We start from the raw sequence: 101186 nt of genomic DNA on the forward strand, positions 1-101186 counted from the left end.
AAGCTTGACAATTGGTTGCGCTTGGAATTATAATGCGAAGACAGGGCAAAGACAAGGTCTATGCAAGTGATAGATATAATGCTTTTTCCCTGTAATGGAAAAAGCGAAAAGAAAACTCATCATCAACTTGGGAGGTAATCTTCAAAATCAGTAAATTCAACTAATATTCAAAAAAGCAAAAAGTTCCCGACATCAGCATTGGGCAAAAACCAACTACTACTACTCAGCCTTCTCAGCTTCACTAGCTTTCGTCAAATCGCAGTTAATAGTTACAATAACTCAACCAAATCGCAGGACTAAAAGAATAGGTCAGCATTTCTGCATCCTTTCTTGTCCTCTGGTTTTCATCTTATAATGTTCCCTAAAGATGGGGGATCTATTTACCGATACTTCTTCTTGCTCTGCGGGCTGTCTGGTTAAAACAGGTCTTCACATGGCTCTGCCGGTCCTTCTTGAAGTGCCCACTGGGCACAACATTGTTATGCTTAACCATAATGTACCTGTGAAGGTACAGAATAAGTGAGAAACATACCCCAACGAGAAAAAAGCCAATTTCAGTCGAAGTGACAAAGTAAATACAATCAAAGGGAATAAGATAACTGCTTATACAGTAACAACTGGAATGTGTTCCATAATCACAGGTACTTCAAAATATTTTGTGACTTCCAACTAAAAACGAAGGTGCATCCAACAAAACCTACACTTAGCACCCAAAAATATCAAAACCACTAACGAGTGGAAAAATTCAAAACCATCTTAGCCAAAACGGAAGTTGAGGCGCTCAATATTATAGTATTCAATTCATAAAAGGGTGTGTGTCATGTTGATGCCGAATTTGTTGGATAAAAGGATTAGAATCATAACCATGTCTCAAAATATAGGAGCATTTCATTGGTCGTGGCAGAATATATACACTACAAAAAGCAGCAAAGCTCTGTACTGCCATACAGTGTTGTGTCAAGAAAACTAACATACATGCTTTCATGGAAATCACAGTAGATAATAAAACCTAGATTCAACACATTCAGGCAGTGAACACTGTGCATGGCTGCATGCAGATACAAGTAATTCAATTTGCTCCATAAAATCTTACTAAACACACAATAACACTTACAACATCTCAATACAACAGACACACCTTTTTCATGAAATAAAATAGACAATTCTCTATAAACTCATCTCATCTCATCACTAAATAAAGAAACCCATATTGTAAAGCTTATATACCAACAGGAAAATGGCAACACAAACTATAAACTACTTCTTAACTTACAAGCAGAAGGACCCTTATGGCCAAAACATTTTCTTTTGTAGTTGAGCATATTGTACCAATCTAATCTAATGGTAACAAGTTACATCACATGGTCAGCATAGCATTGATGTAGATAAGTACCTTATTCAGTAACACATTAAAACTAAAGAAAAAAGGCTATTTTTCTTAAAACTAAAGAAAAAAAATGCTAGAGAGAGGAGATAATGTTAAGTGATGTAAAGCCAAAATCAATAACACCTGTAACCAGATAGAGGGCTATACTATACATATGTATATAAGTTAAAAATATTAAAGTGACTGGAAACATACAATACAGATCTCAGCGACAACCTAGTAAAAACGCCACCGATGCTACTTTAGGGCCGGTTTATGGTGCTTCTGACCTAGCCCAAGATAGGCCTCTAACTGTTGAAGCCCATGCCTTTCGTTTTGTTCTGTTCTATGGCCATATCTTAGAGCCTAGAGGGACCCATATGCCATAACATAACATCGGTCTTGTTAAAATTACGTTGAATTATAGTACTATTAGCCAGTCAGCGTGTAGTTCAGATCATGAATTTCGTTGATATTTTTCTGTTGAGTATTCTATTAAAAAGAAAAGCGACAAGACAATGAAAAATTCTTAAATAATTTATTTTATTCAAGAAATACCCATCCATAAATTGATGATTTAAACGTAATCACACAAGTTTTGGAGAAGTGAGACTGAAGATAAATTTAGTTGTTTCTATAGGCACAAATCTCTTATTTCCACACTATTGTCTATCGGGGTTGTAACCTTCAATGAGGTCTTTGTAGTTTCACGCTATGGCATCTTCTTTTGAGTTTACAACAATTATTTTCTAGTAAAAAAACAGGTGGTGAAAAAGATTAAAGGCACACCAATTAAGGTATAGCTGCAGATAACATTATTCCTAAAGGAAAGTTGATCGAATAATTGGAATGCAAGCTAAATTCTCCCCACTCCCTGAGGGCTGAATTTCTATCCCTGTCGTCATCCGGCACGTGGCCACGCTTGTTTAGGTGCGTGGGGAGTATCAGATACATATGCTCCATTCATTTATTTACAGCATTTTTTACTTCTGAATAAAAGAAAGCAAGACAGAAAATGGGATGCCCTGCATTCTTGTGAGTATCTTGTAAAAGACCTTTTACGAGAGAAGGGTGGGCAGGTTTTCTTCCCATAGTCCATCCAATTAATCCACTAGTTGATCTATCACTACCACCCAAAAGGCAAAAGCTAATTGTGGAGAAGATTGATCGTGAGGCCTCTGCATGCATGTGTAATTTGCTTTCATCAGTTTCCAACCATTCTTTTCTATTGTACTAATGAGATCCAAAAAGCTGTCCAAATCTTTGTAACAGATTAAACTTAGTCTACTCTTTAGCTTTCGGCAGCATTTTAAAAAATAATAATAATGAGCCCATGATGTGAATCAACACAAAAAGAGGTGAAGACAGTCAGAGAGATGCTCCTGCCATATCTAGCAACCCTTGTCAATCTATGCCGATGAACAGTGGCTGGGAAAAAGTAACAAGTAGTTAGCCATATACATGAATGGCAATGATCATTTTACAAGATTTGTTGGTGAGAGCAATGATCTGTTTTAATTTGTTTTAGGAAAAATCTCTCTCCATTACGTAATTTATTTATGAGGCTTATTGAAGACCCATATGTGAGCAGAGGAAGGCCCCAAACGTCCCAGACTAATTCAATAGAAATACAACCATAGAGGACAACACCCCAACATATATGTATTTAACCAAGTGTTTTTGTAGCAAACCAAAGTTCGGAGTGCATACCATAACATGTCTCCTCTCTCAAACTTACAACACAATACTTCCACAATACTACACCTTTACTCAACTCCCCCAGCTATATGGTCTCCATGAACATAAAACAGAAAACCAGTTTTATTTATATCGCCATAGGTAGATACTTTGATATCTTAGGGGACACCTAAAGCTCCCTGGTTGCTTTACCGTCCTCTGTTCTTGAATATTTCCAATCCAGAGGACGGTCTATTCCTTTTGCTGTGTGTCAAGGTTGTTGGGACTCGTCCAAGTCTTCCATTGGCTTCTCCAAATCTTCAAGGGGGCGGAAGAAGGCCTTCTGCTCCAGCACTGAGTCCTCCCCACCATTCACTGCCGACGATTCTCCTCCTGGAACCGGGTCATTCCCGGTGTCAGGGCCGAATACACCAGTTTGAGGGTGTGGAGCCCAGTATTTGTCGGACTGAGGCTCTATTACCTCATCTGGGACCACCGTTGGACGGACTTGATCATCCACGTTCTTGTCGTACACTGAAACGTGCACAGCCCTCCTGCACATTACCACATCATCATAATACTTAATGCAGTAGAGCTTTAAACGAATTTGCGTAGAGATGGCAATCAAAAAGGCATAAACTACATCTGGGGAAATTGCCATATATTGCATTCCCAGTAGAACAGAGAGTACCAATGAAATATCTATTGTTCTTTTTAAAAGGAAAACTATGCCCCACGAATAAACAATCTTATTCCCGGACAACCCGTTTCTTTTTAAAAGATAAACTGTTCCCCACCATGTTCTTGTCCCCTTCAGTAAGGAAGCCAGAGAAACTGTTTGGGGCTATTGCCTCTACATATATAATCATGAATGTTTATGGGGAACCCTCAACGAGGCCAAAGAGAATGATCTTTACAAGACAAGACGGAAAGAAGAAAGAAAGGATTGGCCTTCTCAAACATTGAGGCTTTGCTGATGCTCCTAAAGTACTTAATCTCTTGACAAATGACAAAAGTAGGGGTAATAGAGAGGCCAGGTTAATTGCAACACTTCAATATCCAATGTGACCATCGTGTGGGATGACCTCACGTGATCATCAACCATTCTATCAGATAATTACTCTACTCTACACAAGCAATTCCTATTCTTGGTTCACCCATTGCTTTTGGAAACAAACAGCGAAAGCAGCCTGAAATAAGTTTCGGAAGAAACAATACAAATTGATATTTGAAAGTGGCAGTCATAGCTCCATTCTCCATTACCTTTTGGTTTAAACAAAGTGATTGATTGGTTTATAACATAACTAAAGTAATCTTATCTGCCTTGACCTCTAGATCATGATCTAAGTTGGGGACAATCATGTTAGTTGTGAGTCGTGACCCTGATAGTCATACTCGACAATGGAGAACCTAAGAGAGATCCTGTAAGGCTGTAAAGAAATTATGCAACAAGTCTACGACAAAAAGAAACATAAAACTTAAGCCCCAACTGGCCAGCTCTGTACCTATTGTGTTTATATGCATACAGAATGCTAAATAGAAAAGACGACAAGAAATTATTCACAAAGCATCTCAAGTGAGGGAGCAGGAGGCAAAATATTTCAAGAGCCGATGTCAGAAAGTCCATTAACAACACGTGATGATCGTTCACTAGTTACAGGAAGTGGTTTTAGCAAAGCAGTCTCAAAGCCAATTGGCAATGAATGGAGAGGTCCCAGATGTTATTAAGTGATCACCCATTCCACTCCCAAGCAATGTGGGATTCTATTTCCTTAACATCCCCCCTCACATGCAGCCGCATTTGAGGTCTGTCACTTGTGGCCACTTTTGAGTCCTATCATCGTGCAGCCTTTTTGTTGGTCTGTCATCGTGGGATGTGGATTGTTAATTTTTAAAATGTGGGGTGGAACGGGCCCCGCTCTGATACCATGTGGAAACTTTATATCCATCTCAAAGCCAATTGGCAATGAATGGAGAGGTCCCAGATGTTATTAAGTGATCATCCATTCCACTCCCAAGCAATGTGGGATTCTATTTCCTTAACAGTACCTAGTCAGTTCTTGAACAATCACCAAAGAAAACTACATTAATTAAATTACTTTGAGCAGCCTAAAATGCCCTTGAACGTGGGTTTCTTTGAATAAACTGCACACAATTCCTTTCAAATCACACTAAAAATCTGATGTAGGACAAAAACGGAGAGTTTTTATATTTTATTTTTATTGTTTTAGAATAAGATTTTGACTACAAGAATTTTTCGTTTCGGTTAGAATTATTAACTTTCCGTATTTTTTTTTATTTTGATTTTCAACTTTATTAGGACTCTTGGTCTACAAAAATTAGAATTTTATTTTAATTAATTAGGAAATATCTTTTCTTTAATGCCACTTGTTTTGGCATGATTTAAGATTTCTTTTCCAGTAAGATTTCTATAATTAGGATCTTATAAAAAGGGTCGTAACCTATTCAATTAGAAAAAGTTTATCATCAATAATATTGCAGAGTTTCTCTCTTTTTTCCTTGTGCATAAGGTTTGCTTGTGGCTACAAGTTGTTTATCTCGTTTGGACTAATACACTAACTAGTCTCTTGTGAATTTCGTTGCGTCAAAATCTCATTCCATTGATTGGAAAAAGAAATCCACATATTCAATGGCCATTTTCGTTGCTTCAAAAAGTCAAAATAACTACCACCACAATTTGTTTCTCAATAGTATGAGGTGGGCCAAGAACACCACCGAAACTATGGTAGAACTTATCCGAGAATTGACACCTTTAACTTCCTCCCTTGTTAGTGTCATGCCCAAGGATCAAACCCAAAGACACAATCACACAAAGAATTTATGTGGTCCCCGACCGAGTACATCAACGGCAGCAGGAATTTCACTACTAGGAAAAATTACAAGTACTCATAGAAGTTAATCTCACCCTCAACTCTCGCAATTGAGTTCTCTCTTGCCTCTCTGATACCCAATCAGCCATAGGATTACATATTTATAGGGCCCAAGAATGGACCTATTCAACCAACATATCTTCTGTCCCGACTTATGTTACACACGTTACACGGACACTACTACGTCCCCATACCTATACCGAGCTTTTGGATAAGTGGTGGATCATACTCGCACCCAATGCTCGTACATGACATAGATAAAATATAACCAGCACATAAGATTAAGATGGATGCTTACCTAATATCCAAACAGGATATCTGGTCCATACCAAATTGTTTGATTAGGATGTTAATCGAAAACTTAGAGCTCGCCTAATATCCAGACAGGATATCTGGTCCATACCAAATTGTTTGATTAGGATGTTAATCGAAAACTTAGAGCTCACCATCAAGAGTGGCAATTCCCGACTCCCAAGCCCCCTATTAAGTCTACATTAAGGCCCTGTTCAGTTGGTCGTCAAGAAAAATATCCAAGTTTTCTGCATTTTCCCTCAAAAATATTTCCCAAGTAGAACAAAGTTTGCCGAAATCTTATTTTTCAACTAGTATTAGTTTTCTACATGTTTCGTAATTACATGCTTTTATATAGGCTGCAAGACTTGTAAATAAATAAAGCAAAATAGGCATAACAAGAAAACGTAGAATAAATAGAAAACATAAATAATATCCTAAACTGAAACACAATAATAAAACCTAGAAAACTTGGTAACATAATATTCCTAACATTATTATAACATAAACAATTGCCAGAAGATGTAACTTACCCAAAAAAAAAAAAAAAAAAATTTGTTCTTTTACCTTTAATTTTACTCTTTTTTTCGAGAATAATTTTTACCCAAATTCTTAACAAGTGAACATAGTCCGAGCCGCCAAGTGGTCTATGCTCCTTGGCCCAGGCGAGAGTTCAAACCCACCAGTCTCATCCCCTTTCTCCTAGATTAGCACTAGCAGTTGATTAGGATTTACCTTGTACACGACCAAAAAGAAAAGAAAACAGTCCGCCGAACTTTTGGGTTTGGAGAGCAGTTAATTGACAAGTTAGTTGAATTTCTTAGATACCCCTCCACAGGGACAAAGATATCCTCCAAGGCGGTTAATTTATCCTTATCCTTATCCATATTCACACTCCCACTACCGACTCCAGCAAGAAATAGGAGAAATTAGTACGGATTAAACAGAAGCAAAAAATGAATTGGAATAAATTGAAAGATGTCATTATGAATATTGCTTCTTCATCACCGTTAAAAAATAACGGCAGCTGGAATAGGAGTATTTTGTTATCGTTTGTTGGCAATTTTTTTGTTGGGGAAAACAATTCCATGGGTTCTACCCGCACAATAGTACTCCTAAAAAGCACAAGACTCGTACGATGATGATCATTTTCTAAAAAAGAGCTTTAATATATTAAGTACCTGATGAGAGGAAGTGAAGGAGAGAGAGATGGAGGGGGAGAGGTTCCGAGTGGAATGATCTGGTTAAGGAAACGCTTGGCGAAGCCCACGACTCCCCGAGTAGTCCTCGAATTGGCGGCCATACAAAATACAATATCACAGTTGGCTTCTATGTAGAGAGAGAGAGAGAGAGGGAGAGAGAGGAGCACACAGCCAGAAAGAAACACAAGTGAAAGAGTAGTAGGCTAGGAAGTGGCAATTGGCAAAGAGTGAGTGGGGCTAGAAAGAAAGTTGGGAGTTGATTCGGTTCCTCAATCTAAATCGATCATCCAATTTTCCCCATACAACTCCCTCCTTCTTATATAGGAGTACAGTATACATACAGTAGTGGAATAGGAGAATGAATTTGTTTGTTTGTCAACAGCAACAGCTGATGGGCTAGTACTCCTATCCTATCCAATCCTATATGATATGCTAATTGCTAGCTATGCGTCCTCCTGTATACTGGAGTATATCTCTTTCCCTGGTTTCCACCCACCCCCGTACGGTTGCCTTTAACAAACAAACAAACAAACGAAATTACCACCCCCTCCCCTCCCAAAACAAACAAAAAGGTATTCCGTTTGGTTTAACAATTTGAGAGTTATTTTTAACTTTTGGTATAATTTTCAATAAATTTTTCTTTCTATCTCTCTCTACTCATTACCATTCCAACTCTCAAAAATGACTTTCTAAAATGTAAACCAAACAAAGCCAGCTCCGTCTTATAATATTTGTCTGATCTGTAAAATAATAAATCAAAAATAATGCATTTTTTTAAAAAAAATTAATTAAAAGAATTTATTGATATCTAGTAAATTGTAGATTTTTTTTTGAATTTTTCTTACAAAAATTATAATATTATTTTTACGTTCTCATTTTATAAACCCAATAAATATTATGAGACGGAGGAAGTACTTAAATTAAGAAACGGAAACAACTTCCCCTCCCCACAGGAAATTACTAGTTTACCATTTGGATTGGGGTCGCTGTCGGTATGTTTACTTTAGTCGGTTCGGTGCCGGCCGGGAATGTCCACATGGAAACTTATCCCAAAGGCCTAAACTAAACTAAAGTTGCGTGTTTTAACGCCGTTAAACTAAAGTTGCGTGTCTTGACTTCACGGGAATAATGTTAAAAGAATGAACGGACTAATTTTCTATTATAAGGATATTTGTTTTTTTTTATCTATTTCCTTAAGTGTTGGGTCTCATCCATACTTCAGCTCTTCAATTTTTCTATGAGTTCTATCTTTTGCTACAGTTTTCTTATACAACAACATAGACTTCTCAAACTGAGTATGTGTATCATTAATGGTTTCATTTTTTGAATTTAACATTTTTAAATAAGTTTACACGTACACACGTTGATTATAATTTATTTGGGATCTATCCCACCGTCAAGCTCATCTAAAACTCAGATGTATTTTTATGCATTTTTGTATGAATTTAGTAATTTCTTAAGATGAAAAAGTCAAAAATCAATCAGAAGGAGTAATTAAGAGAAAAAAAGAAAGATGGATCACCTCTATTCTATCTCTCTCCTAAAAAATGAGCAGTTAATCTTCCAAGCAAAGGTGTTAGATTACCACATGATCTCCACTAGATCCACCATTGATGGCCGCGTTTTATATATCCGCATCTCTTGGTTTGCATGCACAACTACTAGTAATATTTTTATTTTTTACTACTAGTAGCCATTGAAATAAATAAATATAATCTAGGTAGATCCACCCTTAATTAAATGACACTGATGCATGCAGGAGTTACAAGTTTACAGCCCACTTGGCTCATTTCTGGGATACTTATTACTTCAATTCGTCTAACACAATCATCCAAACCCACAAGTAACATGTCATTTTTAATTAATTCCAAAAATGACGTGACATCAAAATTAATTATTCTTTAGAAAAAACAATGAGACTGCATGAATATGGATACGAGTACGAATAAGATCGCAGCACCTGTTTTTAATTTTGAATCTTGGCATGTTTATGTCTACTAACTATTTCGACTTAGGATCGGAGTATGATCAAACGCAGTGACAAAGCGAATTTTGACTTGTGACTTTGGAATTTGGAATTTGTTTCTTCCTAAAATTTTAAGTTCAATTCTATTTCCCAGCAACTCTTGGAGCCACCTCATCTTTATGCACAAGCGCGTGAAAAGATTATGAGAGAAGCTGCAAGGATTAGTCCAAAATGCCCGTGAGCTAGCTTAAAATAATAATAAAAAATACGGTGTTTCTAATGCCAAAATTATTTTTGTTTGTGCCAAAACTGTAGTGCATAAAAATCTCGTACGTTGCACAAGGTACAAGACTTTTATGTACTCCAGCTTTGACATTATCATTTTTTTCTAAAAGATTAGGAGAATAAAAATGGGTTAATGGGCCCTTAAGAGGAAAGCTTTCTCTGACAAACTTGTTGGGCTTATAAAGCAAAAAAGTCCAAGTTCATAAGCCCAAACAGGGTGACCGTTTAACTTGGAGGGACACTGACTTACATCAGTACATGAATGAATAGGAGTAGAGTATAAGTTTAAAGTTTAAACGCAGGCGCGTGACAACCGCAAGCACTCCATTCTCCCCGCCACTAGAAGGTTATCTGCTGCTGCTCTCCCATCCACAAAAACACGTCTAACCTCCCTCCACTGTGAGTGACTGTGCTCTCAAACACACACAAACCCCCCCGCCCCCCTCTCTCCGATTTTTTATCAAACATGTCATCTGCGGTGGTTGCAGGTGCTTCATCCTCTTGCTCCGCTGCTATTACAAAGAGTTATTCCATCAAATCTAGTTCAACCTCATCCCCCAAGCCACTTGTTCCGCACTGTCTGCAGGTATGCACTCTGTACCGAACCCACACTTGGTTTATACATACTCCATTGTTTCGTAGTTGCGTGATATGGAATTTTTTTGTTGAAGGTTGAACTAGTAGTATCCTAGAGCCTCATCTTTTGATTTTTCTTGTAAATTTTGCAGAATTGCATTCCTTTCATCTACACTTTATGGGGAAAAAAAACACTGACTACCCAAAAAGTCAGGAATAAAAAGAACTGAGAGAATTTGTTGAAGAATAGAAAATTCGATCATATGATATATTTCTTTAAGAACATACCGCAATAAGAGTGGTAATGTCTTGTTTAGTGACGCAATTAAGTTCCATGCTAGTTGCTAACCGACTTTATTATGATTGGATACAAGTAGAGAACCCATTTTTACGCTATTATTATTATTGCTCTCATTCTATTCCTCTGTGGACAGAAAACTCCCTTTCAAAGGCTCTCTCTTCTAGATGCCAAAAGGGGCTTTTCAAGTTCTTTCACAGCTGACAAAAGAAGTAGGTTTAGAATTCCGAGAAGACGTCTTGAAATCACAGCAAGAACTGCTTCAAAGAATATTGAGGTTGAAGTTGACAAGCCACTGGGCCTAACTTTGGGTCAAAAGTCAGGAGGTGGAGTGGTCATTACTGTGAGTGTTAACCTTATAATAGTATATCACTGAATACGCAGGCATTTCATCCATTGGAAGAACAAATAAAATCTGTGTTTTTCTGTTTGGTAACTTGTCCTTATTTGAGGGTATTTGTGCACCGTGATGTTAGGCTGTAGAAGGAGGTGGGAATGCTGCAAAAGCAGGGCTCAAGGTCGGGGATCAGGTACTCTACACCAGCAGTTTCTTTGGAGATGAACTTTGGCCTGCTGATAAGCTGGGATTTACGAAAACTGCCATCCAAGCAAAACCAGATTCTGTCTACTTTGTTGTTAGCAGGTTCTCTTCCCATCTTCTGTTTCTCCTCTTTCATATGGAGTGAATATTGTCTGTTGTACATTCCGGAGACTGCGAAAATTCTGAGAGTATACTTTTGTAGTTTGGTATTGAACTAAGCCCTGTCCATGGTATTGAACTGCCTTTTCTTCTGGATAACTGGTTTAAGTTCCTTAATCATGAACCAACTTACTCATACTTGCGTCTTGGATAAAATGTGTGGGCACTTCGAAGAAGAACTAGATGGTTTATGGTGATTGCTAGAAAACATCCATCTAGAAAGATCCGTTGATGCATAACTTATATCTCGTGTGCATATCAGACCAATAAACAAAGCGATGAAAAAAATCTTGGTACTAGGATTGTGTTGGGTTGGGTTGGTATGTGATGTGATGTGATGGGTTCATTCCATGATATGTAGGCATTAGTATTCATTTGGAAAATTTCTCTGAATTATCATATCCATATCATATTACTAGTCTTCCACAGCCCTCATCATGCTTGCACCTCCATGGAGCTTAAGTTGAACTTTGACGATGATTTTCACGGTAGAAGTTGCTCCAGATGCCAACCAGCCACACTTGAAATATGGTTAAGAGCTACTAAGTTACCGTTAAAGGCCGGAGCAGCACGGTAAGTATAGAGGAACTGAGTTACCGCTAATTAATGGTGGTTTACCCAGACATGCAACAAGGCAACTTATTGTCTTGCAAAATTCGCACCTCAATCCTGTGGGCTAGCATTACCAGCTCATATTTCACTGAATTGTCGATTTGACCACACTCCATACCTCGACTTAGCAATGTGCATATAAGACCAACATACCGTAAAGGCTAATGGCACAATGTTGACAGTGTTCTCTCTTTAGGTTATTTTTCCATGGCACTCTTCTGATCATTGATGACGTTGCCAATCTATATGAACACTGTTTGAGTTCATGTAGTAAACATCAATACGTTTCATGATTTTCATTCTAGTACGCGACGAAGATGAATTTCATGATTGACAGATTTTCTACTTATGTGGCTTGAAGTAGCGTTATATAAGCGATAAGGTAACATGGTAGTCATTTCCGGTACCAAGCATGTCTTCAATTGCTTGAGAAAAAAAAAATACAAATGCACTTCTATTTTAGCAAGCTCGTATAGATTACCAAAACTGACAATTAAATGGCATATTTACTTGAGAAGGAAAGCCCCCTTCTAATGATTGATAGAAATTTCATGTGATGCAGAGGGGTCGAGGTAGATGTTAAAAGACTACCAAAGCGTCCAGCACCTCCTCGCTTTGGCAGGAAGTTAACCGAAGCTCAGAAGGCAAGGCTTACTGTGCAATGATGCAACTTTCGCCTTGCTTTATTTCTTTGTATCATTTGTTTGAAATGAGATCAGTGTAATGTCCATGCAAATATGAATGAGGTTGACCAATTTTTCAGGCCAAAGCAACGCACATATGCCTTGATTGTGGTTACGTATACACCATGTCGAAACCTTTCGAGGAGCAGGCAAGTTTACTTATGAAATTTGGTTAAACCATTTGATTGGTATCAGGGTCTAGGGATTACCCTGGTTCTGTATTCCTCCGTTGTGTTTGAACCCGATTCTCCTTTCCTTGAGTTCAAATCAGTATTAGCCCTGTGAACCATTTTGCTGATCAGTGAAGAAACAAAACATCTTTTGTTTCCTCGGAAGTACTTATTCTGATGTTTAATGTTTGTGTGTTTTGGGGATGTCTCGTTGCAGCCGGATGAATATGCATGTCCACAATGCAGAGCACCGAAGAAGAGATTTGCTCGGTATGATGTTAGCACCGGGAAGGCAATAGGTGGGGGTCTACCTCCAATTGGGGTCATTATTGGGCTTGTGGCAGGTCTTGGCGGAGTTGCAGCATTACTCGTTTACGGTCTTCAATGAGAAACTCTTCAACTCTGGATTCAATATTCTGTTCCATTCGTAGTATCATTTTACCCCGAAATTCATTTTTTTTTTTTTTTTTTTCTGTTTCACTGCCGTGAAATGAAGCGTGAAAATATGGACTTGAGAAATGTGCATTGGAATTTGGAAGTCCCTTTCGGAAACATATGTAACAAACTAGTGGAGGGTATGTGTGTATGAAATGGTCATTTTGAGGGGATTATTTCATAACTGGAGAATTTTGAGGTTGCACAGTTATCTTTAAGTTAAACAAAAAGAAACAGTGCTTCTTACCTACCTACTTAAGTGGGAGGGAAACGGGGATAACAGCTAAATACATAGAAATTTATCAATTATTGGGAAGGCTTGGTTTGGTGAAGTCAGAAGTGTATCCAATTTTAATACAGTAATAACAACTTGGTGACCTAGCGCCCTATCCTAATTTCCATATGCACAAGTTGGCTACAATGTGGAGTATAAAACTTCACTTGATTAGTACATTGGCGTAAAGTCTTTGAAGCATATGTGGGGGATTATGTTCAATCTGGAATCTCCTGGATTGAGACTCCTCTCAAATCGGATCTTATTCAAGCTAGCCCTCTCTCACCTAACTTAGCAAAAGAAGGGAACCACATTAGTGCTAAGTCGATTCTTGAATGAGAAGGGAAGAGCAGAGCTTAAGGAGGGAGAAAAGACCCTACATCTGTAGGGTATGTCACTGTATTTATTTATAGGAGTGTCCTGCCTTGGAGGCCAGGGTATAGGGTATTACGTGTCAACATTGTGCCAAGGTGACGTCGCGGAAATCCATCGCTCGACAGTTAGCTGTTAACAACCACCTTCTAGTCGAAAGCCGCACATGATGATCCACAGGTGCTATGCTGGGGTCATGCAGACGACTGGGCCATGTGGATAGACCATATAGATGCCACAGGGTTGGGTTGTATGGTTAACGATCACTATGCCTGATTTAAATTGCACGACCGTGCCACATGGCAAGACCAAGATAATGCCATGTGGCCCAAGCCAAATAATTCCGTACACTGCCTAGTTGAGTATAGCAAGCAACAGTGTTCAAAATAAATGTCGATGGTGAATAACTAAACCTACCTTTGTTGAATTCTAACATGAAAGCATGGAATATCGCAAATTTATGTGAAAAAAAACGGAGTATGAATGACTAAAAAAGAAGTGGGGAAATCATTTTTCAAGTAGTTCCAAATTTTCCCACTAAGAATTCACCAATCACATTCCTGCAGTAGAGAGAGAGAGAGAGAGAGAGAGAGAGAGTGTGTGTGGTGTGGTGTGGGGTGGTGTTACTAAGGGGCTAACCGAGGGGCACGTGGGCTTACGTGCCCCCACTCCATCCCTTTTTCTTTTTTTAAAAAAAATTATAGTTTATCTTTTATGTAAAAATGACTGTTTTGTTTGGCAAGAATGAGTGGAAAAATGAAAAATTCACACAGAAAATTTGACGGGGAGAACTCACTCGATTCTTGATTTACTTTGTCGTTGTCGGTCGCTCGTCTCTGTGGTCGTCGCGCGTCACCTCACCGTTTTCCTCTCCAATCATCAATTAAATTTGGGGCTACACGGCAAAAGTAACATTTTATTGAAAGGATTTTTAATTTGGGGCTACATAATTTAGGACTTTTTATTCTTTTCTTTTAAAGTTCGTAATATATATCTTGATTGTTTGGGAAAATTAGGCCGTCATTTCGTTACTTGATTTTACCCAATGAATGAAATTTACAATTCAATTTTTCATAATTTGTGCACTTAATTCCAATTTTTGCTTAATGTTATTAGTATAATGTGCTCCCATGTGAGGCAAATTCTGGGTCCGCCATTGCTGTTACTGGTGTAGTTCAGTTCTAGCAATGACGTGAGGCTCTTTTTGCACCTCGACAACCCCCAACCCCTCCCCCCCCCCCCCCCCCCCCCCGTTTTATTTATTTATTTATTTATTTATTACTTTTACTTTTACTAGTTTTTTTTTTGTTTTACTTTTAAAAGACTTTAACTACTGTTTTATTTTTTTTACTTTTAGTAGTTTTTTTTGGCTTTTAAAAGACTTTAATTACTATTTTAGTTTTTTTTTAACTTTTACTAGTTTTTTTTTGTTTTTCTTTTACTAGTTTTTTTATTTTACTTTTAAAAGACTTCTTACTATAATTTTAATTAATAAATGAATAATTAAAATATAATTTGTACTAATTTCGTCGAAGAGTGAAAATTCATGAAAATTCAATTTCTAATCAATGTTTTCACCAAATTCTGCTTCTATCCCTCTTGGTCTTGTATCCATTATTTCTTCCCACAAACTGCATAACGAGTAGCCCATCTTTTAACTTGGTTTGATGCATTGTTCCACCACCATGTTGGGAAGAGTGGTACAGAGTAATGAGGCTGCAAGAAAAGTTACACAAAGTGATTGCTCCCAATATGGGTAATAGCTATTTCAATGCGCTCTTGGACTGAAACTGGAGGGGATCTCATTGTGAAGTGAGTAAAACAACCTGAAGGATGCCCATCAAATGTATGCAGAACAAGAAGATAACAAATAATAGTTGTAATTGAAGATAAAAAGGAAATCTAAATGAGTGGTTAGTTGTAATTGAAGATAAAAAGAAAATCTAAATGAATGGTTATAACAAATAATAGTTGTAATTGAAGATAAAAAATAAATCTAAATGAATGGTTATAGTTGAAGATAAGAAGAAAGCTGAATAAGTGGTTAGAAATAAAATAAATAAAAGATATAAATACATATAAAATTAATAAATTCAACAACATAAAAGAATTATAAATTTTTTTAAAAAAAGAAATATACTCACGTATATAATATTAAATAATTTAAAAATACATATAAAGAGTAAAAAAATAAGTATTCCAATTTTCAATTCGTTTGAACCGGTGCCAAAATCTTATTTTTCTTATCATTTCATCAAAATGGTTGTAATAAATTTTTAACTCTAAGTCCTTTCAATGAACATCTTAAGAGAGACCTGAAACTAAATAAAGAGCCTTATGGTACTCGTTGAAAGGACCGAAAGCCAAAAAATTCATTATAACCATTGAAGATAAAATGATAAAAAAATAAAATTTTTTGCACTGATTCAACCGAATTGATAATCAAACACTTAAATAATACTATTAAATAAATAAAAGTGAAAAAAAGAGTATAAAGATTATTAAAATAACAGAGAAATAAGAGAAAATGGGTTGGGGTATTTTCGGAAAGGGGGGGTGGGGTCGGGGGTGTGTGTGTCAGGAGGCGCGAGAAGAGATTTACAGTGACCAATGTGGCCATTAATGGACTCAGGGACAGTTCCCGTGAAAAGGCTGTACGTGTTTTTTTCACCCATACTCTTCTGCAAAGCGCTAATTCCTCAAGGAGTGAATATCGTCTCTCTTCTTCTTCTTCTTCAAGGAGTAAATAAAAGTATGAACTCTCCACTTCTCATCTCTCAACAACGAAGTGGCGCTTTTTTGTGAGTGAGAGATATAGAGGGACGAGAGAGAGAAAAGGGAGAACTGAGAGAGAGAGAGAGAGAGAGAGAGACGAGGAGGAGGAATGGAGAGGAAGGTAATAGTGATTTGCTCTATTTTGGGATTACTAGGGCTTTTATCTGCTGCTACGGATTTTGCTGCGGAAGCCATGAGGACAAAGGTAAATCACCCATCTCTGTTCATGTGTATAAATGTAACGCAGAATGTTGATAAACAGAAAACAAAAAATAAAAAATAATAATAACGAGATTAAGTGAGAGTTGATCTTGTACGAACTGATGTATGCTGATTGGTTGGTTGGTTATTTACCTTCGAGTTGTTCTCCTTCACTCTCTTTTGTAACACTGTGTGTGTGTGTGTGTAAATTTGATTACTATACGGAATAGTCATAGATGCTATTTGCTTTGAGGAGAAATTTATTAGGTTGTTTTCAACTGGAGGAATTGTTGTATATGAATGGTTTAGTGAACAATGTCCTTAGTCTAAGAAGAAATTTTGGGTGCCAAGGACATATTTTCCTAGTCGAACAAACAAGATTAATTTCCTCTGGGGACCTGTTTGATTGACCGCATTTCCAACAATTTAGTGCCAACACTTCTTTTTTTATTATTAATCAGCACATGAGACATGCAATAATTGTGGTATTAGTAATTCCTCTCTCTCTCTGAGTCCTGTGAGATTACTAATCCCAGGATTTCATAGCCCCTCGTTGAAAATCCGACCAATAAAACACGGAAAAAAGTGATGGAGTATTATGTTATGTCCATCGATATGAAAGGGCCACTTTTTTAGTGAAAATTTTGTCTTGCCAATTTACAGCTGAAACAATGGACGACATAGATTCTGGCTTGGTTTTTTTTTGGAACATTTGATATAACCAAAATGAAAAATGGAAAGGCTCAGCTTCCCTGCCTCTTCATGCTATGAGGATTCTTGAATTTGTGTGGCACTTAAATTTAGGATGTGGCTTGCAAGTCTTCTCTAGTATCAAAATGGTTCCCAGAAGCCAACAAGTGTTTCTGGAGCTTCTGGCATATGTTCCACAACCTGCAATACAAGACGAGGATTTTTTTATTTTTTATTTTATCTTTTTTGTGAATGGCAACAAGACAAGGATCTTGCCATCAGTAATGTGACCACTTAATATTTTCTTAGTAGTAGTAGTTAAGCAGATTTGAAGAATGTCTTCTACTGTTTATGCATGTAGGCAGCTCACTAGATTTCGGAATCGGGATAAATTGCCTATCCGAAATTTGTACAAATCACTAAATCAGTGAGCGACTTAGAGTTTACAGTTCATACATGAAATATGGAGAAATTCCAAAACTTATATAAACAGTTTAGATATCTTATTCTATTTTTGAATCCTTCGGGTTATTTTCTCATTACGTTTGAAAGGTGGAAGTGTGCTATAAGTCAGGTGGTCAGGGAAAATAAGATAGGATTCAAGGTCTATAACTGGTCTACACTCGTTTGAAAGGTGGAAGTGTGCTATAAGTCAGGTGGTCAGGGAAAATAAGATAGGATTCAAGGTCTATAACTGGTCTACACTCTCGGAACCTTGGATAATCTTGTTTGATTATGGACTTAGGCCCCGTTCCGCTAAGGTTTTTATTTTGTAAGTACTGTCATTGTCTCACAACACATCACCTTTAATTCAAAAAATAAGTACTCATTTTAGTTAGTGGAACACACCCTAAGTGTTGTACTCATGTGTCGTTTCTGGGCTGGTTTGTAATCCATGTTTATTTCCCTGACTTCAACAGTTATTAAGATGGTCATGGGTCTGATCAGTTAATCTATCGTATAGTATCTGGTTAGTGGTCTCTCAAAAGTCAAAGCAATGTTGAGTGGTTCAGTTTTTATTCATCCTGCTGTTGTTTTGTTGACAGGGTTCTCAAATTCAGCCAACCTCTCCTACATGTACATACTCCAGCAGTACAGCTCTGGTTCTTGGATTTATTTCCAACATGGCTCTTTCGGTTGCTCAAATTATCATCAATGTCACAACTGGGTGTTTTTGTTGCAAAAGAGATCCTCATCTATCAGACTCTGATCCGACGTTAGCGCACATCTGCTGTGTTGTCTCCGGGTAATTCCACACTTTGATTTGGTGGTGATTTAGATATTCCCCTTTTACTCTGCTTTCTATGTGATTCCTCGAATTATCTAGCGTTTACGGCCAACTGCACAGATCTGTCTGAATTTGTTAAGCATGCCTCTGATTGTGGTATCATCAGGCCTAGTGGTTGGATACTTGGATCTAGTCAGATACTGACTTGAATCGTATCAAAACGAAATTTCCTTACTTATATAAATGCTAGTTCCATAGATCTGCGTTTGTGGAATATAATCACTTCGCTGTGTTTGGTATGTGGATGGGAAGTAGCAGGCAAGGGAGGGAGGGAGGGGAAGGGGTTGGGAGATCTGTCGGAGTTGCTTGTAGGGTGGAAAGTGAGGTGAAAGAGAAGGGGTGGGAATTTACTTGTACCCTAATGAAGATAAGGGTTTCAACTTGCAAACAAACTTAATGGCAATTTCTTACGTTGGTGTCTTGAAATGGGACTGTCTTTCTCTTTTCCTCATCCGCCCCTTTTCTTGGGCAGACATGCTAACGTGCATTGTGAGACCCCACCTTTCTTCCCCATTGACCCCATCATATCTCCTCTCCGTCTGCTCAATAAAACAGAGCACTGAGATGTCCATATTACTATTATTTACAACTATGTTTTCACATGCAATATGCATATGAAGTTCTTTGTATCAGCCCAAAACTTTTCAAACTTTGATGGGAAATCTTCATGTCTTTATGTAACTTCGCTTCCCAGTTCATGTGATCTCATGTTATCATTGTAGTTTGCTTGGTTAACCAATGTCTCATCAAGTATATTCGGTTAGTGCATGTAAGTGGGTGCGTGACTCTAGGATTTCCTGTTCGAGGCAAACACTTCAAGTTGTTTGTCTTGGTATACTGTTGATTCTTCCATTGCTATTCCATCTTTAGGATTCCTGTCTCTTCTATCTAATAACCATTTTGTTTGGATTTTTGTGTTCTCAATTTTGTTTTTGTCTCCTTCAAAAGGTGAGCGATCACCCAGTGCAGAATCCACGTTTTGCAACTAGTACGTTCTAGCTAATTCAGTGTGCATGATAACCTCATAATGCAGGTTCACATTTGTCATAGCACTCCTTCTGTACTATGGCAGCTACTACTGCTATCTCGTGTGGCCCGGAGTCTTTGCTGGTGCTGCTATGTTGTCCCTTGCCACTGTGATGCTCAATATTGTGTATTATCTTGTCTTGTATTTGGCAAAGAACAAAACTGATGCTTCACGGGTTGGGCCTGCTGCTGCTGCTCCTAATCATGCCGGCATTGCATTGGGGCAAGCACAATTTCCTCCACCAAACACCCAAGCTCCAGTTTTTGTCCATGAAGATACTTATATAAGGCGTCAGTTTCCTTAGATTTGTTTAGGTTAGGTTAGGGGTGTTTTAGAATGATGCAAAGAAGATACCTTGATAGGTTTGGAAGATAGAACATGAAGAGCCGTGGAGTAAATATATCATATGTTCATTGATCAAGTCATTTCAATGAAATAGGTTTGAGAAATTCTAAGTGCAAAGAAAGCATACCCGGAAATTACTCCGAAAGGCTAACCCAAAAAAAAAAAATTATCCCAAAATGGCAAATCAATGTACCGTTGATTTGCCATTTCAGGGTAATTTTCGGGTACATTTTTTTTGTACTTAGCACTTCTCAATAGTTTTATTGCTGTCATGATGTATAATATAATATCACATATGTGATGGTGTTATGTGAAATAATCGAAAGCTAAAGAGCCATTAAATATTTTTTGTTGGCACTCTAAAATGAAAATCATTAAACAAACAAATGTGTAACTAAATGGGGGTTCAATTGAATAAATAACCCTGTGATAGTTTAAGGAATCTATATTATACTACCCCCTCCGTCCCTAAATAAGTGTCTAACGCGCAAATCTAAGCCTTTAAAAAGATGCATTTGTTTCTTTAAAAAAATCAAATTTTTTTCTCAAATCAATAGATAGCAATGAGTTCTATATTAGACTGTGAAAAAAAATTAAATTTTTTAATGAAAAACATTCATATTTTGTAAGGTCTAGTTTTGCGCGCCGGACACTTAGGCTCCGTTCCAGAACGCGAAATAAGTACTTATTTTTTAAGAAGGCAATTTCAAGCTCAAAAATGATGGGCTTATTGAAATCTAAAAATATGCATTATGGATCTTGTTTGAAAGATCTCATTGAAATCTTTAATACGGTGCAAAAAAAAATTAAAAAATTATTTTTTATTTACATTATTTTTGAGTTTGAAAATGTGAAATACGTACTTATTTTTTAAGAAGGTATTCTGGAATGGGCTCTGATTTAGGGATGGAGGGAGTATCATACTCTTAAAAATGTCAAGGCATATAAATACTCACAACTATGAAACCCGTCCAATTATCTTTTTATGTTACTGTCATAGTCGTCGATCACCTTTTAATGTTACGGTCGTAGCCGTTGATCATTTTAGAGGTACAAAGCATATTTCCTAATAAATATATTATCTCTCTCCTTACTTCATAGGTTGGGCAATGTTGCCTTTTCTCACAATCGATGGTATATATTAAAATTGGAAACATATTGCACGTGCGAAATTAATGCATTGGGTATCATCAATTAGACGGATAAAAAAAAAAAAGATTAGCACCAAATTAGATACAGTCTAGTGGGTCTTTTGTCGCGATTAAAAAAAAATTAGCACCAAATTAGATAAAGTGTATCTGTACCATTGATACAGTCTAGTGGGTCTCTTGGGAGTTTATTGGTGCGTTCATACTTAGTTGGAGTATATCTGATCGTTTGGAAATTTGGTGTCTTTTGTCATTAACTTTGCACATTTTCTCGTTTGAGACTCCTAGTAGATGTTAGGCAGTAGTGTTGTTATTGTGTTAGGTTATGTCTGTGTTAAGATGAAAGACATCGATTGCCTTGTGATTCACTAGTCTTGTATTTGTTAGACGATTGGTTTGGCTTTTGTCCAAGTTCTTTATAATGATTTCCGTTTTGTAAGTGTCGTTGAGCATTTATCAACACAATCTTCTAACTTTTGAGAAACAAAAAAAAGAATTGTCTTATTAGCTAGGCATGTTTCTGTGTTTTGTACTCCTTCCGTCCGCATTTGTTGGTCCCTTTTTGAAATCTGTCATTTTTTATTGCTTATATTTTTTAGTATAAATCTCAAAAAATATGCAATATGGATTTTGTTTGATAGATCTCAATTAGTTCTATTATACAAAGTTGGCAAAATCATGAAAATTATTATAGATCGAGAGATATAAGCAATAAAAAATGGAACAAATTTCAAAAAGGGACCAACAAATGCGGATGGAGGGAGTAGTGTTTTTGGATAAAAATCTTAACAAACTTTTTAGTACTTTTTTTTAATTTTTTATACATCTTTAGAAAAGCAACAAAAAAAGTTATCAAAAAAAGTGTACTAAAAGCGGAAAATTAACTAGGTTTGACTTCTCTTTGTGACCATTTGACTTATTAGAAAATAACTTGTTTATTTTTATCGAACATATGTGAGAGGATATATGCTATATACCCCAAAAGTTAAAAACAAGTTACTGTATTAATTTCAAACAAAAAAAGAATGCGGAAAAACATGTGCGACGAAACAATCAAAGGTGTAAGAATCGAATTTTCAAGCATTATTATTGCTCATTCATTTTCCATAATTTAATTCAATTAAATTCACAATTATTCTTAGCGTTTTCAACAGACTAGATTACAAATGAACCATACAAATTTGTAATTCACACTTACAAATTTTACTTCAATAATTATTTTTTAAAACGTACGATCTAGCATATAGTAACGGGCCTTGGCCACGACCCTCTCAGTAGGGTATACTGAAGTCAAAAAGTTACTTGACATGCATGATTTAAAACTATAAACACTGCCTAGTTGTTGAGGATAGCAAGCTTAAAATAAGTTTCAATAGTGAATATCGAGAAACCTACCTTGTGCGGATAAAAAAAAAAGAAACCTACCTTGTTAAATTTTCTACTAATACGTAAAATGAAAATGTTAAGCTACATGAAACCAATTCATGAAAAGATTCTGGTTTCGTGAAAAGATTCATGGGTTTCACGTACCTAACAAATCTCTACGGTAAACCAATTTTTTCCTAATGAAAATTCACAAATCACATTCCCACAGTAGAGAGAGAGAGAGAGAGAGAGAGAGAGAGAGAGAGAGAGAGAGAGAGAGTAGAAGTGTAGTAGTAGTAAAATACCCATTACACACCACCCAACACTTCTGGCCTTCTGGGCTATGGAGTGGGACAGTTCACCTTAAAAAGGCTTTACGTCATCTTTACACTTCTGCAAAAAATTGATAGGAGTATTCAAAATTGCCTTTCCACATCTACCTCCTCTTTTTTATCTATTCCTCCCAAGGAGTAGTGCTCTCCACTTCCCATTTCTCAACAAGAGACGCTTTTTGGAGAGAGAGAGACAGAGAGAGAGAGAGAGAGAGAGAGAGAGAGAAGAAAAGAGTGACACAAGAAGGAATGGAGAGGAAGGTAATAGTGGTTTGCTCTATTGTGGGGTTTCTAGGGCTTTTATCTGCTGCTACGGGTTTCGCTGCGGAAGCCAAGAGGATAAAGGTAAATCACCCATCTCTGTGCCCATATGGAGTATATACTGTAACGCAGAATGTTTGTCGATGCACACCAAAAAAAACGTCGAGATTTAAGTGAGAGTTGATCTTGTACTGAGCTGATTTTTGCGGACTGGTTTGTTTGTATCTGCATTTCAGCTGTTCTCCTTCGCTCTTTTTTCTTTTAACATTGTTTATGTGTGTGTGTATGTGTTTTTTTTAATTTGACTAGTAGTACATGGTTGCTAGGTTCTTTGAGGAGAAATCTTCATGCTTTAAGGATTCCTGAATTTGCGTGGCACTTGAATTTAGGATGTGGCTTACTAGTATCTCTAGTCTAGTTTCAAAAGAGCTTCCGAGAAGCCAACAAGTGTTTTTGGTGACTCCTCTGGCATATTTTTTGCAGCCTACAGTACAATAAAAGGATCCGGTCATCAGTAATGTGCTCACTTATATTTTCTTACTAGTTAAGCAAGCAGATTTGAACATTGTCTTCGACTAGTTATCCATATAGGAGGTTTCACTGGATTTCGGGATCAGGGACGGAGTTTGGTATGGGGGGGGGGGGGGTGCGATTTGAGAAAAAAAAATTATATAGTGATACAATATGATATTTTTAAAGTTTCCATGCTCATTTTCTAAAATTTAATCCTGCCACAAATATATTAGAATGCAATGCAAAAACTTAAATTTGCATATGAAAAATATAAATAATTTCATCGTGTTTCAGTATATAATTAAAAAAGAAGATGAATTGTGAAAATTTTATGATTTTTCTGTGCAAAATTAAATATTTATAAGAGGACTCTAGTGTAATTACTCAAAACTTGGGGGGTCCAGGGCCACCCCAACCCTTGGCTCTGTCCCTGTTCGGGATAAATTGCCTATCCAATATGTCTACAGATCAGTGAGCAACTTAGAGTCTACAGTTCACCAACGAAATGGGGAGAAATTCCTCAACTTTTGTAAAAAGTTTAAACTCCTTTGGTGTATTTTTGTATCCTTCAGGTTATTGTCCAACAACCACCTTTGGAAAATAAGCCAGGGTTCACAATCTATAACCGGTCTACACTCTCAGCACCTAGGATAATATTGTTTGATTCTGGACTTGTGTGTGTGCTCGCGTGTCATTTCCTGGCGTGGTTTGTAATCCATGTTTATTTCCCTGTCTTCAACAGTCAGCAGTCATTAAGATGCTTATGGTTCTAATCAGTTAATCTTTTGTATAGTCTCTGGACAGCGAAGTGATTCTGTTTGTACTTGTATGATTTGTGTACAGAGATACTTGGTCAGTCATAAGTCAAAACAATGTTGAGTGGTTTCAGTTTCATTCATCCTGTTATTGTTTTGGTGACAGGGTTCTCAAGTTCAGCTAATCTCTCCTTCTACATGTACATACCCCAGCAGTCCAGCTATGGGTCTTGGATTAACTGCCGCCGTGGCTCTTATGGTTGCTCAAATTATCATCACTGCCACAACTGGGTGTATTTGTTGCAAAAGAGGTCCTCATCAATCGAACTCTAATTGGACATTAGCACTGATCTGCTTTGTTGTCTCCTGGTAATTCCACACTTTGACAGTTGACATGGTGGTGACTTATATATTCCCCTTTTCTCTGCGTTGAGCTTTTATGGGCCAACTGCACTGATCTGTCTAAATTTTTTTAAGCATGCTTATAATTGTGGTATCACCAGGCCTAGTGGTTGGATCTCGTCAGATACTCACTTGACTCATGTCAAAACCAAATTTCTTTACTGAAATAAACGCTAGTTCCACAGTTCTGTTTTTGTGGAATATAATCACTTTGCACTCTGTTGGTTATGTGGATGGAAAGTGGCAGCCGTGGGAAGGAGGGAAGGAAGGGCTTAGGAGATCTATTTGAGTCGTGAATGCTAGTTTGACAGTTCAGTTTTTGTTTTTGTGTAATGTAATCATTTTATGTTGTGTTTGGTATGTGGATGGAAAGTAGCAGGCAAGTGAGGGAGGGAGGGAAGGGTTGGGAGATCTGTCCAAGTTGCTTGTAGGGTGGAAATTGAGGTGAAAGAGAAGGGATGGAAATGACTTGAAGTTGATTAGGTTAGGGTTGCAACTGGCAAACAAACTTAAGGGCAATTTGTTAACTTTGGTGCCTTAAAATTGGACTGTTTCTCCTCATCCGCCCCTTTTTCTGGCAGATATGCTAACATGCATTGTGGTACTCCCCCTTTCTTCACCATCACACTGCTGATTCAGCCTCCCCTCTTCCCTCTCTCCTCTCTCCTCTCTGTCTGCTCAATGAAACCGAGCACTTGAGCTGTTCAACGGAACTATGGAAATCACAAGTCTTTTTGCAACTTTGCTTCACAGTTCGTGTGATCTCATGTTATCATGTAGTTTGCTTGGTTGAACAAAGTTTCATAAAGTATATTCATTTGGTGCTTTTGGGTGGGTGCAGGATTCTAGGAATCCCTGTTCAAAGCAAACACTTCAAATTGTTTGTCTTTGTATGCTAGTGATTCTTCCATAAGACTCATCTTAAACCTCATATAAGGCCTCTGGTCAATTTTAGGATTCCAGTCTCTTCTATCTAATAACCATTTTAATTTGGAATTTTTTGTTCTCCATTTTGTTTGTCTCCTTAATTACTTTATTTAAGAAGGTGAGCAATCACCCTGTGCAGAATCCACGTTTTGCAACTAGTTCTAGCTAATGCAGTGTGCATGATAACCTCATAATGCAGGTTCACATTTGTCATAGCATTCCTTCTGCTACTGACAGGTGCAGCACTCAATGATCAACACGGTGAAGAGACTATGTACTTCGGCTACTACTATTGCTATGTCGTGAAGCCCGGAGTCTTTGCTGGTGCTGCTCTCTTGTCCCTTGCAAGTGTGATTCTTGGCATTGTCTATTATCTTGTCTTGAATTTGGCGAAGAACAGCACCAATGCTTCATGGGTTGGGCCTACTGCTGCTCCTAATCAAGGCGGCATTGCGATGGGACAGCCACAATTTCCTCCACCAAACACCCAAGCTCCAGTTTTTGTGCATGAAGATACTTATATGAGGCGTCAATTTGCTTAGTTACTCACTTACTCTCTAGTGAATGGTGTTTGGATTCTGGAGTTATCATCCCAAGATACCTTGTTGATGCAAAGAAGATTGGTTTAGGGTCTTGGGGTAGGGGTGTTTAGAATGGTGCTTTTTTTTACCCCCCTTTGTTGAAAGGCTTCTGGTGTTTAGAATGCAGCTCATTTGTTGGCACGACTAAGATCTCCTTTTTCCCTTATTAGGCTTCGAAGACAGAAACATGAAGAGCCATGTAGTAAATATATGTGTAATGTTACTATCAAACTCATTTGAATGAAAATGGTAATGCTATCATGACGTATAAGATCGCACATGTGATGGTGTTATGTGAATGTGAAACTACCGAATGATCTTTTCTCTGAAATGAAATTGTGCAACACACAAATGCATAACTGAAACGGGCTTCAATTGATAAATAATCAGTGTAATAGTAGTGCAAGGAATCTATCATGAAATGTAGTAGACAATTGTAAAAGTAACGATGCAGATCAATTTTTATTTTATTTTTTGTAAAAGTAATGATTTGTTTGACTTTCACTTCAGTAATAGTAGCGCATGAAACAATCATTCTATAACCACATTCACATACACACTCATTTATGTATCCATACTCACAAGGGTGTGGTGTGGATTCTATATCCAGTATGTGTAGGGTTTACACACTTGTGAATATGAGTGTGTATAATAAGAGTAGTTTTAGCATTTTTTTAATCAAGAAATGTAGTGGACAAAATTGTAAAAGTAACGATTTCTTTGACTTTTGTTGAAACAAGTCCCTAGTTTTGTTGTTATTAATTTTGGGCCACCAGTTGTATTAGTATTAGTTATTACTACGTTATTAGTAGTAGTATTTAATTTTGTGTATAATAATAGTAGAGACATATCATGGAATAGGACGATTCTTAACACAGAAATGTAAACAAAAGAGAGATTTTATTTTATGTGGTTCGTCACAATAAGTGACTACATATAACAGAGATCCAATACACCCTTTCATGTCCCCAGTACACCCTTCTCATGTCCATGCCTTCTTTCCAGCAGCAATTTCCCAATCTCAGTACTGAGAGCAATACCCCAAAACCATAGCCCATTAAATCTAGTCATTTGACCGAAGAATAGGAATTTCAAAATACAACATATAACAACATCCAATTACGTCCCAAGTATGACAAACCCAAATGTGATTGGGATAAAATTGAAAGTGACATCCAAAGTACGACCAATCCAAATGTAGGCAGTTGGGGTTTGCCACCAACCTGTAAGTAAATGAAGATCAATCCACTGTGAGTCGATAGTTGATTCTCTCTTCTATGCACGAAAAAAAGCCGAAGAATGGAGTAAAGCTTAGAAAATAGCAACAAAGAATTTAATTTTCATACCCTAAAACTGGTTCAGTTTGATGATTGGCACGGCGATTCTCTTTTACCTAAAGAGTGCAATCAGATTGCCATGACTTGAGGAGAGTATGTCCATACGATTGCGCATATATAGTCGTCCACCATCCTTGACTGTTCCACTTAACGAATGCGGTTCAAATGAGCAAACGGCTCTGGGTTAGCCTTTGGTGCAGGTTTGGCCACTTCAGGAGTCCCAAAAGCATTCCAAAATCTCAGAGTTTCATCCCCTGCAGCAGATGCTACTGTACATCCATCTGGGCTCTGAATCAAAGAACCAGAAGGATAAAAATGCAAAATCAGGAAAACAATTCACAAATAGGCGATAACTCGTTTCAAGAAACCTAAAATCTTTCAAATTACATTGAATTGTACCTGAGCCATGAAAAGAACTCTGGATGTATGGCCAGTGAGCTCAGCTACTTTCACCATTGAGGGGTACTTCCAAAGTGTAAGCTGATTCTGTGTAAAACCATGAGAGCTAAGAAGCTCTCTCTCATTCTTGTTCCACAGCAAAGCACAGACCTGTGAGCCGGTGTCAATTGAGTTCAAGCAAGCCCCCGTGTGGGTGTTCCAAAACTTGATGCACCTGTCACTGCCGCCTCCACCGGAGGCCAGTAAGTTTCCCTGGAATGGACACCAAGCAAGGGCTTTAACAGCCGCGGTGTGGTCGTCAAGCCTGTGAAGCCAATGTGTTGGGGAATTAGAAGAAGCCGTGGATCTGTCCCATATGTGGAGGAGGTTATCGTTTCCCCCACTTGCTAACTGTTGCCCTGAAGCCGACCATTTTAACCCACAGACTTCTTGATGGTGCCCTCTGTAGGTTTCGACGATATGTGATCTTACTCTTACATCGTTGTTGATGATCTGACCATCCATTCCTCCAGTTGTCAAAATATGATTGTTCCAGTCAAGAGATCCAACCCGTGATTGGTGGCCACCTCTCAAGCTTCTTAGCTGCAAGAAAGTTACTATTAAGCCACTAATAATTCTCCACAAATTGAAAAGCCAAATGACGAGAGAACTTGAGAGACATAAGTAACAAACCTGTCGATTAGCTGTAGAATCCCAAAGCTGGACATCAGAATTGTTCAAGCCGATGGCAATATGCCGTCCATCTGGAGCCCACTTGACACTGGTCACAGGGCCATTTTCGTCATCAACAGTGACGAGTTCAGATGTGGCTCCATCAGTAGCATCCCACAGATACACAGTGTTTCCAAGAGCAATAGCAAGAACATTGCTGCTACCCCAATCTAGTAAGTTCAAGTAGTAATCATCTACCAAGTCAGGAGCATCCAACGTTCTCTCAGAAGTCTGAAAGTATGATCACACTGAAATACTTGAGGATTCACAGATAAAAATGAGAAAGAAAAACGGCATATAATTGTCTTTGATTCTATAAGTCAAGAGGGTCTAAATCTGATCACTTATTTTACGTCTAAATTTGATACAAATCATCATCATCTTCATACCACTCTCCTTCCGTACCTCTCTCTATCTTAATGGTGAACACCAACCATAAAAACAATCAAAACCCTAAAATAGAATATCCATGCACCTGTGGAATGTTTCGACGGGGTTTTGTAGGTTTGGACTGCTGAATTCCTGAGTAGTCGTTTAGTATGGCCTCAACTGGGGTGGGAGGTTTGTTCTTGAAAGCCAGTATTCGAGTTCGATTCATGTTGAAGGTTTCTGCCAGTTGCTTCTGGTATGCATCCCTGGATGGAGAGCTCACGGCTGGATTCTCTTTGTCTTTCCACCCTTCAGTCAGCATGTAATGCGCATAATCAAAGTCCATTGCTGATCGGTTTGGAACAAATCTATCCAACTGCGGGCAACAATACAGCAAGCAACTCAGAAAATGACAATAAGAATCGCTGAGGGATTTGAATTTTTCAAGAATTGAACTAAACACTACCTGCCAATACCCAAATTCAAAAAACTAATCAATCACTAACCCTAGTGCCAAATCAAACTAATAGAAGGGTCCTAGCCATAGAACTGAATCGCTCCATTACTCTCGAATTGATGAAGCTAGTCAAGCAGAAACCGCAGCATCTAATCAAATAAATGGCGAACCCTAACCCTAGAACCGAGTCGAAGAGAACAAAACCCTTGTTTCCCAAACTAATCAGCAAGCCCCAATTGGGGAGCAATCTAATCAAGACCAAACCCTAACTTGGTAATCAAATTGAGGAAACAAAACAAGCCAAAATTGTGGGGGGAAAACATGAGATTTACAAAGTTCTCCCATAAGAGAACAGTCGGTGAACTATGATAGATTTCATACATTTTCTCTGGAGCTTCTTCTTTGAAGAAGCTGTTCTTGAAGGGGGCATCGAGTTTTTGTCTTCCCAGTTGAAGAGTTGCTTACTGATCCTGCGTCCATAATCTCAGCAACAATAGATATATGTGTGTGTGTGTGTGTGTTTATGTGTGTGTGTGTGTGTGTTTGTGTGTGTATATATAAAGACAGAACAGAAGATCTGCAAAGAAAACCCGAAAACAGCCTGCAAAAATCACACAGGAAAACAAGTCTGGAAGATTAAAGAAAGCAAACAAGAGCAAAACAGAAGTATTAGGGAGAGAAGACGATCTCAATCGCCGGCTGCTTCCTTAATTAGGAGTGTAGGACCGAGCTACGTCCCCAGAGAGAGAGAGAGAGTTGATTGAGAATCAATAAGCAGCTGGGACATGGTTTTTAAACTGATAGAACTAGTTTTTTTTTTTTTTTTTTTTTGTGGTTTCGAGATTGCAAGTTTAGGGTCTTCGGTCCTTCCAGACTTTGGAAGGCGGCAACGGCTCTATCGTTGGAGTAATAGCCGTTGTAATTCTGTGTGACGAGTACACCCTTTGTGGATTGCTCTAATTGTTGATCTTTGGTTCTCCTTGAATGGGTTTTTTGATAAATCAGCCAATACATGGAGGTGTGTTTGGTTGGCCCAAATAAAATCTATGGGAGACTTTAGAATTGGGAAAAATTATATGCATCACAAGTTGGATCCTCAATTCATATCTAGTATATCTGGATTTGCGTATAGTATTTTTGTGCACATAAAAGTACCAGTTAGAATTATCCCATTCACAAATTAGATAACTATTTTATCCAAAAGTATGCAACTAATCCGGGAAAGCTTGAGCCTTGAGGCATGGTAAGCATACTCTTTAGCGCTCCTAGCACGAAGTAGCTACGACCCATCATTACCTCAATGAGATTTCATAAAGATGATTATGCAGTGCTTAGAGCAATACTTGAGATGCAGCATATCAACAAATCCAACTGTTGTATGAAAAGAAACAAAGAGCCCTCGAGGAAAAATATCTACTGATTGATCAAACAACTTTTAACAGAAATATTACATACAAAGCGAATCTATATAAGACCTCTACTGCCGAGGTTCCTCTGTATTTAAATAAGAAGGCTTACAAAATACAATGTACATTCACCTACTAAAGTCTTGTACAATTAACTTCTCGCGCTATTGAGAACTAAACCAACCCTCCTTTCTGGCCTGTTATGGAAAAGTCTACATTCTTCCTCCTAATTACTACTTACGTTGGACAAAAAAGTAACAAATACATGCTGCAGTATAGGATTATTGTTCTCACACAAAATATACATGAAGCAATGGTGGAAATGTTTCTGTATCACAAAATCACACCCCATGACTAGCTTTATTGATGTCGGCCAACCAGCTCCTCGTATAACCTACTGAATACTAGTTTAACAGGGATACAAGCTACAGCAGTGGGGCCAGACCCCCTTTTGATTAACCCACCCACATTATGATTGTTGTTACCATGTTGCCAATCACTACCAAGTTTTTGTTCCGCCCCAATTGAAGACAGGGTTTTGATCTTTTGTCCAGAAGACAAGCTTACCTTCTTTGGTGGCCGCCTTGAATACTTCCGGTCCATTTTCGGTCGGGACCGAGAACTCCCTAAGCTTGATTTCTCTACTAGCATGTTTTTGTCTTGATCCAGAAATTGAAAATGCTCTGCAGTTTCTTCACCATCCAATGTTGCAGCTAATGGATGTGACCGAGGGACCCGAAATTTGGCTGTCCTGCGGGCAGTTCTCCACATAGAAGGAAGTGCTGTATCATTATCCAGAGACTCTGGGCAAATGCCATTGGCCAATGAAAGAAGAATTTCAGAGGAACCATTTTCCAGTGCTTCAATTTGGATTGGGTGCCCTACTATTGCCTTACCATTTAACTTACTCATCAAAGAAATCATAGGGACATGTTCTCTTTGATAGCTTGATTGGACCTTTAGATCCACATCAACCAGAATTGGCTTCCTTCTGCCACCAAAACTATGACGGCCTTCAAAAACAGGATCTAAGTAATTGCTTGAATCGTTCAAGTTTCCTTTCAGAACAGGCTGATCATTCCAAGCCAAGTCCTCCCAATCGATTATTTTGTGTGTAGCATCACCTAAACCTCTGGATGTAGATTTTGAGGTTAACAAGACCCCACGGTTGTCAAATGAGCGCATTCGGGTCATGAATTTCTTTTCGATTAAATCAGGCTCATCACAACCATTGATTTCCCTCTCCTCAAGATTTGTTCCTCCTGTCAACCCTCTCAAAACCCTTCTATCAGTTAAGTCACTGGACCTTTTGGCAAGACCGCGATTATTCCTTTTCCCTTTCAGTTGCCATTTGGACACTCCCATACTAGCTGAAATAGTATCACCAGGGCAACGGCTAGTCATGACACTGGCAAGTGCCAAGTCGTTGGGATCGTCACTGATCATGGTTCCATGTTGAACTCGCATTCCAGATCTTCCTGGCAATTTTGGCTCTAATTCTGTGACTATAGCAGCATCTGGACAACCAAGCAGAAAGAGTTAGGTTTTCCAGGAAATGGGGTGATAAAAAACCAAAGCTATCAATGCCACAGGAGACAAAACTCAAGTAAAATGGAAAAGCCGGTATAATCTATTAGTTGAGAAAATGGAAGGAATACTTGTCAAACGGTCAAACCAGTATCATACAGAGAGCATGTCGACTCATGAGGACTTGAAGGTACGAGATAAGTAAAAGAAAACAGATTGTCAACCATATTCCAAATGCCACATAAGGTAATGCCACCAAAACAGTACGAGTACTAACCAGGGGGGAAAAAGAAAGTTTGACAAAAGAACCTCTCAGAAATGAGAAACTTCCAGCCAAAAGATGGGATCATTTCATAGGAAGTTCAGCATAAAAATTCCTCACAATGGAAAAACGAACAAATAGTATAAGAGTAACAAAGTGAATAAAGTTGAATTTAGAAACAGAGTCACAAATGGAAAAAGAAACCGCAGAAAAGGAGAGATTAAACCATAAAAGATGTTTTGTACTAGTTGCATTGTGAATAGCAATAGAAACTAAAAGCATTTTGGAACACTTCCAAAGAAAGGGAAGATGATACACATTGAAAAGAACAAATAAATGAAAGAACTGCAAGCCAGTTAAAAATTGATCAATATGACCAGTTATTCAGCTAGTAGGAACACCACTAATATTCAGACATTACAACACAATATAACTGTAGATGCCAACGTAAATGAAGAGAGAGAGAGAGAGAGAGAGAGAGAGATTGAAACAAGAACTAGAGTAGTAGCAATTCAGACCTGAAAGTTCCACCATCTTCTCATCGGCATCTGAATGCAGGGAATCGGTCTCAGAAGAATCAGTTTCAGTATTCTCCGTTGATTCAGAATTGTTCTCTTCATTGAAACCAGCAGGTTGAGGACAACAACTCACTCCAAATTTGGTAGGCAACATTTCCATCTCACTGGGAAAACTTAGTTTATCATCTAAACAATCACTAGACTCACCTGGCAAGTATCTGCTCCTTTTTGCGCGGGGTGTAGATCCTGTCTGGTCCTCTACTGACATAGGAATAGAAACAGTATCATTGTCATGCTGCAAGGAGTGATGAACTGGTGAATCTGCACTACTCTGCAATACTTGGACAAGAGGACGGCGTCTATCACGTCTCCTTAAAGGGGATTCATTAATCATCAATTCATGTGAAGTTCTCCTTTTGCCTAAAGAACTTTTGCTGTCGGCATGAACTGTGTTTTCAGTGCTAAAATCACCGGTAGGAAGAGCATGAGCCATATTTTCATTTTCAGGTTTATGAGAGCCATTCAAAGCAACAGAAGATGAAAGCCTCCGTTTTGAAGGCGCAATCCTGAGGCCCAAGTCTTGCAAACCTCTCATCCGGGGTATTACAGAATTCCCTTCATTCCCAGCCGGTCGATTACCTTCTTTGGCCTTTCTCTCATACAGAGGGCTATCAACACTTTTATCCTCAAGGGATGAATCTTCTTTCTTAGACTGTGACTTGGGGCGTGTGTCTTTGCCATTACCATACCGCGAGCCTTTGAACGGTGTTATTAACACATTTTCCAGTGTGTCAGAAGATTTAGTGCTCCTACCAGCAGAAGAACAACCTAATTCACCATTTTTGTTCTCCGAGGTTTGCTTCTCTAGTTCAAGAGCATGAAGAATAGCATCTTCCCGACGTGCATATTTCTCTCTTTTCTTGGGAGCCATCCCTAGGGAAGACTCAGCCCTTTCTATACAGTCATCAAATTCACCACACCGGAATGCCTTCACACGCTTGGACTTCTCCAAATTGTACCAATCACTATAAAACAATACATTAAAAAGGAAGAAGAAAAATACTTACAAAATAAAACAAAGAGAACAAGGACCACTATCCGTCGACACTTCAGCAAATGCGTCTAGTTAAAGGAACTAACTGAAAACACAGAAGTTAAATCAGCAACTGATATTATCCTTTTTCCCTGGTGATATTCACAATCAAAACAATCAATGTCCAATAAGGTTTCTAGAAAACCATAATCCTGGACAATATCAGGGACATAGCAAGCTTGACTTAACATAAATATAACAAAGTTGTGAGGTTCTATAAGGTCTGTCCCATTCTATCCATGAAATGTTGGATAGATTCGTACTAACTCATACAATCACTCTATGTTTAGACATTTTATGAGTCCTCTGATCACAAGCCATTGATCCAAGAGAGCTTCATTTATATTAACATGAAAGAAGAGCAAAATTAAAAGAAAAACTTCAACCTAACGTTTCACCCAATCAAAAGAAACACAGAGCACCTCAAGCTCACTCGTGCTGCTGTGCAGCAAACAGTCACGGGAGATTGGGGGGTGTCCAGACAACTAGCACTTGGCATAACCTATCAACAACCTAGCTTAATTTCAACAGGTGTCACCGTTGCACATAATCCCTTCTCCTAATCAAGACGAACAGAACTAAACAGAAACGAGATGCCACAAAGCAACCACAAACAAAGTATTACATGACTAGAAAAAAAGGCTCGGAAATAAGCAGTCTATTTGCTGTAATGAGCAAGTGAACATCGAAAGAACATATAATCAAAGATTCGAGTTTGTTCAAACAGTGCACAAAAAAAAAGACAAGCTCTGTAATAATTAAAATGAAAGTCATGTATACACATCAAAGCAGCTAAGGAGGGAGTGGGAAAAATGGTGTAAAATCTGGGGTAGAAGTGGTGGACTTACACACTGGCATCTTCTCTTCCAAGAAGCTTGACCGGAGTGCCCGATCGCGGAGACATGAGATGAGCATCTGAAAGCTCCTCAGGACCCAGAATCTTCCCAGGCCACCACGACCCATTCCGCCTCCTCACCCAAACAATTGCTCCAACACTACAATCCACCGTACCTGTATCCTTGTCCGAATTCCCCATCACTCTCACTCTCTCTGTCTGTCTCTAGTTGTTCAATCTCTCTCCAAACCAAACCCTAGAATCCAAACAGAATCAAGTGACGACGATCCTTGAAAAGACTGGGAGACCCTACAGCGGCTCAACCACCAGAAAAGAAGAGAGAGAATTGACGAGGCGTCCAGATGATGAGAAAACCACCGCATTCGGAGGGTGAAATCGGGGGTAAAGCTAAGAAGGTATCCATTCAAATTTAGGGAATTTCCATTTCTAAGGGCCTTGGAGAAAAACAAAAATAATGGAATTGATAAGCTCTACGAGTTAGAACAGGAATTTATTCTCCCGGCAAAGGAACAGAAGATACGGACTGATATTTGTGTCGAGGTTGAGGTTAGGGTTAGGGCTCCAAATCAAAATTGGGGGAATTTCAATTTCCCGGGGGTGCGGTGGGTGTTGGCAATTATTGGATGTACTGGAGTACTACTGTTTGGGTTATACTAGTATAGTAAAGGTTCAGAATCGCTGGTTTGGTTTCGACTCACTGATTCAACTGAGGAGTAGTCCTAATTTTTAGGAGTTGGCTTGGGCAACTCTCTTGGTGCGCATGTCAAACCACAGCGTACCTTAGCATGACGCGGATACGGTACGACTTACCGGCATAGGCATGTTCTTTTCGGACGACTTTTAGGCTGTGTTCCACAACTCAAATAAGAACTTATTTTTTGTTGAATAAGAAGGCTTATTCCCCAAAAAATAAGAAGGAGGTTCTTATTTTTCATAATTTATATAGGAACCAATGGGTGCCGGAGAGGGAAATCGTATCAGCGGCCGCACCGGGTCATCTCCGGCCACCGCACGGCCGATCCGAGCCGTCCAAAAATTCTAAAAAAAAAACCCGAAGGGGGCCATCGCGGGAATCAACGGCATCCGAGGTGTGTAGGGTGCTTGATCCGAGCACCCCTTTTCCATGTATATGTGATCATTACATATACACGGAAAATGGGTGCTCGGATCAAGCACCCTACACACCTCGGCACGCGCATGTCTAAACAATTTCAATCAATAATACCCTACCCCTTTGCCATCCCAAAATTGAAAAATCAATGGTCCGAATTCATTCTTGCCATCCCAAAATTGAAAAATCAATGGTCCGAATTCATTCTTATTTCAGTATATTTTTCGAGTATCTTTTGGAGTACTTAACATTGCACAATTTCAAAAACCTAAAGTTAACGACCGTAAAAGCCACTAGTGGTCCCAATGAAGTTAATAACACTTTGAAAGTTTGAACTTGATACCTTAAAACTGAGCAAAATAGTAAATCTCAAACATTGACCATTACACCAACGTTTAGCACAAAATTGATCGCTTTCCCACAAAAATCAATTTCTTATACACGGTAGATAGAAGATGCTAATTGTAATGTAGCGGACCTTAATAAAAGAAAAAAATTCACCTCCATTCGCTTAGAGTTTCTTTTCTACTATATGCATATTTATAAGATCCTTTTACATAAATCAGTACAGATTAAGGTAAGAATTGTGATTTTAGTACTCCAAAAATTGATGGAGGAGCTCTAAAATTAAACTGTATTGATACACAAAATGACATCGTTTTGGAGCCTTTCAATCAATTTTTTGAGTGCTAAAATTAATTTCCTTAAAATAATCCAAGGAGGGCAATCACAAGGAGAGAGGGGGGTACGGATTGTTATCTATTGTTTCCTTTGGGCGTTTTCCTTAATTTCACCTTTCCTAATCCTAAAGTAATGTCGGGGTAGGAAATTACGCATCATATCCCACCCCATGAAACATCTTTTTACTATTACTCTAGTAGTGTGTACAACCGTGCTAGTATTTTGCGTCAGACTTAGACATTCTAAGTTAAGGTGAAAGACACTATCATGTGTGTTCTCGTCTTATATTTTTTGAATGATTAGTTTGACTTTGTCCAAAATATTTGTAATGACTCCATTATCTAAGTGTCGTTGGACTGTTATTAATATAATCTTCTTCATTGTCAAAATATATATATATATATATATATATATATAGAGAGAGAGAGAGAGAGAGAGAGAGAGAGAGTTGTTTTCAGGTCCGAAACTCTCATTTTCCGATCGAATTTCGATGATCTGAGCCGTTCAATGTGATCAGAACGTGACTTTAAGGGTACGCGTAAGAAATCAGCAAAAAAAATGATCGAAAAGGGCTTGATTCGAACAGTTTTTTATTGAACGGTTCAGTAAAAAGTTGCTCGAATCAAGCTCTTCCCGATCATTTTTTTTGCTGATTTTTCATGGGGTACCCTTAAAATTACGTTCTGATCACATTGAGCAGCTCGGATCATCACAAATCGATCGGGAAATGAGTGGTCCAGACGGTGTGGACTGTAAGAGGTGTGGACCTGAAAAAAACTGTATATATATAAATATATACACACACACACAGCGAGCTTCTAATATGGATCTTAAATGCAGACTTCATAGTTTGGATCCTTCCGGGTCATATTTTGATGATCCAAACTATTCAACTTGTTTAAAACATGTTTTTAAGAGTATCCACAAAAAAATTGGCTCAAAATATAACCGGAAAGTGATTGATCCAAACATTTTTTACAAAAATAGTTCCTGTCAAGCTTTAAGAAAAACTATTTGGATCAAGCATTCCCCAGTCATATTTTGAATTGATTTCTCACGAATACCCTTAAAAACATGTTCTAAACAAGTTGAAAGGTTTAGATCATCTGCATTTTAACAAAAAGAGAAATCCCTTAATAGAAGGGGACTGTATATATACAACTGTGCTCACGTGTGTGCGCGCGCTCGTGTGAGAGAGAGAGAGAGAGAGAGAGAGAGAGAGAGACTACAATGCACCCAGCTTAGTACAGAATATTGGCCAACAGTAATACGACGGGGGACAATCCAAAGAACAGATAAATCCCCCGTGACTACTTTTCTGTAAAGAAAATTAAGACTACATTACCAAATGTCAGGAGTAAGCAGCACCTAATAATAACATCAATAGCTTTGGAAACACAACCCAGGAAAACAACGATCAGGAGTCCAACACTTCTGTAGTTATTGATTGACAATCTTCAGCTCATCAGTAAATCATCAGGGCCCCAAGTCAAAGCCTGAGAAAGATGGTCGAATGGTAGAAATTATTTCCCAACTCATTGATGTCAAACATGGCCAAAGTGTTAACCTACTTGGAATTCAAACCTGGTTAGTTAGAATAATGAGGTGCCTACTGAAGAGTATCCCGCGGCTTTTAACTCCTTGAGAGTGCTAGATAACCAGTCCAACCCCTCGTAAAGGCCATCACCTTTAAGAGCACAAGTCCCTTGTATATGCCATTTTCTGTTCTTAAGATCATTAAGCCCAAGTCCTTCGCATACTTCCATTGGCGTCATTGCTCCTTTCTGAACACAGAAAATCAACAAATTAAACACTTGTGCACCCATATGTTTGCCTAGGTTAATGAATGGTGTCAATAGGCAATTAGAACAAATAGTATAGAGTTAAATGGAGGTTGAGAACTATATATTCCAAGCAACGATAATAAAATCACTGGCAAGTAGTCTTGGAGTCAAGTAAGCATTTTTAGCAGTCTAAATATTGAAAAGGATAAAGAAAAATGAGGATATGAGTTCTTCACGAACTAAATATCGTATAGTATCTACCACACTAGCCACTAGGATGCTCGTAAGAAGGACCTGAAATGTTGAAGCACTGAGGCAACAAAACAGCAAATGAAATAGTGCTTTCATGTGGTAAAAAGGGCTCATGCAAGATTCAGTCCTTCAGCTTCTGTTCCTTCAATAAAGCTGAACCGGTTGGATACAAACGTCAGCAACATGCGAATTGTAAAGGTGATTCTTGGATGGAGGATTTCATTGATATGTTGCAAAGGTGAGCAAGTTGATGCAGAAGATCTTATACAAGATATGGACAACATACCAAACTAGAGTAAGCAATTGAGGTTGGCTAGATGAATAATTTTCCTCCATTTTGCTATGAACTGGCAAATTGGCTGACAAAATCTAATAGTCGGACATTGACATAATTATGGACCGGAGGTTTGAAAGGAGGAAAAACAAAATATATATCCATTTACTTGTTGTATTTCCCATTAACCAATTACTACGTCGCATGGAGACGGACAAGGGACACAGCGATTCTCCAAAAATGAGACATGGATATGGCGGGGGACGCGACAATTTTTTTTGGAAGATTAATTTTTTATTATGCAAACCTACATTTTAACCACTAAATATTTAGGTAAAGCCTCCTCCAAATGCATTTTCAACTAATGGTATATGCATAAATACGTATACACATTTTTTATGTTACACTTTTGGCCCAACATTTTTGAAGAGATAAATATTTACCCCCGGAAAGGCTTTTAAATTGCTCTAAAGCCAACTTGGTGTGTCCCTATGTGTGTTCCCGGCATGTCCCATCATATAAAATTTTAAAATTTACTAGATACACAACCTGGCATGTTCTAAACATATTTTGACGTGACACCAGTGTGTCACGTGTCCGACATCTACGTGTCTTGGTCCGTGGTTCATAGACCATTCATAATATAAGTTGTAAACAAGATTGAGTTAACATAATATAAGAAGGAAACTAAATTTGTGGACCAAGTAGCTGTTACACAGTCTAGGGTGAACTCAACCTCAAAAGCTAGTTATTGAAGTGAGGCTGCTCTCACGCTTATATTCTTCATATTGCTTTGGTACCCAAGTGATGTGAGACTTCGCTTCACACTCTACCTCACACCCAGTGTGCTCACTCGGCAACACCTACTGCATGCAGGCTAGGGACATGCACCCTACCAACCCATCCTTGGCATACCCGGCTCTGATACCATGTTACAAGGTCTTGGGTAGAACTCAACCTCAAAAACTAGCTATTGAAGTGAGGGTGCCCTTACGCTTATATTCTTCATATTACTTTGGTACCCAAGCGATGTGGAACTTCACTTCACAGTAGCAGGAAACTAATCTTCCATCTCTCATTTCAGTTCTCATACTTCAGGAATTAGGCAGACCTTTCAGTTCTCATTTCAGTCTCTCATTTGTGTGGTTTAGGTTTTGAGTGAGGTTTTTGGGGTAATGAGTGGGGAGAGATAGATAAGAGTAATAATTGAAGAGATAACTGTTGGGGACCATGCTGAGAGATAGGGGAAGGTCCTGGAAAACCAAAGCAAACAACTCATGTTCAAAAGTTCTCAACTTGTGAATTGCACTTCCACATCCAAATGAAATTGCTCATCAAGGAGATTACCATCTAGAGAGAGTTTTACAGTAACTCTTATCTTAGTATATTAAGGGTTGCACCTGCATTGTAAAGCGAAACTAATTATGACATTCAATTTGTGCACATATAGAAAATTTGAGCAAACAAGAACGCCTTAGGACAACAAGAAGAAGGAAGGAGATTAATAGTACCACGAATAACGGATCTTAACACAACAACACTGAACACATGCTCCGTAGTATTGCTCATATTTGGGCTTGTGCTCACTGGGTGGTTACTGGTTATATATAGTCCATAGCATTTGAGTCCATGTAGCATTGGTGCTAATGTGATGTTGATTAACCACAATGAGCTCAAATGAGCGTATGGAAATTATCTGACGTAACAATAAAGTAGCATTTAAGATTCCATTTTTCTGACTCTGCATTGTTCTCTATTTCGGAAAGGTACAAAAACTGGTATCTTAGTCTCAGACTCTCAATCCTACGAGTACCTATGCTAATTTCATTTTACAGACAAATATGCATAGTTGTGTCCTAGAGGAAAAACAATCCATACAAATTAGAATCTCTTAAGAGAAAATATGATTAATAACAAACATTAATACCCCAATGAAAGTGTCTATTCGGCAAGCAGTCTTCGAGATTCTTCGAACTATAATTCCATGCCAAACATGCACACAGCGCACCTGTTTGGTATCCTCATTGGTAGATCTAAGTACATATACACGCATATTTACTCCCAAAAAAAAAAGACGTGAAGACAATAAACTACAAACTACTCAAGTAACATACCATGTCCTGTTTGTTTGCAAACACGAGGATGACGCTGTTAAGCATAAACGGATCTCTAATGATGGCCTGAAAAAAGAGGAGCTGAATGAATAACTACGCTGAAGATGGATTCCCTATTGGAAAAACATTTACAATACATAACCTGAAACTCTTGTTTTGCTTTTCCGATCCTCTCTCGGTCCAAAGAGTCAACAACATAAATCTGAAAATGCAAAGGATGTAAGAAGACACTATACGTAAGCTGATAACTGCATGCCAAATATCAAAGGGCAGAAAACAAGCTAAGAAAACATAAAGAAAAAGGCGTTACTAACGGAAACTGAAAAACATGAGCAAAAAATAGGTAAAAAGTTACTCCTTACCAGTCCATCTGTATTATTGAAGTAATGCCTCCATAGCGGCCTTAATTTCTCTTGGCCTCCTACATCCCACACTGTGAAGACTACATTCTTATACTGCACTTTCTCCACATTGAAACCTGCATAGAAACACAAAATCATGTGATGCTTGGAAGAGAATAGAAGATATACAAAAATGATCAGACCCACAAGTTCCTACAACTGAATAGGAAATGGTTTTGGATAACAAAGACACTGGGAAGGGCGTTAAAGAAAACAAAGATTGATCACACTCACTCGATACAAAATTTTCCAGTGAATACTGCTATTGGTACTGACCAATAGTGTAGGGAAAATGCACCAAGGGCCGTCTCCGGCCACCGGACGGCCGATCCGAGCCGTCCAATAATTTAGAGAAGAAAAAAAACCGAGTAGGTCTACGCGGGAATCAACGGCATCCGACTTGCGTAGATGCTTGATCCAAACACCCATCTACGCACGTCGGATGCCGTTGATTTCCGCGTAGACCCACTCGGTTTTTTTTTTTCTAAATTATTGGACGGCTCGGATCGGCCGTCCGGTGGCTAGAGACGGCCTGGCGTGGCCGTCGGTGCATTTTCCCTACAGTACCCGTCAGTACCAATATCATTTCGGGCTAGCAATAGGGCAGCGCATTGCCAAAACACGAAGGGAAAAGCCAGAATTACTTTGACGGTTACAATACAGCAATGACAAATGACAAAATGAAGTAGATAACCACATTCACAGATAGCTACAAAATTTTGAACCCTGCTACAGGTACAGCAATGGCTATACAGCAGCCGAGTACAGATGGATTTTGCGCCTGTCTCGGGTCCCGCAAAGATTATCAGAGCCACTCATTTTGTTTAAAACATTTCATTTAGGGTCCCTGTAAAAAATCATCTCAATCCAATATTGGAAAGGGTGTTTATGCATCATCCAACTTTACTTCAGAATTTAGCCTAAATTTTGAAGTAAAGTTGGATGATTCATAAATACATTTTCCGATATCGGATTGAGATGATTTTTCAAAGGGACCCTGATCGAAATGTTTTGAACAAAATGAGCGGCTCCAATCATCTTTCCGTTACCCGAAATGGGCGCATACGAATCTGTACCTGGCTGCTGGCTGCTGTACAGCTTTTGCTGTACGGCTATCTTTACTGTTTCCACAGATCTCATAGCACAGTCGACTCAATTGTTAAAGTCCATTTATCTTTCTTTCATTAAGAGCAAATTGCAATGGACAAGCATATGTACATAATCCACTACATCTAAGCTGACATATAACAAGCTAGACTTCTAGTAAGCGGGAGAGATTCATTCTCTTATGATTTTTCACCAAATCATTTCATCATATACTTCCATTTTATAAACTTTGAGAGACAAAACTCAAGTTCTGTATTTTTTACAGAAGTTTTGAGGTATCTATCAATGAGATACATGGACTTTGCTTGTTCTTTCTCTGAGTTATTACCTATTTAGGAAAACTTCTTTTCTGACTTCAATGATGAAGCAAACCAAACCGTTTCACTAAATGAATGGGAAACCTAAAGAAGCAATAATCAGGTAAGGCATGAAACAAATTCAGTAGATTGAACACCATAATCTATACTGCAACTTGAAAAATACAACAACTGCAACAGACTTCTTACTGTTGGTGACATACCAATTGTAGGAACAGTCGATAAAACTTCTCCAATGTGCAGTTTGTACAGGATTGTTGTTTTACCAGCAGCATCCAGGCCAAGCATCACAACCTAAAACAGCCAAGTAGTTAAATTTGCTGCTGACTAGACAGTTGAAGGGAAAGAAAGAAATAATACAGGGGAAACAAAAGCTATAATCCAGAAAGCAAGGCTGCAAGGGTAGAATATTTGGTAGTTGAATGAGCGTGTGTATTGCAACCCTTAGGAGGTCAGCTCACCCTTAATTTCTCCACTCGGCATTATTGAAAAGAATCATAATAATCGCACTTGGTAACCATTAATGAAACTATAAAAGTAATACATGAGATCCATTATTTATGTACACAAGGAGCAATAAATAATGGTTCATTTCACATAAAAGAGGAACAAATGCATTTAATAAAAGGACACTACCCTATGAAGTTGCAAAAAGAAAATGACAGCAGTTATTATGTTATAGCATAGAACACATGGAGCACAATTAGGATACAACAACTTAATCCTCAAAATGAAGGTATAAATCACCTATTCTTCAAATGCCCTTTGACAGCACGTGTGTCAGTTATGGTACGTCTAAGGCTCCTCTATCACAGGATGATGAGATTCCTAGCTCGAAAGGAATCTTGGTGGGGAGTCCTTTCATAGCAGTATCGTTTATAATCGAAAATTGCTCGGGTAACTATGGTTTCATACATTTGGCACAAAGAGAGATGTACAGAAATTAGGCAGTCTTGCCTATATTTCAAAGGCCACCATCCCCCATGCTTGAAAAGATAGGTTTTGATGTTAGAATTAGGGATCACAGTTTTCAAATGATAAGGTTTGGCAAATAACTTAGCCATGTATCTAGCTGAGTTCAGTTGTAGTTACGCAGTGTTTCTTTCTTGCAGTGGGAGGTATGCTTCCTTTGTTCTCTGCATTTGTTTCTTCTTTTAATAAAATTTTGGATTACCAAAAAGTCTTAACCTGTAGCCATCTGACTACCAAGAGCTAGTAAGGTTTGCATGAAGCACAATCTAAGAGGCAACAAACAAAAGGCAACGTGTGATGAACGCAAGACTTGGAACGATGATTCTTGAAAGGAATAGAAATTACAACAGAAACAAAAATAGCAGACAGAGAGGGAAACTGTGGTTTTTATATATGTAGGTGTACATACCACACACACGCGCGCGCGCGCGCGCGCGCACACAGAGAGAGAGAGAGAGAGAGAGAGAGAGAGAGAAAGAGAGAGAGAGAGAGAGAGAGAGAGTACCCTCATCTCGGTATTGCCGAAGAAAGTGTCGAAGAGCTTGCGAAAGGCTTGTCCCATGGTGGAATTTTGTAAGCGAGATTTGCCCTCGGTTTCTGACCAAATTAAGTTGAAGAAAGAGTCGACGATCTAACCTTTTTTTCCCCCCGACGACAGGGGACGGAGAAGCTTCTTCGCTGTCTGTCTGTAGATGTGTGTATCAGAGGCTACGAAGGCTATCAGCAGCAACAGTATTGGATGATCAGAGAGAGAGAGGGAGATTGCTAGTACGGAGTATTTGCCAAGCTCCAGCGACAGGGTAGCGTTTGTTTGCTTTTTGTCATTCCGGCCTGCATCATTTTTATCCAAGTTTCGAGAGATTTAATTTTAGTACTCCTAGTTAGTAACCCCGTAGTAGTACCGGTATTACTTTAGTTGCGGGTATTTTGCAATTCTTCTTTTGTTTATTAAGTGTGTCTTAAACCACTAATATAATGTTGATAAGGGGCCACATTTTTAAGCCTTTTTCTTTTATCGTTCTGTACATTTTTTAGGTTCATTAATACGAAATCGACCATAAATTGATTGATGTAAGTCCATCTCCAATTATAAGTTCACGCATGAAATATTAAAATTTTACACAAACAAAACAAAATATCGTCTAGTTACCGTTTTAAGATCATATATTATTGTTGTCGTGGTTCATATGCTCATGAAAAAAACTTTATTTGGGTTATTCTATTTCTTGTTGTATTCGATTTCCAATATACGATGAGATTTGTGTAGATCCTTAATTCGAGATAGCTAGCCAGTAAATAGAGATAGCTAGCCAGTAAAAGTTGCTAAAGCTTTAATTCGTGTTGTAAATTTTGAAAACTTGGTACGTGGACCAGCTTGAAGCAGCTTGCTTTCTTACAAATACTATGTTATCAGGTTGATTCCATGGTCAGCTAAGAAAAAATATTGATTATTGAGACCATGGTGACACGAATTTTATTGGAGACACGTGCGTCGGCTAATTCAATTTATTCTCCGCAAGCTTTCTCCAATTCAAGAAATGACCACACTTAACAAGATACTATAACTATAAGTATTAAACACCATAAATATTTTAAACCACGCATATCATTTATGAATACAGAACAATCACATAATAAAGATCACTCTCCTTGCATTTGTAACAGTAAGGTCCTGTTCTGCTAAAGTTTTTATTTTTTAAGTACTAATTTTTCATATAAAACATGTAATTCTTTCACAATATAGCTCTATTAATTTAAAGAATAAGTACTATCTATTTAAAAAATACAATAAGCACACAGGGCCTTAAAGTACTAATCATGCTCATATAATCGGTATTTCACCTATTTTGAGATGCTCATTTATTAGAGCATCTTCACTCCTTATTCAAATTTGAGTAAAAATCACCTAATACACCACTACACTCCTTACTTAAACTCATACCAAATTTGAGTTTCTCCCCAATTTTGGTTTGAACCAAATCCTTACTCAAATTTTGAAAGTTATTTTCTCTTCCCTCAAATTTACAACTATGTCATTAACGAAACCTTTACTCAAATTTATGCCTAGATTTGCATTTGCCCATTGCATTGCTTCGTACCAAATCAAGTTTTTACTTAACTTTGGATAAAAAATTAAGTAAGGAGTGGAAATGCTCTTATGAATTTATAATTATACAAATCTATAATTGTACTTCTTCCGTCCAAAATTGGATATCAATTTTTGATATCCGTGCCAATTTTAATTATTTATATATTTCAATATAGATCTCAAAAAATATGCAATATGAATTTTGTTTGATAGTTCTCTATTAATTATATTATATAAAGTTTTCAAACTAATGAAAAACATTATAGATTGAAAGATATAAGCGATGATGAAAATAACATGAGTTTCAAAATTATCATCTTTTTATGACGGAGGAAGTATTAAAATACTATGTGTTTTATGACTACGCATGTCAAATTCATGACCTGGACGAAACCTAGGACAAGAGAAAGAAATACTTACCGTAGTACAGTAAGTCCATTGGATGGAGAGGCCCACTCCAAGTCTCCAATCCCCTATAAAAAAAAGTCCATTTTCAGTGGGAATTGGGCTGCACGACGGAGACTGATCTGAATGGCTATTGGCTAGTCAATCTTTCTTGGCGTGTCGTAACCGTCAGCAGCAGTAGTGGTAGTGTGTTTCAAAACCGATACGCATCTCACCATTCTCACCTCCCTATCGTCTGCGAGAGAGAGAGAGAGAGAGAGAGAGAGAGAGTTATCACGATGAATTTGTTCAGGTTGGCTGGGGACATGACACACCTCCTCAGCATAATAGTCCTCCTCCTCAAGATCCGCACCATGAAATCTTGCGCAGGTATATATGTTTATATATGTGTACGTACCAATGTTTCCTTTTGTTTTGCTTACTATTAATTTGTCCGTTCACATTATTACTTCGTGTTCCACTTTTTTACTGTTTTCTTGCTAAACTGCTTGATCCCAATCGTCTCTACTATTTGTAGTTTTGTGCAAAATGCTTGGCAGTGCAACGTAGAATTGTTAGTAAAACAATAATGATCCATCAAATCCACTCAGTTCACCTAACTGCATGAGTTACCCTACGCTTATGCGCCATGGGAAAATTTGACACCTCATTTTCCAACACAAGCCAGTACCTATAATTTACTCTCAAACTCCTCTTTCATGCGGTTCATCAAACACCTGTGTCCTATTCTTGTACACTAACCGATCGATATTTGTAGTTTTGCAAGAAGTTAAAATTGAGTGGTCTGGATCGTACTAGACTTATGTGCGATGAAGTCCACAAGCAACTCGTGAGTCGCGATCAAGCAACGCGAACTCATAGGAACCTCTAACATTGTTTGATTACATGAGAGGGTCACTTGGGATTTTGTATAATTAAGTTTTGAGGCACCATTGTTTATTTATTTTTGGCACTTCCTTCCCCTGCCACTAGGAATCAAAGTTGTTCAGTCTTGTTAAATGTTATGGGTCATGTGACCCATGTTATTTCTGTGGGTCTTCATGAATGGGCTTCAGTTGGTTTCAAAGTGCTCTATTGCTGAATTTCTCAAGTTCCCAATGTGAAGACTTAGTTGTGGCATTAACAGGAAAAGTCATGAATTTCCTTTAGGGGAAAACACTTTTATTTCCTCATCAAAACTAATTTTTTAGAAAATTTAGACTACTCTTGGTGCGATATAAAAGGACTTTAGGATTGAATCCGGGGAGAAACATCTTCTTGGTAATAGTCTGCTCTTCTTTAGTAATTAAAACCTGTAAGCAGACATTTTAAACCTTTTTGTACCACTAGAAAATCCTATTCTGCATACACATCCCTTCCTTCCAATCCTATTACCTAAAAGAACAAAAAAAGGACATTTGTGGTTACTACCCATCACTGCCGACACGGCCTCAAAAGTTTGTGTTCTTTTGTCTGATTGAGATCTTACCCTTTCTCAAACTAAAAAGTAAAAACACAGAGTAACGTAATTTCACTAGCCTTTGCCCACCTAAAATAATTGACTAGCTGGTAAATATCCTGTTAAACGCTCTTCTATACATCAACTTTGGATGGATACTTGGAGGAGATTTTTTGGTGGGCTATTCCAGAGGAACAAAGTTTTAACGTGGGGCAATGGTTGAGGAGGACGCCTTGCCTAAACTACGAGGCAGGAGGGAATATGGCCTTCTCTTCCTAAGCATTAGACTTGGGGCTTCCGAGTATTTTACGATTTCAGAGAAGTCAGGTGAAAAGAGGTTCCATGTTATTTTGCTCCATGAATCTCTTCTTTCTACTAAATCACATTGTCAGAGAAAGGCGTATAATTCTGTTCTTTACATTTGTCTCTAAAATCTTTCCTAGGTGCACTCTAGACTTGTTTATATATTTTGATGCTTTGGCTAACTTATACTTGCTCCAGGAATCTCTTTGAAGACTCAAGAACTCTATATTGTAGTCTTTGCCACTCGCTACCTTGATTTGTTTACGAGACACGTCTCATACTACAACACTATAATGAAGCTGGTCTTCCTTGGAACTTCAGTTGCTATTGTCTGGTACATGAGGTACCATAAAGTAGTGAAACAAACATACCAGAAGGATGAAGACACTTTCAAACACTATTTTCTTATTCCTCCCTGCTTTGTGCTGGCTCTTATGGTTCATCATGCTTTTAATGTGATTGAGGTATCGAAATTATATCCATTCATTTGCTTTAATTTTCCTTTAGCTATCGTTTGGAATTATATTGCTATGACTTAGTGGATGTGAACCAATTAGTTTACCAAGAGAATCTAGAGAAAGTAGTCGAGGACTTCAGGTAGTCCCAAAATTGTTCATGTCTTGTGCATTGCTATTATCCTAGTACCATGTTATCTTTGACCAGCAACATTTATTCTTGCATAAGCTGCTTTTCATTGTCCATTGTGTTCCTCGTTTAGCAGTAACTAACTAACTAACTAAGTTGGTATATAAGTTGTGATTATATATAAAAAAAATAGTAGTTCTCTCTCTCTCTCTCTCTCTCTCTCTCTCTCTCTCTCTCTCTCTCTCTCTCTCTCTCTCTCTCTCTCTCTCTCTCTCTCTCTCTCTCTCTATTCTTATGAAATTCATGTGTCGAAATCATTTATATGGAGACCACCAATACCTGTTCAGAACAATGGCTCTCCAAATTTTATGACTACTTTACGGGATGCATGTAGCTCTTTTTGTTTGTTGAAGTGAGAACCAAAAAATTTGAGGCAGCTAACAGCCGTTGTCATATATGTATTTTAGTTCTAAGAGCATTTGGTAAACGTTGAATGACCACAGCAGTCTTTGCAAAAAATACTTTTGCTGTTATGAATTTGTGTACAGAATTTGCTGTTATGAAATTGATCATGGTATACTGAATTCAATTTCACTTAAATTCTGTGAATTTTGTCAGCATTTTTCCATTCTCTGAAATGTGTGACATCTTGTTATAGGTTCTCTGGTCATTTTCACTATATCTTGAAGCGGTAGCAATCTTGCCACAGTTGGTGCTGTTGCAGCGGTCAAGAAACATTGACAATTTGACTGGCAAATATGTCTTTCTTCTTGGGTACGCCACTCTTACTGATTGAAGCTGCTATTTCAGATCTTTCGCAATTGATGTTTCCACTGTGGCATGGAGTCAATCAATGGTCAGAGAATCCTAGTTAATAATATGCACATATATACCCTGTATGCTTTGTGGTCTCTGTGGACGCAAGTACACCGTCTGGGATGCTGCTTGTTCCGTGTCTTCACTTACGTTTCTTGCTATGTCTGGCAATTCTCCAGGGCTTTAGTATGCAAAAATTTCCTAGCCTCCCTACTAGGCTACTACAAGCCGTTGGTGACTTTCTTTGGATGTGTATGAACTGGCCTGGAAGATTATTGGAGTCTGCTAGGAGGAGGTTTTTTGGGCAAGGAGCAGTGTTTTTGAGTAGATGCTAACTTCATTGTATCAGAAAGTTGAGGCTGGGAGTGTTCCTATAAAAATGCTAGTGGAAGAAAACTTATGCTCAGCATTGTTAGACTTTGTTCTACCTTCCAGCCATATTGGGTTGGGTGTCCTATGGTTTTTACCCTTACGACACCTCAAAACATTATCAAATGCTAGTCGCTGAGGGTTCTTAATAGGGGCAAGGGATTTTGGGGTCTTAGTTTCTTTCAAATTGTCTGCCAACTGGCAAGTAAGGTGCCGATCTAAGAAGCACGAACACTTCTACTGGCCTCACGTATCTGTGTCTGACAGGTGTCGGTCACAGACTGACACACACCCTCTGGACACGTGTCCGACATGCCTAGAAGGTTATGTGTTGCTTACTTCTTGTCGGGCAAATCGTGTTAGAAAGATACTTTCCTAATTACTGTAGGTCAAATCATGTTGAAAACTGGCATCTCTAATTTGTTGTGGGGTGAAGAATGAAAATTCAGAGGACATAGAAATTATAAGGAAGTTTACATTGGACTTTTATGTGGGTTTGGAGCTTGAACACGTATATTTACATCAGAAATTAACTAATGGGAAAGGATAAGGTGATTTTGATGCTGGCATCTTTAGAGTGCAGCCCCTTCTTTAACTTTAATTTGTTAGTGTTGAATGGAGAGTCAGAGGACCTTGTTCCAGTGAAGAGTCAACTGCGCCACATGAGGCATATAGTAGAAGTGTGCTGTGCTGCATTTCTTTCAAACATCGAGTGGTGTTTGGAAATATTGGAGGTCTCTTAGGGAATTCCTGGCTTTTGGAAGGACTTCTCTCATGATGAGAATGAAAAACATACTTTTATTTGGGTGTCTAATTATGAGTTCGGGGTCTTCTTTTATGGGTTGTTTCCGTCAACTCCCATGCAATGCACGAGAACATGGGTCTGATTTTGTGCTCTTCCTTTCTTGTAGTGCTTACCGGGCATTGTATTTGATCAACTGGATTTATCGTTTCTTCATGGAGAAACACCAAGTCCGCTGGATACGTAAGTTTTTCTCTTTACTTGCACGGTCTTGTTTCATTCTACCCGACTTTCAAGCATTAGACTTACAGCTTATTGCCAAACACAGCTTGGTTATCTGGCTTGGTTCAGACTGCTCTTTATGCAGATTTCTTCTACTACTACATAAAGAGGTAATTTCTCACTATCCATACTGTTGCTCCCCTTTCTTCCTCTTCTCTGAAGGGCTCAGGTTGTAATGAGAACAATTTTAAGTACCCCTCCTGGGCTTAAAACACAGAAAGTGAAATCTGCATCGGACAACTATACATGTTTTTCTCTTCAGTGGAAACAAGTGCCACCAGCTCTCCTGTAGAAAGTTCTCAAATATTGATTATCACTGCATTTATTTCCCTATTGTGTCATGCCGTCATCTTATTCTTTGAAGTATTTTTCTCAACGAGGACAGAGAGTAGAAATTGGCTAAGTCGATGTTGAATCTTTACTAACAAACTCTTCTGATTATGTTTTCAGCTTGAATAAGCCCAGGAAGCCGCTTCCTGTTTGACGCAAAGCTTTCTACCTTCCGCAATAGGCTAACTGAATTTGTTACAGTGGAATACTAGAAACTTTAACAGAAATGTTATGGCAGATGAGAACATGCTTACGTGGAGAGGCAAGAAAAATTTCTCGTATCCAAACCCCTTAAGCAACCTGACACTGGAATTGGATGCTGTACATTTGAAGAATGGACATTTGTAGTGTTTGTGTTATGATGGTCGGATTTTGCATTAGCTGCAAGTGTGTTTTTGTTTTTGTTTTGGGCATATGTCAGAAGCATTTATATTTTGCCCAAATCCCAATCCTGTGCCAAAAAAAAAAAAAAATTCCTTCCCAATCCATTAACAAGGGTGTCAACTTTCTCTCTACAGGATTCGAACCCTACAACCTCACTTCACCTAAGTGCAGCACTGCAGTCTGCAGCTACACAGCCATTCGGCAGTTGCCAGTAGATTTTGCTTTAGAATTTGTCAATTTGCAACCAACAAATTGAACTAAACAAGGTCAAAACGGTCTTTGTAGTGAACTTAAGTATCCACCGATAAGAACAGAATTGAATATGGTATGAACTTTGATTCTAGGAGATCGTGTTTGGGAAAACCAAACGCCAACCCCAAATCGAAGTGAACCATTTTTACATGATACGTGTTGACTATATGCAATTGAGGGGTGTTTTCACCAACCGACAAATCGTGCACCACAACTTTTTAATTGTCTTTAGTCCATTTTTTCCGCTTTTTAAACTTTTCCTTGGATATTTTAAAAAATATCGTTGGTCGATGGAAACACACCCTGAATTACTAGATACGTACTTAAGTTAGTAGTGAAATGGGTTATTAAATACTCAAGTGCGGCTGTTGATTTAAATTGAACCGAGATGCGCACCACTTTGGCTTAAGCGGCTTAAGCAGCTTAAGCTTTAAGTAAATATGGATTTCCATAGGTTTGTACGTTGTAAAAAAGTTGAGAGACTCGATATTGGATTGTTAAAATTCAGTTAACAATTGAATGAGTCCTTTTCAAAAAAGTGTGAAAGCTTGAATTGCTTACGAATCGATTCCATCTAAAAAAACGTTTTTCCATCAAGCTAAGGCGGGGCAGCTTGTTTTTCAAGCTTCAAAAGTGTTTTCAAGCTTGGGTTGTCATTGTCCTAGATTGGTCTCGGATGGACTTCTAAATAAGCTGGGCACAAGATGGAGCAACTTTGGTGTCATTTTAAAGCCCTATATAGAAGGCAAAAGCAAGAAAATCAGAGAAGAAAACAACGGATGGATGTGTGAATCACTAAATCCATTGTGTAAATCACTAAATATCCACAGCTTAAGCAGACTGATCTTTTCCAAGCGGCACAATTCTCACATGGAGCTTGAAATTTTGGAAGTATGACAAGGCTAAACAAAAGTACAAGTACAACATTTCCTGAGCTCTCAACTCACTCATCCTATGTTTTATCCTATATTAACAGCCTCAAGTCATAATAAGTACACAACTTTGTGGAAGGCCTGTTACCTCTTCTCTGTCTCTTTAGTCTCCCCTTGTGGACCGCAATCTGAAACACATGACGAAGAAGATGATGATGATGTTGCAACTGTCTTTCCTTTACCGTCAGATGATGCTGTCGCACTCGCGTCTGTGCTTTTCTCAGCTGCTGACTTATTCAAATAGCGCAGCTGGCCTTGCAAGATCTGTTGGGAACATTGGGAGAACATAGTCGGTCATCAACAAATAACAAATCAAGTTAATTGGCTTTCTTTTACACAAAATAAGAATTAGCTAGAAAGAAGGGAAACAAAATGGATAACAAGGTAGCGTTCTCTGCAACCCCCAAAATTAAGCAACTTCCATCGCATACAACTAAGTGGAACCAGAACCAAGATTGATTATTTTAAGATCTCATCCTTCCTTGGGTATTCAATAACTGTGAGCATTCGGTTCTTAATCTAGAGAAATGCAGACATTTTTGCAAGTGCAGTTGAGTAAAATAATGCGTTGATTCTTGTCGCTAGTCAATGTACAAGTAGTAGATCGTAAAGCGAAAGAGCTACTTCCCAGGTGAACAATAGCATATCTCTAGCTCTTCTCTTCGGTGTCCCTCAAGCTGGGTAAAAATTATTAACCAGAATCAACTCTCAGCATTTCACATGCAAAAAATGACACATGTACCTTAAACTGGTTAAACGGACCAGAAGCACCTAGCAGTGCAATTGCATAACCTCCTCGTCGTCAAGATACCATGTACCCAAGAATACTTCATGAGGTAAAAGAAGTGAAGCCAGTAGGATAGAAACAAGAAGGCAAAGGAAAAATGTGCGGAAAAAAAAAAAAAAGGCTAAGAACATTCAAGGATATGTAGGACGAACCAACAATAAATAAAGGCAGTGAATGATAAAAGCTCACACCTCAATCTGGTTCAGAATGCCCTTTTCTCGGGCATCTACTTGAGAATCTGGTGCATTTAGATTGCTGCCAAATCCCTCTCCACAGTTCACTTTTATACCAGGAGTGGAGAAAGGGAAAAACCCGGAGTGAGGAAATAAGTTGGCAGGCCCACCGGGGATTGCAAATGGATGCTGTTCTGATGGTCCTGCCAAGGATTCTTCTCCACCAGAGTCTGTGTTGGTAGTGTCAGGTCTATATGCTTCGGGAAGTACAGCATATCCTGGAGTCCTGCAGTCAAGAATACTCTACATTCAATCTTCATGCTTTTGCACCATTCACACGACGGTATTGTAGTGTCAATCAGACATAAATGCTAGACAAATGTCTCACCATAGCCGCAAAATGTAGAATTCTAGGATTTTTTTATATTTTTCAGTTCATATATCAATTTTTTACAGCTTTTAATTGTCTCAAATACCGAAACCCAATGATTTTCGCATACATTGGCTTCCGAAAAAGTTCATAAAAACAAAAGATTTTGGCAAATCTCATCAAACCATTGCATCGCCAATCAAACTATTCAGGACACTTGATTGCTCCAGCCTCCAGGGTTCACTCTCTCCCTCTCCCTCTCCCATTTTCAGATTTTGAATGGCTAGCTTGAGTTCACTGTATCAGCAGCAGATTCAGCACAACTGTATATGATTACCAAGGAAAATGCCAGCGAAAGAAGGAATAACCACGAAGCTCCAAATAAGATAAAGGAGCCATGCAAATATTTTACTTGCTTTTCGCAAAAGCTTAATGTTATGCCAATAGTATTTTTCTCTCCAAGTGCAATTGCAGGACAAGATCCAGAAATCAGGCTCCTTTGCTAAGAACTATAGTATAAAAGCCAATGAGAGTAAACACAACATACATGCCATCAGCAAAAGAAGGGCATAACTATAAAAAAGAGAAGTGCATACCACACTAATGTATTTGCAGAAGGATAAACGAAAGATCTCTCATAAATTGAGGCAGCAGCAGCAGCAGCTTTGAGTCTGGCCTGATGTTGGCTTATAGAGTCATTTGCTACGCCATCTCCAATAGCAGGTTGAGAAGGTGTACTAATTGCACCTGTTCCTGAAACCAACCAAAACAATAGCCAACTGTTCAACAGACTCGAAGTGTATATCACTATATTAAGTCAATTTGTCAGAAAATCATGAAGTCAGATTCTTAAGTTGCACATGCAGCAAGCTTGATCATACTGGAAGGCCTTTTGAGTCCACCAATTCGTAATAGAATAGGCAAGTCAAGTTACGGGCAAGTGTGAGTCGGAATTCCATTCTTCTTCCTTGTTATTAAAGAATTTGTGTTTTGGTCGAGCACGTTCCATAAGCAAGCTTAAAAAATTAAACACCCACATGTGATATAGTAATCCGGTATTAGAGTGACCTCAAACACCACAGTTTTGTATTTTCAAGGACCAACTATGTGGGCATGTGCTGCATGTTCTGGTATGACACTGAGTGTTACTTGGCGATTCTTGATTGTCTTTCGAATTAAGAAAATCGGGTAGTTTTCTGATGATCTCGAAGAAATCTTCATCTTCCAAATCTTCTGTTTCTAGAAGGTGGCCGCGAGTGTCAGTGTCTATCACGATCATTAAAAGCTCGTCTATTCTATAGATGCCTTCTTGAATGAGTAAAATGGTTACTCTTCAAGACAAGCCTAATTCTGGATAAACATGAAGCGTGGGTCTTTCCTTTGGAATAGCATTCTAAACCACCATGGTTTAACTTCAAGTTTATGAAATGTAGAATAGAATAACGCGATTAAAGCCCATAACTTATAATAAAATCGTGTATTTTTCTGACAATCTTGTCTCTATCTTTTATCTTCCAAACCTTCTATTTCTAGAAAATAATCGGGAGTGTCCAGTACAATCATTATATGAACACCTATTTCAATATTTCCAATGATCAACACAAAAGGCATAATTGTGCAAGTGTTCTATAAGGAGGGCATTGAACATAAAGTAACATACAGTAATGGCAAAATTTTAGGGCACATCCAAATCTCTTATAAGTGACACAGAAACCTTCATTTAATGAGACACGACTAATAAAATTGGTGACGCCTAATGGAAGCAATAATCAAAAGGCCATATTACGCTTTTTACAAATTTCAACCAACAATCTGTGTTATGGGAAGTATCCTGGGGCTGCTCAGAATAATCATATAACAAATGACAAAGATAACCTTGTTGTTGAGCATCTGCATGTGGTCCAGAAGAATTAGTCCCATTTTCAGGTGGTGCAACAAGGGCTCTGCAAGTAGGACATGTGTGTTGTCTTTCTAACCATGACCGGAGGCAGTGCACATGAAACAGATGCCCACAATTGAGTCTCTTGGCTGTCGTCATCTCCTCACGACAAATGATGCATGTTGCATCACTTCTGCATGAGCATAAGTAGCAAATCATACTCGTGATGCAGCATAATAATAACTAAGAACATGTAGAGACAAATTTAAAGATACGAGAACAACTCACGCATTTAGCTCCTCAGGTGTTGCATCTGGAAAACGATCATTCATATTTGAAGTGATCTTCCGATAACGAATGTAATCAGCAACCCGAACCTTAAAGTTGCGAAACGTTTCATAGAGCTCCCTAATCAAGTGTAAAGGCACACCATAGTTCCTGAGACAATACGACACGACAGAATATCAGTATCGGTGGAATAAAAAATAAATGTGGCCTCCTACTTAGATCAAATGAATGTCAGCAGAGCAAAGAGATATTCAACAAGACCATTAAGGGTGAGAAGGAAAAAGGACCTTGCAGAGGGAATTCAACAAATTTCTTAATTCCAAAAACAAGTAGAAAAAAGAGGCCAATAACGAGCTAAAGTTCTGATACACCAATGAACATCATTTCAAAATCGAATACAAGCGACTTTCAGTGTCGCAGACACTCAGCTATAGCCCCATAAGAAAACTATCAGTGTCGCAGACACTCTGCTATAGCCCCATAAGAAATCCCCAAACAATTTCCCAACTCCAAAAGAAGTTGACAATTACTAGGTTAGAAAAGAAGCTTGTCCGTCAGCTAAATGAACAGACACTGAAAAAATACGGTAGTTAAGAATTTGTCATCTACAGCATAGAAGTGAGAACTTACTCACAACCTTGACATTACTCACACACAAAATTCCCTTAAAAAGTACAAAGCGAGATTCTTGGTTCGTGATAGCTCCAGAATTCTAAGTGTTCCTAACAGAAAATGAGAAGTCCTACAGCACTGAGTGATGTTTTAACGTCATACATAGACACCATAGGTTGATACGCAAGCAAGGAAGCATCAATATAGGAACAGAATTATAAAAAGTCAATGTGCTGTAGGTATCAACCTGAATATGACCCATATAAACACATCCATCCAGACAACCAAGATCAGATAAAGTACTTACACAAAAATCACAAGAAAGAAGCACAGATACATAGATAAATGCAGCAAGTCCCGAATAAGTTCCAAGTAAAAGGTGTAGACTGCCTTTCTTTCCCATTGTCCTTCCATAAGCATGTCACTGACGTAGAAAACATATTTCACAAATGTCGACACTGTTGTCGTTGCCAATATCATGTACCTGATATTTTAATTTGAAATATTACAAGTAAGCTTTGAAGTAGGAATTAGAAAAAGAAGAACATGGAAACAAATGCACTTGTCATGGAAGCAAATGCATCACTATGTCGCATATATATCATCAGAGGTAATTCTAAATGACCGTGATACAGCCGATTATTAGATTCGATTTTCAAAGCAGGGTCAAGCATTTAGGAGCAGTTCCACGCTAGGGCCTTCCATCTAAATCAGGCTGTATTAATGTGCAAATGTGCATGTTAATGCAGCCATAAAGGAAATATGATATCCTCTCGTAATCTAACCTGATATGTAAATAGTCAATACCCACGGGCTATTCCTCCTCTCACTACAGTTTCTTCCACTCGAATTCTATTTGTGTTCTCCTTCCTAAGTGGCAACCATAAACGAAGTCTGAAAACATCAGGCTAGGAGGTGGCTACCTACAACTGAGTGGGCAAAACTGAAGCTATTGACAGGTTTATAGTATCTGCAATAATCTTGCAGTCAATTTAGCTTCTCTTCCAAATTGGTGAGTGTTAGGCCCTATTATGTTCCTTAAAATGGCACTACATGCGATGTATCATATAGCTATGTGTGAATGCCCCACCAATTAAGAAATCTCGACTGTGAAGATCAAAATAACAAGTGACCAAAAATAGCAGAAACGTAGAACACTTACTCAAAAGCAAAGAAGAGGGAAACAGAAGCCCGTCGAGTTTGTACCAAGTACTTGACAGAATTGTACAAGAAAAAACTGTCCAAAAGGAAAAGAAAGCCCATAAAAGACACGATTCGAATGTGAGACAGCTTGGGGACGGAAGGGGTTGTTTCGATGTACTCAACTCTCTTCTGAGCCAACCAATGAAGAGCCTTAATCAACAGAAGAGCAGTAACCATGGCGAGAAACATGACCGAAAAGTCTTGCCGGAAGATAGTGATGGCGAAAAGTATTTCCATAACTTCCCGCCACGACTGCTCGTTGAGCCTCTCAACCTCTGCTTCCCGGAGAGATCCGAGGAATATCCTTTTGGTTATTTGCCACATGGCACACATAATAACAAGACCCATGTTGAGAAGGAGCACCAGACTGATTTTGGATGTGGATAAGTGAACAGTTGCAGGGTAAAACTGGGCTCTGGTGTGAAAAGCATGGTAAATAACTACCAGAGTGGCTACGAAACTAAGCCCAGCGTATGTCTGTAGCCTCATCATTTTGCTCTGCGCCTGTTGCACCGAATTGTTCAATCAATTAACTCTCCTGGAATAAGATGGGTGGGGGGGGGGGGGGGGGAGGGTTTTGAGGTGTATGAATCTAAAGAGATCGAAGAAAACAACTGAGTCGGAAAAAAGAAACAAATTCAAACGAAATTAGAAACGAATCAAATGTCTAAGAAAGAGTACCTAAACAACGAATCAAGTATGGTTTGAAGCCTGCAAGTGCGAGGGGATGAGGAGGAGGAATCAAGTATGCTAAACGATGTACCAGTCAGTCGAATGAATCTAATCTCTCAGGAATAGGATCCACCTATTATGTCTGTGTGTGTGTGTTTGTGTGTGTGGAAGTCGTCTAATCGTTTCCTTTAACCGCCGACCCAAAGATTAAGAAGAAGGAAAACCATCGACATATATATGGAGTATATACTACATTACAAAAGGAGGTGGGATTTTCCGCGTCATCGCTTCAATCACTCCCAATGTCTTGTTGACATGTGTCTAATTGCGGAACTTAGTGGTGGTTTTCTCTGAGGTGGCACTACATAATTGGACGCCGTAACAAGGAGTTTTACGTCCATCCGTGTAAAAATTACAGGACAAAATACGCAAATGGTCCTGAATTTTGTGTACGTGCCATCTGGTGGTCACTATATAAGGCATAAGTTGGAAAATACATACAGTATATGCTATTTCGGAAGAATCGAGGGGGGTGTCAATGTACTTTACCCAATATCTGATCTGAAAGAAATACTGGCAGTAAGCAACTACCCATAGGGAAAACTCTTGAATCGGAGGGAGCCAAATCGGAAGCAAATAGAAATGGCGTCGGTGGTGAGGAACGCGTTGAACGCCATCAGGGAGAGAGGCATCGGAAGCTTCGTTAGGGAGCTCAGAGACGAAGGATATTTGTACGTTCACCTTCTATGTGCGCTTATTTAGCTTTTCCCTGCTCTTGAATGTTTGATTGATAAGGAGACATTGTCTTGATTTCATGTGCTTTTTGGCTTGAAATTGCTACCTAACTTAGCGTTTTATTCGCAGGCCCGTGTTCCCCCCTAAGTTAATTGTACGTTCTGTTGCGTGATTGGTTGATTTATTTGGATTTTTGGTTGCCTAGGGTTGCAAGCAATAAATTTCCTAGATCGTTTATTCATTAATTTTGAAGCCAGGTTGAGCTTCAAATACTATAATTTGGTAGCGTGTCTAAAGTGAAGTTTCAAGAAAGAGGGTGAGGAATTAGGACAATTGATGATGGATGCGTACAATTTCGCTAGATTATGGTTGTCGCATGCTCCTTAACTCTTTTTCGGAAGCTTACGTATTTCAGTCCAACATTTGTTTTGGCTCGTCTGTTTCTTTTATTTCCAGCTAGATTAACTAGCCTGCTCAAAACGGCTGATTTTTTTACTTCATTCTTCATTTTACAGGAAATGCTTATTTGATGGAAACCTTTTGTAAGTAACAATGTCTTACTCCTACTTGGTTGACCTTCACTAGTTGAACTTTCTAGTGTAGAAGCATGATGGTGCAAAAGTTGAGAAAACAAGTGGTTGTATGCTGGTGGCCATAATTGGAAATTTGATAAAGTTCTCAACGTTTCGTGCTGTAATCGACCTTTGATTTTTATCCTCGTTTTCTATGTAGTTTGTTTTGTATCCTCTTGCTCGGGATTTTTGAACATGACCGTTGGTTTTACTTGGGTGAATATGATTAGTTGCAGTGTCTCAGCTCGTCCGAATTTATTTGTAGGGAGGACGTGGTTGGATCTCGAGGCTAGTTTTGTAGTGAACTAGTTTTGGGTTGTTCTGGTCCTTCAATCACTCCATGATACTAGATAGATTTCATAGTTTTTGGATACTTTTTTATTTTTATTTTTGGAGATTAAGTGGTGTTTAAGCAAATTAACAGAGAACATTTATGCAGAAAATGGGAGCTGTATTGTGCAAACTTGACTTTGGCATATTTTGTTGGAAAATATTTTAGAATTTAATGTTTTATTTGGGGTGTGAATATGAATTGTCTCAATGTAGAGTCGTGTCTTTTCAATGACATTGTTCACCGTGAACGAACATGTCCTTTATGAACAGATGTGACCCTTTCCCCAGTTGGTCTATAAATATCATGTCCCTTGTTCATTCTAAGATAGATTTCTGAAAAGTCATTTGTCCTTAGTTTCATTCAGTTGGAGTCTTTTCATGTGAGAGAATACAAAACACCACGAGGTTTGATAGACCCATCGATTGTAGTGTTGCTTCTGTGGGGCATTCGATCAAGTAGTGCGGGGAGATAGATGTCGATGCAAACCGTAAGCACTGTAGCGAGGACTAATATGTCTTAAGATTGTTTTAAAAATATGTTCACTTTTTGTGATGAAACCAATAATATAAATGCAATAAAATTAGAACCGAAAACCTAAAAATTGATGTAAACAAATTGGTGATCAAGGCGAATGTGACACTTTGTACATAAAATACGCTTTTGTCCACAGCGAACAGGTGCCATTCAAAAGACACGTCTAAAAAATGAGCCAATTTATATTGATACCCAAAATAAAATATTGTTTCTTACAATATTTTCCAACATACTTAATAGGTACATCTTCAGCTAGGCATCTCGGGCTTGTATCTCTACCAACTGTCAAGTGCCCAATCCCAACTGGTATACTTGACCACTTTAGAAGTCCACAAACCATAGGTAGAGTGCCAGTTTTTACTGGTTTGATCTTTGCATGTCATTCATGTCCCACATGGCTATTTGCACATTTGACATGTGACACATCTCCAAGAGTCCATGCAGCATGGCTGCTTATTTCATCCTGAGCCGAAAAAGGGGAAAAAGAAAAACAGTGACACAATTCAATGGTTTATTTATATTTCGATATTTGTGGTCATTGGCATAAAAAAAAACTCTTGGTTCTATTTAAATGTTATTCCATCCCGACACCACATCCATAGACAAATGCAACATATAGTTTTCTTACCCATTCAGACTTATAGGCCATGATGCAAAAGCTGTATGGTAGGAGTTGTTCTTTATTGCTAAAAACTGAGTTAAACCAAGTTCTGGGTGCTATTGATTGAAAAATGGCTCTCAAATCCTTGCAAACAGAGCCTCGAAAGGCTTAAATACGGATTCTTTTGTGTGACATGTAGAACTCTCTCTCTCTCTCTCTCTCTCTCTCTGTTTATCTTTTTTCTTTTCTTGCGTAAAGAAGACTAAATTTCTCCCTGCCGCTTCCTTTCTCGGTATGCTGATATGCGGAAGCTGTCATTCATTCTTGTTCTAATTCAGGCAAACCAAGATTCACAACATAGGTGCAACGCTTGTGGGTGTTGATAAATTTGGCAATAAATATTATCAAAAACTTGGAGACACTCAATATGGTAAGTGTGCTCTCTCTTTTTTACTTGACTTTATTTATGATTTATCTTTGCCTCTGTTGTTATTTTATACCAAATGGAGATCATAAAAAATCCCTGAGGAAATCAGTGCTATGTTTTTGAGATTCTAAATTAGTTTATCCTGTGAATGGATATCATTTTCCAGTATTATATTTTTATTTGATACTAGACGGTTAGTTAGCTTATGGGTTCATGCCTTTCACTTTATTGATAACCTTATAATGTTGGCATCGCAACTGTAATTATTTTTATGTCTTTCCCTTTTTCTATTGTTTGACAAAGTTGTGAATAGAAGAGAGCCCTTGTTTGAACTGGTCCAATCTGCCTCTCGTTCTCTCTCAAATGGGCTCGCATTGATCAGTTGGAGGCTTGCAGTTGTCCATCTTGCTGATGCATTGCCTGCCTATTTCTTCAGGCAAAGCTATAGGTAGTTGGTGGTATGCAGAAGACATTAGTGTCACTAGGTTTGAACTGAACAACAGTTGTACTTTTGTTGGATGTATTGGCTTGTAGGCAGACATAGGTGGGTGGAATATGCGTCAAAGGGCCGCTACAATGCTTCACAGGTGCCCCCGGAATGGCATGGTTGGCTTCACTTCATCACAGATCACACAGGAGATGAGGTTTGTCCTTTATTCCTAACCTGCTGTAGCCCTTGGTGAATGCATTTGCTGGTTACTATACAAATCCATTTCTTGCAGCTTCTGATGCTGAAGCCAAAGAGGTACGGCGCAGAACACAAGGAGAACTTATCCGGAGAGGGGGATGAGTACATCTATCATTCCAAGGGACACAGCTTGAATCCTGGGCAGAGAGACTGGACCAGATATCGCCCCTGGGAGCCTGCAACCAAGGCCTAACTGTTTCCTTCTTCAAATTGAGCTCCCAAAGAAGCTGGGAATTTTCTGGATACGTTGATCCTGTTTTTCATAAATAAAATCGTTTCTAATATGCAGCGGTTTGTTACATTGCGGCCAGTTGGGTAAAACAGTGACTTCATTATCATTCAGTGAACAGTCGTCCGACGTGCACTATCCGTGGCTGGTTCCTCATGCTCGCCATTTGTATGTTGTATTTGACTTCCAAGTCTAAGGGAGTTTCCTTGGCCATTTATTTTCCGTATCATATTAAAGCTATTTGTGTTGTGGTTGAGTTTGAGTTTGAGACATAAAAGATGCATGATGGATGATCTGAGTTGGTTTCCATGCGAGCCCAGATGAGTCTCTTATTGGATAGTTTAACTGGGATTTAGGATTAGTTTCCATCCATGTCTGGGTTAGGTTTCCAAACCAGTTCTTAAAACTATGGAATCGAAAGAACAAAAGAAAGAAATTGAAAACTGGACACCGAACGAGATTGTCGTTCAGTTCCGATCAAGATTTATTTTACTATGTTTTTTTCCGGTCACAATTGTCCAAGATTTAACTTCCTATTTGTGATGAGGTGGAGGATCAAATCCGGAAGCACCGGGACAAATGGCATGGTCTGTTTGCAAGTGGTTCCGGACGCCATCCCATTGTATTTAGGTTCCGTTCTGCCGAGGTTTTTATTTTTAAAGTATTTATTTTTCACTTTACAAGACAGATCATTATATCATAATACTTCACCTTTAATTTTAGTTAGTGGAACACACCCTTAGGTGCCTAATACACGAATGGAAAGCAAAATAGGAATGGATTGAAATATAGGGTTGCTAAACGAACCAAACAGCTTGAACTCGGCTCAACTTTTGGCTTGTTGAAACTTGTTTATTAGAAATATAAGCCAAGTTCAATCATGTTTTTTCGTTTGTTTATGAATTCAAGCCAAGCTTGAACATATAGATGTTTGGCTCGATAGGCTTATGAACAAAGAGGTCATTCCGTAAATATTAAAAATATAGGGGTAAATTAATAAATATCCCAAAATTTGAGATATGCCTTTCATATAGATATTTCTCCAGTTTTAGACTTGCTTCCAAAATATAAATTATTGAATAATCCTTATAATTATTCTTTCTTTCTTTTTTTATGAATCATAGTAGAACTTATGAAGAACTTAGTCATATTCTTTAGAGGTAGTTAGGAGGCATTTAAGAGTTTGTTTTTCTGTATTTTGCTTGTTCTTCTTTTTGGCTTTAAATTAGTTCATTTCATTTTATAATTTAATGAGCTTAACCTCAAGCTCAAGCTTGAAAGCTCGAAACTTCGTGTCATTAAGTTCACTCGAGATTGACTTGCATATTTCACAAGTCAAGCCAAGTTTATCACGAACACAAAATTTCAAGCTTGATCCTAACTTGAACAATTAGTCTCAAAAAGTTCTTAAGTTCTAGCCAAGCTTGAACACATATAACAAGGGAGTCAAGCCAAGCTTGAACAATGTTGTGCTTGGCTTGTTTTGCTCGATTAGCACCCTTGCTGAAATATAACCACCACATCAAAAGGGGAACCAAAGATTCTATAGTGCACCCCGGTGTAGTGGGCACACGGACCATCGATCTCATCAATCAACGGTTGCGATGTGTGTTTTTAAAATTGACCGGTAATAAATATCTTTTACCAATAAAATATTATTTTTAATCTGGACCGTTAATTGATAAAATCGATGATTGTTTGCCGTCTTATACTCGTGCTACACATGGGTGCACTACAGCACTCGTAAAGAGTTTTAACGGAGCTATTAAGGCCCACGGGCACAGGGGGCAAAGGACAACTACAAACGGTCCAAGTGAACGTGTTAAATTATTTAGTAGTATGACTTATCTTCTTGAATTACTTACACCGTTTCAATCAAAGTTAAATTCGAGCAATACGATGCTTGATTGGTCATAAACTGGAGTACATACAAACAAATTTGTTGCGTGATGCTCAACCAACCCCGAGCTCGTAAACTTGACGACTTTCAATATGTGGTGATACAATTTTTGCTAATTTTCATATTCAATGAGGTGAATTCGTGAATGCAAATAAAGATAAATAAAAGAAAAGAATTTTCACAATCTTGCAATTTTGTTCACTTACCTAAAGAGAGGTGAAAATTACTCACTTTACGTGGAATCTACACATAATCCTATTTTTGGCTCCGTTTGTTTGGACGTAAAATATTTTACGTATTTTTCGGTGTTTGGTTGTATAAAAAATGTGGAAAATATTTTACATGTAAAACATTTTTCATCAATTGGATGAAAATGACTTACCCTTAAATCTTCTATAAGTTATTTTCCGAAATGAACCCGCTGCATTCTACTGCAATTCTCACTGCTCAGTTTCCACGATCATCAGTCCTGACCCACGTTCAATTCTAATAATCTCATATCTCTTCACAAACGGAGCCTTAATGGAGTATATTTTACTGAACATTTCATAGGTTTTTATATACTCAACTTTAATCTCATGTTGTAAATACTTTATTAAATACCACTTTATTTTGGTGCCAGATTTTATTAACTAACACTTGTTTTGTTTCAAAATATGGGGTAGCTCACTTTCATACAAACTAGTACTACTTCTGTCTCAAAATATTTGTTCGATTTGTAAAACATGAAATCAAACTTTTTCATAAATTAAAAGAACTCATCGATATCTAGTGAATTATTCAATTTTTTTAATTTATTTTTTACAAAAATTATATTATTTTTACGTTATCATTTTACGAACGGGACAAAACGGAGGTAGTACTATAGGCCGATCTACTAATTGTTGGGAAAATTACGGCACATGACATGTTTTGATAATTAATATTCGCCAAGAATATGCTGAGAACATTTGTTAATACTGAAAATATCCTTAATGAGTACTCCGTATTAATTATCAACGGTCTTGCTATTGTCAGCTCACTGGGCTGACGATAAACACACTTGAAGACAAGGAAAACACGTATTTCTGTGTACTTTATACACCATTTGATACACATTCACACACTTACTATTGTCAGCCCATTGGGCTGATTTTAAAAATTTTCAATTATCAAACACGTCATTGACCGTCATTTTCCCCCTAATTGTTTAATAGGAGTATTGCCTAAAAAACCAAAACTTGACGTGGAGCGTATGTTTTTTGCCACCTATACCGTCGTCCGTTTCTTTCAAGGCGCGCTCTCTCTCTCTCTCTGCTCCGTGCCCCGTGTCTAACCCCCATTCCACTCCTTAATTCCTTTTCCCACTGTCTCATCTCCCCTCCCCAGGACGAGGCCCAAGCTGCGTACATACCTTCCGAGTTTGAACAAAAACACGTCAAGGCCCATCGCTCCTCTCAAATTCTACACAAGATACCCTGTAATTTGACCCCTCTTTCTGAAAATTGCATTCAATTCGTCTCAGAAAATGGCCTCCAGGTCATCTAATCAGCACCAACCCGCACTCTCTTCCCTCGGAAAGGTTTCTATGTTGATTAACTACTGAATTTTTTAATTTTTTTTTGTCCCTTCTTGTTTGAATTAGGCGTCTGCACATAACAAAATTAGGCATAAAATGATGATTTTGTGGTTATCTGTGGTGTTAATTGGGGCGGGAAGACGTCAGGGGAGATCAACGGTGAGCGACAGCCGCTGCTTATTAACGGGGAGCAACATTTCGAAAGCTTCTCTGTTCTCGCTGCAGTCCTCCCGTGAGTGTAACATTATACAGTCGTATATACGTATGCACGTAGGTATTGATTTGTAGCTTATAATTTACTCATGTTATTACCAGTATCGTATGAGTAAGTTATGGAGGACTCCTACTAATTACTCTCCATGCCTATCATCCAATACCAAACCTATGTAGGACTACTAATTACAATCTTTGGTGTAATTTATGGAGTACTAGTTATTAGTACTAGTAATTTATGGAGTATTAATTTCAATCCTATGGAAACTTCACAATACAAAAATTTCATTGGGTTTGAGCCTATCATCCCATGCGAATGCATTACGTAAAGGACATGCCCGAGGTTGAGTAGGAGTACTAATTAGTCTCTAATCTACGCCTGACGAGATTTAATCGCATTGCAAGTTTCAGGCTTGGTATTTTGAGCTGAATTTATTATATATTTTACGAATTTAAGTATCATATTTCTGTATCCATCGAATTGAAATCATCCATCTAGGTTCTCTATTCAAGATTTATTGCTTGACTCAATATTGCAGATTTCTATTCCCGGCTCTTGGAGGATTTCTGTATGGCTATGATATTGGTTCCACGTCTTGTGCTACAATATCTGTAGAGGTATGCTGTAATTCAGGTCATCAATCCTAGACAGATTATTATTTGTCGTAGGATTCTTGTAGCCAATCCTGAGAAGTTTGGATTTGTTGAGTTGTCTTGAGCTGCTGCATTTTACAAGTTGGCTTTGATTTGTTGGTCTGTTTTCATTTTTCATGGTTTATGAGTTCAAACATCCTCTGCTGTTCTCCATGAAAGGGAATTTATAGGAATTCCATTGAGTTGTAGATATTTAACAGACCATTCAATTCGAAGAGTGAGAACCTGCAGAATTACCATGCCAATAGCTCTTCAAATGTGTAATTGGTTAAGCTTTCTTGGCGTCACTCTTGACCAAATGGACCCATTTAAATTTGTGAATTCAATAAAAAGTTGAACGTTTCCTTGATTTTTTTCTGAAGTGAGTGTAGAATATGTATCAGTTATCATCTATTAAAACTTGAATCACCGAAAGTTTCCTCTTCACTGCAGTCAGCTACATTAAGCGGGATTACATGGTACAACTTGTCTTCTGTGGAAATTGGTCTCATAGTAAGTTTACACCTCTTTGTTGCTTGTTATACCTGGATTCTCATGAGTAGAAGCTTTATTTCCTCATGCTATGGTCTGAGAGCTGGGTACATGCTTGCTTACTTTCAGATTACTCAAGCGAAATAAGGTCTTACATGTTGTTGTTTTGTTTTTGGATTTCTGGCTTCTGACTTTTGCAGACTAGTGGTTCCTTGTATGGGGCTTTGATCGGCTCTATCTTGGCTTTCAATGTTGCTGATTTTCTAGGTTACCTTTTCTTCAAGTTTGTGGGATAAGAGAATAAATCATGATTTCTTTTGATTTCCTTGGTGAAGTTTTGGTGACAATTTTGAATATTTTGTTATTTAAGGAAGAAGAAGAGAGCTGATGGTGGCTGCAATATTGTACCTTGTTGGAGCTGTGGTTACAGCACTGGCGCCTTACTTTGTTATTATGGTGGTTGGACGTTTTGTCTTTGGTATAGGAATTGGATTGGTAATTTCCCTTGTAGCTTGTTCGATTTAGGATAGATCAATTCTCTCTGAATTTTGTAGTTCGTTTCCATATACGGTGTACGTTACACTGACAATGTGTGTATCATGTACCTACGGGCTACGGTCTAACACTTACTCTACTTTCGTCAGGGTTTTTAATGTTTGAAATCCCAAATCCATTGAGTAATTGGTTTGTGAATGCGGAGGACTGTTGTGTCTGTATCCACTTCTTTTAGAATATATATAAGCAAAAATGAATATGAACTAATTCTTTGAGCCGTGTTCTATTTTTTGAAGAATGCATTGGCATGTCCATATCATGTAGTATTGGTGTTCATGTCTACAGCGGCTAAACAGAAAACATCAGACTTTGTATTTGTTTCTCCAATCTAAAAATAGACATTGTTCCTCACTTTTTGAAGAGTATACTAGTATAGTAGACCTGTTGACCACATGAAAACACGAACAGATGGAGCACAATTCAGTTTCTAACAAGTGTATGGTTGAAATTTTGATGCATTTTAAATACTTGAGTTTTAATCTTTTTTTTATAGTTCGTTGTTTCCACCCAATAGCAAAGCTCATTGTTTCTTTTCCTTGCTGATACAGGCAATGCATGCTGCTCCAATGTACATTTCAGAGACAGCTCCAAGTCAGATACGAGGCCGACTAATTTCTCTGAAAGAGTTTTTTATAGTCCTTGGGATGGTTGTAAGTACTGCCTACTAACTGTATCATATAAGATATTTTTTTTAAGTCATGTTGTTTGAGTTATTGGATAAGAACTGTTTTGGGTTTCCTCTTCTGCTTTTTTTGCCAACATTTTTTTTGGCCAACATGTGGTGTTTGTTTTTTTACGTCCTGAATATCTTGTCAATAAAGTTTGTGATTTCTGAAGAGCTGGGTTCTCTTGTAGGCAGGTTATACATTTGGCAGCCTTTTGGTTGATACGGTTTCAGGTTGGCGCTACATGTATGGGGCTAGTACCCCTGTAGCAGTAATTATGGGAATTGGAATGTGGTGGCTGCCTTCATCTCCTAGATGGCTACTTCTATGCGCAATACAAGGCAAAGGCAGTGTGCAGGATTTAAGAGAGACAGCTATATCTTGCTTGTGCCGGCTACAGGGTAAAGCTGTTGGCAATTCATCTTCTGAACAAGTGGATGAAATTCTGGCTGAGCTTTCTTATATGGGTGATGAAAAAGAAGCTAAGATAGCAGATATGTTCCATGGAAAATGCTTAAAAGCCCTTACTATTAGTGCAGGATTAGTCTTATTTCAGCAGGTAACCTTGTTAGTTAAGGGCATAGCAGATGCTTAATTTTAGGTAGCAAACTCTCACAATTTGAACTCACATACATCACTCTATCGCGTGGCAGATAACAGGGCAACCTAGTGTACTATATTATGCTGCATCAATCCTTCAGGTATACCTGTTTTTTATGTTTAGATCATTGACCAATTTCGAAATATGTATTCCGTGGTGTTGGAAGAAATATGAATGTGTTTTTCATACTTATCCATTACACAGAGTGCAGGATTTTCTGCCGCATCTGATGCAACAAGAGTCTCAATTCTTCTCGGATTGTTGAAGGTGTATTTCTCAACTAGATTAGCAGCTTCTTTTTTTGCCCTATTCCTTTTCCTTTTGTTCTCTTAGGTCATGCTTTGCCTATAAAGAGAGTAAGAGATTAAGATTTGGTGGTGCAATCCTGAGTTCTTTGGGGTAAGTTAGAGCTCACTTAGGCAAGTGAGCCAGCTGGCTTGACACTGAATGTGGGTACTAGATGTCTTCATGGGTCGATTGGGGTGAGGGATTCTTGGGCTGTACAACGAGTCCAATTGGCTGCCCCCCGGACTGACATTGAAGTGGATCACATCTTGTCATGATTCTCAGTTGACTTTGTTAAGTTACCATTCCCAAAAGCTTAAGTTGTTAGGAAATGGGCCCGACAATGTATGTCAAGCTATTCAACACAATCCCTCATGTGCAATCCCATCTTGCACATGGAGATGCAAACATCCATAGATATTGCGAAAGAACAAAGGGGAGAAACATAATACAAACGGGAAACCAATGGGAGACTTGAACCAAGACCTCTCGCAATTTGAGCCCTGATACCATGTTAAGTTACCAATTGTCACAAAAGCTTAAGTTGTTAAGAAATGGGCCCAACATTGTATACCAAGCTATTCAACAGACTTGGGGGGCCAGGTGGCATTAGGCGAGTCCTACCCACATCATTCAATTGATTTTTTATCCTAGTAAATGCGCTATCTCATATGTTTGCGAGACAAAGATGGCTTCACATGTGGGACTAAAAGAATCTGCTGCGGGTTGTTAAAGTTTTTGTTTATATTCTCTTTCCTATGCATGGGTCTGGAATTGGTTGTTCTCGATCAAAATTCTTGTTTTTCTTCTTGTGTATCCAAATTTATGCAGGATTTTCTTTCCAACGTGAGGTTATCTCATGTTAAAATTGGACTTCTCTTTGGCTGATTGATCATGAAAGTGGTATTTTATTCCACCTGTGTGTTTTTTTTTGTGAGCCATAGTATCATCATAAAAACTTGTTTTGTGTTGGAAGATGAAGATGTTTTAGTTCTCAACTTTGTTTACGCTTTGCCTCCCTGACACCTCCTTCATGTGCGCCAACCCTTTTCCTCAATCCCCGTATGTATAGGCTTAACTTTAGTTATTATATTTTCATAGCGATTGTTTCTTGTTTCCCTTTCATCCTTGATTTTGTTTTCTGAAACTTCTGACCTATTGTTGTAGTTGATTATGACTGGAGTAGCTGTTTTGGTTATTGATAGACTTGGGAGGAGACCATTATTACTTGGAGGCGTCTCTGCTATGGTATCTTTTCTTTCTTCTTTCAGGGTGTTCATTTATGTGAATGCCAGATTTCTCCAGGCACATAAGGGCATATTGACAATGTATAAGATTGTGTTCCCATCCTCTCGGATTTTATTGTACCTTGAATGCCGTCAAAACCTCGCCTTATTGGATTGTTAAGCGGAGTTGGGGACAAAAATAATCAAAGTACAAGCTCCTAAGAAATGTAATTTCCACTTGTGGCAGGTAATTTCATTATTCCTCCTGGGATCATACTACACCTTTCTGGATGATGCACCAGTTATGGCTGTTGTTGCATTGCTATTGTATGTTGGATGCTATCAGGTACTGGTTGATATCCTTTCTATACCTTTATTAGAGAGTTGCTTTCACAGATACTTGTATTCCTAGTGTCACCAATTTTTGTCCTTTGCATTAAGTTATTTCTGTCTCTTTATCTTGCATCTTATGACATCTCTTGCGTTGTCAAGTTGCAGCCTTTAGGACAACATACCTCTTGGGGGAATTGGCTTTTTGTAATCATATCAAAAATTTCTCCTTAGATTTAATCATGTTTAATATCAGTTCCACTACGAAGTTATTATGTCAGGAGGGGGATTGGGATAATGAATATACGGAGGTGTATATATAAGAAGCACAAACTCCATAATATCCTTTTAACTACTTGGGAGAATGAATCCCGGTGTTCATTCATGAAGAATCCCTTCAATCGCAAGCTTCCAGCCAAAAGAATATAGAACCTCATTACCTCAGTGATGGCAGTTTTACACTTTGGGCTTGATCCAGCGGATAGAAAAGGAAACTTCATATTTTGGTATGGTTGCATCACAAAATGAAGATATTTGGCGTTCGCAAATCGTTACTTGTCACAAATCACAGGGGCATGAGGGCCAATGAATAGACACATTAACACTCCGAAAAGGATAGCTATATAATGTGTTAATTTTATTTGATAGATGTGCCAATTGCCAAATAGATTTTCACGGTCATTCTTTACCAGGAACTTTGATTTCTTTTGCTTCTTGTGTAATGACATCTATCCTACAATCGATTAGTTCCTAGTGTCTTTGAATCTGCTTAAGCCAAGGTGAATATCTATCTTTCTGGTGTTGTTGGCTTGGCTTAGAGTTTTGCGTCAAGTGTTCTGTAATATTGCTCCTTGGCGAATTGGTTTTGCAGTTGTCATTTGGTCCCATTGGTTGGCTGATGATTTCTGAGATTTTCCCGTTACGCATGCGAGGGAGAGGATTAAGTATAGCAGTGCTTGTAAATTTTGGGGCAAATGCAATAGTGACGTTTGCGTTTTCTCCTCTAAAGGTATTTAATTTCTTTGACCATTTTAATCTAGAGTCGTCGTTGAATAGAGTTGCAAGTTTTGTTGGACTTACAGTTGGTATGTTCCTCATAGGCCCCCGCTAGTAGACTGTGGGATAGGTCCCCCTAGATTAGTCGAGGTGCACGTAAGCTGGCGCCTGGCTTGGACACCTGGTTGTCAAAAAAAAAATAAAATGGTTCGTCGTAATTAATATGCTAGCAATCATGCAATCTAGGGTCTAGGATATGACTTTCTAGAAAAGATAACGAATGGAATCACTTCGCATAGAAGGCATCCAAGAATCAAAGACATATGGTCTGTGATCTGCCCATGATAAAATTAGATAGCAAAGTGGCAAAATGGGATCCTTTTACCTGATCCAAAAGTGACAAGGATTTGATTCGTAATTGTTTTGCTTGACATTTGGGCTTGGCAAATGGATAGTTCAAGTCAGTTTCTTTTTTTTCAAGTCAGTTTCTGTGCTAGAATCATGTTTGCTTGCGGTGTCTCTCCTCTCTTCTGGACCTTGTCAAGTTGCATCTCAGCCGAGCTTCTGTTACAGGGGAAAACACCACAGCAGTGTATTAACATAAAGGATATTTTGCAGTATTTAAGCATGTATTACTTGTTAAGGTAGAAAATATCGGCAAAATCGCGTTGTCTTCACAATTCCATTATTTCTGCGATTTGTTGTGAACTTCAAATATCAAGCTAAGCCTATCACTCTTTTCTTAGCTTTATTGATGATCTCCCTTATCTAAGTTGTTGATTTGGTTCCTATTTTTGGACTTCTAAATACAGGAATTGCTGGGAGCTGGAATTTTGTTTTTCATCTTTGGAGGAATAGCTGTTTCATCTATTTTCTTCATATATTTCATTGTCCCGGAGACAAAAGGGCTTACGTTGGAGGAGATCGAGGCCAAACTGCTTTAGTACTTTGATATGTAGGATAGACGTCACTTTGATATTTTTTAACTAAATTAGCATCTGCTTGGAGATGGCGATATTGATGCTACTGTCTTTTTAGGAGTGTATCATATGGATGTGTAGTTTTAGATAAGATGAGGTCAACTAGCGACCAAAGTTTGACTGTTTTTTCTTTGTTTTATCTTTTATATACACTAAAATCACTAGAGGAAACAAATACGTGTGTATTATGTCTGATCTTGTCTCAATTCTCTATGCCGTCTTGGTTTTACTACGTTCTCTCTCTGTTTGCTTGTACACCTCCGGCCATCTTTGCCTAAATTTGGTGCTTTGTGCTTCAATTGGTCAGCAGTAGATGTACCGAGACCGTTAGAAGTCGCTTGCTGTACCTGTTGCCCAACCCTCCAAATATAGCCATCTTCACTCCTTGATGCACCCTTTTTAATTTACCGGCCTCTCGTGCCATCTCTGGCTCCCCACCGTCAAAATCCCCAGTTAGCAATATGTACGTCTTTGTCACTTCTTTGTTCAAGAATAAATTAACACAAGAAGTAGCATTATAATGTTTAACACTACAAAAACTTATATTAGGGGTGACATTTGTTACCCATCATATTGTGTTTAGCATTTGGTCTGTCACATCCACAATTAATACAAGATCTATTGTACTCATGAATTTACCTTATCAACACAAAACTGTGATAACTGTGACTTAATTGTAAAGAGTTAGAAATGAGGTAGCAAAGTAAAATTTCGCGGAATGTGCAAGAAGGATGTAAAGCGTGTGTAGTCATAATTCAGACAAAAGCGTGTATTCTAATATAGAAAGGGGCTAACCACATGAGTTGAGTTTTGTTCCCTCTCCACTTAGAGAGGGTAAACATTATTCTCTTTTCTATTGGTTGAAATGACGTGGATCCCACCAAAAAGTAATATTATGCTTACCAAAAAGTGTATTTCAGAGGTGAGATCTACACCATTTTAACCAATAAGAGGGAGGGTGATGTTCACCCTCGTAAGTGGAGGGTGAACAAAATTGCACTCCTACCTTATCAACAGAACGCACAACTGCGATAACTAATGACTTAAATTGTAAAGAGTTCAGAGATGAGGTACCAAATGTAAAATTTTGTAAAGTGCAAGAAAAGAAGGATGCAAAGGCTGTGAGAGAGAGTCCAAACAGAAGAGAAAATAAAGACCGAGACTTGTCGCAGGCCAGTTGAACCGGGTTTAAGTTTACACGGGCACGGGCAGGGTATAAAAGAGATGAGCTGCGAAAGCGCAATTGCGGAATTAGGGTTTATTAGGGGAAGGAGGAGTGATGGCGAAATTTAACGTGGTACAAAAGAGAAGGAGAGCCGCGATTGCAGATCGCAAAAGAGCGACCAAAGGAGAGCCTTTCACTGGTAAGCTCAAGATTAAACCCCAGCCCCACTCCATCTCCGGCAAGCGCAAACGCAAGATCTTCAAGAAATGGCGCAGAGTTTGTTACTTCTTCCTTTTCTCTATCTGTGCGTGTGTGTTTGTTTGTGTATAGATTTGTATGTATGTAACTGTGCGAAACGTCTGTTTATATGCACACTTGTTGATGGAACAGGATCAGAAAGAGGCTGTGGAGAAGGGTCTTGTCACCATGCAGGATGTCGAGATGGCTGTGGCTCAAGGTAATTGTTTTGTATGTTATGCGAGAGAAATCTAATGTTTTAGACCACTTAACTTGACATTGTGGTGTAGTCTTGTATGTGCAGGAATTGTTTTATGTGCACTGCATTCGTTTGGTTGAAAAATTCACTCTTGATTCCCATTCATTAACGTTTAGAAAATGAATTGCTTTGTATAATTTGATAAATCTCTCACACATAATATTCGGATTTTTATATTACTACTAACTCAGAGCACCTCTAATTGTTGATAGCTAATGTTTGTTCGACTGGTGCAATTGTTCTCTCTTTTCTTATCTTTTATTTAGAATCAAAATGTCATTTGTGGGCCTCATGATGAGTGAGATAGACAGAAGAGGTCTTTCTAAATTTAGCTACTGCTAGACGTGTCAAATTTGGAACTCTATGTAGCAATAGGTAAATTTTTATGCCTCCAAACGAGTTGTTGTAGAACTAGTTTTTAGCTAGACATTGAGAAGCTCTTAGGAATCCAATTGGGGAATGGGTAAGAGCAATGGTGCAAAACATACTCTAAAGTACTCGTGTCGGACACTCGGATAAGGGTATGGGATCCTTATGGGGCATGTTTAGTTGGACAATAACTCAGCAAGCATATATTCTAACTCAAATTCCTCACAAGCTATGCATAGGAGTCCTATAATATGTACACAAAAGGTCTAAAACAACTAAACATCATTTAAGCAAGAAATAAAAACTCTTTGTCGAGGATTTTATGTATTTTGGCATGTCCTTGTATGCTTGAAATGAAAATTAGGGGAATCTGTTACATGGACTCGAGTGCGGATGTTGTGTAAACTGGATAGCACGTTCTCCGAATCGAGTCATATAAAGGTGTAAATAGCTGACTACACTAAAACTAGATGTTATTTTTGTGGAATTCTATTACTTAGCATTTGGGCTGGTTGCATTTTAGTTTTGGTTCCCTAGCATCCTTCTTGAATTTTTTGGTAATGATACTTTTAGTTTTGGTGACACTCGAAAGTACTATCATACTATTATGATCCCTGATTTCAAGAGTGAAGGATGAAATTGGAAGGAAAATACATCACATACGGAAGGAAGGATCATGTTGATAAACAGCTTAGGAGATGTATTCCTTCTATTGAGCTTGCTAGAGATAAGAACGCTCCATAGATCCATCATCTGATAAGTGATGCACTTTTTCCATTGAATTAGGAACGTCAACATCTAAGGATGCCAGTAAACATCCTTCCCAATTTCACGTGAAGAAGGGTCTAAAGCTTAAAGTCAAACAACTGAAGAAAAAAGGCAAGTTCATTTGCATATACATCTTTTCATCCTTGCCCCCTCTCCAAAATGTTCGGATTCTACCACTGTGAGCTCTATATTTTTATGTTTTGATGTGATAAATGTCTGCCAATGTGCAGGTAAGAGCAAACAAAAATTTCTGAGGACAGCTACGGAAACTCCAGTTGATGCCATGATAGATTAAGTGCTGAGGGATCACCAGACATCTGACAAAACTATGTAACTATTTGACACTGAGATCGAAAGATGCGTTTAGTTTTATCCATTTTGCTTGGTCCTTATTGCTGAACATTTTCTCTGTTGTACAATATTAGTGAATTCTTTTTGGTACTAGATTTTGTTTGTAGCAACTAGCAAGGGTTGTGTTTATTGTTCTCTCTCTCTCTCTCTCTCTCTCTCTCTCTCTCTCTCTCTCTCTCTCTCTCTCTCTCTCTCTCTCAAATGCATTAGTGCAACAAAAAGGTGTAGCACGGACAGGATGGATTCAGGCTACTCTCCAATTTCGGTAGACTTGGGAGGATATGTTGACACTGAAGGGGCTCTAGTCCTTCAGAAGTATGTGATATTTTGTCACCGAACGCTTTAACTGATTAGCTGACTCACTATTGAACGGATTTTAGTATTTTACTGACCTGGAAACTGAGGATCCAGAATTGGAGGAGCGACTCAAATGGGATGAGGCCGGACCAAGTGTTCTCCAACCATCCAGTTAGAACTTCTTATGCAGCACTCACTACTCATCCTTTTGGGGTTTACATGATCGAATGTCTTGAGAGACTTGTGGTGATCTTAGTAGCTATGGCTAGAAAGCTGAAAATATAAAACGTAAGGCAAGCTGAAGGTGCTTCTTGGAAACTGCTTCGCTCTAACTCGACTATGGAATCAGTTCTCAAATTAACCAAAAAAATATGAATCCTGTTTTCATGCTCTCTAGTCTCTACCACTATCAGAACAAAGATGTCCTTGAAATTCTCTGTGAAAACACGGCTTTTATTTTGTATTGGAAGACTTAAACCAAAAACGGTGATACTAGATGATTTGGAGATTGGAAATGAGGAATTAGAATGGTGATACATAAATACAGTGTTATCATTAATAATCAGACAGGTTACTGATTTGTTACAATAAAAAAAATGCAAACTCTAAGATGAGCCATTGATAAATTGATTTTCTAGCTAGGCAGAAAGTTGGATAAGCAATGTGATGGTTGCGTTTTAGAGTTGGGGTCTTCCAACCCAGATGGTGACCGAACTGTCACACCGGACTCTAAAGATGAGTTAGACCACCGCAAGTATTGGGGCGGTTGTTTCAAACATGACCTCAAGAAATACTCAATTAAAGTAGTTCATGGTTAATCTGCTTCTAGCATTTCACTCCACAACAACACAGCTGTGCTTTTAATGGAGAAGGGCAACAGTTTATGGGATGTTTAAATTGAGGGTCAGATTGTTAATAAATTTTGCTGCTTTTTTTTGCTTTTAGTAGGTTGCGGTGAAGGCGATGTTTGATAGCTCGAGTATATTGACCAAATTGGGTCCTTGTCTGTCTGATGTTACAGGGGGAGAGAGAGGAGGGTGGGAGTCAATCCAGAGCACCTGCATCTACCATAACAGCGCATAGCGTATGGTGGCAGCTATCATATCTATTGTATGGGTGGGTGGGTTTGAGGTCACTCCCACCCCTTAAAAGCCAGTCCAGTCCATCCTCAAACGACACCAAACTAATCCTGCTTCCAAACATGGCCTATGATCCGAGTTACTGCAGGTCCAAATCCGGGAAGAAAAAAAAAACAGAAAACAAGTGTGTGTTGCACTTGCAATTACTACTCCTGTTTTTGCTTTCTTCTTTTTTGCATTTTACTACTCCAAGTCCCAAATTGTTGCTATTTTTTGGGAAGCTAGCTAACATGTATTAGTTGCCGTTTTGCTTTTTTTTAAAATTTTTTTTTTTCAAAAAAAAGATAACTTCAAGTTTAAATATAATGAAAATAAAAAATAAAATTTTAATTTTTTTCACCATTTAAAAGATTTCAATGAGATTTATGAAACAAGATCCATATTGGTAGGCAAATTATTTGCGTAAACACATGATTTTTGAACTTGAAATTACCTTCATTTTTTAAAAGTTCATTTTTAAAAAAACAGTACGGGGCCTAATGGGACAAACAATTATTGCACCAAATTCAGATTTTGAGACTTAACTTTACTGTATTGCCCTTGTATTCTAGCTTTTAAACACAATCATAACGATCTTTTAGGGATAATTTTGGAAAATTAAAAGATTTTCAATTTAATTTTTTAAAGGGACCAATATTATGGGACATCCAAAAAAAGGAAAAGAGGACCGGGCCGACCGGCAATCTGGGGGGAGTACTGTTCTATTTTTGCACGAAAAATCTCCACTGCCTGCTTCCGGCCTTCCACTCCTGTAGTGTTTGGGAGACACTGCCAAGCAGGGGTGCTTGGCAGGGGTGCCGAGCGCATCTCGGCCGTTCAAAAGTGCTTTGAACGGTTCGGATGTAAAAGTATCGAATGGATTTAAAAAAAATGAAAAAGAAAAAGAAAAAGATGTTTCGATTTGGACCGTTGATTCCGAGATGAACGGCCGAATTGGCCGCTCGGCACCCGCTCGGCAGAGGTGCCGCTCGGCAGGATCCAGGTAGTCTTGACCCGTTAGTCTAAGCTTTTGAATTTTAGATTTTAATATTTATATTATTTCTTTTTAATTATTATTATTTTTATCTCACTTTAATCATTACTTTATTTTTTTTCATACTTATTATTATCTATAAATCCAAATACAAAATTTCAAAACAACTGTGACTTGAGTCAATCTTGTCTATCTTCTTCTACCCTCCAATATCTGCTCTACTATTCCAAGACTCCACTGGACTGAAGAGTACTGACCTTCTAATCTAATCTAAACAAGCCCTCTCCTCCCATTTACCCCGCCTTTTTTATGGAAGCCCTCAAATCATCCTTCATCTTCCCAACCCCTCCTTATCCAAATCCCTTCCAAAAAACAAGCACCACCACCACCACCACCGTCTTCTACTGCTCAAACGAGTGGTCTCTCAGCGACGGAAACCCCAACAAACCAAAAGACGACAAGGCCCGTCGCATAAATAAACAAGAGGCCCAACACCTAACCCAGTTGAGGAGGAGGCATAGTAGTAGTAACCAAAACCCCAACAAGAAATGGATAAAGAGGACTCCTGAGCAGATGCTTCGTTACATACAGGATGATAGGAATGGACATTTGTACGGTAAACATGTCGTCGCTGCCATTCAGAGGGTTCGCAGTCTTAGCGGGAAGCCGTACGATATGAGGCAAGTCATGGCCTCTTTTGTTGCTAAGCTTACCTTCAAAGAGATGTGTATTGTTTTAAAGGAGCAGAAGGGCTGGAGACAAGTTAGGGATTTTTTTGCTTGGATGAAATTGCAGGTCTCTGTCCAAACACTTTGTTGATTAGTATTTTATTTTTGCTTTCTCTTATTCGATGACCATTGACCAAGAAGCAAGAATTGTGTCTGGTAGTTTTTTCCATACATTTCTTTAATTTTTCATTTTTATAGAGCAATTGTACTATAAGAGGTGGGTTGGCTCCTTATTTGTTCTTTTCATTTCCATTTTTCTTCTTTGAGAGTTTTCTTTACTAGTTTCTAGTGAAGACTACAATGGTGGCATTCAGGAACAAAATTTTCTATTTTCTATTTGGTATTTTGGTTATTTGAATACTACTTTCACATATTAATTTCGTGTAATTTTAGTTTTATGCTTGAGCAGTTGAGCTACCGGCCAAGTGTTATTGTATATACAATCATTGTGCGCATATACGGCCGAGTTGGCAAAATAAAGCTTGCTGAACAGGCCTTCTTGGAGATGCTTGAAACCAGATGTGAACCGGATGAGGTTGCTTGTGGTACCATGCTGTGTGCTTATGCCAGATGGGGACACCACAGGGCTATGTTAGCATTTTATTCTGCTGTACAAGAGAGGGGTATCATGCTTCCTATTTCGGTTTTCAATTTTATGCTCTCATCTTTGCAAAAGAAATCACTCCATGGGAATGTTACTGAGTTGTGGAAGCAAATGGTTAATACAGGGGTTGCGCCTAACCATTTTACTTATACTGTTGTCATTAGCTCATTAGTGAAAGGTGGTCTCTCTGAAGAAGCTTTTAAGACGTTTAATGAGATGAAGAATTTGGGTTTTGTTCCCGAGGAGGTAACTTATAGCCTGCTTATCAGTTTAAGCTGCAAAAATGGTAACCGGGATGAAGCACTCAGACTTTATGAAGACATGAGAGTGGTAGGAATAGTTGCGAGTAATTATACATGTGCTTCTCTTCTAACCATACATTACAAAAGTGGTGATTATTCTAAAGCTGTTTCCCTGTTTGCGGACATGGAGAGAAACAAAATTGCTGCAGATGAAGTCATACATGGCTTACTTATTAGGATCTATGGCAAACTTGGTCTTTACGAAGATGCCAGGAGAACTTTTGAAGAGATTGGGAAGTTGGGCCTACTTAGCAGTGAGAAATCATATATAGCAATGGCTCAAGTCCATCTCAAATCAGGAGATCTTGAGAAAGCTTTGAGTACTATGGAACAAATGAGGTCTAGAAACATTGGGTTTTCAAGATTTGCTTTTATTGTGTTGTTGCAATGTTATATAATGAAGGAGGATTTGGCGTCTTGTGAAGTTACATACGAAGCTCTATCAAAGACTGGACCTCCTGACACTATTTCTTGCAATAACATGATCAACTTGTACATGAGATGGGGCTTAACTGAGAAGGCCAAGGATTTTGTTATGCAGATTAGGAGAGACGGTGTAGAATTTGACGAGGAGCTTCTCAGTAATGTCATGAAGATATATTGTGTGGAAGGGATGCTAGGAGCTGTAGAGCAGTTGATAGAAGAGATGAGGCATAATGAACTATTTAACAGTAAGTTTGTGCAAACATTTCTTTTGGCCATGCATGGAGAATCAAGGAGACCTAGCGAAGCAAAAGACAACTTGGAGCACTTGGACCAACACGGATCTCTAGCTTTTGAGCTGTTGTTTATTCTGTATTTGGCGTGTGATAATTCCCTTAAGACAGAAGAAACACTGAAATTGGTACTCAAGACAACCAATAATGGCTTGTCTGTAGCCAGTCAGCTTGTGAATAAATTGATCAAAGAAGGCACGTATTATGCTCTTTTGTTTTCCACTTTCAGTTACTGATCACTGAACTACCCATTTGTGCTCTGAATATTTTGAATTTCCTTAATTCGCTATCCATCATTATGGTTGCTTAACCTTGAGCACTTTGATGCATTAGTTGATCTGACTAGTCAAAATTAATTTTGTCGTAGGTGACATAATGAAAGCAGAAAGTCTTTACAAGCTACTGATTGAGCAAGGGTGTATTCCAGAGCATGTCGCAAGTACATCTTTGATCAGTTTCTATGGAAAACAACGAAAGCCAAAACAAGCCCGAGAAGTGTTTGAAATGGCAGCTGATTCCCCTGCAAATGCAAAACTGTTATGTAATTCAATGATTGACGCATATGTTAAAGGTGGTCAATTAGAAGCTGCATACCTTTTTTACAAGGAAGTATCTAAGGGGGGGCATGATTTGGGCGCTGTTGCTATCAGCAAGATTGTCAATGCCTTAATTAATGGCGGTAAGAGTTGTGATCCAAAGAGCATATCTGTTTGCGCAGTGAATGAAATAATTGGGGCTTGGCTGTACAAGCTACCATTTCTTGGGGAAAAAATTCATGGATATGAAGCAACAAGCCACTCATATTTCTTCGGATTATGCAACACTATTTATTAGTCGAATGATAGATGTTTTTTTGGTGACTGAATTTTGGTAGAAAGAGCAACTAACAAGAGGAGAATCCTCAGATACAACAGAATTCCAAGGCAAAGATTCTAAACGAAGGAAACTGAATCTCTTCAAGTAGAGAACCAGCCTAAGGAGGACAAATACAATGTGAAATCTGCCACTTATTTGAGAGTAAAGAGGCTAGAGCTGTAGTTTTGACATTCCTACTTTGGGCAGCTTTAATCCTCACTTTAAACTTGGTCTGACCAATGAGAGAGGAAGAGGGCCTTTGAATGCCTCTAAAAACTCAACTATACCTTTCTTTCCAAAGGAAATAAACCTTTGTGTCCGGAGCAAGCTCCTAAGGATATTAGGGAACTCTTTCCCCTTGAAATTGGAGCAAACAAGGCAACTTTCTGAGGCCATAGAATAGGACCAGTAGAAATGCTACTCTGATTTGCAATAGCAGCCCAAACTCGCTTAGATAAGAGACACTCAAGAGGAGGTGATCCAGAGATTCATTATGTTGGTTGTGGAGAGTGCAAATAGGGTACCCCAACCATGAAGCTTTTCTCTTTAGTTCTTAACCTCCCTTTCCTTCCATCCAGAATAAAGCTATGCTTAGGGATGTTTTTACGGAACTAGACTATCTTTTGCCGAATGACGAGTAATACATTCCAAGCATGAGAAGCTTGATACTTGTAGGAGGAGGATCCATCACATATAACTGAGTCAACAGGCATGGGATTGGGCTGAAAGGTGGGGGCACGAAGAGAGAGGGAAGGCCGTGTCCACTCTTCATTATAGATAATGCAGGAGAACTTTGCAGCCATAGGAATACCAGAAACCATGACAAACTGCTGTAGTTATCAATAAGAGGACCAGCAGGGTGCCTACTGTCATGCCAATAGTAGGTAGAAGAGCCATTATGAATGATGCATTTGATGAAAGGCCTTACTTACCTGAGTTCCACAATTTTCTCCACATCGATGAACAAGAAGAGGAAACTAAGAGTTTTAATGAAATACTTTCAGCTCCTGTTAACCTATAGGGAGTTCTGCTTAGAAGAGACAGCCCAAAGATGCTTAGCCATGGCAGCATGATTCCGATCCTCAACTCTTCTGAGACCAAGTTTTCCATCTTTTTTGGGGCTATAAATAACCTCCCATGCAAATCTGAAAATCTTTTATCTTCGTTATTCTGAAAATCTTTCGGTAATTTGATACTTCTAACATGCTATATTTCTCATTCTCTTTATCTTCTAACTTTGACGACGTCTGCTTTCGCCTGGGGGATATTAATTAGCTTAAAATGAAGTACTTAGAGCTGTACTGAGAAAACACTAAGTGACTAATTATTCTCCCAAGGCCTTTAAATTGATGTTTTGATAGTAACTGCCATTCCAACAAGGTATCGAGTTCTACGCATTGTCCATCAAGCTTTGCGAACACTTTCATGCACCAGCATTGGAGGCTTAGAAAGAGGGGGGTGCAATATGCCATTTTTTTTTTGTATTATCTGGATATGCCTACTTGTTTGACATGTAAGTTTTAAGCTTCAGTTTTTATGAGTGATAACTTGTTTGCAGGAAAATATCGAGAGGCGGAGAATGTCGTTCAGTGTAGCTTTCGGGATAACTTGGTTCTTGATACTGTGGCTTACAACACATTCATCAAAGCAATGCTACAAGCAGGTTAGCATGGTTATTTCCTTAAATTTAGTGAAGGAACTTATGGCCAAACAGAAGTTGAGATGACACCTATTAGCACCTGCAGGTAAATTGCATGAAGCTGCCAGCATTTATGAGCGCATGCTTTCTTTGGGAGTCACTCCATCACTTAAAACATATAGCATTATGATCAGGTAACAGCTTGTGCTGCGAGGCTCTCTTGGTCTTTTTAACAGAAATACACCGCCTAAAAAAGAAAAATAACTACAATCATATATACAGAAAATAAGTTTTTACCTATTCATTCTGGTGAAGCAGTTAATATTTGGTTGTAGTGTGCATGGACGACGCCGAAATCTGGATAAGGCTGTTGAGATGTTCAACATGGCTCGAAGCATGGGGGTGCCCTTGGATGAGAGGGCATATAGCAATCTCATATCCTGCTATGGGAAGGCTGGTAATGATTTGTTTCTGCCTTAATGCAATACAAGAAAGATATCACATTAATCTCACGACGGTATAAGTTATTTTGAAGTCCTGTAGTTGTCAGCTTTTCCAAGAGATACTGGAGACTTGTAAGATTATGAGTTGTAAAATATAAAATTATAATACAGCCACTTTTGCTAGTAAAAGGACCTTGTATTGTTAAGCAAGCAGATGGTTATTCTCTATGTTTAGCATGCTTTGTTTTTGTGGCTATAACTTGCTTATGACTGTAAGATATGCCATGTTAGATTGCCTACCTGGTGCTAACCGTGGATAAGTTACCTCCAGTTGCTAGCTCATGTGATATTTAACACTTAATATTGCTTCATGACTTAAGATTATCAGTTATTGAAACTATTTTTGTTTTTAATTGCAGGTAAAGTTCATGAAGCATCCCTTTTGTTTAGCGAAATGCAGGGAGAAGGAATAAAACCTGGAAAGGTATGGAGTATGCTGCAATGGTCTGTTTGATTGGCTGGATTAGATGCAGTATTAGACTACAACTCCCATGGGGTAGTATTTCAGCATTTTAATGCATCTATTGGTAGAGGGATTACATATTCGTTGGTTGATCCATACCATGACATTTGGTATACACAATACCTTGAGGTATGTGTCATAGTTTTATAGGGAAGGCACCGTTTGAAAATGGTTGGCTGTGCAGACATAAAAACATCAACTTAGATGGCCCCTAATTGTGTATCTGAAAGCCTTGTCAAATGTAATTGTGCATATGATTGGAAGGATGTCTGCATTGAGGTTTGTAGGATGATATTTAGGGTACGATAGAATGCCCTTTTTTGCAATTTTAAATGTTTTATTTTGGTACTATCCCTTCCAACAACCCCCCAAGTCATGCCGTGCTCTCAAAATGCTTGGATAAGTATTCTAATACTGTGATTCTTCTGTGCTCCTTATGTTTGAACTTTCTGATTTAACGTGCCACCCTTATGCTTTAAGTACTCAGATGGTGCATAATCTTGTATTAAAGAATTTATCTTCAGCTCCCTTCTACTTTTGGGACTGTCAACTATCTTACTTGATTTTCATGGAAAATGCAGGTCAGCTATAGTACTATGATGAATATATATGCTACTGCAGGACTTTATGGTAAAACAGAGGAGGTATTCCAAGCTATGCAGAAAGATGGTTGCCTACCCGACTCATTGACCTACCTTGATCTAGTTCAAGCCTTTACCAAGGGACTGAAATACGCTGAGGCAGAGCAAGCCATAATTTCGATGCAGCAAAGAGGAATTCCCCCTTCCTGTGCTCATTTTAAACTTGTACTCTCTGCTTTTACAAAAGCTGGTTTGATGATTGAAGCTAAAAGGGTTTATGGAGAGCTCATAACAGCTGGTTTAAGACCTGATCTCACATGTTGCCGGACCATGCTGAGAGGTTACATGGACTATGGGCATGTGGAAGAAGGCATCTCCCTCCTTGAAAGCTTAAGAGGTTCAATGGGACCGGACAGGTTTATGATGAGTGCAGCTGTTCATTTGTACAAGTCAGCAGGCATGGAACTCAGAGCTGAAGAAATTTTGAACTCCATGAACAGTATGGGGATTCCATTCCTGAAAAACCTGGAGGTTGAATTAAAGATGAAGGCTCCCTGAGCATCAGAAGTATTTTAGCAATGCTCCACTACATTATTACTATGTGGAGAAACTAAAGGATAGTGATATACGAGGAAAGCTGAAGACTAAAGATGAACAAGCACCACGTATTTGTGTACCATACTACCACTGGTGTTTTGGTAATTCTACTCTCTGGCCTGTCGTGGGAACAGCTGCTGCTTCTGTTTGAAGAATGGAAATTCATTGGGGGTTCACGTTTGATGATCCCAGCGGAAGTCAGAACCAAGTTGGGATGGTTTTGAGGATATGGACAAATATAGGTTCTATGCCGAGTTCCTTAAGATATAAGTTCATTCTGTAACCTTATGATATTTGATCTGAAGGCCTCTCCAATTTTTCATTACACATGGGCCATTTCCGCTCTGTTGATTTGACAGCAGGAACTTCATCTTTCAGAGAATATGTGGTATGACACCAAAGCACATACGGGTCTACTGGCCCCATGTGTGTGCTTGTGAAAGCTCAACAATGCAGAGATATCTCGCGCTGGTTTTGAGGTGCAGAACACAGTTGCCGAGACATTTGTATCCAATGCACATGTACATGCACAGGTAAAGATTATTTCTTGGAATTCCATTGTATGTAGCTATAGCTACATGAATAAGCATTTCTATTAGTTTATTATGCGTGTCTGGAACCTGTGTGTGGAACAATTTATTCCTTGTCATCGGTGGCATTCGCTACTACTTGGGACTTCCTTTGATTTTGAAATGTACATGTTTTTTCTTTTTTTGTGCAAATGTGAGCTTTCACAATTTGTCAATTGCCTATCGTATCTATCGGCTTGGCTTCGTACGAACTAATGATCATATTGGAGTTGAAAAGTCATGTTACAAGGACTTCCATGAGGTCAGACTTAAATATTCCCATGCAAGTAAAAGTTACCTTCGGTGTTGGTAGTTTTTTTGGGCAAATGTGAGCCTTCACTGTTCTTTTTCTCCTCCTTTGTTGCTTCTGTCCTTTTGGGTTGGGTTGAACAAGGACGCTGCTACAGGTACAGCAGCGGCTGCTGTGTAGTTGCGCACAGATCAGTTTCACGCCCGTCTCGGGTCCCGTAAAGATAATCGGAGCCGCTCATTTTGTTCAAAATGTTTCGTTTAGGGTCCCTGTAAAAAATCATCTCAATCCGATATCGGGAAGGGTGTTTACAAATCATCCAACTTTGCTTCAAAATTTAGGCTGATCATCTTTGCGGGACCCAAGACGGGCTCGAAACTGGTCTGTATGCGGTTGCTGTGCAGCCGCTGCTGTACCTTTAGCATTTTTGGGGGAACAATTAGACGATTTTAGGATTGTACTTTATCTTTTGATAATTCAGGTATTTGGGTCAGTTTACGCGCGCCTCAATTAATCCTAGGGCTTAATTCCACTGTCCACTTGTGGAGAGCAATCTCACCGTATCTTTGCAAACATCTCGATTATTGGTTGTTTTGTTATGCGCAGTGGTAGCATAAGTAGGCAACGATATACTTCCTTTCCACACACTCCCCGCTTATTTAAGTACATATTTTTATTTTAATTCACGTGAACTAAAAGATAATCCTTTTGTGTATGGACAAAAAGAATTTATGAAGAATAATTCTATATTTGTCACGGATAATGACATAAAAAGGCTATATTTGGATTAAAAAAGGGGTGCTAAAATAAAATCAATTCCGTGAGAGCTAGTGAGGCTCGATCCTCTTTTGTGCCTCCGAGAAATGATATTAAAAAAGGGTGCTAAATTTTTTTGGGACAGTATTTTTTAAGTTGTGTACAACAGTTAAAACAATTTAAAAAGACTAATGCAATAATTAAAACAATTTGAAAATCATAATGGGAAAAAGAATAAATTCTTTATACCGCCGGTGTAAATATTTGTTTCTTCCAAATCAATTGCATTGCGTCACGTCGCCATATTTTATTAATTGGGACTGTTATTTTGACACGTATCGCAATACAATTGATTTGGAGTAAACAAATGTTTACACCGACGGTATAAAAAATTTATTCTCTTTAATAAAGGTGGTATGAAATTTTCCCCGTCACCAGAACCAATAAATATCGATATCGAACGAATTGTCGTCTGGAGTACAGCACAGGCGATTCCTCTCTCTCTCTCTCTCTCTCTCTCTCTCTCTCTCTGTGTGTGGCTGTGTGTGGGCAAGGGCAAGGGGGGCAAGGGCAATGGCGGGATGCGGAAGAAAAGTGGGGTTCGCGATGGCGTCGAATCTGATGAGAACCCTAACGCGAACGGGATCCTCCTCCAAATTTCCTTCAAATTCGAGAAGTCTCAGCGGCGGCTTTGCTAGCAGCGAAATCATCACCTCCCACACCGACAAATGGATGCAGGTTTTCTTACCTATTATCAGTATTATTATTCGATCTAATCGTTTGTTTGTAATCAGATCTAGTTTCACTTTACGAAAGGTGAAAGGTGTAAATACAAGTTGGTGCTGGTCCGTTTCATTATTTGCATCATTAATTTTGTTGGGTATTGTTGGATACTAGATAAAATATGAAACATGTCGAGAACAATTTTTCCTGTTAGGTATTTATGAAAATTAGGAATAAATACAGCTATTGTTCCATTGAAAGAAAAAGCTTGAAGAGGATTTTACTCATCAATTACCTGACAGTGGTTCGACATCCTTAGTGACTTCTGCATTGTTTTATATTGAGCAGATTAAATGTATTGAACTTGAAAACATGCTGTTTAAAGATGGATTGAACCCCCAAATTCGAAACTTTGTGAGGTTGATATTGAAGCCAAAATAGATACTTTGACAATAACAGTACTATAAGATACTGTGACATTCATATGCAAGAATGAAACCAAGAAAATTAGCAAAAATGAACCGCTTATTTGCAAGGTGTTTTCTTGTCTGACTCAGTTTGAAACTTTGAAGCACAATATGACAATACACTCCCCAGATTTCAAACAACTTTTATTCACCTTTTGAATGAGAACGAGATCCGGCTTTAACTTTGGTTGGAATCTCCTGTGGAATGGGATCTCACTGCTGCCTTTAGTTGAGTGTCTTTTGAAGTGTACATCGCCCATTGCCCCTTGCGGAATGGTCTTGAAGAGTAACCTATCGTAGAAGGATTATAGAAAGATCTTCCAAAAGAGAAAGAGTTTGCTAACGCCTTGTTCGAAGCTTCTCATTGACGTTACTCTCTAGTCTCTACTACAGTAATGTCCAAAATTTTCAAATTATGCAATTACTGCAACTGTTTTTGTAGTTGCAGTCAACAAGAAGTGCCATATATCGCATTTAAGCGTAGTGCCCAGTGATTTAAATACGCGAGGCGACAAAGCCCTCTTTGAAGAGAAGCGAGGTGAGGCGAGCGCCTCACTGAAGCGAGGTGAGCGCTTAAAAAAAGAAAGATATATAAACTACATAAATGACCAATATTCTCTACTACCATCAAAACAAGAATAAACATCACCATATTGCATAATAACCAAAAATCCAACATAGGAAATACTAGTAAAATACGTAAAATATGATCAACAACAGTAGTATTAATATATACAAACTTATTTATCATTACTGTATATAATATATATATATATATATATATATATATATATTATGTGTGTATGTGTGAAAAAAAATAAGACCAACGGTGGAAGGGTGAGAGAGAGAGAGAGAGAGAAGGAGAAGAAGGGTGCGTGTGTGTGTGTGTATATATATATATACATACAGTTATACACCGTGTCGGCAAAAGGAGAAGAAAATAAGAAGAGAGAGAGGTGTTCGAGTTGTGCGAGAGAGAGAGAGAGAGAGATCTGATCTTACCTCTGAGATTTGAAGATCTGACCGTGGTGTTTGACGCCGCAAAGGAGAGAAGCAGAGAGGTATGTCTGATCTGATCGCATTTTTGGAATATAAGATGTCTTTAGTTTGTATTTTGCCCTAACGATGCCTAGGCGTGATTTTTTAGTCGCCTCACGCCTCGCGACTGGTCGTTCGACTCACGACTAGTCACCCGCCTCACCCAACTTCGCCTTGCCTCACACCTGTGAGGCGTCACATGCTCGCCGCGCGCTTTTTCAATCACTGGTAGTGCCATGCCGTACACTCACTCAAACTTTAGTGTAGATAAGATTATAAGCCGATAGTTGCATGATTTGCATCATGTGGTATCAGTCTTCGCAAGATATAGTTCAATCTAACTGGAAGGTATTTTTTTGGTGTTGATAAATGTGGCTAGGTCATTTTGTGTTCGAGATATTTAGCATGCTTACTCACTAGCGATGGAAGAAAATATCTATGTTGATTTTGTGTAGAAATTTAGTTTGACCTTTAGTTACTGTCTTTCCTTTCTTCTCTCTTTTTTAGTCTTGTTATTCTCTTGTTTTTGAGCTTTAAGGTATTCATTCCCTAGATTAGATAATCAGATGTTATTACCAGAATGACAGGATATGTAAATCTTGAGTTGTTTGAATTTTGTTAGGATACAAGCAAGAAATCTCCCATGGAATTGATCAATGAAGTTCCACCCATCAAGGTTGAGGGAAGAATTGTTGCTTGCGAAGCAGGGTTCTCTCTCTCTCTCTCTCTCTCTCTCTCTCTCTCTCTCTCTCTCTCTCTCTCTCTCTCTCTCTCTCTCTCTCTCTCTCTCTCTCTCTTATTTTTTACTAAAACATGTCTCCTTGGCACCTGCTAATTTTTTGGTTGCAGACAGCAATCCTGCACTCGGGCATCCAATTGAGTTCATTTGCCTTGACCTTGATGAGCCAGCTATCTGCAAATATTGTGGTTTACGTTATGTTCAAGACCATGGCCACCATCACCACTAAGTCCAGAAGTAAGTTATGTAAGCAAGATCCATTGTGATGCGTTCATGGCGGGTTCACCAGGATAAAGCCAAGTTCTCTCGACGTTGGGATTTAAACTGTATTTTCAACAATCCTTGGACTAGTAATGCTTGCATGGTTTTGTTATCAGCATAATAAGGACTTCAAACTACTTTTGTTGTGTCTCTGTTTGTCCTAAAATGAATTGTGGTACCTGTGATCAATGAGAAACATGTTCCCCCCTTTACAATTTGAGCAACATCCAGAAGCTTGACAATCTTCATTACCGTTTATTAATGGTAAAACTAGGTAACAAGCATCCTCTTGTTGCCTATACTATTCATTGCCAGATTACGCCCAGATTTTCAGACCTAAAAACGTTTTACAATGACAGAAAACCATACAGAACAAAAATCAATTTTTGTACAAAAATATATTCTGATCATCTGTAAAATTGAATGACTTGCCCTGAATTGATTCTGTCTGTGCTGAGCTATTTTCTGTGAGCTACCCTGCTGATGATCCTCTAGGGTCCATTTGATTAGCAAGATAATGATAGAAAGTGCATGATAGAGAAAAAATATATACTTTTTTTGGGTATTCACTTCGCAAGAATGTCCTATAAAGTGGTAAAAAACAAATTTTTCAGTACAACCCTCCAAAGCTAGAGAGCTTGTCTTGCTTTTTCTCACAAAAACTACATAAAAATTTTATTTTCTTGTGAGAATTAACAACAATTACTCTAATTTTCTTGCCAAAACCTTCATTCTAATTAAACGGATGCGAGAAAAAAAATACATTTTATTTTATTTTACTTTACTTTCTCTTATTTTCACTTTCCATTATATTTTTCTTGCAATCAAACGAACCTTCGTGATTTTAGTAGCTGCAAAGCCCCATCTCCGGAGGCTTGGGGCAAATATAGCCTTCAGGCTTACTTGCAAATGCTCTACACACGCGATACTTGCATTCTCTCTTCAAATTACAAGAAACTTTCGGAAGAAAGGAACTTGGCACTATACATACAAGCATGTGCACACGTTTGTGCTGACACAAGCACAGGCGAAAGTTTCCATTCAGCAAAAAACCGGCAAAGAGCAACTGAAGGGAGGCGAAAAAACTAATGCAAGGGAAGCTCCATAATTATTGCCGGCGGTAAAATTGAATTCAATTGAACATATGAAGGCATAACAAAACTCCCCCGTAGATGGGGCAAATGATGATGACATGCTATGGCCACTCAATAAAAATGGCCCATGACTGTCAAAACAAGCATGTACCTGCTCGTCCTTAAAGGGCAAAACTTCATATCTATGGCCAATTAAAACTCCCATTACGAACTACTTCCTTCGGTACCTGCCAGTTTCATTCTCTGTTGATGTTCAGCAACCTTATAATCTACAACCTCACGGAACAAGTTCGGATCAAGCACGCAGTCCTTGCTCCCATAGACAGCCGCTTGAACACTTGCCATCAGCTTCGCTATCTCTCTTCCAGAGAATCCTTCAGTCTTGGCAGCAGCTTCCTTCAGAATATCATCAGTTAAGCTCCTGACCTCTATCTTCTGCTGTTGTTTCCGAAACAGATTTGAAAACAAGCCTGGTTTTCTTGCTCCGGCTTGAGCTATGTACTTATCCAAATAAAGTTTCAGCAACTTGAAGCGTTCGTCCTCACCAGGCAAAGGGAACTCAAGGACCTCATCGATACGATCCGCCACAGCTGAATCAAGATCGCCCGGGCGGTTTGTAGCAAGAGCAAGGACTATGTCCTTGGACTGGTCACCGGTACGGAATAGGAGGGCATTGAGTGCACTCCTTTGAGCTTCACTCATATAGGTTTTGTTTCTCCTGCAAAATGTTGGTTGAGAAACCAGATTCTCAGAGTTGAGTCTCATCATAAATAAACAAATGAAAATGTCCATGTACTAAATACCTTAGGACCATGTGTAGAACATTAAAAGGCGTCCTTTTAAAAAAGGGATGAAGAAATACTCTTCCCCTAGACATTACTAGTAACTGGATAATGCAATAGCTTTTAAAGATGGGATCCAAGCCTTCTATTTATCAGCATTTCTATTAAATATATTCAATTCCATTGAACTTTTTCGGTTGAGTAAAGAATCCATATGATGGCTAATCACCACAAAGAAAGATATAGTCCTAAAAATAATTCCAAACAGAGACATTGCTGCAAACATTTTAGTTAATCTAGAAACATTTCCTTCAGAAAAGAGATTTCAAAAGAAGTTGACCAGATTAGTGTATCCACTATTAGATGCCATGGCTATTTTAAGGCAAAATTTGTGCGTGTTGGGGAAAAGGTATTTTTCTTGACTGCCAAGCAAAACTCTCTCCCTGGGACTCACCTCAACAGACAGTACTTATTTCAATTCAAAATAATGCAAATACCACTTACTCGCATAAAAATGCATCTGCTTCATCAATGAAGAGCAATAAACCTTTCTTTGACTTCTTCGACCAGTCAAACAACTGGTGTATCTTAGTAACAGCCTGTGGACCGAGTGGCGCCACATCTCCACCAGTCATTAATGCATAATCAAGTCCCTGAGAGCAAATGAAAGATCAACAAAAAGTCCCTTAGAACGCCAACAAAACAAATTCTCCATATCCTAATACATCAAAAAACCAGATAGAACATGTGCCCACGAGCAAGATACTCCCTCCCGTCCCTTTTTTAGTGTCAAGTATTTCATTTTGGGCTGTCCCTTAATAAGTGTCCATTTTATAAAGTTAGTGGGTAAAAATTGATATATTTTCCATTTCGCCTCTAAAATTAGATTTCATTTTGAAAAGTTAGTGAGTAAAAGTGTAATGATCATGTTTCCATAGAGGGTAAGTAGGGAAAGTGGAGGTAAAAGTTGATGTGAAGGTTGTAACGATGATGTCTCCATAATAAGTTGGAGTTACGAAGCTGGACACTAAAAAATGGACGGAGAAAGTACAAGGCATCCATAGCTTCTAACCGCATTCCTCGTTCAGACCTAAAGTTTTACCCAGCATCAAACTTCAAATACATGCATAACTTAGTTGTTAAACTTTCACAGATTTCCAAAAATTAACATGTAGTTAGGTCCCCCATATTTCTTGGAGCTTAATCCAGTCTAAAGTTGAAAAACTTGCTCACAAAATGGGCAAAATGTCAGAGTGACAATTTGTACAGTTCATTAAGACACTCTACAAGAAAAAATGAACCACAAATTTAAAGAAAACAGTAGTTTTCACTTTTCACCAATATACGCGCGCGCGCACGAGAGAGAGAGAGAGAGAGAGAGAGAGAGAGAGAGAGAGAGAGAGAGAGAGAGAGAGAGAGAGAGAGAGTACAGATTTGTGCGCCAGCTCTCTGGCAGCCATTGTTTTCCCTGTTCCAGGAGGACCATAGAAAAGCATGTTTCGAAATGGTGCCTGATGGGATTTGGTATTGGCTGTTGCACTAGCTAGTTGCTGAATCCGTTTTTGAAGAGAAGGGTTTAATATAACATCACCAAATCCGTTCCCCTTATTAAGGGCAGACACTTTATTGTTACGTGATAGAGTGCTTAAACCTCGAGAAAACAATCCTGACCAAGGATATTTCCCCCTTGAGGACTCTCTGATCAACGAAGGTTGCCCTAAAATTCTGTCCACATAGCTCCAAAGCACTCTTGCACCTTCCCTGCCATTACAGAGAACCAACTTTGAATGAGCTACATCGTGGCATATGGAGAATGGAGATAAGTAACAACCATCGTATAACTCGAAGCACTACTACCACATTATCATCATTTCATTTGCGGCAGAATGGTAATTATGCAACTATAGTTGAGAATAGGCACACAAGTATACTTGTAGTAGCAGGATATTGCATTAGAGTTCCGTGAAATAATACAGCTAAATTATAAGTGGAGTACTTCTCATCTTCCATAGCATAATTCACATCCTCCAGGGATTCCATGCGGAAAATACGAAATAGAAAACATTTGTTTTGCTTGAGACCACTACCTAGTTGTGTAGATCCCTGCTGCAAGAGCCGTCACACCACCAACAGCCGCAACCAGCTTGTTTTGATCGGTTAAAATGGCACGCAAACCGCCTACAAAATACCAGATACACCATCATAAAGCATAGCTCTTTTTAAGGACAAAAATTACATTAACAACAGAAGGAACCTGTCACAAGAGGGGGTGGATTGCTTAAATAATTCTAAAGAAAATATGCAAGGAAAAAAAGGAAATATAAGAACGCCAAGATTCGATACAATTCTCATTTAAATAAAAATGTAACTGTTGTCAAATCTATCTCCCAACACATTGTCCCCCACCTATGGACATACAAATTACAGACCCCATCCTCGAAACACCTCATAGGCATGGTAGGGAAGGTCCCTATAGTAAAATAAATTCGTCGCATATGGTCGGAAGTGCACCAGGCATTAGGGATTTATCTACAATTTCCACTGTGAATCTCTTGTTTCTCCATACTCTATGAACTTCATCTTCAACGAGTCGCACTAAATTCGGACAAATCATAATCTTTATGGTTGAATGCTTATGCTAGGCCCTGTTTTGGTGTAGAACCAAATTCATGTCACTGCAAAAAACTTCACTACAGTAACGTTTCCCCTAAAACAGGAATTCCAGTCTCATTTGGTTGACCTCAGTGATGCTTATCAGGTTCGTTCTAGTCAGGCGTGTAACATGAAAATACCTCCAATATGATCAAAAGTAGTATTGATAGCAGCAACCCATTTCTCTCTCTCAGCATTCGCACGATCTACTAGCATGCGTCTGTTAACCTCTTCAGCAAGCTTTGCTTCATGGGCCCTCCCTTCTGCTTCTGCCATAGCCTTCACCCTTATTGTTTCACGTTCAATCTCAGCTCTCTCTTTTTCTGTTTGCCGGCGCTGAGCTTGAATCTGTTCTTCAGTTGCTCGTCTGGCTTGCTCTTGCCTTATAGCTGATTCTTCTTGCATTTTTACGAGCTCTTGATTTCTTGCTCTTTGATGCTCATTTTCCGCCTGAAGTCATGGAAGGAACAATTTTATTCTTCGTTGGGACAAACTCTATCATAAACTAAATCCAACTGATGTATACATACCTGCATCCTTTTCCTTGCCAATTCGTCTTCATAGCGAGCCATCTGGGATTTTATTTGTGCCTGTTGCTGAGCAAGCTTTTTTTGTTCTTCATAAATTACCTTTTGTCGCTCCTGTCAAACATAGTTTCCAAAGGAAAAATTTGAACTTAGATGCATGTGCATATAAGAACTAGGAAGCATCTGCAGCACGTATGTTAGGTAAAGCAGCCACTTGAAATAGAGATCCAAACTTGCTTTATGTAGAGTGATAGGAACCATATAGTCTAGCAATTCGTTGCTTTTACTGGTAGGCATACATGGTGATATACAAAAGGACCAACAAACAGTTGTGTTAGCATTTCCATTCGGAACAATGCCAGGCTGCCAGCTGATAATCATAGAGGCATCTGAGGAGATTAGACAAGATTGGAACCCACCGTGGTGATCTGAACTGTTCTGAGATCATCTATGTCCCTGATGAGCTAAAACATAAAATCTTGATACCCTCTTAATGATCTTGTATTGTATATGGACAGTATATTTAAAGAAATTGCCAGTGACATATTGTCAAATTAAAAGAAGGGCCAAGTGGGTTAAGAAACCAGGGAATCTTAGGTGTTGCTTGTAAAATCTGCCAAGAAGAAACTCACACATAATGCTAATGAATCCACCACAGCTGAAGGTCCTAGTCTAACAGGGCAAGTCTTTGCGCATACTAGGGGAAAAAAACAAGTAAACCTCCACCAAGTGTATGGTCTAATTTATCTAATCTCTTACAAGGTACTACTAAATAATAAACCAACAAGGAATACAAAACAGACATAAATCTCAATCGCCAACAAAAGGTATGAGGGATGGATTCAAGAAGAAAGCCAATTATCGATTGCCTACAGATCATGATACAAACACTGGCTATGTCCTTATCGTCATGCCTAGACTTGAAGAATGGCAAGTCGGAAACTAACTCCAACTTTGCTTAACCCTAGTGTCAGTTTTGACTGCAAGAAATCTAGAAGAGAGCCAAATAGAGCTAGATTTAAACCCAATAAATAGAAGAACCTCCCTAATAAAGATCCACTTGAAAGTTGAAGGAAGGAAAAAGTGTCATGTGAAAGATGAAGCGCAAGGAACTCATAAGAAAGAAATTGAAACAGAAATGTCAATCAATCATATACCGTTTCAGCTTGAGCTTGCAGAGCTTTAAACTCTGCCCCTTTTGCAACCAATTCTGTCTGCCTAGTCTCTTCTTGCTTTTTCATTACCTCAAATACCTACACCACCAACAAGCCAGCATAGTAAAAGGGGTAAGTAAAAAAAATAAAAATCTACACAAGAAACCAATTTAATAGAAACCTTTTTGGCATGGGAGGAGTCGTTAATCTCTCTTAGGGCCTTAGCACCCCTCTCCAGCGCCTCTGGATCAAATCCAGCAGACGTAGTTCGGGGGTTATCATTGCGAACGCGTGGAGGAGGTTCAGCATTTGCGGCCGATGCTTGAGACGACGTTGAAGATTCCGAAGAAGCTTGAGACGACGTCGGTGCTGCTGACGAAGAAGAAAATGGAGACAAGTTGAAAGGGCCGTCGGCATATGCATGGTCGACGCCTCCTAATGCTGCAGAAGCTAGGGCTGTGATGAGGCCTGGACCACAAACTCTCGCCATAAAACCCTAAAAGTCGAGCACAGCAAGCTCCAGAGAAGAATCAAGTTATGAAATTGATCTCACAAGGGGTTAAGAAAGAACAGCGGGCATTGTGACACTAATGTTACTACATGTCTTGAAGGAGAAGAAAGGGGGTCAATTCAGTTGGGATTAATTCATCGAGATTCATCCATACAATCTAAGCAGAGAGAGAGAGAGCGCGCGCGAGCGAGGGACACAAGTTTCAGGGGGGGGGGGTTTATGTAGGGTTTGTGAGTGACGTCTGTCCCGGTACATGGCGGTCCGGGCGTTAGGGTTCATTTCACGGCTGGCTGATTTTTTTTTGTTTTAAACCTGCTTGAGCACGTAATTCAAAATAGAGCTCAGTTAAACAATAAAATTTATGTAGTCAACAGCAATTGAGTGGAATGATAAAAAATAAATAAATAAATAAAATTTCAATTGAGTGGGACATAAAAATTAACTCGGCTTGGCTTGATTTACTAAACCGGTTTGAGATATATTGATTCCAGTTAAAGCCCTCTATTTGAAACTTGTGCAAAGAAAGAAAGAAAAAAAGAAAATTGTTAAAGAAAGAAAACAATGTCACATTTAACTTCCAATTTGAAAACCAATGTTAAAAATCCCCATAAATAGAGGGAGAAATGTTAAACATCTGTGGCTAGCTCTCAGGTTTGAAATTTTTCAGTGCTACCAACTCTTAGAGCATTAGCAATGGAATAAGCAAATGTGAATAAGCAAAATATGCCACATCAGATTTTGATTATCTATTTAGAAGTTGCTAAAATTAGCAATGTCAAATTTCACATTGGTTATTTTTTGCCCATAATCAAAACCAATGGGCCCTCCAAACTTTTTTCCTTCATTTCACGCATCGGTTTTTGAAGGGAAAAAAAAACAGTTTATGTTAGAAACAGTTAAAAAAATAGTTTTTCAAAAAACACTTTGTTCACTTAAAAACTGTAAATACAATTTTGAGAAATTTTGAAAGAATTATATTTACACACAGTTTTGAAATTTTAAAAACTATAAATACGTTTTTTAAAAACAAATTTTGTGTAAAAAACAGTTTTCTATAAAAGAGTTTTGAAATTTCAAAAACAAATTTTTGTAAAACACACTTTATTTACTTATAGTTTTTTTAAAATTTTTGAAAAATTTGATTTTTGTAAAAAAAAAAAAAGTTTTTGAAAAAAACAAAAAAAAAATCTGAAAGTTACAGTTTTTTAAAATTATTTTTGAAAACATTGTTGAGAGAGAGAGAGAGAGAGAGAGAGAGAGAGAATGGAAGAGAGAATATTTTTGTGTAATGTTGGTGTATTTGATTGAGAGATAAAATTTGGTTATTGACAAAATATTGCTAGCTTTGATTATTGAAGAGTCAAAATTTGATGAGTTGTTAAGAGGTTACTAGGTTTGGTTATTCCAATGTGAGCACTTTTTTGATCTAATATTGCTAATTTAATTTTTTTTTGTTTTGCTTATTCTAATGTGGATGCTCTTATATGACAAGTCAATATGAGATTTTGTCCCGACTTTAATTGGACTATCCGTCAGTGGATGGTGGAATTAAGTTATTAAAAATTAATCAAAGTATGCATAAATTGACTTGGCACTATAATAACCAATGTTTTGAATATAGGAAATCGGAGCGACCCGAAAAAGAGACCAGGTGGACGGATCACCGGTTCAACTGGAGTTGAACCGTGACGTCATAGTATGTACTCCGTATATTAAAAACTATAGTAGTACTACATAAGAAAACATTTGTGCATATTAAAAAAATTAATTGAAGAGCTTAGTTAAATGTTTTAACTTGGTCTGCTTTTCAGAACTACAGTAAAAAAACTAGACAAACAAGAAGAAAAAGGAATTCTCAAAATTGGAGAGAGGCCTAACAAAAAACAAGTACGATAAGATCATGCAAATTTTAGGCCAAATTCCTAACCTCCCAATAAGGTAACAGTGGATGAACTTTCATATATAGTAGTCTACGTAGGAAGAACTGATTTTTTATCACATAAACTCACACTTTGGGTATTTTTTTTTGAACGGCGCACACTTTGGGTATTTTGTTATTGTACTCTGTGTTTTTGTATTCATAATTGTTAAAAGAAATCTGTTTAATACAAACTTCTCCAAAAAGGTGTATATATTATGCTTTGAAAGAGTCAGTACACCATAGATAAGGAGGCCACAACTCCTCCAAACCAAATTAATTCTGTAAAATGAAAAGATTCTACTCGCATTTAGACCACGCCCCTCAAGCTACAAATAGTATAACTTTAATTTGGTCTCCATGCACCTGTTGTAAAGAATTTTACCTTGTAACCCAAAAAAAAAAAGAAAAAGAATTTTACCTCGATCCCTTATGCACCAAACCATAATGGATTAGTTCCCTAATTACCAAACTTGTAATCGATCTCACCTTAAGTTGATCATTAATTACCACCAAATGTTGCTTGATTTGTTATTACTCAAATTCAATTATAGTAGCTAGCTAGTCCTTCTTACAGCAACTACCGTCTGCAACTACCGTCTGCTACTATTTACTCGTCTTCTACTATTTACTCGTCTTGATCATATACTCCTTGTTTCCTTGCAACCTTCTCTCTCTAAACTTTTCTACGTATAGGGTTTCCTTCGGGGGTGGTGTCCCTCCACACCCCCCCCCCCGCCCTCTCTCTCCCCCTCCCTCCCTCCCTCCACTCCCCTCCTCCCTCCTCCCCCCTCTCCTCCTCTCTCTTTTCTGATTGTTTGCGTGTATCCCTCTCTGTTTTGTGCCGATTAAGGGTTGTTGAACAGCGTTTTTAAGCTCTGGTTTTGGCGTGTGGCTTTGGTTCTGATCATCTCCTCCTTCTCAGCTCAGATTCGGACGATGGTGGCCGACGGCGGACAATAACGACGATGTTGGGGTTAGGGTTTTGTGTTGCCGTATTGTTTTCCTTAATTTAGGTCTGTCTCCGGTTGGTTTCCCAGTTTGGCAGTTTTTCTGGTCTGGTTTCCCCAGATGTAGTGGGTTATGGTGGTGGCCCTGGTGGGTAATAATTTTTTAAGTACTCTTTTGACCTTGGATTTGGTATGTGGTTGCTGGCCCGCGTCCAGAACATGCCGTGAAAGCGGGGGTTTACTCCGAATAGGTATCGAGGCCCGTCCCAAGGGCAAGGCTTGGGGCCCAAAAAGAGGCCCGCGGTAGGAGTAGGTATATATATCAGTATTTTGCAATATTGGTGCAGAAACAGTAGTTGCTTAAGCGGATAAGGAACCTTCAGTCCGCAGTATATGGCTAAGTTTGATTCCTCCCTCCAACATATTTT

At 38.5% G+C, this 101186-nt stretch overlaps 15 protein-coding genes across 23 annotated transcripts; 9 read left to right on the forward strand and 6 right to left on the reverse strand.

The window, feature by feature from the left end:
* Positions 1 to 2995: 2995 nt before the first annotated feature.
* Positions 2996 to 7910, reverse strand: LOC131300895 (late embryogenesis abundant protein At5g17165-like). Its single transcript, XM_058326913.1, has 2 exons — positions 7407 to 7910; positions 2996 to 3597 (listed from the first exon to the last, which is right to left on the reverse strand). Exons 1-2 carry the CDS (start codon positions 7526 to 7528, stop codon positions 3315 to 3317), a joined length of 405 nt encoding a protein of 134 aa, XP_058182896.1. The 5' UTR covers positions 7529 to 7910; the 3' UTR covers positions 2996 to 3314.
* A 2079-nt stretch (positions 7911 to 9989) lies between these two features.
* LOC131301461 (uncharacterized) lies at positions 9990 to 13336 on the forward strand. Its single transcript, XM_058327778.1, has 6 exons — positions 9990 to 10264; positions 10689 to 10895; positions 11029 to 11195; positions 12427 to 12508; positions 12628 to 12696; positions 12935 to 13336. The coding sequence occupies exons 1-6, from the start codon at positions 10145 to 10147 to the stop codon at positions 13103 to 13105; spliced, it is 816 nt and encodes a 271-aa protein (XP_058183761.1). The 5' UTR covers positions 9990 to 10144; the 3' UTR covers positions 13106 to 13336.
* A 3094-nt stretch (positions 13337 to 16430) lies between these two features.
* On the forward strand, positions 16431 to 20469 carry LOC131300855 (uncharacterized). The gene is made up of 3 exons (XM_058326864.1): positions 16431 to 16778; positions 18511 to 18710; positions 19786 to 20469. The coding sequence occupies exons 1-3, from the start codon at positions 16683 to 16685 to the stop codon at positions 20081 to 20083; spliced, it is 594 nt and encodes a 197-aa protein (XP_058182847.1). The 5' UTR covers positions 16431 to 16682; the 3' UTR covers positions 20084 to 20469.
* Positions 20470 to 22983: 2514 nt separating this feature from the next.
* LOC131302027 (protein MODIFYING WALL LIGNIN-1-like) lies at positions 22984 to 26676 on the forward strand. Its single transcript, XM_058328594.1, has 3 exons — positions 22984 to 23314; positions 24665 to 24867; positions 26027 to 26676. Exons 1-3 carry the CDS (start codon positions 23219 to 23221, stop codon positions 26367 to 26369), a joined length of 642 nt encoding a protein of 213 aa, XP_058184577.1. The 5' UTR covers positions 22984 to 23218; the 3' UTR covers positions 26370 to 26676.
* Positions 26677 to 27291: 615 nt separating this feature from the next.
* LOC131302029 (cell division cycle 20.2, cofactor of APC complex-like) lies at positions 27292 to 30253 on the reverse strand. The gene is made up of 7 exons (XM_058328596.1): positions 30245 to 30253; positions 30063 to 30214; positions 29331 to 29600; positions 28817 to 29086; positions 28145 to 28726; positions 27755 to 28033; positions 27292 to 27631 (listed from the first exon to the last, which is right to left on the reverse strand). Exons 2-6 carry the CDS (start codon positions 30159 to 30161, stop codon positions 27893 to 27895), a joined length of 1362 nt encoding a protein of 453 aa, XP_058184579.1. The 5' UTR covers positions 30162 to 30214; positions 30245 to 30253; the 3' UTR covers positions 27292 to 27631; positions 27755 to 27892.
* An 893-nt stretch (positions 30254 to 31146) lies between these two features.
* LOC131302028 (uncharacterized protein At1g51745) lies at positions 31147 to 36037 on the reverse strand. Its single transcript, XM_058328595.1, has 3 exons — positions 35336 to 36037; positions 33395 to 34419; positions 31147 to 32604 (listed from the first exon to the last, which is right to left on the reverse strand). The coding sequence occupies exons 1-3, from the start codon at positions 35521 to 35523 to the stop codon at positions 31448 to 31450; spliced, it is 2370 nt and encodes a 789-aa protein (XP_058184578.1). The 5' UTR covers positions 35524 to 36037; the 3' UTR covers positions 31147 to 31447.
* Positions 36038 to 38358: 2321 nt separating this feature from the next.
* Positions 38359 to 45206, reverse strand: LOC131300955 (uncharacterized). Its single transcript, XM_058327025.1, has 7 exons — positions 44862 to 45206; positions 43588 to 43678; positions 41922 to 42037; positions 41702 to 41761; positions 41560 to 41625; positions 38720 to 38919; positions 38359 to 38631 (listed from the first exon to the last, which is right to left on the reverse strand). Exons 1-6 carry the CDS (start codon positions 44916 to 44918, stop codon positions 38728 to 38730), a joined length of 582 nt encoding a protein of 193 aa, XP_058183008.1. The 5' UTR covers positions 44919 to 45206; the 3' UTR covers positions 38359 to 38631; positions 38720 to 38727.
* A 1626-nt stretch (positions 45207 to 46832) lies between these two features.
* On the forward strand, positions 46833 to 52095 carry LOC131300954 (ER lumen protein-retaining receptor B-like). Its single transcript, XM_058327023.1, has 6 exons — positions 46833 to 47219; positions 48790 to 49055; positions 49835 to 49950; positions 51273 to 51346; positions 51432 to 51495; positions 51836 to 52095. Exons 1-6 carry the CDS (start codon positions 47129 to 47131, stop codon positions 51867 to 51869), a joined length of 645 nt encoding a protein of 214 aa, XP_058183006.1. The 5' UTR covers positions 46833 to 47128; the 3' UTR covers positions 51870 to 52095.
* Positions 52096 to 53133: 1038 nt separating this feature from the next.
* On the reverse strand, positions 53134 to 59477 carry LOC131300953 (ERAD-associated E3 ubiquitin-protein ligase HRD1B-like). Of its 4 annotated transcripts, none has more exons than XM_058327020.1 (8): positions 59286 to 59476; positions 58555 to 59099; positions 57700 to 57876; positions 56781 to 56930; positions 56489 to 56685; positions 55210 to 55366; positions 54262 to 54529; positions 53134 to 53547 (listed from the first exon to the last, which is right to left on the reverse strand). In XM_058327020.1, exons 2-8 carry the CDS (start codon positions 59085 to 59087, stop codon positions 53368 to 53370), a joined length of 1662 nt encoding a protein of 553 aa, XP_058183003.1. In that variant the 5' UTR covers positions 59088 to 59099; positions 59286 to 59476; the 3' UTR covers positions 53134 to 53367. The 4 variants fall into 4 exon arrangements, with proteins under 4 accessions (XP_058183003.1, XP_058183002.1, XP_058183005.1 ...); XM_058327019.1 differs by having other exon boundaries at positions 58555 to 59133; positions 59277 to 59476; XM_058327022.1 differs by having other exon boundaries at positions 53393 to 53547; positions 54223 to 54529; positions 59286 to 59477.
* A 296-nt stretch (positions 59478 to 59773) lies between these two features.
* On the forward strand, positions 59774 to 63643 carry LOC131300956 (probable NADH dehydrogenase [ubiquinone] 1 alpha subcomplex subunit 12). Of its 2 annotated transcripts, XM_058327026.1 has the most exons (5): positions 59774 to 59998; positions 60518 to 60544; positions 62382 to 62473; positions 63005 to 63114; positions 63193 to 63643. In XM_058327026.1, the coding sequence occupies exons 1-5, from the start codon at positions 59910 to 59912 to the stop codon at positions 63349 to 63351; spliced, it is 477 nt and encodes a 158-aa protein (XP_058183009.1). In that variant the 5' UTR covers positions 59774 to 59909; the 3' UTR covers positions 63352 to 63643. The 2 variants fall into 2 exon arrangements, with proteins under 2 accessions (XP_058183009.1, XP_058183010.1); XM_058327027.1 differs by lacking the exon at positions 60518 to 60544.
* A 2919-nt stretch (positions 63644 to 66562) lies between these two features.
* LOC131300957 (D-xylose-proton symporter-like 2) lies at positions 66563 to 74054 on the forward strand. Of its 2 annotated transcripts, XM_058327028.1 has the most exons (14): positions 66564 to 66848; positions 66986 to 67077; positions 67598 to 67676; positions 68145 to 68204; positions 68384 to 68450; positions 68554 to 68678; positions 69287 to 69388; positions 69594 to 69962; positions 70057 to 70104; positions 70209 to 70271; positions 71457 to 71537; positions 71763 to 71861; positions 72717 to 72854; positions 73654 to 74054. In XM_058327028.1, the coding sequence occupies exons 1-14, from the start codon at positions 66795 to 66797 to the stop codon at positions 73783 to 73785; spliced, it is 1509 nt and encodes a 502-aa protein (XP_058183011.1). In that variant the 5' UTR covers positions 66564 to 66794; the 3' UTR covers positions 73786 to 74054. The 2 variants fall into 2 exon arrangements, with proteins under 2 accessions (XP_058183012.1, XP_058183011.1); XM_058327029.1 differs by lacking the exons at positions 68384 to 68450; positions 68554 to 68678 and having other exon boundaries at positions 66563 to 66848.
* Positions 74055 to 74980: 926 nt separating this feature from the next.
* LOC131300958 (uncharacterized) lies at positions 74981 to 77105 on the forward strand. Of its 2 annotated transcripts, XM_058327031.1 has the most exons (4): positions 74981 to 75262; positions 75377 to 75443; positions 76638 to 76730; positions 76850 to 77105. In XM_058327031.1, exons 1-4 carry the CDS (start codon positions 75101 to 75103, stop codon positions 76912 to 76914), a joined length of 387 nt encoding a protein of 128 aa, XP_058183014.1. In that variant the 5' UTR covers positions 74981 to 75100; the 3' UTR covers positions 76915 to 77105. The 2 variants fall into 2 exon arrangements, with proteins under 2 accessions (XP_058183014.1, XP_058183013.1); XM_058327030.1 differs by having other exon boundaries at positions 75039 to 75262; positions 76638 to 77105.
* A 2448-nt stretch (positions 77106 to 79553) lies between these two features.
* Positions 79554 to 87089, forward strand: LOC131300959 (pentatricopeptide repeat-containing protein At5g27270). 3 transcript variants are annotated; one of them, XM_058327032.1, is made up of 8 exons: positions 79554 to 80174; positions 80517 to 81924; positions 82097 to 82408; positions 84143 to 84247; positions 84330 to 84417; positions 84559 to 84680; positions 85086 to 85150; positions 85771 to 87089. In XM_058327032.1, exons 1-8 carry the CDS (start codon positions 79689 to 79691, stop codon positions 86326 to 86328), a joined length of 3144 nt encoding a protein of 1047 aa, XP_058183015.1. In that variant the 5' UTR covers positions 79554 to 79688; the 3' UTR covers positions 86329 to 87089. The 3 variants fall into 3 exon arrangements, with proteins under 3 accessions (XP_058183015.1, XP_058183017.1, XP_058183018.1); XM_058327034.1 differs by having other exon boundaries at positions 79557 to 80174; positions 80517 to 81684; XM_058327035.1 differs by having other exon boundaries at positions 80034 to 80174; positions 80501 to 81924.
* Positions 87090 to 88360: 1271 nt separating this feature from the next.
* LOC131300960 (NADH dehydrogenase [ubiquinone] iron-sulfur protein 6, mitochondrial) lies at positions 88361 to 91394 on the forward strand. Its single transcript, XM_058327036.1, has 3 exons — positions 88361 to 88680; positions 90793 to 90878; positions 91024 to 91394. The coding sequence occupies exons 1-3, from the start codon at positions 88516 to 88518 to the stop codon at positions 91136 to 91138; spliced, it is 366 nt and encodes a 121-aa protein (XP_058183019.1). The 5' UTR covers positions 88361 to 88515; the 3' UTR covers positions 91139 to 91394.
* Positions 91395 to 92256: 862 nt separating this feature from the next.
* Positions 92257 to 98172, reverse strand: LOC131300961 (uncharacterized). The gene is made up of 8 exons (XM_058327037.1): positions 97561 to 98172; positions 97383 to 97478; positions 96229 to 96339; positions 95839 to 96148; positions 95134 to 95224; positions 94477 to 94807; positions 93551 to 93699; positions 92257 to 92982 (listed from the first exon to the last, which is right to left on the reverse strand). The coding sequence occupies exons 1-8, from the start codon at positions 97867 to 97869 to the stop codon at positions 92469 to 92471; spliced, it is 1911 nt and encodes a 636-aa protein (XP_058183020.1). The 5' UTR covers positions 97870 to 98172; the 3' UTR covers positions 92257 to 92468.
* Positions 98173 to 101186: the final 3014 nt, after the last annotated feature.

Source organism: Rhododendron vialii, chromosome 9a, assembly GCF_030253575.1.
Source record: "Rhododendron vialii isolate Sample 1 chromosome 9a, ASM3025357v1".
Lineage (NCBI taxonomy): Eukaryota > Viridiplantae > Streptophyta > Magnoliopsida > Ericales > Ericaceae > Rhododendron > Rhododendron vialii.

Excerpts from the sequence above, each read along its gene's own strand:
- LOC131302028 (XM_058328595.1), bottom strand. The coding sequence starts at position 35,523 with ATGGGGAATTCGGACAAGGATACAGGTACGGTGGATTGTAGTGTTGGA. Across the intron at positions 34,420-35,335 it reads GGAAGAGAAGATGCCAGTGT|TGATTGGTACAATTTGGAGA; the intron begins GTAAGTCCACCA and ends ATTGTTTTATAG. Across the intron at positions 32,605-33,394 it reads GAAGATGGTGGAACTTTCAG|ATGCTGCTATAGTCACAGAA; the intron begins GTCTGAATTGCT and ends TTGGTTGTCCAG.
- LOC131302027 (XM_058328594.1), top strand. The coding sequence starts at position 23,219 with ATGGAGAGGAAGGTAATAGTGGTTTGCTCTATTGTGGGGTTTCTAGGG. Across the intron at positions 23,315-24,664 it reads CGGAAGCCAAGAGGATAAAG|GGTTCTCAAGTTCAGCTAAT; the intron begins GTAAATCACCCA and ends TTTTGGTGACAG. Across the intron at positions 24,868-26,026 it reads ATCTGCTTTGTTGTCTCCTG|GTTCACATTTGTCATAGCAT; the intron begins GTAATTCCACAC and ends CTCATAATGCAG.
- LOC131300959 (XM_058327032.1), top strand. The coding sequence starts at position 79,689 with ATGGAAGCCCTCAAATCATCCTTCATCTTCCCAACCCCTCCTTATCCA. Across the intron at positions 84,681-85,085 it reads ATCCTGCTATGGGAAGGCTG|GTAAAGTTCATGAAGCATCC; the intron begins GTAATGATTTGT and ends TTTTAATTGCAG. Across the intron at positions 85,151-85,770 it reads AAGGAATAAAACCTGGAAAG|GTCAGCTATAGTACTATGAT; the intron begins GTATGGAGTATG and ends TGGAAAATGCAG.
- LOC131302029 (XM_058328596.1), bottom strand. The coding sequence starts at position 30,161 with ATGGACGCAGGATCAGTAAGCAACTCTTCAACTGGGAAGACAAAAACT. Across the intron at positions 29,087-29,330 it reads CCCGTCGAAACATTCCACAG|ACTTCTGAGAGAACGTTGGA; the intron begins GTGCATGGATAT and ends TCATACTTTCAG. Across the intron at positions 28,034-28,144 it reads GAGTTCTTTTCATGGCTCAG|AGCCCAGATGGATGTACAGT; the intron begins GTACAATTCAAT and ends TCTTTGATTCAG.
- LOC131300956 (XM_058327026.1), top strand. The coding sequence starts at position 59,910 with ATGGCGTCGGTGGTGAGGAACGCGTTGAACGCCATCAGGGAGAGAGGC. Across the intron at positions 60,545-62,381 it reads TTATTTGATGGAAACCTTTT|GCAAACCAAGATTCACAACA; the intron begins GTAAGTAACAAT and ends GTTCTAATTCAG. Across the intron at positions 63,115-63,192 it reads CAGATCACACAGGAGATGAG|CTTCTGATGCTGAAGCCAAA; the intron begins GTTTGTCCTTTA and ends CATTTCTTGCAG.
- LOC131300955 (XM_058327025.1), bottom strand. The coding sequence starts at position 44,918 with ATGGGACAAGCCTTTCGCAAGCTCTTCGACACTTTCTTCGGCAATACC. Across the intron at positions 43,679-44,861 it reads TCGGCAATACCGAGATGAGG|GTTGTGATGCTTGGCCTGGA; the intron begins GTACTCTCTCTC and ends TGGCTGTTTTAG. Across the intron at positions 41,626-41,701 it reads AAGCAAAACAAGAGTTTCAG|GCCATCATTAGAGATCCGTT; the intron begins GTTATGTATTGT and ends CTCTTTTTTCAG.
- LOC131300958 (XM_058327030.1), top strand. The coding sequence starts at position 75,101 with ATGGCGAAATTTAACGTGGTACAAAAGAGAAGGAGAGCCGCGATTGCA. Across the intron at positions 75,263-75,376 it reads TCTTCAAGAAATGGCGCAGA|GATCAGAAAGAGGCTGTGGA; the intron begins GTTTGTTACTTC and ends TTGATGGAACAG. Across the intron at positions 75,444-76,637 it reads CGAGATGGCTGTGGCTCAAG|GAACGTCAACATCTAAGGAT; the intron begins GTAATTGTTTTG and ends CCATTGAATTAG.
- LOC131300855 (XM_058326864.1), top strand. The coding sequence starts at position 16,683 with ATGGAGAGGAAGGTAATAGTGATTTGCTCTATTTTGGGATTACTAGGG. Across the intron at positions 16,779-18,510 it reads CGGAAGCCATGAGGACAAAG|GGTTCTCAAATTCAGCCAAC; the intron begins GTAAATCACCCA and ends TTTTGTTGACAG. Across the intron at positions 18,711-19,785 it reads ATCTGCTGTGTTGTCTCCGG|GTTCACATTTGTCATAGCAC; the intron begins GTAATTCCACAC and ends CTCATAATGCAG.
- LOC131300954 (XM_058327023.1), top strand. The coding sequence starts at position 47,129 with ATGAATTTGTTCAGGTTGGCTGGGGACATGACACACCTCCTCAGCATA. Across the intron at positions 49,056-49,834 it reads ATGCTTTTAATGTGATTGAG|GTTCTCTGGTCATTTTCACT; the intron begins GTATCGAAATTA and ends ATCTTGTTATAG. Across the intron at positions 51,496-51,835 it reads TTCTACTACTACATAAAGAG|CTTGAATAAGCCCAGGAAGC; the intron begins GTAATTTCTCAC and ends TTATGTTTTCAG.
- LOC131300961 (XM_058327037.1), bottom strand. The coding sequence starts at position 97,869 with ATGGCGAGAGTTTGTGGTCCAGGCCTCATCACAGCCCTAGCTTCTGCA. Across the intron at positions 96,149-96,228 it reads TGGCAAGGAAAAGGATGCAG|GCGGAAAATGAGCATCAAAG; the intron begins GTATGTATACAT and ends CCATGACTTCAG. Across the intron at positions 93,700-94,476 it reads GAGAGCTGGCGCACAAATCT|GGACTTGATTATGCATTAAT; the intron begins GTACTCTCTCTC and ends ATTTGCTCTCAG.
- LOC131300953 (XM_058327020.1), bottom strand. The coding sequence starts at position 59,087 with ATGATGAGGCTACAGACATACGCTGGGCTTAGTTTCGTAGCCACTCTG. Across the intron at positions 55,367-56,488 it reads TGCAGATGCTCAACAACAAG|GAACAGGTGCAATTAGTACA; the intron begins GTTATCTTTGTC and ends GGTTGGTTTCAG. Across the intron at positions 53,548-54,261 it reads GCATTCTGAACCAGATTGAG|ATCTTGCAAGGCCAGCTGCG; the intron begins GTGTGAGCTTTT and ends TGTTCCCAACAG.
- LOC131300895 (XM_058326913.1), bottom strand. The coding sequence starts at position 7,528 with ATGGCCGCCAATTCGAGGACTACTCGGGGAGTCGTGGGCTTCGCCAAG. Across the intron at positions 3,598-7,406 it reads CCTTCACTTCCTCTCATCAG|GAGGGCTGTGCACGTTTCAG; the intron begins GTACTTAATATA and ends GGTAATGTGCAG.
- LOC131301461 (XM_058327778.1), top strand. The coding sequence starts at position 10,145 with ATGTCATCTGCGGTGGTTGCAGGTGCTTCATCCTCTTGCTCCGCTGCT. Across the intron at positions 10,896-11,028 it reads GAGGTGGAGTGGTCATTACT|GCTGTAGAAGGAGGTGGGAA; the intron begins GTGAGTGTTAAC and ends CCGTGATGTTAG. Across the intron at positions 12,509-12,627 it reads AGTTAACCGAAGCTCAGAAG|GCCAAAGCAACGCACATATG; the intron begins GCAAGGCTTACT and ends CCAATTTTTCAG.
- LOC131300960 (XM_058327036.1), top strand. The coding sequence starts at position 88,516 with ATGGCGGGATGCGGAAGAAAAGTGGGGTTCGCGATGGCGTCGAATCTG. Across the intron at positions 88,681-90,792 it reads ACACCGACAAATGGATGCAG|GATACAAGCAAGAAATCTCC; the intron begins GTTTTCTTACCT and ends GAATTTTGTTAG. Across the intron at positions 90,879-91,023 it reads ATTGTTGCTTGCGAAGCAGG|CAATCCTGCACTCGGGCATC; the intron begins GTTCTCTCTCTC and ends GGTTGCAGACAG.
- LOC131300957 (XM_058327028.1), top strand. The coding sequence starts at position 66,795 with ATGGCCTCCAGGTCATCTAATCAGCACCAACCCGCACTCTCTTCCCTC. Across the intron at positions 67,078-67,597 it reads GTTCTCGCTGCAGTCCTCCC|ATTTCTATTCCCGGCTCTTG; the intron begins GTGAGTGTAACA and ends TCAATATTGCAG. Across the intron at positions 71,862-72,716 it reads TGTATGTTGGATGCTATCAG|TTGTCATTTGGTCCCATTGG; the intron begins GTACTGGTTGAT and ends TTGGTTTTGCAG.